Raw genomic sequence first — 144,179 nt, forward strand, 5'->3', positions numbered from 1 at the left:
CTGACATAACAATTATCGACATTGATTGTAGTTTTCTTTTGCTCACATTATATTTGGAAACTATAAATTTAAGTAATAATTGTAATTTATACATAATAAGAATTTTCTAAAGCTTTTATATTATACTACAATATGTCTGTAAACCAAATTGATAATAAAATTATAATTATCCTTATTACCAATTTTATTTATGGGCACACTATAAAATTATAATTATAAAAGTTTTAGAAAATCTTATTATGTATAAATTATAATTACTAGTTAAATTTATAGTTTCAAAATATAATGTGAACAAAAAAAACTACTATCAATGTCGTTAATTTTATGTCGATATAATATGAACAAAAAATTATTTTTGAAAAATAAATAAAATTTATTTTCAGTTGGAATCGGCTTTTTTTTACAAAAATGCTTTGTGGTAGAAAAAGTTTTGGACTAATTGGTAAGAGACCTTTCTATTTTTCGTGTTGAAGAAGAATAAAAAAAAATAATAAACAATGAAGGTTTATCAAGCAATTAACCCTATTTAAGGTTTGGTGCCACCACACTATCAGGCGACACCTTTGGGAAATTTACATGTCAGGTTCTTGAATATTTTAGGTCATCACATTTCAGTCTAATGCCGCCAATATGTCAAACGGCACTAGCAAAACATTGTAGCAAATGCTTATTTTTGTAATTAATCTATTTCCATACAATTTTCGTAATTAATTTTTTATATATTATTTGGGTAAAAAATCCGTACATTAAATATTTATTATTTAAAAATGACATGATTTTTTTATTTGCAGTCCGTTTCACTTGTAAGCAATAAAACTTCTAAAGTATATATTAGTTAACTATATGTTAAAAAATTTGGTGCATGGTATTGTGACTGTAATAAAAGTAATTAAATTAGTCTCTTTATTATTAAATATGGATCAATTTATTTCATGTACTATTAAAAAGAATCAAATAAGATCAAATTATAACAAAGATAATATTTACTATTTAAGAAATGACATGAAAAATATATATTTTTCATTTGCTATTCAACTCCAAATAAAATGTTGCACTTGCATAACTATAAAAATTTCAAAACATTAACTATCTATTAAACAATAAACAATATTTTTAGAGAATAAATGTTAATTCTATTAAAATTTAATTTTATTTAATTTTTTAATAATAAAAAATTAAATTAATCTATTTAATAGTAAAAGGGTGTCTTTTAACTCCTCCCTATAATAGAGAGATTTCACCATCGCAAACAAAAAAAATATATGTCTCCATATTTTTTATTTTTTTTATTGCTAAAACAAGATATAGTAATAGCACATCTCAATAAATAAACAAAACATGAGACAATTAATAATTTCGTGTGTAAAAAAAACATGAAACTAATAGATCAATCTCGAGCAAACTCAATTTTGATGCCACCAATCTTAGCTAAACCCTTACCAAATTTAGGCACCAAAGTGACCACAACACCATCATCATCCTCAGCATCCAATTCCTCCAGCAAATCCGTCAACCCTAACCTCAAAAATGTCGCCATTTTCTTCCCATGCTTATGTTTATGCGGAACGTTGACGAAACTCCCCGCGAATTCAGTGTTGTTTGGTCCGATCACCGTGTCATCTTCATCGTTAATGTACACATCAAATTTCACCACTTGATGTCGGTCGAATTCGATGTTCTCAATCACCAACACCTCCTCTTCTTCTTCTTTTTCTTTTCTACTCCTTGATTTCTTCGGCCTCGCAACTTCGAGGCTGACGATATCGTCTAAAACGAGAGGGAACTTAACAATTCTTACAACCTTTTTCTTTGTCTCCGCTGCATTGGCAACTCCCAAAGCTCTTTTCACTTTACTTATAACCCTTTTAGGTGTTGGCTTGGTTTTTATCCAAGGGATTTCGACGTTTTGATACTCGTATCCTAATTTCTTAGTGTCAAGGCAATCACGAACCTTAACACGTACAAGATTAGCATTTTCATCGTAGAAAAGAAAAGCCGAATCTAACCAATCCGAGTCGGTGAAATCAGTTCGTTTCCCTCCCAATGTCTTCCAAACCGACCACACCCGGTCCACATTTGAGTGATGAGCATAAAAAATAGGGTCTCTCCCGGCCGAATAAAAGTTCCCCATGTTCTCAAAATTCTGTTGCGTATTGTCACCGCACCAAATGTGGACCGGTCCGTGAGGGATGTTCTCAAGGGAACCGGCACCGGGGTCAGGTTCCTCCCCGGCACGATAAGCATTCCCTAGGAAAAGTTTAGCAGTTTTCCCATTAGACACCATTTGTCTATACATGACGTTGAGGTTACTCGATATCTGATCTTTACTTGACAAGGTTTCATCAATGCCGTTGTAATCGAGATCGAGGAGGGTCGGCGGTTTATGACTGGCGTTACGAAGCTTATCGTAGAGGGGAGAATTAGGGTTTGCATAAATAGCAGGCATTTGCATGCCGGCCGGAGAATCCCAATTCCAAAATGGCATTGCAAAAGTTGGATCATCAATCAATTTCCCCAATATTTTTTCAAAGAAATAAAGATAAAATCTATGAAAGGGGAAAAACAGCCATGAATTATGAACTTGAAGATCAAGATCAGGGAACCCTAATTGATGATAAGCTCCATCACAATAAGCACAATGAACATTTGCTTGTTGCATGAAACTACGTGGATCACTAGCAGGGAGAGCTTTCATTAGCTCAATGGCCTTGGAAAATTTAGCCAAGTAATCACCATTAACTAAATGAGCTGCTGGTCGAGTTCGTAATGGGGCATTCGAAGGAGGGAGGACGAAATCCACGATTTTCGTCGACTGCGGTGGGCAACAATTGATGTTTGCAGCACCGGTAGGTAGGTCCGGTCGACCGCAATGAGTGAAGTTCGGGCCGGTGATTGGCTTCGCGAATGCTAACGATTCGTTAAGCGATGATACGCCGTAAAGACCTCCAAGGCCAAGGAGAATGTCTCTTCTATCAAACTTGTTTTGATCATCACCATTTGTGGCTTTGCATGACACTGGTTTGGATATGAAGTTTGGCTTTCGTTTACCAGGTATTGAAAGTTGGGAAGTTTTTGGAAGGAAAGAAGTGGTGGTGCCGCCGCTGCCGCCAGATATGGCCACCGATGGTGGTAAAAGAGAAACCATACTTTGGTCTAATGACAAATGTGATCTATGAAGTATGAAGATGAAAGGGAGGTTTTATAATGCATAAAATTAGACTTTATGGTAATGCACGTTAGAGAATTTCTATTCTTTGACAAATGTTAAAGACAATTTACAATATGCACGCCACCTTGATCCACTATATTGTATATTTTATACTTTTATCTAATTTTTAACAAAGGTTGGGTTATATTTACTTGTTTTGATATAATATTTAAAATTATATATTGTCTCTCTCTAGTCTATAAATAAGAAAATAATGTACTGCAGCACACTTAAACTCACATCCTTTTATATTAACAACAATACCTATAGATTAAGATTTTAGTATATGTTAATCAATTGTTAACTATTCATACTTTCTAACTAATGTGAATTTGGGAATATTGTTTTTTAATAGAAAGCCTAAATATAGTAATATTTTTGACATATGATAATAACAATTTGAGGTGATTAGTTGAAACTTAATGAAGAAGATTAGTTACACCTAATCCATTATTAAATAACCTCGTAAATTGTTTTCTCTAAAAAAAAAAAAGAAAAGTCAGACATTTGTCTTAAATAACATGTGGAAACACCACATCCTTGCCTGTTGGGGTGGATTTGTTTTTCTTTTAATATTGCATTGCTTTTCATTATTTTATCGATGTTCAAATGTGGTTGTTTACTTTTCAAATTAAAAATATAAATTTAATTATAATCACAGTTTTAATTTTTATTTTGAGAATGTTTTTTGTAATGAGTATTTTATTTTAAAATATTACACAGTGAATTTTTAAAAAAATAAAGGATAAATTTTAAAATATACATGAACTTTGATTTGGTATAATTTTACATATAAAATTTTAATTTTGATTCAAATGTACGTACTTAAAAAATAAATATATTGATATATATATTAGATAAATATAATTATTTTTGTATGTAATATGTAAATGTAAAATGATGTTATATTCATAATTGTGTTAGTGGTTAGTGAAAATTAAATAAAATCAAAATTTCATGTATATAATTGTACAAAATCAAAGTTCAAGTATAACATTATAATTTTGAGATTTGTCTCAAATTTTGACAGTGTTAGCAATTAAACCTAAATTTTGAAATATACAGAATTAAAAGATTAAATTTTTAAAAATAAAAGTAAAAAAAAAACTAAATTACAAATAAAAAATGAATTCAGGGACTTGTAGTACGTAGTATATTTTAACCTATTGACAACTAATGTGATCGTGGTAGGTTTTGCTTTAAATAGTTGATGTAAGTAATAAATTTATTTTTTGAAGTGAGATTTGTTTTCGTCAGCAATTTATTCTTTTGTACTTACTCTAAATCATCTACTTTGTTCTTTGGATTTGATATAAAAATAATTAAGATGAAGAATTCATATGTTTGTTTAATAAATACTATAATTTATTCTTATAGCTAAAAATAATATTTTATATATCAATTTTATTTTGAAAAATAGTAATATTTTATATATAAATATATATATATATATAAAAAAGATAACGTGGGGAGTTTTTTTTAAATACTCATTAGGAGTCTATAGTTTAAATAGGAAGTTTTTTTAAACATTAATATTATTATAGATTCTTATCCTAGTTAACTTTTTTATTTAATGTTTAAAATTATTTATAGCCCTCATTAACCCTTAAATAGGAGTATAATGTATTTCAGCGTATTCAAATCCATATCTTCCTATACTAATAATAATACCGATATAAATCAAACTAAAATTCAATCAACTAAATAGGCAATTTTAAATGAGTAGATTAAATTTTAAAAATTATATTAAAATTTTAAATCGATGCATTAATTTAATGAGAAATTTTATATATAATATGATAAAAGAAATCTAATAAGTTTTAGGTTATGTGACATCCAATTTGTAAGATGACAAAATTATGAAAATATGTAATAAAAAGAACATGGATAAATGGTATACTTTTAGAAGGAAAGCATAGTTTTTTTTTTTAAATGAATAAATTGATTTATTCAAAGATTTTATATAAAAATATTAAAATTCAGAACAATTTTATAATAACATTTGTTACTCTTTCTCTTTTTTCTCCGCCAATATGCATAATTGAAACTAGAAAGTTAGTGAGAAAACTCAACCAGCTTTTTAGTCAAAATAACAAAACAGCCGAATAAACAAAGAATAAAAACATTCGTCATTCAACCCAACTTTTAATGACTAATCAAACATATATCACCTTCGAACTTTAAATAGCTCTAATCTTCTCACCTCAACAATAGCCAAAGTACAACCATACTATTACCTTGCATCTTAACCACCGAGAATGTAGCAATTTTTCTATTGAATTGGTAGCAAATTACTTACAACACTAGCTAAAATAGAAGTTTGAAGATAATATAGATAAAAAAATCAATATAGAACTTATAGATGGGCCAATGTAATGGTATTAATAATGATATTACTACATATAAAACAAATACATTTAAGAATATTTATCATTAATTTATATCATATTTATGTTTAAGGGTTATTATTATTGAGTTATATGTCATCCTTCAATTGAATCCCAACTCAATTGAATAATTACCAAAAACCCTTCCTTTTATAAAATAACAAATATTTTTTAGGATATTTTTGTCATTTAAATCATATAAATCTAAAAATGCATTTGATAAAATTTGAAATCGAAACACTATACTTTTCAATGTATTTATTATTTTAACTAAAACTTTATTTGATCTTTAAATTAATTTTTATAAATATATTTGTTACATAATTTTTTTTACCTTATATGTCATAATCATATATATACACACTATAGTAATTTGATGTTTCAGTATATTTGCCATTTATCAATATATAAAATTATCACGTAATTATTAATTAATTTAAAAAATAATTAAGAATTTAGAATCAATTAATTTAAAATACGAAATCTCCATCATGAATTACTTATCTAATAGACGTATTTTTTAATAATGCTATGATTTTTTCTTTTCCTACCAAATTTATTATTTAAAATAAATTAATTTCTTGTATTAATTATGACCTACATTATAAATTTAAAAGACATTTTAATTAGGATCTACATTATATTTTAAAAGTTAACAATTCATATTAAAATTTCAAAATAATCATACCTAATACATATTATAATTAAACATAACTATTTGATCAATAATACTAATACATATCCCATGCATAATCCATCGGAGGAGCTATTAACTGCGATGCAGGAGGATAGGGATAGCTATGCTATAGCTCGAGAAATTGTGTTGTAAACTTTTCTATTCAATTTTTCTCTTTCTTACTATGTTTAAAAAAAAAATACAAATTACCATCAATGCTAATATTGTAATATTAATACTAGACCTCTATCAATCAACTTGTGTTTTTGTTTAATATATTAAATTAAGAATACACATGTGAATATAAAGTTGCCTAAACAGATAAACTTTTTTTAAAGCTAAATTCATTAATTTATTCAATGACTAAAATCATACAATTTTGGAGGGAAAAATAACAACCACTCGTCGTAGATGGTGAAGGATAAGCTCCATCAACACAACAAAGACTTTAGTCTTAACATGAATAGAATATTATGACACGTTGACAATTGATTTTAGCACAACTCAAGCACAACATATCTAGAGTGATTGCAAGCACTTAATATGATAAGGAAATCAACCCTAAATAGTCCAGCGGCAAGTAAAAATCGACAAAAGAATTGTGCATTAACCAAACTAGAAAGGACAACAACAAAACCATCCTTAAAATCACTTGTAAAACTAAGGTTACGTGCATAAGCAAGATTAAAAAAATGTGCTACAAAAACAGACAAAAATTTCTAAAACTGAAAACTTATTAAACAATGAACACTACAGGAAAATAGACTTTTAGCGGTGCTATTTTTAGCCTTTAGCGGCGCTTTTAGGCGCCACTAAAACTTTTAGCGGCGCTTTCTAAAACGCCGCTAAAGGTCAAGGCTTTTAGCGGCGTTTGTGGGAAAAGCGCCATTAAAGGTTAAGGCTTTTAGCGGCGCTAAATGCCGCTAACGGTCAAGGCTTTTAGCGGCGTTTGTGGGAGAAGCGCCGCTAAAGGTCAAGGCTTTTAGCGGCGTTTGGGATAAAAGCGCCGCTAAAGGTTAAGGCTTTTAGCGGCGTTTTTCCCACAAACGTCGCTAAAGGTCAAGGCTTTTAGCGGCGTTTGTGGGAGACGCGCCGCTAAAGGTCAATGCTTTTAGCGGCATTTGTAGTGAAAGCGCCGCTAAAGATTGAGGCTTTTAGCGGCGCTTTTCCCACAAACGCCGCTAAAGGTCAAGGCTTTTAGCGGCGTTTGTGGGAGAAGCGCCGCTAAAGGTCAAGGCTTTTAGCGGCGCTTTTTTTACAAACGCCGCTAAATTTGGCAGATTGTAGTATTTTTTTCACCAATATCCAACCCTTCCTGCATTAAAATCCAACCAAATACAACAAATATAATATAAAATGCACCAAAAACAATAAATTTAACATAAAAATACAACCAAAAATATTAATTCTAAATGATACTTCAAATTTAACTAAAGATATATGATATAATTAATAATAAAGTATAATTTAAAATATTTTTACAATAATGTTAAACGTGACAAAACTTAAAAACATTCTTACAATAAGAAAACTAATGTCTAAGGCAATGGCTTTTGCGATTGTTGAAACATATGCATCATCTGCTGAAGCTGTAGCTGGAGGTCATCGTACTTTTTGCTCGTTGTTCTGCTACCATCGCTCGTGCCTCTGCCTCTCTCGCTGCAGCCGCTGCCTCCCTCTCTGCTGCCTCTGCTCTAAGTTGTTCTTTGGAGTTCTTCATATTTTCGTTGAACCTCGGCAATTTGCTCAACCGTGTTCGCTTGCATCCGAGCTATCTGGTCTCTTAACCTCCGAACTTGACTTGAGCTTGACTTAGGAAGGCATGTATTCTTGGGAGCGGATCCAAAATATTGGGTGGGTAACACCAGATCCTTGAAATCGAACCCGACCGTACCTTTCGGGACCCAAAACTTCAATGATAATTCATTATCAATGTTCTCAAGATTAACAAAACTATCACTCGAAGCAATCGCTTCATATTCCGCCTTCTTCTCCTTTAGTTTCTCCTAAAAATCAATTAAAGAGTTAGAAACGAAATATATAATAAAAAGAAATGCAACATAACTTAACATTTTTAAAACTACTAATGATGAATTGAATTAAACAATTATAATTAAAGATTATAAATATTTAGAATAAATCAAATATTATTAAGTGAATATACCATAATTTCTCCGACTTGGATGTCATAGGAGATCCATCTTTCTTCCTATCGTAATCTCAAAAAAGTGAAGGCGTCCAACTTTTGTCCGGATTTGACTTCCTACAATATAGTAGTAAGAATATTATTTAATAATAGAAAGTTATTAATATTTGAAAGAATTAATAAATTCATAATACCTCGGCCTCAGCTACAGAAGCAAAACTTCTCGACCCTGCCATGTGCGTGAATTTTTGTTTTTGCCTGCTGCTTGTTCCAACTCGCTCACAGTCCTACATAATAAAATTATTATTACATATATAGTAAACACTATATATAAGAGTTTGGAAATACACAATACCTCTCCTTTCTTTGAATTCCAAAATCTAACCGCATCTTCCCATTGATACCTCAGCATTCCTGGCGGAACATTTCTCAGTTTTTCCTCGAGGCTTATGTCTTTCTTAAAATATTGTTTCTTTAAAGTGCTTTTATTGTCTCTCCATCTTTTACCTAATGCCTTCTTGATATAATCATCGGAGACTTCTAAAGCAAATATCTCCTAAAAAAACATAAGTTTAGAATGTAAATATAAATGAAACTTAAACCAAAGTATTATAAATTGCATTCACATTTTGTTACCTTAATATTAGCGAGAGCCTGGTTTTGTTGCTATCGGGCATGTGATGCCATGATTCGTAGTTGATGGGCAACATATTTGCATTTCGTGCTAAAATGCCCAAATAGCCTGCTAAAAGTCGAGCTTCAGATCCATCAGTGACCATGAGTATTTCTACTTACTTTAACACGCTCGACAAGATCTAAGTCGTATAAATCTCTAAGTAGCGTCGTCCTCGAACTCTCAAGCGTCCCACCACTTTCAATTTGAAAAATGATATACTATTATTATAGTAAAATTGACAAATAATTCAATAATAAAAGTCAACACATGTAAAATGAACATAATATTACTTTGAAATTCTTCAGGCTCATCAAGTGTCTCCGGCACATTCGAAGATCCAACAACTGTCTGCTGTTCACTATTTCTTTCTTCCGAATTTGGAGTATTCTGGACAATACTTAAATCTCGTACTCTTCTTCTACGCATTTTTCCTGCAATACACATAAAATAATTAAAATTTTAGTAACAAATTACAACAATAGTAGTACATATAAAATAGTTAAATTATATAACATGACAAAGATTAAAATTATAATATTACATATAATTAAAAAATTGTAAAATCTTACTACATCATTATTCGTAAATATCTTCATCCACATCATGTCGAACCCATTGATGTTGTGTATTAGTACTAGGGATATTTTCATCTAAGTTTTGTTCTGGAAAAGGTAATGTTTCTGATCTTTCGACGATGTCATCTCTACTTCCATTACCCATGTCAAACAAGTCTCTAGGGGTGTTCCGGAGTACAACATACCAACCCTCATCAGTTGGATCTTTCGAATAAAAAACTTGTTTCACTTGAGAGGAAAATACATATGGCTCGTCCATCAATTGTTGTCCAGTGTGAATCAAGCGAGAGAAATTCACCATTGTAAAACCAAATTGATCTTTTTTAATTCCTCGACCAGTATTAACATCTGCCCAATCACACCGAAATAAGATAACTTTCCATCTGCCATAGTAATCCAACTCAATAATGTCAGTAAGAAGTCCGTAATACTCCACATTACCCTCAACCGGATTACTATCCCTAGCACTAGCATAACTTGTAATTGAAGAATTAACAACAACTCTACAATTTTGAGTTCTCCTCATTCTCTCGCGATACTTTGTATGAAATCAGATCCATTGATGAGGAAGGCACTATATCTTTTATTACTCTGTTGGACCTTGGGAAAGCCATTTAACTTCGTCATTGACGTCCTTCCCACTCTAAACCTATTGAATCGAAAGTAAATTAAATAATTAAAAATGTATTATGTAAAAACATTCTTATTTGATTAACTAAATTTCGCGATTATATGTAACTTATTAACTTTAGTTACATACCGTTTGACTTAACCATTCATGAAAAGATTCTGTGAATAACTTATTAATCTCTCGATGTTGTAATCTTCGAGAGCGTGCACGAGATCTCAAAATTTGTTTGTACTCACTATATTAAAAATAAGTTTGTTTAATTGGTTAGAAGATAAACAAATCAAAACGACGAATATGTAAGACAATTTTATAACTTACTTGCACAGCGGTTTAATTGAATCGTGGTTAAAAGTACATATCGATGTGCCTGTATCCACGATATATCATCTAATTCTACAATTTCAACTTTGCCGATTGGTTCTCCATAACTTTGAAATAAATAAGTTTCGGCCAAGTCATTATCATTGAGCCCAGCATTTCTACTTGGTCTATTCAATCGTGTTTCAGCATCTTCTAAATATCTAGAACAGAAGGTCATGCACTCTTCTGCCAAGTAGCCTTCAGCAATTGATCCTTCTGGATAACGCTTATTGCGACAATATGACTTCAATTTGCTTAGGAACCTAAACACGATATACAATATTTATCAAAAGCTGTAACTAAATGTATAGAGGTTTAGGGTTGAATACTTGAGAAATAAATTAGCACCTTTCTATAGGATACATCCATCGATAAAAAACCGGTCCACCAAGGATTGCTTCGTGAGGGAGATGGATTACCAAGTGCACCATAATAGTGAAGAAGGAAGATGGAAAGATCTTCTCTTCTCTAAATTGCATAAAGTCAAAGCCGCTCGATCCTGTACTTTCTCAAGTTCTTCGACATTCAAAACTTTGCCACAGATAGCTTTCATTATATTGGATAGTTCAATTATACAGGATGTTACATTTTTTGACATACAGCACCGTAAAGAAATTAGGAGTAAATCTTGCATCAAGATGTGGTAATCATGTGATTTTAATGAATATAATCTTCTATCTTTGAAACTCACACATCGAGATATATTTGACGCATACGCATCTGGGACCTTTATATTCTTCAACACCATGCAGAAAACTTCTTTCTCTTTCTTTGACATTGAAAAAATAGAAGGCGGCAACCGATATTTCCCATTCGGAAGTACTTGAGGATGAAGATCACGCGGATTCTCATGTCAACTAAATCAAGTCGGCTCAAGATTGTCTTTTGATTTTCCATCGACATTTAAAATTGTCCCAATTATGTTCTCGCAGACATTCTTCTCAATATGCATGACATCAAGATTGTGGCGTAAAATGTTGTGCTCCCAATAAGGTAACTCAAAAAAAATACTCCTTTTCTTCCACAACTCTGCCTCATTAGGATCATCATCTTCGTCAGATTCATCATCAGATTCATCCCTCGATCTTCTCCTTGTTTGCGTGATAGGTGGTTGATTCATCTTCCCGTAACTAAAGTTGATATCTTTTAACATAAACAAGATTTCAGATCCAACGGTCTGCTCAGGAGCTCCTCTGTACTCTTGATGCAGTCAAATAGAGTCCTCTGAAATCTAAATTTATGATTTTCATCTAACCACCGACGATGGCCCATGTAAGAGAACTTCTTCCCATTATACAACCACTTGAACAAGTTTTGCAAGACAACAAGGACAGCATAACGTCCTTTAGTACTCCAACCCGATAAATTAGCATAAGCGGAAATCATTAATTGTCCACAATAAAGTCATACGTAAATTAAAGTTCTCCTTTCTCAATACATCATATGTCTCAACACCGACCATAATTGTTTTAACTCTTCAATAAGTGGCTGCAAATAGATGTCAATATCATTTCGGACTTTTCTCTCGAGGATAATCATTGATAAAATAAATGAAGATTGCTTCATGCAAATCCATGGAGGCAAATTGTAAGGAACAAGCACTACTGAGCCAAGAAATCTTGCACGAAGTACTCATGATTTTAAATGGATTAAAGCCATCACCGCTAGCCCAAGCCTCACATTCCGAGGATCGCTTGCAAAGCTTGGAAATTTCTTGTCAAATGATTTCCAAGCTAAAGAATCCGCAGGATGTCTTAATAATCCATCATCGATCCGTTGATCATTATGCCACGTCATAGATTCTACTGTCTTTGAGGACATGAAAAGCCTTTGAAGTCTTGGTATCGGGGAAAATATCGCAAGACCTTGGTGGCTTCTTTCTTAATCGTGCCCCACCTTCATCCGTATTCACATCTTCTGTATTACTATTCATCCAACGAGACTTACCACAAACATGACAATATTGTTGGTTTTTTTTATCACCCCAGTACAACATGCAGTCATTTGGGCAACTATGAATTTTATCGTACCCAAGGCCCAAATCTTTTATTAGTCTCTTCATGTCTTGACAAGACTGGGGAATTTTTGCAAACGGAAACATCTCTCTTAGAAACTCTAGCGACATTGTAAAAGAGTTTTCGGTCCACCCGCAAACATTTTAAATGAAATAGACGAATGCGAAGGATAATTTGAATATTTTGATCCTCGTAAAGTTCTTCATTCATTTCATTAAGTAAATTGTAGAACTTAGCCGCTTCTTCATTTGGCTCCTCATTAGGTGCACTTGTTCCGTTTCAAAAAACATTTCCACCAATATTACAATCCTCGATATAATAAAGTCGGTGGAAACGATTGCTCACCATGACTACGCATATTAAATGCATCCCGCAACATATCTTCCATGTCATCTTGTCTAACATACCGATGGTAATCGATGATCGATCGGATAAGTCGGATTAATCGTTGAAGAAGTTCCACTAGATGTACACTCTCCATGGAAAATCCATTTTTATACCCCGAATAAAGCCATCAACAATTAGATGTTCGAGACAACTTCACGAAAATGCCGTAGATGTTGCCACACTTCTTACACGGCAAAGAATCATATTCTCTTAGCTTGCATTTTGAAATGCAAAATTTAGAAAAGTTTGTACTCCATTTTGATAGGCATTGCTTACCCTTGACAATTTCATCCAACTCCTATCTATTTTGTAGTTCTTGAAATCTAATGTTGACAACATATTACAGTTACTTAAATGTTCTCAATTGATTTAAATCATATCATGATACTAAATATCAAGTCTCTAATGGGTATAAACTAGTTTAGGCAAGTTGCAGGATTTTCGACTATAGATTTATGTATTATGTAAGTTAAGTAAATTTCGTAAACTAGTTATGTATGATATGATATATATTTAAGTATTATGTAAGTTATGTAATTTATGATATGATATATATTTATGTAAATTATATATTTATCTAAGTTATATAAGTTATGTAAGTTATGTAAATTATGATATAAAATATATTTAAGTATTATGTAAGTTATGTAAGTTATATATTTATCTAACTTATATAAGTTATATAAGTTATGTATGTTATATAAGTTATGTAAGTTATATATGTTATATAAGTTATGTAAATTATGATATCAAATATATTTATGTATTATGTAAGTTTTTATTTCACGATGTGGAAAATCACATGGATAATACATATCAAATATCAAGTATCTACAGGTAAGTAGCGGATTAAATAATATTTAATTAAATAATATTTATAAAAATTATTTTAATTAAATAATATACATGTCGTTCGCTTTTATTTGACAAATCACATGTGCGTTAAAATAGTCCACAGTTAAAATAATATATTTGTATATTAGATGGGACATATTAAATTGAAACATTTGAATTTCGAAGATTCATCATACGTGGCGTTGTTACACCTAGGAGGATCCATTATATCTTGTGACTCGATATAAGGCAACCCGTCAAAGTTTCCAACCTATATACTTTGAATCTTTAAAATATTTAAAATAAGGTTGGAGAGAAGGTCAACTATTGTTGTAATTTTGATAAAAAGTAGTTATAACTTTTAAAGAAATTTAAAATATTAAATATTAAAATAAAACATTATTAATATAAAAAATAGTAATTTGAATATAATAATATCAAAAAGAATCGTAGTTTAATTTTTATAAGTAAATTAGAAATAAATTAAGGTTATATAAATATTCAATAGTAAATGAGCTCGATAGAACTTTTTCAAGTCTTTTGAATTTTTAAGATTCATCATACGTGGCGTTGTTACACTTAGGAGGATCCATTATATCTTGCATTTCGATATAAGGCAACCCGTCAAGTTTCAAATTTATATACTTTGAATCTTTAAAATATTTAAAATAAAGTTGGAGAGAAGGTCAACTATTGTTGTAATTTTGATAAAAAGTAGATATAACTTTTAAAGAAATTTAAAAATATTAAATATTAAAATAAAACATTATTAATATAAAAAATAGTAATTTGAATATAATAATATCAAAAAGAATCGTATTTTAATTTTTATAAGTAAATTGGAAATAAATTATGGTTATATAAATATTCAATAGTAAAGGAGCTCGATAGAACTTTTTCAAGTCTTTTGAATTTTTAAGATTCATCATACGTGGCGTTGTTACACCTAGGAGGATCCATTATATCTTGCACTCGATATAAGGCAACCCGTCGGGTTTCCAACCTATATACTTTGAATCTTTAAAATATTTAAAATAAGGTTGAGAGAAAGTCACTATTGTTGTAATTTTAATGGACAAGCAAGCTACACGGTAATAAAATTAATTCATACCTATTCATACTTAAGTTGAATCAAATAATAATTAAGTTGAACCAAATATTTAAAATTAATTTGGAAACAAAATAGTTCTACTCCAAACAGATCTAGCAATTAAATCTTTACAAAATCGCAACCCCAAAATATTAATTTTTCCAAAATCATCATGATAAAACTATTATTGATTAGAATTTTGAAATAAATCCTACCTTAATAAAACGTACCTGGTCTACTCCACTCTCACCAGCAAACAGAGGCTGGAGTCAAAAAAGTAATATTTGTTAAGTAATTTAAAGTGAAAATGAATAGAAATAAGGAAAAATTTTAGCAACGAAACTTGTACGTACCTAGAACAAATGCCAATGGCTGTGGTGTATTTAGTTGCACCAAATATTAATTCAGGTGCTCGATAGTACCTAGAACAGATGTAAGATTATAAGAGTAGCACCAAATATATTTCAGTTTAAGAAAAAATATAAACTCTACCTATATCAGTTTTGCAAGTGCCTACTTGTACCAGGATCAAAGACACTGCCAATGAAGCTATACACCTTAGCAAAATATGGCAAAGCGCACGATAAACACGAAGTTGGATAGAAACATGAAAACAGACCAAAAGAATATCTAAAAAACAAAAATGGAATCACCAATAGTATGTAAACATGAAAATGCACAGCTTTAAACAAACCAACTTTGCATGTGCAGAATCATACTCCACAAAACTCATAAACATTAACTTCTCCTAACCAGAATACCAACTTTATGTTTGCAGAGGCCTTGATCAAAACTAACATAACTATTGATTTATAACTTATCTAATAAGAATCACAGAATATGCAGAAAGTACCTGAGCATTTAATTTAAAGACAACCATGTATTCGAAGGAAAAGAGCCAGAAAATGATCATTGTATGCAAAACCTGGTCTATATTTCAAAACTGGAGTAAAGCTTTCATCTAGTACCAAATACATACATATATAGAGACACAAACACACAGGCATACATCTTCCATTACCTAAATTTGTTTCTTGCAAATAAAAGATAAGTACCTAGAACAGATGTAAGATTATAAGAGTAGCACCAAATATATTTCAGTTTAAGCAAATATAGAAACTTTACCTATATCAGTTTTGCAAGTGCCCACTTGTACCAGGATCAAAGACACTGCCAATGAAGCTATACACCTTAGCAAAATATGGCAAAACTGCACAGTAAACACAGAAGTTGGATAGAAACATGAAAGCAGACCAAAAAACATCTAAAAACAAAATGGAATCACCAATAGTACGTAAACATGAAAATGCACAGCTTTAAACAAACCAACTTTGCATGTGCAGAATCATACTCCACAAAACTCATAAACATTAACTTCTCCTAACCAGAATACCAACTTTATGTTTACAGAGGCCTTGATCAAAACTAACATAACTGTTGATTTATAACTTATCTAATAAGAATCACAGAATATGACGAACATGTAAAGCATAAATTCATCTATGAATCAATACTAGGACTTGTATTTCAGATACAATAAGCAAGATTTATGAGATCCACAATTACATTACACAACCACCACAATTTTTCAGGAACTGAGAGTTTCATAAGTTTAGAATATGATATAAATTCCCAACTGTAAGACAAGGAACAGTATATTTTGAACAATTTCAATCCTTCAAATCAGATGACCCATTTCCATGATCAGTTAACAAAGCAAGCAGCAAAGCATAGGGTATAAGTGTTATCTCTTTGGTCTTTTAGCCCCATCCAAATTTGGAGAGATATGAAACTAGCTCTTTGAGAAGAGGATACATGAATCTACTATAAACCCAAATGCTCGGTGCATAGCAACAAAAAAGTTATTGATGAAAATGGTAATATAAAAATAAAGAAATCATTAGTTTGAAAGAGCACATATCATCAGTTTATTCCAAGTTAGGTTTCTCAAATATAAGATATATCATGCATTTAAGTCATACAAACAAGCTAAACTATGTCAACCAAGTATGTTCCGTCGCAAGTTGACATGGAAAATAATGGCTATCTTGAGGTAGGAAGTGATGAGATCGAGAGAACTTACATTGCGAGAAGCACGAAAATATAGCACCGGAACCCTAAATGTACTACTGTAAACTATTTGAAAGTCACAGAATGTAATTCATGATGATTGCTTTGAACCTAGACACCCAACAAGAGCATGATCAAAGTCACCAACAAAGAAACCAGCAACAAAACTAGTAAATCTCATGTTTTACTCCCAAGTTACACATGAAATTTTATATTTAATGCAATCAAATTAACTGGAAAACCAATAAAAAATATGTACCAATGTGGCATCATCAAGAACATCTTCGTTTCTGAACAACAGGTCTCTTCTTCCCGGTTTCAATTTGACTAATTTAATCAATATCTTCTTCCCGCACCCAAAAGAAAGAAGAAAAATAAGGGAAAATCACCTTTTGTTAAATAATCAAATATGATCCATTAAATGACTCGAGATGGACCTCATTTGGCACGGAAATACATATCTTTTCCGGTGACAAGTAGCCTTCCTCCTGCAAAAGTTAAAAACAAGTCGATTCCTTTAAAAGCAGTAAATGATTTTGCAACAAGAATTGGTCAAAAAAGGGTGAGAAGAGTGGTTACCTTAGGAGGAGCAAGCCAAGGATGTTTAGGACAAGGAAGCTACGACCATGGGGGAAAAGCTAAGTTACGACTTTCCCATTTCTGAGCAAACATGAATTTACATGAATTTACATGAATTTATCTAACACGCAAAGTGGAAAATAATTAGGGATTTCGGGGATGGGGGAACAAATTAAGGGAAAAGAAGGGGACTTGGGAAAAATGTTAGGGATTTCGGGTTTGGGGAATTAGGGGATGATTTGGGGAAAAAGAAAGAGGGGTTTTATGTTTTAGGGATTTAGGGAAGGAAGAGATGAAATGAGGGAAAATTACTTAGCAAAAATCGAAACTGATTTCGGGTAAAGGGCTTAAACCACAGGAGAGAAAAAACGACGCCGTTTCAAATAAGGAAATTTTGTGGCGTTTTCAGAAACGCGCCGCTAATGAGCCCTTTTGCGGCGTTTTCAGTAAAGCGCCACTAACGCCCTTTTATCTACACTACAAAACGACGCCGTTCTAATATGAGTTGTGGCGTTTATATTTCAAACGCCGCTAAAGCCTATTCATAGGAAACGATGCCGTTTTACTCTAATGTATATTGAAGTTTTATGGCGTTTTCTAAAAAACGCGCTATTTCTATATATTGCGGCGTTTATGTATAAACGCCGCTAATACGTGAATATTTTATAAAATTGATCAAAATTTAAAACTATATATATTTAGAATTTCTTTTAAATTATATCTAAATAATGTTCTTGTGATGTACAAAATATATATTTCAATCTTCAATATATTAGGTTTAGTACAAATTGCAAGAATATCATAAAATTCTAAATATTGGTTCAGTCTTCAATAATAATATACCTTAAATTTTACACCTCAAAATATAAACTTACACTCTAATTAAACCCTAACTATAGTTAAAATTTTATTTTGATTTAATACACATTTTAAAATACATATTATGTATGCATATAAATTAATTAAATAAAAACATGATGCTATTTATTATATCAAAATTAATTAAATATTTTACAAGAGCTAGATCAAATTACAGTTCATGTACACAATTGCACACTAAACCACTTTTCATATAAATATTTATATATTTTTAAAATAATAATTTATATATATTTATTTATATACATTTATCTTATACATTAAAATCCAAAATTATACTCTAAATTTAAAACCCTAAACTTCAGACTCTAAACCCTAAACCTTAGACCACAAACACAAAACCCCTAACCCCAAACGTTAAACCCCAAAATCATTCGGTAACCCCTAAACCAACCATAACTCCTAGACCATAAAGCCCAAACTATAAAGTGTACTTTAAAAACTGTTAACCCTAAACCATAATATTCGTAGACATATTTTTTGGAATTCGTGTGGCCAATGTTAGTGTAGTACAAATTAAAACACACATGTATATATGTATATATGTTTATATTCTTATATTAAATAATATGAGTATATACAAAATAGCTTGAATCTTAGTAAAATCCAAATGTTCTTCAGTTAATTTCTAGCTAGCTAATAGTATCATTTCCTTAAACCCTTAACGTTCCTAAACTTACACCCTAAATATATATTATAAACTTAATATATATTAGAAGTTTAATATATATATATAACAAGGGACAAAAGTAATTCAAATAGAATCTTAATGCTTACCAAAACTCTAAAATAAATTAATTTTTTATCATTAATCATAACCTCTAATCCCTAATAGCATAACCCCTAAAACATATATATATACCTATTATTTAAAATAATAATTTATATTTATCTTATTTAGATTTATATTATAAAAAAATTCAAAATACACAAGTTAAGTAGTTTATCATATTTACCTCTAAATTCCAAACTCCAAATCTCAAATCCTAAACTCTAGGCCCTAAACACTAAACCATAACCCATAAACTAAATTACTTTTTTGCGGTGTTTTTCCAAAAGCGCCGCTAAAAACCTCTACCTATAGCGGCGTTTTCCCAAAAGCTCCACTAAAACATCGGCCTATAGCAGCGTTTTCACAAAAGCGCCGCTAAAAACCTCTACCTATAGCGGCGTTTTTCCAGAAGCGCCGCTAAAACCTTGACCTATAGCGGCGTTTTTGCAAAAGCACCGTTAAAACCTCTACCTATAGCAGCGTTTTTCCAGAAGCGCCGCTAAAACCTCGACCTATAGCGGCGTTTTTCCAAAATCATCGCTATTGTTCAGTTTTTAGCGGCGTCCCAAAAACACCGCTATTGCCCAGTTTTTAGCGGCGTTTTGATCAAAAACGCTGCAAATATTAGCGTAGTCGATCTGGACGATAGTCGGTCGAAGGCTGCGTCAAAATAAACTGTGATCCTTTCCCTTCTATATATTTGTTGAGTATTTTCAGCTGGTTGAAGAGTAAATCTTTTCTCCTCTATTGCATCCAGTTCTACCATATAGTTCCGAGTTTGTTTTGCTATTTCGATTCCTGTTATATGTCTTCTTTCATATAATAACTTATTTCTGCTGAACCAGATTAACCAAAGACCACAACAAAAGAGCCGGATCTGCTCATCTGTTCTTTTATCAAAGACCTAGGTAAACCATTGCCACATATTCAGATTATTATGGCCTAAAACCCATGCTAGTCTTAACTGATTCCAAACTTCGATTGTAGATGGACATTGTTGAAAAATATGAGTGTTGTCCTATTCTCCTTGGCGAAATCTAGGACATTGGGCATTCACCACAACCCTCTTGAGCCTAAGGTTGACAAGAGATGGAATGAAGTTCCAAGATATTCTCCAAACTGTAATTTGAATTTTTAAGAGGATGTATAATTTCCATAGTTTTCTGTAGAAATTTCTAATTTCGGTCTGTAAAATAATAGTATTAGAATCCAAGCAAATTTCATGTAATAGTTTGTAGGCACTCCTAACGGAGAACTCCCTTGTCAACTCCCCTCTCCATACTTAAAAATCTTTGTGTGCTGTCTCCGCTAGCAGAATCTTCAGAATTTTTTCTGCTACATCTATTCAGAAGGTATTCCTTAAGACCTCTGTTTTCCAGCTTCTATTAGTGGCTTCGATTAAATCTAAAACTAACTTAATATTATCATTGTTGTCTTGGTTCGGTATTCTATCTGCTTCATTTCCTGATATCCATAAATCATCCCAAACAGATATTTGATCCCCTCTCCCAACCCTCCACTATAATCCTTTCTCTAGAAGCCCTCTTGCAGCCCAGACACTTTTCTAGGTAAGCAAAGGTAAATTTCCTAACCGAGCCTTGTAGAAATTAGAATTAGGATAATATTTTACCTTCAAAATGCGGGCTAATAATGAATTTGGGGAATTGATAAGATGCCACCCCTGTTTTGCTAAAAGGGCAACATTAAACTTCACAAGATTTCGAAACCCAAGGCCACCATCTTCTTTTAATAAGCATAAATCTTTCCAAGCGCAGCAATACTAGAATTTAATTATTATGACCTCCAATTCAGCACATAGAGTTTGAGGAAGTAGAAAACAAGCCATCGTATAAGTTGGGATAGATTGGAGTATAGCTTTAATAAAAACTTCATTTCCTCCTTAGGAGAGATATCGTATACTTCAATTGTCAATTCGTTGTTTAAATCTATCCTTCAAATTTTGAAATGACGACCTCTTTTTCCTTCCCACCATATTAGGAAGCCCTAGATATCTTTCTAGATTAGTTGACCTTCTTACTCCAACTATGTTTGAAACTGCAACCCTTTTCCCTTCTTGTGTATTTGAACTGAAAAATACAGTCGATTTATCATAATTAACACATTGACCTGAGCTCCTCTCATACTCATTCAAAACCTGTTTTAGTGACTGTGCCCCCATTTCAGTAGCTTCTGCAAATAAGATACAGTTATCTGCAAAGAGTAAATGAGAGATGGTTGGCCTACTTCGACTAACTTTAACTCATTTTATAATGTTTCTTGTTCTCGCCAGCCGCATTAGACTCGAAAGCCCTTCCCCACAAAGTAAAAACAAAAATGGACTTAAAGGGTCCCCTTGTCTAAGACCTCTAGATGGAAGAAAATTTTCTCCTACATTTCTGTTGAAAACTACAAAATATGATACTGTAAACACACAATTCATTAATGAACTAACCCATCATGGGTCAAATCCCATTTTCTTCATTACCTCATTCACAAAGCTCCATTCAACCCTATCATATGCCTTACTCATGTCTAGTTTCACAGTCATAAACCCTTTTTTTTTCCTGCTTTCTTGTGCTTTAAAGTGTGCAGAACTTTATAAGCTAGTAACACGTTATCGAAAATCAGTCTTCCTGAAATAAAAGCATTTTGTGTTGAATCAATGCATTCATGAATCACTGCCCGAAGCTGTTCAGCAATGACCTTAGCTATCAATTTATAAATCACATTGCATAAGCTAATTGGCCTAAATTGAGTAATACTGGAAGGATTTAGAATTTTTCGGATTAGCACAATATTTGTTTTGTTGATCGAGCATAATTACATACTTTCATTTAATCTTTGAAGGCAAAAAGTAGATACATCCTCCCCAATGATCGGCCAACATTTTTGATAGAATAAGGCTAGAAAACCATCATCTCCAGGTGCTTTTGTAAGACCTAATCCTGATAGAGCTTCTCTTATTTCCTCATTGGTGTATCTTGTCTTTAATTTCTCATTATCTTCCTCAAAAATGCATCTGTCAATTCCGAACAAGATTTTAAAGAAGGTATCTTGTCTTCCTGCTGAAAATAATTTCAGAAAATACGATCTAGCAATTTCTTCCATCTCTTTAACCTCCTCTGTCTCTATGTCGTCTTCAAACTGCATCTTGTGAATAAAATTACACTTTTTTCTTTGGGTCGTCTGCTTATGAAAAAAAGCTGTATTTTTGTCTCCAAGTTTCAACCAATTTATTCGGGCCTTCTACTCTCAGTAGCAGTCATCCTTTTCAATCTCAAAATTCAAATTAATCTTTGTATCACTAAGCTCTGCCAAATTTTCATCACTTCTATCAGATTCTAGTAACGTTGCCAGCTTTGATGTTAGGACCTCTGTTTTCATTTTTTTGCACCGTCAAATTTGGTTTGCCCAACTCGTTAAACCTCTTTTGATATCATCTAGCTTGCTGAAAAGATCACTTCCTGTATTTTCCCAATACATCTAACTTCTTTAAAAAATGTTTCCTCCAAAACCCACCTGGCCTCAAACTTAAAGTTTTTTTGAATCAACCTTCCAACTCTGTGCTCTGTACTAATAAGAAGTGGACAATGGTCCGAGAATGAATGGGGGAGATGTTTAATTTGAAAATTTGGGAATAAAGAAATCCATTCTTCCGTAGCTATACCCCTATCCAACCTCTCTCGAATGTTCGTTTCTGGGAGGTTCCCTATTTCCCAAGTAAACCAACTACCTGAATAACCCACATCCACCAAGCTACAATCTGTTAACTTCTTTCAAAAAGCTTCCATTCTTCTCTCATCTCTAGGTAGACCTCCTTTCTTCTCAAAGCCATATAAGATCTCATTAAAGTCCCTATAAACCAGCCATGGATACTCTTCGTTATTACTTAATCGTCTCAACAAATTCCATGAATCATCCCTATCATGTGTGTAAGTAGAACCATAGAAACCTGTAAATCTCCACTTCTTCTGATCACCTACATCCTCAATAATCACATCAATATGTCGATTAGAAAAACTTTGGAGCATTATATTAGCATCCCCTCGCCATGCTAAACTTAGTCCCCCTCTAGAACCAACCGAATCAACATCAATACCAAAATGAAACCCGCAACTCCGCCGAACTTTTTTCATTTGATACTTATTAATTTTTATCTCCATAAAGAAGACCACTTGGGGATAATGTAACTTCAGCCTATGTCGAAGTCTCGTGGATTCCCCAGACCACGGACGTTACAACTTAAGATTTTCATTGCGGTCAGTCGGCTTGCCTCTTGACAGCTGCCGATAATAAATGAGTAACTTCAGACATTCTCCGATTTCTTCCCTCATGGTACTGCTTTCTTCAATGTACCCTCTAGGCCTCTTTTTCCCCTCCTCTCCTATAATCACCTCATTCTCCAGATCATGATCCATTGCCGTTTGAATTTGACCACCCAATGTTTCGTCATTCTGTAGGCTTGGGTGAACCTTTTTTCCTTCTAAATTGAATCTTAAGATAGGGTCAATATTTGTATCACAGCCAAAACTTCTAACATCTCCCCATCTACTGTTTCCTCTGGGATCTGCATTAAGACCGCTCACAACTCCTCCTTCCTCCTTTAACCAAACACTACTCATTGTTTGGGCTCTTTTTGTCTGTGCACGTAAAGTCAGATCCCAGCCCATGTTAGCAATTTCTGCCCCTAGCTCCATCTTGGTTGTACAAAAGGAATCACTATGACATAGACAGCCACAATAGAAGCAAAAAAGGGGTCAATCTTTCATACTTGAATCTGACATAAGAGCATTTGCCACTAAACATGATTTGTTTTTTTCCTTTTTAGAGGGCGACGAATATCAATTTGAACTCGTATCCACATAAAATTTCTATTCTCTTTCCCGAAACTCGAGCCATCGTACTCCAGAAGACTTCCTATAAAATTTCCCAATTATGTAGCCAAATTTTCAGAATAATAACCCATGGGAATATCATGAACTTGTACCCAGAAGGGAGTTAGGGTTAAAGGGACTTTTAATGGATCCTCTCCCCTTTGCAACTTATGCAAAATTAAAAGATGATTATTAAACGTCCAAGGGGATCCCTTTAAAACCCTTTCCATATCCATGATGTGATAAAATTGAATATATATATTTTTTAAATGGAGTCTTAAATATTAAATATCCAATACACTATTAATGTCATTGAATTAAATTAATTTATTTGGATTTATATTAATTTACCTTTACTTTAAAGAATAATTTTTAATTTATATATTTATTGTAATACAAAATTATAATTTTAAAAATTAAATATTTATATTAGTTTATTATTATTTTCTAAATATTAGTATTGTTGAAATGCTATAAAATGTAATTGATACATAAAGCGAATCCGTGAATCATTAAAAATTGCCTTAGTTGTATATAAATTATTTTAATAAATTATGAGTTTTTAGTAAAAAATATTATTTTAATTTCATTTATTTAAATTAATATGTGCAAAACTTAAAATATAAAATTATTTAGCATTCTGAAAAATTGACTTATTATTAAATAATTGATTAAAAATACTTACTGCTAATACTTATTGTAAATAAAGTTATAATATGGTAAATTATTTACGAATTATTTACAAAATGATTTTAATAGATACATAGAATGAACTCATGGGTATGTAAAGTAGTTTAATATATGTTAAAGACGCAATCATTCAACTAAATGATTTCTTTGATAGTAATTTTCTCAAGTTGTTTATCTTAAAATTAAATCATTCAACTTACACATCTTCTTCTAATTATTTCAATTACCCTTTAATCCGGTGGGCGGAATAACATACTACGTAGATATGGGAGAAATTTTAATTTGGTCAACCCAAGCAATCTAAGTTTATCACTCAACCTCAAACATCCATCTCCATTTCATAAAATTAATTAATTAAATTTTCAACCAAAATCTTTTTATTTATTTATTTTTGATTTAATTACTTAGTGTTATTTGAATTTTTAATCCATTCGTATTCAATAGTTTAGTTTGAATTTGAGACATAAATTTAATATACAAAACAAAATTTATCAATTCTATTAATTGAAAATTTTAAATCATTTAATTAATTATTCAATCCTTTTAATATTCATGAAAATGTTTGACTAATTGAAATTTATATATATATATTTGTTATGTTGGTAATGTATTTTTTATTTCATAAATAATCTTAAAAATTTACAAGTATCTCTATTTTTAAAAAATTATTAATTTTTAAATATTTTATTATACCCTTATAATACTTTCAATTAAATTCAAAATTGTATTAAATCGAATTGTATATGTATTTTCTCGATTTGCCATAACTAAACAATTGACAAGAGCAACATTAACTAAGGCTTCAATCATACTTACAAAAAATAGATATAATTTCGATTAATGAATGGATCAGTCTCAATTGTACAAATAAATTTGTGTTAAATAATGATTTGTAAAATTTAGAGACAATGATAATATAATTTTTATTATTTAGTTCTTAATTAATTTAAACTCTTTTTTTGAAAATTTGTTTTTAATTAATTATTATTTATTTTATAATATTTTAAATGTTTTATAATATTTACTAAATAAAATATTATTTTTAAAATTTTAAATATATATTTTTAAAAACGTTTGAATAAAAAATATTATAAAACATTTAAAATATTATAAAAATAATAAATAATTTAAAAACAAATTTTTAAAAAATGTTTGAATAAAAATATTATAAAACATTTAAAATATTATAAAACAAATAATAAACACTTTAAAAAATAAATAATAAACAAATAAAAAATAAAAAAGGACAAAGAATCTGATAGCGCCAAATTGTTTGGCAAAGAATCTGATAGCGCCAAATTGTTTGGCTCTACCAGAAAAAGAAAAATTTGTTTTAAACCCCTTTTTTTCAATATTTATAGTATTTTTTAATATTTATACAAGTGGCGCCATTTTACATGGCTCCATCAAAAAATTGATTTTTTTATTCCAATTGCTCACGTGGCATGTTGGTAGTACCAAACACTTTGACTGCACTAACTTTTATTTTAGATTTTAAGTTATTTACATATTTTATAAAAAAATAGATTATGTATATAATTAATTAATTTTTTTAATTAGTTTTATAGAAAATCTCGTATCCTTGCTTGGTCCTGTCGGAACCTAAAAAAATGACAATATCCATAAATACATAAAAAGGCTAAACTATGCTATGGATCCTGTATGCTTTATAAATTTATAATTTAGTTCTTATACTTTTATTTTTAGGAATTTAGTCTCTTTAGTTTTTAGATTTCAAAAATTAGATCCAACTGTAAACATCTATGTGACATTTTGAAAAAAAAACTCACTTGGTAGCAATGTAACTAAAAAATAATGTTGTAATGAACCTAAATTTAACAAAATCTGAAAAGTAGAATGACTAAATTCCTAGAAATAAAAGTATAGGGATTAAATTCTAAATTTATAAACTGAACAGGGACCTATAGATTATTTTAACCTAAATAAAATAAATAAGTACCAAAAAATCTACATCTTTTATTTATTTCAAAAACAACAAAAAAAAAGGCAAAGATATTTTTTCTCTTACGTCTTCCTCTCTATTCTTTTTCTTTTTCCTTCAAAATAAAAATAAAAATTACAGTTTCAGAGAGGAAGAAAAAGCAGAATAATTTATAAAAAGAAATACTAATAAAATATTCATTTGTTGAAAATATAGTAAAATTGGGAGATAAACTATACATATTATAAGATTATAAAATGTTTCGAAAATTTCTTAATTTAACAGGAGTGCAGGAAAATGGGAGCGACAGCAACATGTACGAGAGAATTGAAACATATGCAGCAGAAGAGGAAATTATGCGTACAGATAATAATAATAATAAGGTGCAACAAAAATTGGCAAAAGACGAGGATGATATTGTAAATGTTAAAAATATAAGGGACGATACGAGGAAATATGTTGTGGCTTGTGCCATTTTTGCCTCTCTCAATTCTGTGCTTCTTGGCTACGGTTTGTGTCTTCACCATTTCTTTCTCTCGCTCTCTCTCTCTCTTATTTTCAATTTCTTTTTGCAAGATTTATTTTTTAAATTTGATTTAAAATTGTTGTCTTGGTTTTATCTGTTTAATTAGAAAAATCCAGTTATTTTTTAAATATTTGATTAAGGATAGATTTAGATAGACAATTGAGTACGGTTCAATTAACTTACTTTTTGTTTCACGCTTCAATATCTAACCCCATCGCCATAGTTATTTTTACGCTAACCATTCCAGATATCAATACAGAATTTGGAGATTTGTTCATAAATGGATGATGGTTCTTGTTTTCTTTTCACTTTTTGTCAAATTCTATAAAAGGTCATTATTTTTAATCTAACCTCACTGCTATAATTTAATTATTTTTTATTTTATATTTTAAAATGTGTATTTTCGATCTTAAAATCAACTTTTTTCTTTTAATTCTGTCAAATTAGACAAATATTATAATTTTTTCCTTTTCTACTTACGTGTAATTTTGTCTGATTGTGTAGAAAATATCAAATTGTATACATTTAAAAACATTTAGCCTATGAACTGAAAATATAACTTTAGAAAAGCGTAGGAGTAGATCAAAAGGGTAGCTGCTTGGCCCCCGAAAGTGGTAAATTTCCCTTGTAGCCTCTTCAGACTTTAAGAAATTATATGTTAACATAATGGTAAATTTACACTCTAACCCTCAAAAATTTATGATTCATCTATGATTTCATAAACTAATTTTCTGACTAGATTTATAAACTAAATCTGAAAAAATTCAAAATAGAAGGGCCTTTTGTAGAATCTGATCAATATAGTTTCACACTCTTCCAACTCTAACACTCATATCTCAAGTATACATTGATATCGATATCTGAAAATATCAATATAATCCTCTAAAAATCTTTACAAAACCAATCACATACTCATATCCAACACTACACCCGAATTCAAATGTCCTACATATATGCAACCCTTTTCCTATTTTCTTTGAACAAAAAACATATTTACTAATATATATGATTTTAATTTGAGATGTGTTGATGTTGTAACCTTGTTGACAGATGTGGGTGTTATGAGTGGAGCAATTATATTCATCCAACAAGATTTAAAGATAACAGAGACCCAACAAGAAATCCTTGTCGGAATTTTAAGCATTGTTTCACTTTTGGGTAGTTTAGCTGGTGGCAAAACATCAGACACCATTGGTAGGAAATGGACCATGGCCTTAGCCTGCATTGTTTTTCAGTCAGGTACAGCTATTATGGCCTTGGCACCATCTTATCAAATACTCATGATAGGTAGACTCTTAGCTGGAATCGGGATCGGTTTCGGCATCATGATCGCCCCGGTATACATTGCCGAGATATCCCCTTCCATCGCTCGAGGTTCCCTTACTTCCTTCCCTGAGATCTTTATCAACCTAGGGATTCTCCTCGGATACATCTCGAATTACGTATTTTCGGGGCTTCCGGTACATTCAAATTGGCGAATCATGCTCGGTGTGGGGATCGCTCCCTCGGTTTTCCTTGGATTCGCCTTGTTCATAATCCCTGAATCCCCTCGATGGCTCGTGATGCAAAACCGAATCGAGGAAGCAAGGACCGTGCTCTTGAAGACGTATGATGATACAAAAGAAGTAGACCAAAGGTTAGCCGAAATACAAATAACCGCTAGGATTGCGAATGCGGAAAAGTACAAAGAGAAAGCCGTATGGCTCGAGATATTAAACCCGAGTCCCGCCATTAAACGGATGTTGATCACCGGTTGTGGAATCCAATGCTTCCAACAGATCTCGGGTATCGATGCGACCGTGTATTATAGTCCGACAATCTTTAAAGATGCTGGCATAGAAGGGAACACTGAACTTCTTGCAGCAACAGTTGCTGTTGGGTTCACTAAAACAATGTTCATTTTAGTTGCAATATTTCTCATTGACAAATTAGGTAGAAAACCTTTGCTTTATATAAGCACAATAGGGATGACAATCAGCTTATTTTGTTTGAGCTTCACTTTGACATTTCTCGGGGACCAACGGTTCGGGATCGGTCTCGCAATCCTCTTCGTTTGCTGGAATGTAGCTTTCTTCTCGGTCGGGATTGGACCGATATGTTGGGTGGTTTCGTCCGAGATATTCCCTCTACGGCTTCGAGCTCAAGCATCCGGTCTTGGAGCGGTGGGTAGTAGGGTTAGTAGTGGTGTCATTTGCATGTCGTTCCTAACGTTGTCTCGTGCCATCACGGTGGGAGGGACGTTCTTCGTGTTCTCGGTGATTTCGGCTCTATCCGTCGTGTTCGTTCACACGTGCGTGCCTGAAACGAAAGGGAAATCATTGGAACAAATCGAAATGTTGTTTCAAAAGGGAAGTGAATTGCAAGTTGGTGGGGAGATTGAGATGGGAGATGCAGAATGTTTGGTGCAGAGACAATGAAATTTTTTATTAAGCCATTAAATTTGTTATTAGTTCTTATAGATTGGGATAATCGCAAAAAGAATTCCTACACAATTTTCAATTTTTCCAATTTAATACCTGTATTTTTGTTCCTGCATCATTTTCATACCTTGATCTAAATTTCCCACGTGGCATTGTGGTCAGAAAAGGCTAGACTTGTATAAAATTTCCCCTTTTCATTTTTTATTATTTTTATAGCAATAAAATTTAATTTTTATTAACTCTATTTGTGTTTATCGTCCCAAGTGTAGTTTGGGTTTTAGTCGCACTAATCACGTTGTTATTAGAGCTTTGCCCTCTTTTTATAATTCACCAAAAAGAAATCATGGAACTTCAATTTGTAAATAGTCTAACTCAAAGTAACTATTTGGTATTATCCTTTCTATTGGCTTCAAAGCCGACTTTACGAAATCTTTGTCCGATCTTTCCACGGGTTTAATTTTTATATTATTCATATAAAATATGGGTAAATTACACTATTAATCATTTAATTATGGATAAATTTTATTTTGATCACTTATTTCACTAATGTTTTGAAAATTGTTTCTTTGTCACATGACACTTTTTTATATGGTACAATAACAATTTTAGTCCTTGAATTTTATATTTCCTATCAGTTTGACCCTTATTTTATATAAAATTTATTTAAAAAAACTCAAAATTTATTTAAAAATAATAAATTATACATAAAAATTCTAGAAATATAAAATCTTGAATATGTTGTTTTGAAAAACTAATATGTATGGAAATAAATAAAATTATCATTCAATAAAATTCAATAACAAATAAAAAACGAAACAAAAAAAATCATTACATACTTCCTAGTGTTTTTCAAACTAAAGTAGTAATATCGTCAAGTTGAGTTTCAAACCCTTGAAGAACAAGAACTTATAGTATAGAGACTTGTGAAATTAACTTTGATGCGTTATTTTAGTAAAACAAATACAAAATATACCACAAAATTTTCCTTTTCAAAATCAATTCAAAATTTTAAATTTATTTAAATTAATTTTCAAAACCCAAATTGTAAAAATAAATTATATTATGATTTTTGCTTACTATTTATTTTTCTATGTTTTTAAATAATGAATATTGGATATTTTTTATAGAGAATTTCAATTTTCTCTCAATTTATCCATTTTTAATTTTTATCTACTTTTATTTAATATTTAATTTTTATAATTTTATAAATTTTTAAAAGAATTTTAATTTTTTATAGTTTTATTTATGATTAAGGTCAAATTAATAAAAATATAAAAATTAAGTACTAATATTATTATTATACCAATTAAAAAGACACCTTTAATAATCAAAAGATAAATAATTTTTAAAAATATTAGCCATCACTTCTAAGTTAAGTTATCAAAATGAAAATTTAATCGTAGTCTTGTGATTAATGTTGTAGTTTACCGTTATTAAAACCTTACTCATGGGCCTGAATCGTAATCCGGGTCCAAACCTATCCGGTTTCCTATTTTTTCAACGAAGCTTCACTCCTGAACTAACAAAGAAAAACATAACCAAAAAAACGAAGCTTAACACATAACAATGGATCAAATCCAGCACAACTTCATCACTGTAAGAGGTCTAAAATTTCACGTTGCAGAGCTCGGTGAAGGTAAAAAATGGGTTCCACTTCGATTTGATTTTTCTCCACTTCTTTTGCCATATTCATCGACTTTTTTTAATCGAATAATTTTGGGTTTTTTAATTTCATCTTCAGGTTCTAACGTGGTACTCTTCTTACATGGATTCCCTGAGATATGGTATACATGGCGACACCAAATGGTAGCTTTAGCGAATGCTGGGTTCCGTACTCTTGCACCCGATTACAGAGGTTACGGACTCTCCGACATACCACCCGAACCCGAAAAGACAACCTTTGCCGACCTCGTTGCCGACCTTGTTGCTATGTTAGATCACCTGGGAATTAATAAGGTTCGAATGAGTTAGGGTTTATAAACTTGTGTATGCACACCATGTTGCTGTTGTTTGCTTGAGTGAAAATGTGCATCATTGGTTCTTTACCTTTCGTTGCTTTGTTTTATGTTTATGTGCGTAGGTTTTCGTTGTTGCAAAGGATTTTGGGGTCAGGCCTGCTTATCTGTTAACTCTGCTTCATCCCCATCGAGTGTCGTGTGTTGTAACATTGGGTGTCCCACATGTTCCTTTGGAACCTCGGAAGTATCGAGAGTCTCTCCCGGAAGGCTTCTACATTTCAAGATGGAATGTATGTTTTGGATTACTTATTGTTGAAATGTACTGTTTTTATTTGGTTTGGATTTCCTGCAGGAACCTGGACGAGCGGAGGCTGATTTTGGACGATTCGATGCTAAAACCGTTGTGAGGAACATCTACATACTGTTCTCAAGAAGTGAAATACCAATCGCAGATGAAAAACAGGAGATCATGGATATGGTGGATGCTTCTGTTCCTCTTCCACCTTGGTTCACTGAGGAAGATCTCGCAACATACGGAGCTTTATACGAGAAATCCGGATTCAAGACTGCATTACAAGTTCCATATAGGTATGGCGTTGTTCCTAACAAAAACCAGTGATATATTTCGAGCATTACATGGTCCTTTTGTCATTATGGATATGAAATAGCAGCAGCTCGACCATACCATCAGCCTATATAGAATCATTTAGAATGCAATGCTTTTAAGTATTAACCACACTACGATTGCAAGTTTCAAACTAGTCAAGTTTTAGTTTCGATTTATGCTTTTTGTAGGTCATAGCAGCAGCAGATCGTCCATACCATCAGCATATAGAATTGTGTAGAATGCAATGCTTATAAGTATTAACCACACTACGATTGCAAGTTTCTGTAAACTAGTTGTGTCTTAGTTCCGGTTAATGCTTTTTGTAGGTCATTCGATGAAGACTTTGGGATAACAGATCCAATAGTTAAAGTTCCGGCGTTACTGATAATGGGTTGCAAAGATTATGTCTTGAAATTTCCTGGGATGGAAGAATACATAAAGTTTGGGAAGGCAAAAGAACTTGTACCTAATTTGGATATAATATATTTGCCTGAAGGAACCCACTTTGTTCAAGAGCAATCACCCGAGCTCGTGAACGAGCTAATTCTGGACTTCCTCCGGAGTCATATGTGATAGTGTGCCGTGTCTGAGATTTGAATGGTGTTTGTATGGATATGAAACACAGTTACTGTAATGTAATTAGGGGACAACAGGCTATGTGTATGGTTTTATTGACTGGAATAAATCAGAGACCCACTGATAGTGGAGACCCTAAATGCAGTATATCATTAATTTTTAGATGAATTTGATTCTCCTCGTTTGTTGTTTATTTTTATTTATACGCTGAAGTAATTGGATTATGTCCTCTGTTTATTGCATGCAAGATCAAAGAGTATTTTTATTGTTAAGAGCAAAAATGACTGATGCAATAATGTTGACATGCAAGTACTAATTCAAGCAAAAGTGGAGGGACTAAATTAAACATGAGGATTTTAATACATCACCACTCAATAATAAAAATGGATGAAATTTACTCGTATAATGATTAATTTATCTGGGAAAAAGTTGCGATTCTACTTCTAATATAGAGGTAACTATGGCATTTTTACCACCTACAATTCTACATGTTTATATTATTTGTTTTATTTTTTCAAATTTGATAAATATTTCAGTGTTAGTTTTCAATTGTAGCTCAAACTTTTGCTTATTTGCATTTTATTTAGGCATAATGAGTTTTTTTCACTCTTAAACTATGAAAAAAAAAACAATTTAGCCTTTAAATTCTTTTTTCATCTTTTTTTAACCTTCAAACTATTGTATTTGGTCAAAATACTTATACTTGAAGTTAACTTATGGTGTGGCATTTATGTATACAATTTTAAAAATATGAAAAAAATATTATTTTCTCTTTTAGAGTTTAAACTTTTGCTTAATTTTAAAAATATATTTAATTTTATTGTTTTTCTTCATGTGCAGATCAGATTTGTAGAGAAGATAGGATGAATCCTTGAAATTATAAAATTCAAATATGTAGGATGGTACGGTTGAAAACAGAAAAGAAGAACAATCGCAGAAACTGTAGGAGAAGTTTGTGCAACAACTGATTTCTTTTTCATGACTGACTCACCCTCCTTACACCCGAATATAAAATGCTCCGTTTAACTAAAACCATGTTGCGCACCATTTCATTTAACTTAGCTTCAAAACGCACCGCTTCCCCTTGTTCCATTTCGACCCATAACAAGTACCTCCTACTCGAAAGGATTCTTCACCTCAAGGATCAATATGAGGGAAGACATCCTTGAGCTGCTGAAATGATTCCTAAGTGGTATACTCTGGAAAATAATTCGCCCATTCCACTAACACTTCGGTGACAGCAGCCTTACCCTGCTTCACCATCCTCCTATCCAGAATCCTAATAGGTTCCTTACCCCAAGTTCCATGAACATTGACTATTGGTAAATTAGCTTGGACAGGTGCTACTCCCACATGTTTTTTGAATTGAGAAACATGGAAGGTGGGGTGCACACGAGAACCTTGGTGTAGCTAAAGTTTGTAAGCCACCTTCCCAACTTTGCCATCCACCCTAAAATGACCAAAAGAACTTAGGGGCTAGTTTCCAGTTCAACACTTTTCTCACTGAATACTGTCGATATGGCTGAAGCTTCAAGTAGACAAGATCCCCTACATCAAACTGTCTCTCTGTCTTGTGCTTATCTGCTTGCTATTTCATTCTGTCCTGAGCTCTTTCAAGTGAAATTGTAACAGTTTCCTCACGGCCTCACGTTGTTGCAGACTTCTATCCACAGCTACCAGGGATGCCCCAGCCAAATATGGCATGTGATGAGAGGGAGCTTGGTCGTACAATGCCTCATAAGGGGTGATTTGGATGTCCAAGTGGAAGATGGAGTTGTACCACCACTCAGCCAATAGAAGCCAACTCTGCCAGTCTTGTGGCCTCTCCCCAGACATACATCTCAAATATCCTTCAAGGCATCTATTCAAGACTTCAGTGAATCTGGCATACCATGTAATTTATAGATATTGTCCATGAATTCTTGAGCTACAACAACAACAATAAAAGGGTGTGCCAGGGAAAAAAAATAAAAAATAACCATACTTAGTAAGGCGATCAACCACCACAAAAATAACACTCTTACCTCTTGAACAAGAGAGTCCTTCTATGAAGTCCATAAAAATGGATGACCAAGCCCTCTCTGGTCTGGGCAGAGGCTGCAATAGTCCTGTGGAAGCAACCTTTTCTGATTTACACTTCTTAACATGTGAAACATTCTCTCACCATCTCTTAACATCATTGGTTAAACCCTTCCAATATAAAAGACTAATCAGCCTGCTTTTCATTGCATGTACCCCTGAATGACCACCCATAGCACTAGCATGAAAATGTTGGATTCAATCTGGCCTCAACTGAATCCTATGGTGTTGGCTATATGGTGGTCACCACTAAAGAAAGGGTGGGTTAAACTCAAAACGGATGGAGTTGTGTCTTACTTTAGCAATTGTACTTTGGTGGGAGGCGTGTTTAGAGATGTTGATACGAGATGGTTGTGTGGGTTTTCACTGGCGGTTGTTAAGAAAACAATTTTTCGCGCTGAAGCACGTACCATGCTTGAAGGATTTCGCATAGCATGGGAGAAAGGATTCAGGCAATTAGAACTAGAATACGATAATGCACTTCTAGTTGAGACTTTGCTAGCTGGTAGAGTTACCAATAGTAGTTTGGTAGAGTTACGTTTAATTAATTGCATTTTCAGACGAACTTGGAAGATAAGACGTCGTCATATTCCAAAGAATCAAAATGCGATTGCTAATCAAATGGCTAAGTACATAAATAATGGTACACCGAATTTATTGTTATTTATAGATCCACCAAGTTTACTACAAAGAGTTTTACAGTTTGAGAATAATGCTTTTACACGGATTTAATTATTTCAAAGTAATCACTTAGTATTGTTTTTTTCCACCAAAAAACTTAATTTAATTTTTTATAGACTATTAATTTTTATCACAAATGCCACGTGAGCACTAAGATGCCATGCTAGTAAGTTATCAGAAAAGTTCATTTTTTTCCATCCAATTAGGTAATTTGACCACACATGATAATTTGAGGGTCAAAAAAGGCATGGAAAAAAAATTTAAGGGCTAAAATGAAATTTTTATATAGTTCGAGGGTGAAAAAAGTCATTTAACCTTTTTATTTATCGAACATCCCTTTCTAATTTTTAAAGTGATAAAATTTATAAACAAGAGTAATAAAGCCAAAGGAAAACACAACAATCATTAAAAATCGTAAGGAATAAATTCTGTGGGGGTGCATATCGTATCCCAATCTTTTTAGTATATATCTTATCAATCAAGCTTTCGAGCCTCGCAGCGCCCAATTAGCTTCACTGCCGACTCGTGGCATGCCGCGGCCGCTGCCACCACCACTACTTCCGCTTATTCTCGACTGAACATCGGCCATGAAGTTAGCTCCACACATCACCCCTTCACTATCGATTCTAGGCATTGCCTTCATTTGGCTCTTTGGATGCTCAAAACTCATCAATCCTTGCTCACTATAGAACATACATCCTACATTTTTAAAAAAAAATCAAGCTTTAAATCTCAATTACTTTAATAGTTGCAATTGATCTATTAATAATATTATAGAAGTGAAGAGATTAAATTATGCTGTAGAGTGATTAAACATCAAATTTTAACATAGTATAAGGACTAAATTTACAATTTGACTTAAAAGAGTAATAAAATTTGAGATTTAATCTTTATATTTTAAAATTAAAATTCAATCATTTTATTTTTCATAAAAATCCTAATTTAATCATTATTGTAGTCGGTAGTTTCTGTCAAAATTTATGAACTTAACATATTTATTTCCGATCAAACAAATACCAGCCTAATCAAAATTTCAAGTTAACAAATTTAGATAGAAAATACATACAATTTTAAGGACTGGGTTGAGATTTTTAAATAGAAAAAAGTAGGAGGACTTGATTCCTTTTTAACTTTTTAAATATAAGAACCAAATGTTAAATTTTATCTAAGTACAGGGACTACAAAGCATACTTTAACAAAAGAACACATACCAGCAGGAAATGGTGCAAACGATTTGGCACAGCTTTCTTTTATAACCTTTAAATCATCTGAAACAACCACAGATCCATCAGCTGCAACTCCCCAAAAGAGTTCAACCCCTCCATCTGCACTCTACATCACATTAAATAAACATAAAATTAAACCCGAGATACAAAAAGCGAATACGAATGAACCAATTGACTCAACTTCGAATTTTAATTTCGAGTTAAATCTTTACCACTGCAGCAAACACTGTTCGAGCTTTGGCATCGTAGATGACGAACCCATAGCTACCTTCAATGTGGTTGAGAACTTGATGTGGTGGGTATGGACCACGGTCCCTAAGGGTCCTATATGCCTCAATGATGAACATTGCTTCATTGGTGCCTCTTGATAGACCATATTGCCTTAAGAGGCTACATAGATTGTTCAAATTACCCATGAATATGCAATGCATTTCATCCACTCCACAAAACAACCTGCAATTTCAATCATAAAACATTAAACAAAAGAAAAAGGGCTTCCTTCTTTTTTTTTTAATGTATTGTTGAAGTATTTAGGTTAAATTATAGTTTAGTCCCTCTGTTATACTCAAATATAAGATTTAAATTTTATACTTTAGTTTACGATAATTTTAATACCTTTATTTTTGTAATGTCATTAATGAATCATAGATCCCCTAATAATTTGATCCCTTACTCAAATGGGTTACTTTCATATTAGATCCCTCCATAAAATTTAAACTCAATTTAATGGAAACACTTTCTAACATGAAAATTTAGTTTTGACCCTTTTAAAAACTTCCTTTAATACAAAATTTCTAACTTTGTACATGCAAAGGTTGAGCCCCAAATTAGGGGCGAACCTAGGGGTTAACAAGGCCGTAGTCCCTTAAATGAGAAACTTCATGTTTATCCCTTTAATAAAATAAATTTAATTTGATTAAAATAGTATAACTCGATTTAAATTTAAAATTTTTTTCTAACTTGGCCCTATTAAAAATATAAACATAGTAGAGGGATGAAAACCATAATTTAACTGAGAGTATGATTACCTTTTATAAGTGGAGGAAGGATTGTGGGGTGGAACATAAGCCAAAGAAGCTGAAGATCCGAACCGCATTGAAAAAGCGTTGGTGGGATTTGAACAGACAAAACCATTAAGGATTTCAAAGGGAAGCTTAGGCTTCATTGATGAAGTGAGTGAAGCTGGACTATGCAGCTCTTGGGGTGGATTCACTAACCCTTTGCTAAATATCGCCAACATATTTCCTTTGAAGAAATTTGATCTTCTAAAACGAGATTTCAAAAGAAAAAAAACCAAATATAAAAATGCAGGTATATAGCTTTGAAGGTCTGAAAGAATAATCAAATTGAAGAACGCCGAATAAGGTGACTATATATAAAATGTTGAGGGAGAGAGATGATGACGTGGAAACCTTATCCAATGTCAATAGATGTATGATTTGGTTACACGTTTTTTCTCGACAAGATCTTCGATATATGTACCCAATTTTCTTCTTTAATGTTGGAAGTAGGAAAGAGATTGAGTGGGTTTCTATTAAATGGTCTAATTTCACTTTTAGCCCTTCTTGAAACTTTAGTGATCTAATTTTAATCCGTTTTAGCTCTTTTGGGTAAAAAAACCTGTCCAATCCCTCTCACTTTCAAATTTGAGAAAATTAGTACCTATCAAAAAATCGAGCATTGTAATTTGGTCCCTGTAAATTTTGAAAGTGAGCAATTAAGGATAATTAATCATGGTGTTAATATCTTTCGTCAATTGCATATAATTTCGATTAGTATAATAACAAATTTAGCTCTTGATATTTACATATTTTGTTAATTTAGTCTTAATTCTAAAAAAATTAACTTCAACGTTTACAGATTCAGCCTCAACAAATTAACAAAAATATATCGTGACAAATTTATAAAATGTATAAATTATGAGAACTAAATTTGTTATTATACCAATAAAATTTATATAGAATTGAAAGAAAAATATTATGGCCATAATTATAATTAAATGGCACGAGTATTAAAGATAATATAAACAATGACTTAGAAGTTTGACTTGTGAATATTTAATTATGCATTTTCTTATTTGATTGAAACTCTGTGTTTTAATGTAGTTTTCAGATTAAGAAACGATAGTCGGTGATGAATCAAGGTTAGTTAATAAATTAATCCTTAAAACTCACGATTCCAACTCTTATTTAATTATTAAATTATTTTTTACATCTTTTATCAATTTTATTATTATTTAATTAAATTTTACTCTTAAAAAATCTGATGACTATTTTTCTAATAGAAATACTAACTAAAATATTAAAATTTTAAACATGACATGTGCATAATAATCTATATGTACATTATGCTATTCTTTTGAATAAAAATCGAATAATCATGCTACTAATTCAACAACATGATCGATTCGTCTTGTTTAATTAAATAAATATTAAAAATTAATTTAATTAATTTTTAACTCGATTCCCAAATTAACTAATTTAGTGTCTCTTTAAATTAATATCCCAATTAATTTTTAATTAAATTAATTCAATTGATAGATTTAATCTAATTTAAATAAATATGGATATCATATTTCATATTTCAATGTGGGAAAATAATTATATTTTTGCTCAAATGTGAAAGTGAGAATAAAAGTTAAATATATAAATAATATAATATAATTTAGAGGCTAAATTAATAAACGGTGAGGAAGTGAGGGTGAACTGAGTCAGCACATCGTTTCTGCCGCTGACTTTCAAAACTGTCGGAAATGATAAGATCATCCAATATTCGACGTCTTCACTTTATAATAACATCAACCATTTTCTTTATTTTTATTTTTATCTTTATTTCCATTACCATTTTAATTTCATTTTATTCATAAATATATAACTTTAAAGATAAAATTTGTTTGAAATCATTTTTTTCTTTTATAATTAAGCTATTTTATATCATATAAAGATTAAACCTTTTGAAAATCATATTTTCCTTTTAATAATATTATTTTGGTTATGAATATTTTATTAAGTGAATGTCTATCATGGTCAAGATAAAATTTTAATGTACTTTAAATTCTAATAGCTATTAGAATTAAATCTCTACTTCTTTTAAATTTCTTATGTCTATAAAATAGAGATTTTGATAAAGCATTGTAAATCGTCTATTTAATCAATAAAGTATATTCTTTATTGCTTTCATATTTTTTTCTTTTTTCTTTATTCTCTTCATCTCTCATTATTTTATAACACGTTATCAGCGCGATGATTTTCTATTTTTTTTTTCAAAATCTTTCGAAGTCGCCCCACGAATCAAATTCATTTTCACCTTAAACTTTCTCCCTTACAACTTCATCTTCAAGATGTTGAAAGATTCAATCTCAAAATAGATTGTGGTTCTTATTCCCGATCTTTGGTTTATAATTGTACAAGCATAGGTAAAGAATAGATTTGTCAAGGTGATGACGATGATATTAAAGATCTTTACGTATATTTTACTATATTTTATTTATTATATCATGTTATTATAATTGGAGACTAATTATGACAACATGAATAGATAGATTCTAATTTAAAATCCACGCATGTTTGCGATGGTGATTATGAAACAAAGAATTTATTGGGACGTTTATAAGTTCATCCTAGTAAATCAATTACATTCCCCGAAATGAATGTAAATATAAAGAAAATAAAAGATATACCCATGGACCACTAAAAGTGAGAATATAGTAATAAATAAGAGAACAATAAGAGTTCTCAAGCTAAATTTTCAAAGGGTAAAGAGAACTTATGTTATCAATATGATATGAAAGATTACTAGCCACATATGTAGCGTATGCCAAAATATTTTATTTATGTTAATGTTCTTTGAGGAATGATATGAAAATGTAGTAATGAATTCTATTATTACAGATAGAAAATATTTATCTTATTTGGTATTGAAACAAACAAATATTATTCCAATATTTGATAGTACAAAATTAGTTAAAAGCTCGAGAAGAGCTAATATATCACTATCCAAAAAGCACAAAATTTGTGATGGTTAATGCATTACTTTTAAAAGTTATTTGTAATGGATCTCATATTGAGATTGTAAATGAGGAAAATATTATATTTCATATGAATAAAAAAGGGGGATTGGGTTATTAATTTATATTTATTTTATAATCTTTGTGATATTCTTTTGTCATCATCCATATTAAAGGGTTGAAAACAACTATTTGACTGTGAAAGATATACTTATGAACAATAAAATGTGATAATTCTATCTAAAGCTTATTATGGTTGGATGAACCTAAAGTTGCAAGTTTTTTTTAAAAACTGTTAGTATAACTCTACAGTATTCAAAATAATTTATCAATTAAAATTACGTGGTAAAATATTATTGCTGAGAACTTGTAAGAGAGAAAACTTATGTATGAAAAGTCATTAGTTATGTAATTGTTGTACATCTGAAAAATAAGATCCACTCTTAAAGTTTGCTATTAATAGATTTTTGGGCATTTGAAGATTTTGGCATTTCCCTGAAGCGAATACTGCATATAATTATTTGGAAATTATATTTGTTGACTTGGTGGCATTATAGACTTTACATTGATTTAGACATTTCTAGTAGTAAATGTCATAATAGTACTCATATGTGAATACAAATTAAAAGGAATATAATAAAATTATCAATTTGTTACAATTTAGTACAATTGAAATACATGTTAAAGTAAATCAGAAGTTTACTAATACAAATGTGTTTACTACTTGGCATGACCAGTTAGATCATCTTAGATCGTATATGATGCGAAAATTAATTGAGAATTCATACAGACATCTATTAAAGAACTAGAAGATTATTTAATTTAAATAATTCTCATTTGTTGCTTGTTCTCAATAAAAAATGGTTATCAGAAACTCACTAGCTAAAGTTGAGATTTAATATCTTGCATTTCTGAAATGAATGGTTTTGATATTATATGATTTTCGTAGATGCATCTACAAAATAATCATATGCGTTATCAACTTGCAACCTGCCATTTGCAAGATTGCTCGTTTAAATGATTAATTTCAAATTATGCAACTAAAACAATTCGTCTTGCTAATGTTGGTGAGTTTACATCCCAAGTTTTCAATGATTATTGCATGTCAATTGGGATAAAAGTTGAACATCTTGTAGCTCATGTTCACACACAAAATGATTTAGCTGAATTGTTTATCAAATGCCTCCAACTAATAGCTAAATCATTACTTATGAGAAAAAAATTTCTATTTCAGCATCAGATTGTATTGATTTACATGTTGTACGCATTAAGCCAATAAATTATAAACATTCCTCATTACAATTGATTTTTAGTCAAGAGCCAAATATTTCCCATCTTACAATTTTTGGATGTGCGGTATATGTTCCAATTGCTCCACCACTACGCACAAAGATAGGTCATCATAAAAGATTAGGAATCTATATTTATATGAGTCTCCTTATAATATTTTTGAGCTATTAATTCGATATTTAGTTATGACAAGAGTTTTCAATTTTCCCAACATTAGGGGAGAAAATAAAAAACTGGATTAATAAAGTACTTGAAATGAATTATCAATGTCTAAGATCCTCGTACAAAACAATGTGAACCAGAAGTTCAACAGATAATTCATTTTACAAATCAACTACCAGATTCATTAAATCTCACATACCAGCTGAAAATGCTCCAATACGAATTGATGTCATAATAGGGCAAACTGTTAATGCAAAAGAAAGTAATCGATGCATGAAACGTGAAAGACCGGTCAGTTCTAAAGCTAAAAATCCTTGTAAAAAGAAAAGGGGAACAAACATTCAAGATGGTCATATAGTGGAGGCGGGGGTTCCTGAAGAGACCCATGACATAACTAATTATAAAACTCAAGAAGAGATTCAGGTACTTAAAAGTGAAAATGGAAATAATAAAAATAAAGAGATCTCGATAAGTTATGTCAATACGAGAAAAAGATGGAACAAAAATAAAATGTAGTTGTCGACAACAATTTTGCTTATAATGTTGCTATTGAAATAACAAAAAAAAATGAGGATCCTGAGCATAAATCTACTAAGGAATGTAAAAAATAGAAAATATTGGCCAAAATGGAAAGATGCAATTCAAGCAGATTTGAATTCACTTTCTAAACATGAAGTTTTTGGACCGTAGTCCAAACACCTAAATGTGTAAAACCGGTAGGATATAAATGAGTATTTGTGTAAAAACAAAATGAAATTGATGAAGTCGTAAGTATAAAGCTCGCTTTGTAGCACAATGATTTTCGCAAAGGCCTAGCATTGATTATGAAGAGACACATTCTTATGTCGTGGATGCAATCACGTTTAGATATCTCATTAGTCTTGCAGTACGTGAAAAACTTGACATGCATCTAATGGATGTTGTTACATCCTATTTATATAATACACTTGATAGTGAAATTTATATGAAAATTCTCGAAGGATTTAAAATCTCAAAAAGATATAAAGGTTCTTGAGAAAATTGCTCGATCAAATTAAAAAAAAAATTATATGGAATAAAACAATCTAGATGTATGTGGTACAATCGTCTTAATAAATACTTGTTAAAAGAATGTTATAAAAACGTTTGGATCATATTTTGTAATAATTGTTGTTTATGTTAATGATCTAAATATTATTGGAACTCCTGAAGAGCTTCAAAATACAATGAATTGTTTAAAGAAAGAATTTGAGATGAAAGGTCTTAGAAAAATAAAGTTTTATCTTGGATTACAAATCAAGCATTTAAAAGATAAAATTCATGTTCATTAATCAACTTATATGGAAAAGATATTAAAGAAATTTTACATGGATAAAACACACCCATTAAGTACTCCATGGTTGTACGATCGTTAGATGTGAATAAAGATTAATTTCGTCCTTACAAGAATGATGAAGAGTGTAACACCCCGAACCCGTGACCGTCGCCGGTGTCGGACACGAGGGGTTAATGGGCCAAATCTTCTCAAGGTACCAAAAAATTTGGCATTTCCAGACAGGCTGGAAAACTGCGTCACTGTCGTCATAAAAGTCATATCTCGAGTTTCAAAACTCGGAAACTGATTCCATAAATTTTCCCTGAATTTAGACTCATATATCTATCCATGGATTTATTTCTAGAATTTTTGGTTGGGCCAATTGGTACAGTTTATTAGTTAAAGTCACCAATGTTACAGGAGTCGACTACACTGACCTTCGCGCGTTAAAACTTGAATATCTCTCTGTACAGGGCTTTAATACTGGTGCCGTTTGTTTCTAATGAAAATAGACTCAAAATGGAATCTGCAAATATAAGGCATGACTTATAATTATTTCTGGATAATTTATAGTAAATTTTCAAAGTCACGACAGGGGACCCAGAAACCGTTCTGGCCCTGTCTCACGAGAACTTTAATATCTCTCAATATACTGCTCATATGGTCGTTTCGTTCCATCCATATTAAATTAGATTCATCAAGGTTCAGTTGAATAATTTATTCACTATTTAATTCTACTTCTACTATTTTTAGTGATTTTTCAATCTCACCTCACTGCTGCTGTCCGCAACAGTTATTGCAGTAGACTATGCCAATTTCATGAATTTTTCCTTGGCCTTAATCATCCGTCAAACATGACACAAATTATGGCCACCTTATCAAAATTAAAGTTTCTAAGACTCGTGGCTATAGGTTCTAGCATCCCACTCGACGACCACATAGGCCATTTTCACATGGGTTAAAGTTCACAACCCACAGTTCAACAAAATATAATAGCCTATACATGCCAAATGTTCTTTCACAACGAAGACAATACCAAAATATTTCAGCCGGTGTGATGACTTCAACGACGGTTCCGAGCACGCAACAATACGAGTCCAAGAGACCTAAAATGGGTAACAAGAAAACACCGAGTGAGTTTATAACTCAGTAAGTCATAAGCACTTTACAATTATCCATTAGCTAAATTCATCACAAAGTGAAACAATGAAACAAGGCTAGGTACTTCATCCATATCGAACTATACCATAATTCCTCGGACCTTTCGGTTCAATCTCATACCAAGCCATACATCCACATTTCATATTTATACGATAAGATATTTGAGGCATTTTCACACACTAACTCATTTTCATCACAATCACACAATTGCAATCATCACATAGATTTAAAGCTTACCAAGCTCAACCCGAGCATGAACATATTGCCTATTCGTCATGAGCTCAAGGTACTTACCCGATTCGCTGTCCGGGATTAACTCGATAATGTCGCACACTCAGTGCCAATTGTAATACAAGAGCATATAGTGAATCCGCACACTTAGTGCTATATATTTTCAGCTCGCACACTTAGTGCTATAGAATCAAGCTCGCACACTTAGTGCTGTACAATTTTAAACCCGCACACTTAGTGCCAATCTTGTCAGCGTGTCCATTCATACCCGCACACTTAGTGCCGTGACCAATACCTTATGCATTTTGCTGCCTTTATACATTCAACAATGGCATCATTCCATACACATACATTTTCATTTACACATCAATTCATTAAACACAATTGCATATATATTATGATCATTTAAATCAATACCAAATATATGCTTAATGACTTACCTTGTTTTGGATGAAAACGATTCCCAATCACTACTCAATTGCCTTTGTTTTGCCCTTGTTTGATTCTCCTCCTTTGATTTCTTGGTCTAGAATAAACACATTTAGTAGTTTAATTTCCTTGCTGAATACTTATACGTATGATTTAAATGATTTTCATTTCATTTCATAACTATCCTTGTTCCAAACATTACAACCTTAACTAATGTTCGATTAGTGCTTCAAGGCCGAATGTATTACGACTACTAAGATAACTTAGTCTTAGGTTTATTAAATTCTTAATATACAAAATCATGAATCAACTCAACCTTATATGCCAACACTACTCCTTTAATAGATTATAGAGAGTTAGAGATAGTATCTCAAACATATACACCCATATGGCCGAATACACTAAGTTAAATTTATCATTACCTATGCAATTTCCTATAAATCCTTATACTTCAATTTCATACATTTAACCTTTTAATGCCTATTAATCACTCTTTTGATCTTAATCCTAAACGGCAACTCCTCACTCAATATTCTAACCGAATCATTCCTATCACCAAGACAAAAATTCGCACCTTAAGCTTCCTACATTCTTTTCATGACCTTCATAGTTCATTCGGCCCTCCCTCAACACCATTTATCATACAAGGAAAAATAACCATAAAAAAAATATAAAATCTTCCATCTAGATTCAATGTGACCGAATGTACAACGTGCCAACCACTTATTCCAAAATCTCTACTCCATTCTATCATCCCCTTATTTGATACAACATGAAATTAACCCCTAGTTCTAACACTTAGATTCACGGCATGATGCCTAAACCACCATGAAAGTTTCAACTTTCTTGACATTACTAATAGTGCATCCAATTATTAACTTAACATGTCATAAACTAAATCAACAAGTCAAAACTTACCTCTTGCTACCTAAGGTAGGATGCCGAATTGCTTTAGAGAAATTTCCCCTATTTCTTCATCTTTGTTTCGGCTTGAGGAAAGAGGAAGATGATGAACATCCTTTTCTCCTTCTTTTCTTTTATCCCTTTATTATAATTATTTTAAGCCATTTGTTATCTTAAAAACCATATTAAATTAGAATAAGTGGAGCACCATCACCCCTTGGCCAGCCACTCTTCCTCTTTTGGGTAAATTGACATGCAAAACCACTCTTTTTGGTATATGCACTAATAGACCCTTTTAAGAATTTACCTATCACATTTCTAAAGTATTTCATATAAGTCCTATTTAATAATTTCACATACAAAAGGCAAAATTAGAGAGTGAAACTTCCACATATGCATTGTACTCATATAATAAGCATAAGATATAACAATTAATTAATTATTATTATTATTATTATTATTTTTTGGCTCGGTTTTGTGGTCCCGAAACCACTTTTCGACTAGGGTCAAATTTGGACTGTCACAACTCTCCCCCACATAAGAAATTTTCGTCCCCGAAAATCTTACCAGTGAACAATTTAGGATATCGATCCTTCATAGAGCCCTCAAGTTCCCAAGTGGCTTCTTCAACTCCGTGTTTATGCCACAGTACCTTCACTAATGGGATTTTCTTATTTCGCAATTCTTTTACTTCACGCATCAAAATGCGAACCGGTTCTTCTTCGTAACTCAAATTAGGTTGAATTTCGATCTCAGATGGAGTAATTACGTGCGATGGATCGGACCTGTATCGTCGAAGCATCGAGACATGGAAAACGTTGTGAATCTTTTCAAGCTCAGGGGGCAAAATTAATCGGTAAGCGACTGGCCCAACTCGTTCGGATACTTCATACGGCCCGATGAACCTCGGACTCAATTTGCCCTTACGGCCAAATCTAAGCACCTTCTTCCGGTGAAACTTTGAGAAATACTTTGTCTCCAACTTGATATTCAATGTCTTTTCTTTTCAAATCCGCATACGACTTTTGGCGATCCGGCGACTTTCAAACTTTCACGAATTACTCGAACTTTTGCTCGGCATCCTTAACCAAATCAACCCAAGAATTTACCTTCACTAAGTTCATCCGAATAATGGGTACGGCATTTACGACCGTATAAAGCCTCGTAAGGCGCCATCTTAATACTTGATTGAAAGCTATTATTGTGTGCGAATTCAATCAAAGGCGAATCCGTTCCCATGAACCACTAAACTCAAGGATACAACATCTCAACATATCCTCGAGTATTTGAATTATCCGTTCGGATTGACCATCGGTTTGGGGGTAAAAGCGGTCTTGAAATGCAACTTGGTACCCAAAGCTTCTTGCAACTTCTTCCAAAATCGCGAGGTAAATCTCGGATCTCTATCCGACACGATGGAAATAGGCACCCCGTGTAATCTCACAATCTGAGAAACATACAATTCGGCTAGTTTGTCCATTGAAAAATCCGTACGTACGGAGATAAAGTGAGCCGACTTAGTCAGTCTATCGACAACGACCCAAATCGCATCCTTCTTACTCACTGACAATGGCAGTCCGGATACAAAGTCCATTGTGACTCGATCCCATTTCCACTAGGGTATCGTGATCGACTGAAGTAATCCTGAAGGCACTTGATGTTCCGCTTTCACTTGTTGACATATTAAACATCTCGAAACAAAATCAAAGATGTCTCGTTTCATACCATGCCACCAAAATCGACGTTTCAAATCGTTGTACATCTTCGTACTCCCCGGGTGGATTGCCATTCGGCTACAATGGGCTTCGTTCAAAATTATTGGAATAAGTTCCGAATTCTTTGGAACACACAGACGACTTCTGAACCTCAAACAATCGTCATCATCGATTTGAAATTCGAGTCCTTGTTCGAACACACTCATCCCGTTTTGCAACCAACTCATCGTCGACTTTCTTGAGCTTCACGAATTTGACGTATCAATAATGGTTTGGCTTTCAATTCAGCTACTAACACATTGTCGGGTAGGATAGACAAGTGTACATTCATCGTCAGAAAGCAAACAGTGATTTCGGCTTAAGGCATCCGAACCACATTAGCCCTTCCCGGTGATAATCAATGACGAGCTCATAATCTTTTAACAACTCGAGCCATCGCCTTTGTCGCAGATTTAAGTCTCTTTGGGTCATCAAATATTTGAGACTTTTGTGATCCGAATACACATGGCACTTCTCACCAAATAAGTAATGTCGTCATATCTTTAAGGCGAATACGATGGCGACCAATTCGAGATCATGGGTCGGATAATTTTTCTCATGTGGCTTTAATTGTCTCGACGATAGGCCACAACTCGCCCTTCTTGCATCAATACGCAACCCAACCCAAGTAGGGATGCGTCACTATAAATGACAAACTCTTTGCCCGATTCGGGTTGCACTAGAATTGGGGCTTCATCAAATAAGCTTTCAATTGATCGAAACTTTTCGACATTTCTCCGTCCATTCGAACTTAACATCCTTTTGGAGTAAGCCGTCATTGGCGTGGCTATCGTCGAGAAACCTTTACAAATCGTCGGTAATAACCGCAAGCCCCAAAAGCTCCTAACTTTGGTAACATTCCTTGGTGGTTTCCAATCGACTATGGCGAATTTTGTTCGGGTCCACCCGACACCGATCACGGACACCACGTGCCCCAAAAAGCTAACCTCTTTCAACCAAAATTCACATTCTTGAACTTTGCGTATAATCGCTTATCTCGTAAGATTTGCAACACTAGCCTCGGTGTTCAAGATGTTCGGTTTCATCTCTCGAATAGACCAAAATGTCATCGATAAATACAACTACGAACCGATCCAAGTATGGCTGAAAATTCTATTCATTAAATCCATAAACACCGAGGGCATTAGTGAGCCCAAACGGCATCACCAAGAATTCAGTAGTGACCGTACCTCGTTCTAAAAGCGGTTTTGGGTATGTCCGATTCTCGGACCCTCAATGATAGTACCCGACCTCAAATCTATCTTTGAAAACACCGAGGCTCCCTTTAATTGATCAAACAAATCGTCAATTCGTGGCAATGGATATTTATTCTTTATCGTCACTTTATTGAGTTGACGATAGTCGATCGCTAACCTCATGGTTCCGTCCTTCTTCTTCACAAACAATACAAAGCGCCCATGGAGAAAAACTCGGTCGAGCGAAACCTCTATCCGTCAATTCTTGCAATTGAACCTTCAATTCCTTTAATTCCGTTAATGCCATACGACACGGGCTATTGAAATCAGCGTAGTACCGGTACAACCGATGTCGAATTCCACTTCTCGAACCGGTGGCAATCCGGTAACTCCTCGTGAAAAACATCCGAATACTCACAAACCACTGGTACCGATTCGAGTTTCCTTTCCGTCTCTTTACTTCCAAACACATACGCAAGGTATGTTTCACACCCCTTTTCACATACCTCCGAGCGGTCATAGAAGATATTATCGGCGCTCCTTTTAAATCGAGAGACTCGACTCGGACTACCTCATTATTTGTACTCCTCAAATCAATGGTTTTCCTTTTGCGATCCACCATTGCATCATGTACGGTCACCAATCCATACCAAGAATAACATCAATTCATGAAATGGTAGAAGCATCGGATCGGTAGGAAAACAGATTCTCGAATTATTAGGGGCATCTCTTGCACACTTTATCAACGAGCACGTATTGACCCAAAGGGTTTGACACTCGAATTACGAACTCGAGAGACTCAACGGTAGAGTCTTCTTGGATGCTAAGGTTTCACATACATATGAGTGAGTAGAGCCGGGTCAATCAATGCAATCACAATAGTATCAAAGAGAGTAAAAGTACCGGTGATAACGTCGGGGAGGATGCCTCCTCTCGTGCGCGGATGGCATATGCTCTAGCAGAGCACGGGTCTCGGATCGGACAGCAGTATTAGAGGCTCCTCTCGATTACCACCCCTACCTCCAGAGATTCTCGGGGCCTACCTCCACCGTCGTTCCACTAGGTCTTGCACCTTGCGTCTTATTCCTCTCATCTAGCTCGTGCAATCTCTAATGAAGTGGTCCTTGAACCGCATCCATAACAGCCCTATTAATGACTTACCCCAACATTCACCTAGGTGTCGTCTTCCACATTGGGGCATTCAGGTCTCTCTTGACGATTATTGCCCACACTAGCTACTCTGAAGTAGCTCGGGAGTCCGTCAATGGTCGGGCTCTAATGGAAATTCCCGATCGTCCTCGACTTCTGGTGTTCTCCACGAACCTCTTTACAGCCGAGAACGGAGCTTTACTCGTCGATCTTTTACGGTAATCTCTTGCTTCAAATTCAGCCTTCTTCTTCTCCTTCCCAAGTTCTTCCGCCTTGCAAGCTCGTTCGACTAGTGTCACGAATTCCTTTATCTCTAAAATTCCCACTAGTAACTTTAACTCTTCATTCAATCCTTCCTCAAATCTTTTGCACATCGCAACCTCATCACCACACACTCCGAGCATACCGACTAAGTCTTACGAACTCATGTTCAGATTCGAGATCTGATCATCCGGCCTTGCTTGAGTTCCAAGAATTCCTTACGCTTCTGATCGATGAACCGTTGACTAATGTATTTCTTTCGAAATTCGGATTGAAAGAAATCCCAAGTAACTCGTTCATTTGGGACTATGGAAATTAAAGTCCTCCACCAATAGTAAGCTGAGTCTCGCAGCAAGGATATAGCACACTTAAGACATTCATCGAGTGTGCATGACAGTTCATCTAACACTCTAATGGTGTTATCGAGCCAGAACTCGGCCTTTTCGGCATCATCAGTAACTATGGCCTTGAACTCCTCGGCCCCACGCTTCCTAATCAAGTCCACGGTGGTTTACTCAGCCTCACAGGATCGATGAATCGGAGGCATTGCGGGCTCTTGGGGTGGAGTATTTAAATTCGGGAATGGTTGGACAGCCGGGTTGGTTCGGGCATATTGCGCGACCCACTCATTCATCATGGTGAAGAAGGCTTGTTTCGCCCTTCATTTTGATTATTCGCGGATGATCGAGGCTCAACGGGCGGTGTCCCTTGCGCAGAGCAGCCGCTACACTTTCAACGTCATCCGCCAAGGGTCTCTCTACCCCGGGTTCCATTGCTAATCAAAACAAAAATTTCAACCGTCAGAAGTCATCACATTATTAAGCACTAACAATTTGGCATGTATAGCTAGACTCACACGCGCTATGGTAGTCCTAGAACCTACTAAACCATAGCTCTGATACCAATGAAATGTAACACCCCGAACCCGTGACCGTCGCCGGTGTCGGACACGAGGGGTTAATGGGCCAAATCTTCTCAAGGTACCAACCAATTTGGCATTTCCAGACAGGCTGGAAAACTGCATCACTGTCGCCATAAAAATCATATCTCGAGTTTCAAAACTCGGAAACTGATTCCGTAAATTTTTCCTGAATTTAGACTCATATATCTATCCATGGATTTATTTCTAGAATTTTTGGTTGGGCCAATTGGTACAGTTTATTAGTTAAAGTCACCAATGTTACAGGAGTTGACTACACTGACCTTCACGCGTTAAAACTTGAATATCTCTCTGTACAGGGATTTAATACTGGTGCCGTTTGTTTCTAATGAAAATAGACTCAAAATGGAATCTGCACATATAAGGCATGACTTATAATTCTTTCTGGATAATTTATAGTAAATTTTCAAAGTCACGACAGGGGACCCAGAAACCGTTCTGGTCCTGTCTCACGAGAACTTTAATATCTCTCAATATACTGCTCATATGGTCGTTTCGTTCCATCCATATTAAATTATATTCATCAAGGTTCAGTTGCATAATTTATTCACTATTTAATTCTACTTCTACTATTTTTAGTGATTTTTCAATCTCACCTCACTGCTGCTGTCCGCAACAGTTACTGCAGTAGACTATGCCAATTTCATGAATTTTTCCTTGGCCTTAATCATCCGTCAAACATGACACAAATTATGGCCACCTTATCAAAATTAAAGTTTCTAAGACTCGTGGCTATAGGTTCTAGCATCCCACTCGACGACCACATAGGCCATTTTCACATGGCTTAAAGTTTACAACCCACAGTTCAACAAAATATAATAGCCTATACATGCCAAATGTTCTTTAACAACGAAGACAATACCAAAATATTTCAGCCGGTGTGATGACTTCAACGACGGTTCCGAGCACGCAACAATACGATTCCAAGAGACCTAAAATGGGTAACAAGAAAACACCGAGTGAGTTTATAACTCAGTAAGTCATAAGCACTTTACAATTATCCATTAGCTAAATTCATCACAAAGTGAAACAATGAAACAAGGCTAGGTACTTCATCCATATCGGAACTATACCATAATTCCTCGGACCTTTCGGTTCAATCTCATACCAAGCCATACATCCACATTTCATATTTATACGATAAGATATTTGAGGCATTTTCACACACTAACTCATTTTCATCACAATCACACAATTGCAATCATCACATAGATTTAAAGCTTACCAAGCTCAACCCCGAGCATGAACATATTGCCTATTCGTCATGAGCTCAAGGTACTTACCCGATTCGCTGTCCGGGATTAACTCGATAATGTCGCACACTCAGTGCCAATTGTAATACAAGAGCATATAGTGAATCCGCACACTTAGTGCTATATATTTTCAGCTCGCACACTTAGTGCTATAGAATCAAGCTCGCACACTTAGTGCTGTACAATTTTAAACCCGCACACTTAGTGCCAATCTTGTCACCGTGTCCATTCATACCCGCACACTTAGTGCCGTGACCAATACCTTATGCATTTTGCTGCCTTTATACATTCAACAATGGCATCATTCCATACACATACATTTTCATTTACACATCAATTCATTAAACACAATTGCATATATATTATGATCATTTAAATCAATACCAAATATATGCTTAATGACTTACCTTGTTTTGGATGAAAACGATTCCCAATCACTACTCAATTGCCTTTGCTTTGCCCTTGTTTGATTCTCCTCCTTTGATTTCTTGGTCTAGAATAAACACATTTAGTAGTTTAATTTCCTTGCTGAATACTTATACGTATGATTTAAATGATTTTCATTTCATTTCATAACTATCCTTGTTCCAAACATTACAACCTTAACTAATGTTCGATTAGTGCTTCAAGGCGAATGTATTACGACTACTAAGATAACTTAGTCTTAGGTTTATTAAATTCTTAATATACAAAATCATGAATCAACTCAACCTTATATGCCAACACTACTCCTTTAATAGATTATAGAGAGTTAGAGATAGTATCTCAAACATATACACCCATATGGCGAATACACTAAGTTAAATTTATCATTACCTATGCAATTTCCTATAAATCCTTATACTTCAATTTCATACATTTAACCTTTTAATGCCTATTAATCACTCTTTTGATCTTAATCCTAAACGGCAACTCCTCACTCAATATTCCAACCGAATCATTCCTATCACCAAGACAAAATTCGCACCTTAAGCTTCCTACATTCTTTTCATGACCTTCATAGTTCATTCGCCCTCCTCAACACCATTTATCATACAAGGAAAAATAACCATAAAAAAATATAAAATCTTCCATCTAGATTCAATGTGACCGAATGTACAACGTACAACCACTTATTCCAAAATCTCTACTCCATTCTATCATCCCTTATTTGATACAACATGAAATTAACCCTAGTTCTAACACTTAGATTCACGGCATAATGCCTAAACCACCATGAAAGTTTCAACTTTCTTGACATTACTAATAGTGCATCCAATTATTAACTTAACATGTCATAAACTAAATCAACAAGTCAAAACTTACCTCTTGCTACCTAAGGTAGGATGCAATTGCTTTAGAGAAATTTCCCTATTTCTTCATCTTTGTTTCGCTTGAGGAAAGAGGAAGATGATGAACATCCTTTTCTCCTTCTTTTCTTTTATCCCTTTTATTATAATTATTTTAAGCCATTTGTTATCTTAAAACCATATTAAATTAGAATAAGTGGAGCACCATCACCCTTGGCCGGCCACTCTTCCTCTTTTGGGTAAATTGACATGCAAAACCACTCTTTTTGGTATATGCACTAATAGACCCTTTTAAGAATTTACCTATCACATTTCTAAAGTATTTCATATAAGTCCTATTTAATAATTTCACATACAAAAGGCAAAATTAGAGAGTGAAACTTCCACATATGCATTGTACTCATATAATAAGCATAAGATATAACAATTAATTAATTATTTTTTTTTATTTTTTATTTTTTTTGGCTCGGTTTTGTGGTCCCGAAACCACTTTTCGACTAGGGTCAAATTTGGACTGTCACAAAGAGTTTCTTGGTCCTAAAGTATCATATCTAAGTGTCATAGGGGCATTGATGTGTCTTGTAAACAACACAAGACCTGATATAGCTTTCTTTGTAAACTTGTTAGCAAGATTTAGTTCTTCTCCAACATGCAGACATTGGAATGAAACTAAACATGTATTTAAATATTTTAGAGGAACCATTGATATAGGGTTATTTTATTTAAGTGATTCAAAATCCCTATTTGTTGGCTATGCTGATGCTGGATACTTATTAGATCCTCATAAAAGTTGATCACAAACAGGATATTTATTTATATGTAGGGGTACTGCCATATCATGGCGTTCAACAAAACAAACATTACTTGTTGCTTCTTCAATCATGCAAAATTAATTGCAATGCATGAGGCAAGTCAAAAGTGTGTTTGCCTAAGGTTATTGACCCAACATATCCAAAAGATATGTAATTTGCCTTTATAGGAAAAGATGTCAAATATCTTATATGAAGATAATGCAGCATGTATAGCTCAATTGAAGGGTAGTTACATCAAAGGTGATAAAACAAAACATATTTCACCAAAATTATTGTTCACTCATAATCTTGAGAAAAGAGGTGATATAAATGTTCAACAATTTCGTTCTAGTGATAATTTAGCATATCTTTTTATTAAGGCATTGCCAACTTCAACATTTGAAAGACTACTACACAAGATTGGAATGCATCGACTCAAAGATGTAATGTAATGTTGCCATCAGAGGGAGTTTAAAAACAAGTTATACTCTTTTCCTTTAACTAATGTTTTGTCCCATTAGTTTTCCTGGTAAAGGTTTTTAACGAGGCAGCTTGTAATAGAAGATTATGTATTCTTTTTCCTTCATCAGGTTTTTTTATCTCACAGATTTTTTTTAATAAAGTTTTAACGAGGCAAATTATCTACCAATGGATATTCAATAGAGAGTGTTATGAATATCTTATTAAGTTGATGTCTATCATGATCAAGATAAAGTTTTGATGTACTTTAAATTCTAATGATATCTATTTCTTTTATACTTCTTATGCCTATAAATAGAGACTCTGATGAAGCATTGTAAATCATCCATTTGATCAATAAAGTATATTCTTTATTATTTTCATATTTTATTTATTCTTTATTCTCTCCGTCTCTCTTTATTTTATAACAATTTTTAATATTTAAATTAAATTATCTTTCTATATATCTTATCACTACATCAACGGTGAAATAAAAAATTCAACTTAATTCTAATTGCATTGCTAATTATAAGTTTCGAGTTAAACTCAAGCTACTTAGTGCAAGGAACTACTTTTGACCACAAGTTAGTCAAGTTTAGAGATGGCAACAGGTGAAGTGAGACAGTTTTTTGCTTGCTGCGATCACAGCTAAATATATTTTCAACATAACTTGATCCAGACCCAACCAAAAAACAAATATTAATTCATACGTTTTAAACCCGACTCAAAATTAAATATTAATTTCATGCTCTGAACTCAACCTGAAGAAAAAATCAAAATTATGCTTGACTTTGGCCTGACTTAACTCAGTCCAACACGTCATGGTTTTTTTAAATATTTTTATCAAAATAAAACAATGATTTTTAATTTATTTATTAATTTAATATACTATTAATTGTTTTCTAAATATAATTATGTTAGAAAAAATATTAATGTAAAATTTATTATCATATATTTTAAATTGTTTTGATAATTATCTTGGGCCAAGGCAAGATGGATTTTTCCTTAACCCAACCTCAACCTGATGTAACTAATTGAAGAATTAGACTCGGTTCAGCCCACCTCAAACCCAATTTCCAAAACAATTCAACCCTGTCATTTTTTTTTGTTTTTGTATTTTTCATATTTTATGCAATTCAATATAATAAACTAATTTTAACTTTGAATTTAATTTACAATTAAATAATTACACTTAATAATAATTTAATATTATAAATGTCATAATTATCTTCCCTACTTTCCATTTCCCTTTATCTATTGAATGTTTTTTTTTTTTAGCAATAAAATAACTTAAAGGGCCTGTTTGGATGCAATCCAAGGCCAGTGCGTTTTGAAAAAAATTGGGTGCAACCGAAAACACTTTCATTGCAGTTGCCCTTGGAACACCTCTCCAGTGAGGTGAGTTTAGCCAACTGATACATCTAACCCTCCTTCAAGCATAATGAAAAGTTACATTAACATATGCCTCACTTGAGTTCAATGATACATCACTCAATAACCTCAACAAAGTGTTAGATTTAGTGCCTTTAGTATAATATTTTCGTTTAAATTTACTTATATTTTTTTAATAAATTGGTTTAATAAAATATCTATTAATTATATTAATATTCTCTATATATTGTTTTTAATATTTTTGCACGCAATACAAAATGAAAGCAAATATTGGTTCAATGGTTATCTAACTTCCACGGTATGTAGCATTATTTACAATAATAGAATTCATAGCTCAACTAATAGGTAAATATATCCTCTCATTAGCATTACATGATAGATAAAAAGTAAACGTGGTCACAGGTCGCTTGTCTTTACAATAAATGACTCGATTACTATTTGATAGTAATTAACTTTTCGTGAAAGAAGATGTAATGGTTAACATAAGATAAAATAGAATCATATTGGGAGAATGAATTTATCCCGAAGAGATTAAGTATATCTTATGAGGGTAACACACTTATGACAAAGTCATTGGACAAACACTTATTAAGTAGTTTTCATAATGATATGTAATTAAGGAGAGCTCAATCACAATACTATAGTGGAATGATTTCGTGACTAAATAAGTTCATAATTAATAAGCAAAAAGCTGGCACTTAATTATAAATTATTTGAGCCATAATTATATATATATTCAATCGGTCTCTTCGCTAGCTTGTTGAAACCATAAATGAATTGTGTATAGGATCAAATGCATATAAATGAATGGAAATGATAAAGTTAGAGAAATGCGCGCATTCACAAATAAATGCTTTTTCTCACCAAGTATCAAAGCCGTTTTCTTAACCTTATTTTCTCAAATAACTAGAACCAAAGTCACGTTGTGTTATGTTTATAATGTAAATTGATACTGAAGTTTCTCTCTTCTTCATGTTTGGTTAATTTTGATAAGATGTGACATTTTTTTAATTATATGCATGTTTTGGGTAATGTATGTAAATGAATGTATTTAATTACATAAATGATAAAGTAATTTTGTTAATATTTTGATTCCTAGAATTAGATTGGATGTAATTTTAGGTTTTAATAAATTTTGGGATATGTAATTGGATCGTAGACTATCATCTCCACATAGATTTTTGTTTTATTTTTAGAAATATGCATGTGAGCTGGAAACGAATTTAGGGTTTTTGTAACCTAATTTTTCGATGAAATTAGGAGAACCAAGACATATTCAAAACCGATCAAGTTAGAAATTAAATCACTAGTTACAAAAAAAAAAATCAAACATGCAAATTTCAAATTTCAAATCTATATCCTACACCACACCAAAACATCTCGCCACACAGTTGCTTCTTAAAGGAGACTTTACTCAACACATTTGTCTTAGGAGAAGACAGTTTTAACCTCCCTATCAACTGGGAACAATTATTACGCATACTTTGCCTGACCTTCGCCAAACCTTGCCAAGAGCCTCTTCCCTTGACACATGACTTGTTTGAGTCTAAGTGATAAGGAATAAGGCGGATGAATGAGGAAGCGAATCGTAAAGTTTGTCAAAGTCGCTGATTTGACTTAGGGCTCTAGAAGTTTGGAAAAAAACTTGGATTTTTGATACAACCTGAAATGCAATCAAATTCAAGTTAGATATAACAATTAAAATAAATAACTAAGATAATTAAAATAGAATAATAAATCTACGATTAGAACAATAAGAAAGAAAATAAAGAAGATAGATGAAAAGATAGAATGTGGTATGTAAAAGTCCTAAGAAGCCTTAGAAACATGAAGAATCCACAACCCCCTTCAAGCGGCTCTAATTTCCCCTCAAAAAAAGAAAACTTGGCAAGAAAAATCTTGAAGATGATCCCCACAATCTGAAAAGATTGTTAAAACCCATCTAAAAGAAACTCAAGAGAAATTCTTGAAAAAGAAAACTCAAAGAGAATTTATTAACTCAAAAGAGAAGTTGAATAATAATGAATTGAATGATTAGTGTACAATTAGACTTGTCCATGGGCCGGGCCACCTGGCCCATCCTGAAAGCTCGCCGAAAAAGTGGAAAGGGTTGGGTACAAATATAAGCCCGAAAAATAGTATTGGGCAAAAAAATAAGGTCCGTTTAGAAAATGGGCTGATCCTCAAGTTAGGTTTTTTTTTGCCTCAGCCCGGCCCGGCCCAAATATACAAAAAAAAAATTGTTGTTTTTCTTTTGCTATTTTCTTGTTGTTTTTTTTTCACTATTTCACTACTATTTTGCTACTATTTTTTTGTTATTGTTTGGATATTGTATAACTTTTGTTTTATTGTTAATTTTGTTACTATTTTAGAGGCATTTTGTTAAGTTGCACCTATCTTAGTGTTATTTAAGTGTATATATTGTTTTTAATTTATTTTTAGTTTTTAAGAAATATTTATTTTAATGTTTTTAGTATTTTTGATGTATTATAATTTTTAAAAGATTATATAAAAATACTATAAAAAAATTAATACAGCCGAGGCGGTTGGGCTTGGGCAAAATTTTAGGCCCATTTTTGGGCCGAGCTAGGCCTAGCAAACATGCCTAAAATTTTGGTTGGGCCCGGCCTGAATTTGACCCGACCCATGGACACCTCTATGTACAATGCAAAAGCCTATAACTTAAACTCTAATTAATCTAAATAAAACTCTTAATTATACTAAAACTTTAATTAATCTAAACAAGTAGTAGTTTTAAACCAAACTTTCTTGTTGACATATAACTTAAACTACTTATTAATTATTAAAAATTCGGAATAATAAAATAATAAAATAATTAGAGTTGATAAATGCAATATTGGACTCATATATAATAAAAATTAAGTCCAAAACTCAAACCAAGTATGATTTAAACTCAAATTAAAAGCCTTAAACTCATAATTCCCGTCATAATTACGTTCAGAAATTTTGCTCGCGCAGTCTTTATTAAAACGGTCATAACTTGAGCTCCCAAACTCAAAATAGAGTGATTCAAAATGCGTTTTGAAGTTATGAGATAGATCTTCGAACTCCATGAAGACATCTTGACTCAGAAATACCTGGATTCTATCCAAAAAGTCATCAGAAGTCTATTGATTTCCGAAACTTAAAAATTAACAACTTTAGTAAATTGAATTTAATAAATTTCATCCCATCTATGCATATATCACTAATGACATATTTCAACTATCTCGATAAAATGATTATCATTCATCATAAACATACTCTACAACTTATCATAAACATACTCTACAACTGAGTTAGGTTTTGTTGCATAACTTATATACCTTGGTGAAGGTATCTAGGGTTGATTTCCATAGGCAGCACATACTGATCAAGGGCAAATGCAAATGGGTAAGCGGGTCCTTGACCCTTCCAAACGAAAAAAAGGGACAATTGAAAATTTCCTTTATATATTATTAAATAATAAATTTATATATGGTAAATATTGCACTTTGACTCTTAAAAAATAAAAAAAGAATTTGTTTAGTCCATTTAGAAAATATTAAAATCATAAATTAATATATAATAAAATTACAATTTAACCTTTTAAAATTTAAAATATGAATTTGGCCCTCCCAACATTTTTTCTAAACCCACCTTTAGTACTAATTTATTGTAGTAATTACTGAGTCGTTCCATAAAGCTCGTTATCTAAATTTTTTAAAAAGTTAACAATTTAATGAATTAAATAAAACTTTTGAACAGTTTAATATCTTAAATGATAATTTTAAATAATTTAATAACTATTTTATAGTTTTTAAAATTAGATGAAAGCTAGAAAATATATTGAAAAAAATTAAAAAGTTCAAAATATTGGAGGAATGCGTATAAGGAAAGCTACCGAAAGCAAAAGTGAAAGGTGGCAGACAAATTGACAAAAAACCACAAAAAGAAAATTCTAAGAATAGAAAAAGAATAAAAAATAAAAACCTTAAAATGAATTTATGTACACGTATACCTTAATAATTAATATTTAATTTAGTTCGATAATATTTTATATCATTTTCATTTTACTATTATATCCATATTTCATGTCGACCAAAAATTCACAAAATGGCACGCCCGATTAACTAGATAGGGATATTTTGGAGATTTCCTTATCGGATAAGAGGCGTCACATTCACGACCCTTCGCTTTAATTTACTTTTTTCAAAGGGCCCCACAATTATTCATAATTACTGAAATGGTGCCTTTCTCTATAAATACTAAAATGGCAATTTAGTTCGTCGGGTAATACTATTAATTAATGAAGTTAATTATTTCAATTAATATGGTTTTTCAGAAATTTATATTCGTATTTTTAATCGGAATAATTAACTGTATTTAATTATTTGATTAGGTAATGGTTTTATAAAAATAAAATATTAAATTAAACTATATCAATTAAATCTTAAATTTAAGTATAATAAAATGATTAAAATATCTTAATATTGTATAAAAGAATGACTAAAACCATAACTTGATGTATAATAATATTATAAATAAAATAATCCATACTAATACTATTATAAATAAATTAAATAATTTAGAAATAAAATTAATTTATTAAAAAGTTTTGATAGGCGTTCAATATTTCATTTTTTTATAGTATTAAATAAAATAAATGCCTTTAAGACGTTATACTAGTTCATTTGTCGGGTGGACTGTTTCGATAGATTGGTTAGACTTGTTTTGGGTCGGATTTTGAGTAATGATGTTTTAATTTTGATTCTGGTTGGTTTAGGTCAAATCAAAGTTAAATAATTTTAAAATTATTTTTATTTAAATTTAATTATAAAATATATAAATATTAAAAATTAATTTTATTATCCATAAAACATATTATTTGAGCAAATTAAACTAAATTTAGGCTGAAATAATTTAATTTAACTCATAAATACATCTAATAAGACAGCGTAATTTTATATATAGTTATTGAATTAAATAATTCATTCTAAAATTCACATCATTAAAAATGAATTATTTGTTTTTAAAATTAGTAATGGATACTATCAATTAATGTTATAAAAATTAAATTAATAATTGAATCAGTTGAATTTTTTATTTTGATTCAATCAGTTAAATTTGATGATTTAATTGTTTTAAAAATAAAAAAATAGATTTACAAAATCATAGTTAAAAAGATTGAATATTTTTTTATTTTTTATTTTTATCAATTAAAATAAAATAAAAAAAAAGATGGAACAAATTGAAGTTGCAATGATGGATTTAAAGGTGGGATGGAATGGAATTCAATTCTGGTAAGTTTGGTATCAATGCGCCAATTATTTATAAAAAATAAAAATTAAAATAATAAATGAAGGCTATTAGTGAGCCTTTAAAAAAGTTAAAAATACCTACAGTAACATAGCATATAGTTTTAAACGCTCCACGACAGACCATGCTCCACGTGTCACCTTTTAACACATTGCCTTCACTTTCAAATACAAATGCCACTGTCACCGGCACCTACAACCACCCCCACCAAAAGCCAGGGATATACAGAGGCTTCTTCTCTGTCAGTAAGAGATACAAAAAAAAAAAAAAATACAGCCAAAAAAAAAAACACACACATAGATTCTCTCTTTCAAAAAAAGAAGAAGAAGGAAATTAGGGTTTTTTCTTTTGTGGGGTTTTGATTTTTTGGGGGAATTTTTGGGGTTTTTTTGGGTGGGGGAAGAGAGATGTATATAGGTTCCATGCGAAAGTCTTTCAAGGACTCTCTTAAAGTACTTGAAGCTGATATTCAACATGCCAATACTCTGTAAGTCTTCTTTTTTTTTTTTTTAAATACCATTTTCATTTTGGGGTTTTTGAATTTTTTTTATGTTTTTTTTTTTTTTAAGTTTGTGTTTGGACTTTGGAATGTATGCTACAGTTCATCAAGTTTGAAACTTTTTTCCCAAAAACCCAGAGAATTTTCTTCTTTTTTTTTTTCTTTTAATTTTGACATTTTAACTTTGGGTCTCATAATTCAGATCATTTTCTTTTAATCTTTTCCCAAGGAAAAATTTGGATATCAATAATTTTTTAAGTTCTTGAAGATATTGAAAGACACTTGATTTTTTTTTCCCCGAGGGGAGGACACAGTTTCTAAACCCTTAAATTGTAGTTGAAACAGTGTCAATTGCTTAATTATGTTTTTTTTTTTTTTTTAGATATAGTACCTTTTTGATGAAGTTATATCTTCCAGCTTATTTTAAGTGAGTAATGCGTTTAATATTTCTAGTTATATGATAGGTTGAGTTCAATTTCTTTATCTGGCACTTAGTTTCCCCAAGTGGACACTATATTTCTTAGTTATGAGTGCCATTTTTTTTATATAATCTTTTATTTTGGTAATGTTAAAATAGAGTAACAAAACAGTGCAATGTTTCTTTTCAGAGATTGCATGTTTGTGAGGATAATTTTCGTTATCTTTATAGATTTTTTATCTTTTTCTTTATCCATCTAACTTCACGTGGTCAATGGGTTCCACTTGATTGTACTGCTTTCAATACTATATCCTTTGATCACTACAATATCAGTATGAAGATCCAATAATCATCAATTACTGGTCCCAGCTCATTTAATGCATGAATTTAGTGATTTGATTCTTGTACATTTGTAACATTTCTTCTTTTTTGGAGTTGTTCTTTGTTGTACTGGTCGGTATAGTTGATGTAAATTGCTTGTCAATTGAGTAATTCAGTAAGTTCTATGGTTATAACAACGGTCAGTTAAGTTCCGGCATATCTTAAACAGCTAGAAGATAAAGTATACATTTCTCTGTGGTTGCTGAAACCGGGGTCTTACAAGTAACTAATACGGTTCCTTTGAACTTGAATAGTTGGACAGAAGTGTACTGCCAGATGAAACCATTGTTGTTGTAGTTGTGTTTGTTGATGAGTATTTTTAGATTCTTATTGCTTAATATCATCATTATGTTCTTCTCATCCTGTGTAAATGGCCATCGTGTAATGCAAGGTGCAGGGCTTCTGATTTTCCAAGGGAATATGACGGTGAATGCCTTCAAATGAGAATGTCATACAGTCCGGCTGCACACCTCTTCCTATTCTTGGTGCAGTGGACTGACTGTCACCTTGCAGGTGCACTCGGGCTGTTAAGAATCTTAATTTACAAGGTTATATTTTGTTACTTCGTGTTTAGCTCTTGTTGTAATAGTGAAAATTAGCTGTTTCTTCATCATTGTCATATTGTGCAGGTTTATGTTGATGGTACTACCACCATGTCTACACATGAAAGGAAAGCAAGCATAAGGGAGTTCTATGGTATCTATTCTCAATTTGTATGTTTTGTTACACTTATAAACTATAGTTCTTATTTCGAGCGATTCTAATGCTTCCATGTTTTCTGTATCCAGCTGTTATCTATCCCTCTTTACTGCAACTTCAGAGGGGTGTCACTGATACCGAAGATAAAAAACAGAAAGCAGTGTGCATGGAAAGGTACCGAAGAAATGAAGACGAGGAGTATAGACAGCTTATTGATGTTGATGTTGAAAGAGAAGAAGAATGTGGAATATGCATGGAGTTGAATGGTAAAATTGTGCTACCGAACTGCAGTCATGCCATGTGCTTGAAATGTTACCGTGAATGGTATTCTTCCTCCCCCTTTACTTGATCCCCTTATCCCTCTCTCGTTAGCTGTTGATATTTTGATGATGTTTTCCTTACAACTGTACATGTCATCCAGTATTGACTTAGTTGCTTTTGATTGTTTTTGGGTTTTTTATCGGGTCCTTACTTCAGCTTCATGCTTTTTTTTGAACTCTATATCGGGTTTTAAGAACTGTTGATGTCATCATTCGGTAGTTGTCTTGAGTTAAGCAAATTGCTTTACCACTTAAGTAAAACTTATGCATCTATTTTTTTGGTTCAACTAGAGAGGGATTGTTGACTGGTTGCTACACCTTTAAACCGAAGGGGCACCATTGAATCTAACTCAGATGGTGTTCTTAAAAAATAACCGAGTAAATGTTCTAGCTTGGTTTCCAGTTTTCTTCATATAGTTTCCCGATCAAAGCTCCAAACAGCAGAGAAGAGCTGAAAAGTGTTGGTCCTTGTAATATGCAATCTGGTAATTTTATCTTTGATAACTTTGCAATGTTGTCTACCGTTTTCCTTTCGGAATTCTTATAACCCTTTTCAGTCCATCTCGTGTTTAGAGATTGTCAATGGATGGTTCATCTATAAGCAGTCTTAAAATCGTGACTAGTCATTCAAACCGTGACATGTTTTGAGCACGTCCAATATAAGTGCTAATTTCTCACTCACTGAATCTCAGGTTTATTTTATTATTATTTTTTTCTCATGATACTTTCATTGCAATGAATTGCAGGCGGACTAGATCACAGTCATGCCCTTTCTGTCGTGACAGTCTAAAGAGAGTAAACTCCGGGGATCTCTGGGTATTTACCGACAGCCGGAATATAATTGACATGGCCACCGTGACAAGGGAGAACCTTAGAAGGCTTTTCCTGTATATAGATAAGTTGCCACTAATTGTCCCTGATACCATTTTTGATACTTACGATTCCCACCTAAGGTGATCAAGTACATTCTAATATATACCTTATCTGCGGTCGAAGTATTTTCTGGTCGATGATTTCTCTCAATTACATAAAAGTCCGAATCACTTGGTTCTGGAAAAATGTAGTTAGGTTTAGCTACTGCTGCAGTGGATTCCATGCCCAAAGTTATTGTGGGGCTGGTGCTGAAGTTGAGGTAGTTCATATAGGAGGAGCCCTTCAAAGTTGTATTTACTACATTTGTACATGCTTGTATAGCCTGATGCTTGATATGATAAATATCATTTTCTAATCTTATATATGGCTTTTTATTATATTTGGGGTTATGCTCTTTTTCTTGTTTGATTTTTTGTCAATTTTGTCTTGAATTTGAAAAATTTATTCAAGTCCAAAGGTGGTGATGAGGTAATCATGGCATCATATCTTTTAGAAAAAATTATCAAGCTTTTAGACTAATGTTGATAAAAAAGAGTTTTAGGATAAAAGTGAAAAGAAGTTATTAAATTCAGGATTAAATAATACTTTATTTATATTAATTTCATTCAAATAACGAAAGTTTAATGCATTAAAAATATGTTTTGTGTAGTAAATCTTTTCATTGGATTAAACTACATTTAATCGGTTACCTTTTTACTTAAATGTTTTAATTTTTATTTTACAAAATAATTTCTTCCTTTCATAGTAATTGGTGTTGTTTTGAGATTTATCGGGTCATTTTTATCATATTATTTATGGTTTCGTTTAATTAAAAATGATATATCATCTTTCTTTTCCACATCATATGTACTTTCAAATAAAAGATGATACGTCTTTTTTAATTGGGCAAGACTATGATTAATGTGGTGGAAAGTATTTATAAAATAATTTCTTGTGTAATTGATAAATATAGATATTAAGTAATGTAAATTCAATCTGATTAAAATATTAATACACGTGTTTTCAATCTATTTTAGTCCATACTAGTTTGTAATTTGACATGTCCTTATTTTAAAATTATAATTCAATTTTTAATATCTTTTATCATAATTAATATTTTTATAATTAAATTTAAAAATAAGGTTTAATTTTTCATCAATTAAATCATTTGTTTGTTAATTTTAATGGTTGACTGTTAAAAGCATTTTGGGTTATTTTCACCTCTAGTCACACTAGAATTGTGTCTTGTGAAAAAAGTCTTTTCTTTTTAAAATTATTTAAAAATTATAAAAAAAAAATTATATATACATAGAAAATTGTGGAAAATTATTGCAAAAATATAAAAAAATTACAATTCATATATAGCCTCGATTGTTACTTTTCCCCTCAACTCGTTTCAACACTTTAATTTACATCTCAAAACACATTGCTTTCATTGCTCATCACTTTTTTTTTTTTTTTTTTTGAGAAACCTATTTATATAATATCCCTTCGCAATTATCATTTCATCATCATAGAAATCACCAAAAATAAATGACGAAAACCGAGCTAAAAACGCTGCCATTATTGTTGTTTGTGGTAACATTTTCGTCGTCGATATTCATGGTGGTTAAGAGGTATGAACGATAGTGGGAGGGAGAATGCCAGTGAATGATGTGGAAATAGACAAAAGAGATGCAGGCTTTGGAGAGATTTAGGATGGGCGAACACAACAAAGACCAAAGGAGCGATGGATCAATTAGAGTTTTCTCATGTGGTGGCTAAGAAACAAATAGTTTGAGGGATCAAATAATTTTTTATAATTTTTATTTTTATTTTTTCTTTTAGTGATGAAAAAGAAATTACACTGACATAATTTATATAGACAAATTCAAATTCCCAAATGAGGATATTTCAAAAGTCAGTAGATCTTGAATTCTCAAGTGAGCCAACTTGTTTGATTCTTTTATCTAGGTATGTGACAAATATTCTAATAGTGAATCTCATATAATAGCTGAGATCAGATTTAAATTGGACTTTACTATAAGACTTTCCTAGATGATCGTAATCACCTCCAAGTTGTCTATCTGGATTAACACATTGTCAAAAGCTCGATCAATTAAGATATCTTATCCATCTAATATCCCCCACAATTCAGCTTCGAACATTGAATAGTTGTCCAATAACCTATTAAAGCCAGTGATCCACTCCCCATTTCAGTTACTCACAACTTCCATTTTATTTTTAGTAAATGTTATATTTTTATTTGCTGGAAATGAGAAAATTTTGGCTTATAACTGTTTATATAATTTTACTATTTTTATAATAATTTGTAATTTTTTGACATTTTAACATTTTTAAATATTTTTATATTTTTGTAATTTTATATAAATATATCTATCTGTATTGGTTTTGGTTAGATGTTGAGTTAAATTAATCTAACATTGATGAATTTATAAATTTGCTCTTTAAATTTATTAATGACAATTCTATATAATAATCGATGGTTTCGTAATCTTTTTGGATAGGTAAATTTTTTATTTTATTTTTATGAAATAACTACAAAAAGCATTTAAAGTTTCAAAAGTTGATTTCTTATAAATTTGGTTTGTTAAAGCTCTTAAAAAGTTCAATTATCAAATCTTTGGAGAATATTTTCATAATGTTCTTTTTGTTGATTAACTATATTATTTGAGGTTTGATCAGATTCTTAAGATTGGTTGGAAGTAAAGCTTGGAGAAGAATTGGTTCTCCTAAAGAAATGAAACATCTTTTTGTTTTCGTATTTCCTATGGGGGTTCTACTATCAAAATTTTAGAATTACTACCATTGCCTACAGGGATATACTCTATCCTTAATGCGCCTAACCCATGGCTAACCGAACTATGTATCAGTATTCAACAAAAATAATAATACATTAATAAAGACAGTTGAACCAAAACTCAAAAATATTGAAAATAAATTTGAAGATTTTTAAAACTTAGAATTACTGTTGATGTCTGTCCACTTTTGGCAAGGAATCATTCTTGTTAATGTCAAATAATATTTACTGTTCATTTTTTATTGTTTTTGGCAAAGAATCATTATTGAATCATTCCTGTTCACCTTTACTATTGATGTTTGTCTTCTTTTGTTAGAGAATTACTTTTGTTCACCTGTTCATTTTTTATTTTATGTTTTGGTGATTGTTATAATTATGGTGGTGTCATCTGTAACACCCCTAACCCGTATTCGTCGCCGGAATAGGGTTACGAGACGTTACCGAACAACCATAACATAAATCATACATTTGTGCACTCATAATTAAAATCCATTCATCTTAATCACTTTGTCCCTTATAAGGTCCTAAGAGACCTTAAAACATGCTTAAAAGTGGTTCGAGACTAAACCGATAACATTTGTAAACTTTTGGAAACTTAGAAAATTTTCTTTAATTTAAGGGTCACAGGCCCATGTGAATAGGCCGTGTGAGGAAACAAGCCCGTGGCACAGGCCGTGGGAAAATTAGGGAGGTTATTGACTTGGGTCACGGCCGGCCACATGCTCATGTGCTAGCCTGTGTGTCTCACACGTCCAGTAGACACGCCCGTGTGTCTAAGCTGTGTCAAAATTGTAGGGTATACTACCTTAATTCGAAAGGGTACCCCAAGGGACACACGACCATGTAACATGACCATGTGTCGCACATGGCTGAGACACACGCCTGTGTCTCGGCCCATGTGGACAAAAATAGGCCATTTGCAAAGCCAATTTACCACCCTTTTCTCATGCACACCTAGCCATCAACATGATATCATTTCAATAAATATATAGGTAGCCAAAACATACCAATTCACATACATTTCATGCCATTTCCTAATCAACCATTTCATTACTCAAGTTCACAACCAAAATCATGCCACAATAATAAGCAACAACCTTAAATTCTATATGCCTTTCATAATCAACTTACCATCTATTTTATGCTTAAAAACATAGTAATTCATCATCCATAAACCATACCATACTATGCCAAACTCACAAGGTATACCATTCACACCACATAGCATGTACAAGCACATTATATAAGCAAAACTCACATCCTACAACTTTACCATATACGAGCCAAATCACATAGCTATAATTTCATAACATAAAATGTACCGTAGTGACACTAGCCTATAGATGTCATATACTATACATACAAGGCTTCAAAAGTACTAAAGAAATGATTGATAGTGTGATGACGTTTCCCGACGATCCCCGAGTCCAAGCTAGCTTCGATACTTTGTAAAACAAAGACAAATAACACACAGTAAGCTTCATAGCTTAGGAAGTTCGTACTAAATATCTACTCAACAGTTCATAATATACAAATTATCAATTAATAAACACTTAGTAAGTCTCATATCATCATTTGATTCTAGTCCATGACTATTTATCATATATATATACAAATCCATCAAGTTTCATACACATAGTATCAACTACCACATAGGTATTGTAAGTACCTATACTTTGCCATATTTATTTATTTCATTCTCACCTCTTTGTTTAATACGTTAAATAATTCAAAAATCTATCAATACTCTAAGAACTCGCACACTTAGTGCAAAAATGATTAGCCGAAGCTATAACGATATCACATACTTAGTGCCATCACATTAAACCGAAACTATCTCGGTATCTCACACTCAGTGCCACATATAGTCGAAGCTATTCCAATTTGCACACTAAGTGCTTTATATATATATATATATATATATATATATATATATAGCCGAAGCTATCTCAAATCGTACACTAAGTGCCAAACATAGTCAATTTGTCGTCGTGCACAATCATAGTTGCATATATACAATTTATGCAATATTAAAGCATTAAAAACATAATTGTAACAATGTTTATCACGTACGAACTTACCTCGGACGTAAAAACGATGAAACTAGTCGATTAGTCGAGTACTTTGTTCTTGCCTCGATCTAAGTCCGGATTCTTCTTTTCTTGATCTATATTATAACAATTCAACCCATTTAATCACATTATCTTTCAATTTCATCCATAGAAATATATTTAAATGAATTTACACTTTGGCACTAAACTTTCACATTTCTTACAATTTAGTCCCTATTTCATAAATACACAAAATTCAATATAGCCCATGCTTAGCCGAATTCTCTATAGCTCCCTAGAAACCCATATTTATCAATTTTTCACACATTTAACCACAACATTTCACATTTTCTCAATTTAATCCCTAATTAACATTTTTACTCAAAATCACTTTACAAAACATGTATATCAAACACCAAGCTTTCATAATTCATCATCAAACATCATAAATCACATGAATTCATCAATGAAAACTTCCAAAATCATCAACCAATTCAAAAATTAGGGCATGAGCTAGCTAGAACACAAAGCAACGATCACAAAAACATAAAAATCATAAAAAACCGAGCTCAAAACATACCTTAATTAAGCTATGCAAGTGCCGAAATTTTAAACCCTATTTTTAGCTTCTTCTTTGCTTCATTCAGCCATGAAAAGATGATAATGGAACCATATTTGATTTTTTTTACTTAATTATACATTAATAACCAAATTACCAATTTAGCCTTAATTAAAACCATTTTAAAACATTAAATATAAGACCATTTATGTCCATTCCCACTATCAATGGTCTATTTACAACATAAGGACTTCAAATTTAATAAGCCATAGTAAATAGACACCTTTATCATATAGAATGTAACTTTTGCATTCTACGCGATTAAGTCTTTTTTCTCAAATTGAGCTATTAAACGATAAAATTAGCTCACGAAATTTTCACATATATATTCACATGTTATAAATACCAAATATAATATTAGAATAATTTTACGACTTCGGATTTTTGGTTTCAAAACTACTGTTCCGATTTAACTAAAACCGGACTGTTACATCATCTGCAAGATCCACCGTTTTGATAAAAAATGTTAAGGATTTCCCATCTTTTGAGTTAGAATTTATGGAGCTAAGCATTTCGGTTATTAGTTTTTTGTATTCCTTCTTGGTTTTGGTCTGAGCCAAGATTGAATTGGCAGTTGATTTGGCTTAAAGGAACTTTGATGTAGTTTGATCCGAGATAGCGGACTTACATAATCTTGGGTATTTATTGAAATAATCATCCAAATAATTGAAATTATATTTGTCATCATTAAATTTGTCCTATTATTTCGTTCTAAAATTCTGAACTAATAATAGGATTCCCATAAGAATAATTCCAGAAAATAAGTTAAGAAATACACAATTTTGAGAAGAAATGGATTGTTCAGATGTGTTTTTGGTCCAGTTCTAGTTGGAATTTGTCAAAGAACTTGGATAATAAATTTTGAATTTCTTCTAGTAGGATGTCAAAAGAAGATAGTCCATACCAGTTCCACAACTATTTTTTGTTTTAAAATTTAAGTTTCAAATTATTATTTCCATAAGTTTAAAAATTATTTAAAATTTATATTATTTTTCATAAAATTTAATACTTTTTATATATTTTTCCTACAAATTTTACATATTTTTTATTTTTATTTTAAAATATTTTTATCATGTTTTCTACACTTTTTATATTTTGTAAGCTTTAATAATTTTAAAATATTTTATAATTTTAGCAATTTTAAAGAATAATTTTGCTCTCACCTGTAACAATCCAAAAGTAAAACATGGTGAAAAAAAAAAACAATTATTACAATTTAGTGGTTAGCACTTAATTTTAATTTTTTTGAAAATACTTAGTTTTTAGTGGAACCCTTAAGATTAAAAGTAAAATATAATAATTTAATTAAATTACTAAATTAAATTAAAATTAAGAATTATATTTGTATATAATTATATTTTATATATATACATGTAATTGATATATATTTACATATAATATTTAAAAAACATGGAAAAATCAAAATGATATACCGAAGCGAAAAGGGTATGTTGTTCCGACATTATTTATCCATATTTTACAGTGGTCCTTTTAAAAAGAAGTAAATGGTATAATTTAATTTTCCTCCTCTATTATGTAAAAGTTTATAATTTTATCTTTATATTTTAATTTAATATCATTTAATCTTTTTAGTCTAAACTATTCACAATTTTGGATAAAACACTAATCGGAAATATCTTTTAGACATTTACATGTCAGGCGAAATGTTAATGATATCAAACTACTTAATTCAATAAACTTATGCTTTAAGGTATTATTACAAAATAATTCACATCAACACTTAATTGAAAATAGCTATAACAATTTGGACATAGGCATTAATTCTAGAAAAATATAATTATTAAGTTCGGTTAATTTAATTAATTATCCTATTTCGAATCGAATTAATCGATAATCGAAATTCTAAAAACTTATTAATCGACCTCTGACCAAATTAAGTTCAGCCACCTACTGATTAATCGAATTAGATCGATTTGGTCGATTAGTTCGTTTTTAACCGAAGTTTGAACACTTCTACTCAGTAACTCAAGAGAGTTTAGCAATTTTGTTAAAAAAATCAGTAATTTTATAAAAAACTTTATAAGAAATTATTTATGAAAAAACTATAATGTTATAACAAAATCAGTAATTTTAAGTAACTCATAAAAATTAGAGTATCAAATTATCACATCACACATCAAAGTATAAGGACTAGCATAAATTTTTTGCATAATAGAGGGACCAAAAGCATTAATTATACATCAACTGATCTTAGCGGCTAAAAGAACCTCCATTTTCTGAAAACTTGCAAAGGAAGGAGTGAGCGCTAATAATTTCGATGAAAATGAAGCTTTCAGGGCAAAGTTTCGACAACTTATTAAAGGAGGAATTGGGTTGAAAGGAAGATTGAAAAATCAAAACAAATAATCCAAATTACGAACCTATTTTAGTATATAATACCCACATTTTCAAACAAAGTATCAAAGCAAGCTGTGGAGCCAAGTTATTCAGAGCGCCAAAATCCTTTTATTCTCTTTCCCCTTTGCTTGCTTTTTCTTCTTCTTTTTAATTGTTAAGTTCTCTATAAATAATTCACAAGAATTTCAATTAGCTTCCTCCAAAAACCCTTTGGTAAGTTCTTTAAAACTCTCTCTCTCTCTTTTTTTTTTTTGTTCATCTTGTTGTTAAATAGCGGTTTTGATTTGAATTTTAAAATATTTTCTCTTTTATCTGAAATGGGTTCTTGTTTTTTTGTTTTTTCAATTTCTTATTAGTTGTTAATGAAATATTTTAATTTCATGATTTCATGCTTTTTCCTTTTGGTGTAGCCATTAAGATGTTACCATGAACGAAACAAAGTTACTTCATTTATGCTTCAAAGACGGAATCTTTCTTGCATGCATTTTGTATGATTGTCCTAAAGAAAAGTACAGTGGAACAATCAAAGTTGTGTTGGGTTACGGTTAAGATGAACTTGGCATTATATCAATGGCTAACTATTAACTTAAAGAAAAGGGTTATCTGTTTCCTTTTTTTTTTTAAAATTTTTTTTTCTATGTTTTGATTTAACTTTTCTGGTGATTTCGGTAATTCATGTTTGTTTCAAATCCATGTTCTTTTCAATAATGTTCTAATGCTGATCATGGATGCAAATTCTTTGTTTAAATATATAAATCTTGTCATTTGTTCCCTAAATTGTACATTGAATCCTTTCTTATTTCCAGTAAATGGAGGTTTCTAGCTTAAATGGATTGCAAAATGATGAGGAGGAGGCATTGAACAGTTTGCTTGATGCTTTCGGATCCCTTGTTTCTCTTAATGACATCGCTTCTGCTTACTGTGAGGCCGGCCGGAATCCGGGTTTGGCTGGTTTAATTCTATGTGAAATGCAGGGGATCCCTCCTTTAGTTGCCACTGATCAATCTAACAATGAGGTGAAAAACAATGAAACTTCGGGATCAAGTTATGTTAAAAGTTCACAAAATAATTCACAAGCAAGTGAGGTTTTTACGGCAGATCAACCGGTTTCAGCCGCTACTGATGAATGTAGTGGCAAGAGGAAAAAGGATGAACCCATGGAATCATCTCGTTGTAATAGTTTTCAACGTTCTTGTCAAGAAAATGGGGGTTTAAGATCTCCGAAGCAAAAGGCGAGACCAGTTTCAGGAGGCACTGTTTCGAGCATGCTAGGAAAGGGGTATATGAAATCTGTCCCTTTGGCTAATGGTTCGTATCCAGGAACCAAACCTATGAAAGTGGACTCAAAGGAGATGCCAATGTCTCTGTTTTGGGGTGAAGAACTCGAACCCAGTAGTCAGAACGAGGACCGTATGCACAAGGATATGGAAGATTTTCTTTTCAAGATGCTAGGAGAGGGATTTCGATTGGAAAGGGACGTGATTCGAGAAGTTCTCAGTAAACCAACATCTTTCAAATTCATACAAAATCATATATGATTGTTAATTGAATTTTGAGTCAAAATTACGTTTGTTTAACTGCTAATCAAGTTTTATGTTTTTTAATATGCAGATAGCTGTGGATACAACATGCAAAAGGTATGGAACTATGGACAATATCCTCGTTTTAGAGAATCTTAAGTTCGTATTAAATGGATATGCACTTGCTAAGCTTTGTTAGTGCAATTTATTGTGCATTATTTGGGAAAATGAAGTTTCTATTGTTATTTTATTATTGTTCATTGGCCTTTTAATGGCAGTTTACATTGTGGAACATGATAATCCTGAAGGTTTCTTAACGGTTGTGAATGACATTTCTCTTTTTACTGTGGTACGTTTGAACTTGTTAGAACTGATGAATATTCCTTTCCTCTCTCTTGACTTATAAGAGCATGAAGAAGCTTCTTGACTGGTCAGCCGTGAGTTTGGACAAAGAGAAAAAACCTCTTGGAGAGTCCAGTGAAAGGGTTAGTCTTGTGATTGTGTAAACCGGCTACGAGCTGGTATTGTTGTTCTTTGTGAGATTAAAATAAATGTGATGATGCATGTCTTTTTCTTTTTCTCTTCTGTTTTTGTAGACTAACAATATACATCTAAGGACCAGTAGACCTCCACAAGAAAAGTAAGTCGTATGAATTCTTGTTGAGTTCATATTGTTTGTTCCACATTTTACAACACCTGACGAACCTTCCCATGCTTTACTCTCTAGCATGAACATAGTCTTGAATGCAGAGGTAGCAGAAAGACAACAGAAGGACAGAAATGATCTCCAAAAGGAAGTCTTGGCTGCTCTGTTCGATGCTTCTGAGAGATCCGAGGAATTGCCTGAGAGATCCAAGGAATTGCCTAGGAGATCAAAGAGGCCAGCAAGAAGGCCTATTGCATTAGGAGAAATCGTGGAAAGGCCTCTAATTGATGTTACTGCTGAGCCAAAGGTTGATAGAGTTTGCTCACAAAAAGATAAAAAAGACGGTACATTTTCTTGTCCATTTGACTTCGAACTTTCGTAACCAAGTAAATTTGCAGTACTTTGGGTTCCTTTTTTTTAAGTGAATTCTAGTATATCTTGTTTCGATGTTTACTTGCAGATGAAGATGAAGAAGATAGTTTCCAGGTTCTTCGAAGAGCCCTGAAGGAATATAGGGGCACAATGAAGGAATACTATAAAGCTGTAAGTCTTGAGTTTTTAAAATGTCAGTCCTTCGTATTTGCTCAATGCCACTTTTCTCAAATGTCCGATGCCGTTTATACATTATCAATCCCTTTTATATTCTTAACTTCTTTATGTTCTTTGTCAGGCTGTTGATGCTTTTGCTAAGGGGGATCAAGATGAAGCAAACAAACTTCTCGAACAGGTATGTATATGTGTGTTCCATAGATACTCTTTGCTCCCAAAAGGATCGAGAATCAAGTTAAATTGACCTATTTTTCCTGGGAACTTACGGATAAAGTAGATAAAGAGTAGTAAACCGAGTGAAAGGAAGTTTTCTCAATGCTAAGCTTTGGTGTCAGGTGTTCAACTTTGTTAGCAATGCGTATCTGGCTGCAGGAGCTTTGTTTTTTAATTTAAACTTAAAAATACGAGTTCCGATATTCAGTTTTAGGCTAATTGGGTGTTAATATATAAGTTAAATGACACCAGTGAAGGACTTTGGTGCGGCAGGGACAATTTTTTCAAGAAAAGGCTCGCCAAGCCGATGAAGAATCCAATCAAAAGATTTTCGAAACTCGGTTAGCTTCTTGTTCTTTGACCATGTTTGCAGAAGAATCCTGTTGGTTCTTTCATTCACTCTCGCTCTCTATTATCGTTTTCCCAATTGTATTTCGCAGGAACACCGAGACGGACGATGAAATGTTGCTCGAGTTGCACAATCATGGCACAAGGGAGGCAATCCAGCTTTTGAAGTGTCACTTATCTTCACTAGCCGGCATCCCATGTAAGTCACCACTCTCCCAATTCGGTTCTGCTCTCGAGCTAAACTTTTCTACTCACGGTTGTGTTTTACAATCAGCCTTCAAGTACCTAAAGGTCATTATCAATACCGACAAAGAAGACTCCTCAAAAGGCACTTGTAGACGATTGGTAAGACCACCTAAATGAGACGATTTAAACCCTCGGCTTAAATCGAATAGTTTAACCATATTATTCATTACAGGTGATGAAGCTATTGCAGAAGGAATCAATCAGTTGGAGTGAAGGAGAAACTTCAGGGATAATATTGATTCAATTGGATAATATCAACCCCAAAAGATTGAGTTTTGCTAAAAACTAGCATTGCTTCAATTTGGTATCTCAAAAAACCATTCAACTTTTTTAAATTATGAACTAATAACCATTGTTTTAAAAACTCAAGTTTAAAGAGTGAAAGTAAATTTGCAAGTTTTGGCATTGTTGTAAACTCTCTCTCTATATGTATTTGGAAGTATTTTATTGTCATCAATATATACATTTGTGTTAAACTAATGTAAAAAAAATGAACGCAAAACTATTATCCTTTTTGGATATTGGGTTTATTATTTTGTGTTTCCCTTAATTCTGAGTTAATGATTATGTATATTTGAATTGTATGCTTTGATGTATTGACAACTAAAGCATCTCAAAGTAGTAAGTTGTAAGTTGGTACATTGAGTGAGTGCTTGTGTTCGTGTTTGAAACAATGCCTACTCATCGTGTAATAGTGGAGAAAATTCAAACGGTTGAAAGTGAAAATCATGAGTTTATTGGGAAACTGAAACAAATTTTACAAGTTTCTCAAAGTAACTTGTTATGTTCCAATTGCAAGGTAAGAGATTTCTTAGCGGGGTTTATATGGATTTAGACTCTCCAACCTCAATAGTTAGTTTTTTGGGTATGGTTCTCCAAAGGTTTATATCAATTGGTATCTGAGTTAGCCATTATGCTTTTCAGTTGCAATCATACAACGCAGGTGCTGACGTTGACATTGTAGTGTTCGCCGAGGGCTAGGTTAAGCTAGCGCAAAGCCTACCCGCGTGGGCGCCGGGGCTGCGGAGCTTGGTGGATTGTTAATGAGACTTGGATCCTACATAAGGAAGTAAGAGATTTACTAGTGGGGTTTATACGGATGCTAAGCTCTCCATCCTCAAAAGCTAGCTTTTGGGTTTTAGTCCAATTTAGGAAAAGTGCAGATTGATTGCAAAACTAGTTAGTTGTAACTCTTTGATCAATCTTACTAATAGGTGTCAAACTACGTTGATTGTGTCATTTGTAGTATTGGTCTCATTTTGACCATGCTTTCACCATAAGTTCTCAACAAGATGAACTTTGGATCAGAGTTGAGTTGGACAAGTAAAATCCGTTTCATCCAACCATGACCTAATCCACTTAAATAATATTTTTTTCGGCCTAAATAAAATTTTCTTATACAATATCAACTTACAAATTGGAGAAAAAGAATTACATCAACAGAGTTTAAACCCTGATAATTGAGATCTCAACAAAAAAACCTTAACAATTTTTTTTCTCAAGCACCCATGAACAAGAACCACCAAATTCACCCATCTACCATTAAAGCTAAAGCAACTTCCTTTGGTTGTGAAAATCATTTTGGTCCCATATGTTGAGCAATGCAATCCAACAACTTGATTTCTAGGGCTTTGAATTGAGCAATTTGGGTCTCCAATTCCATTTTTTCTTTCCTTAAATTCTCGTTTTCTTCCATCAATGTTTGTTGATTCCCATTCTTCATCATCATATTATCTTCATCACCACAATTAGACTTCAAAAATGCAGTGGTTGCCTCACTTTTCTTCCTTGTTATCTCCACTAACATATGCTCATATCCTCTCTTGAATTTCTCATGCTTGAATTCCCATCTTTTTGATGATGTTTTCTTAAAACCCTGTTTCAAAATTCCCGAAGCTTTAACTCAATTAATTCATACAATCATATTTAAAAAGTAATATTTAGTTAGTCGAAAGTTAAAATTTCAATATCCGCAATTATTTACGAACTTTTGAGTTTAGTTCAATTAATTCTTATAACATGATTAAACCTATTCAAAAAGCAAACTTCTCGCTCAAGTTCAAAAGCTCACTTGATATTTGAAAGGTTTGAATAGAAAATAGGCTTAATGGTGTAAAAAGTCCTCAAAATTCATTTTAAAAAAACAATTAAGGCCCTACTCTTTTTTTTTTTTTTGCACTCAATTCAGTACTTGAACTTTCAAAATATATCAAAAAGCTCCTCAAACTTTTTCAAAAAGAAAAACAATTAAACCCTTTTGTTTTTTTTTTTTGCACTTTATGGATTAACTTTCAAAACGTATCAAAAAGGTCATTTTACTATTAACTTTAACAGTTGACCGTTAAAGTTAACTGCCTCTTATTTTTTTTAGTTAAAGTCACCCCGTGTCATCACCTCGACGTGAAATATGGCAAAAAAAATTATAAAAAATTATTAAAATTTAGTGAAAAATAAAAATTTTAAATTATTAAAAATTAGAAAAAAATATAAAAATCGTAAAAAAATAAGGACAATTAACTTTAACGATCAACTGTTAAAGTTAATGATAAAAAACCTTTTAATACATTTTGAAAGTTTAAGTACCCATAAAGTGTAAAAAAAAAAACACTATGGCTTAATTTTTTATTTTTATTTTTAACTTGAGAGTTTTTACACCTTATGCCTAAAAAAATTAGAATCTAGAAATGAATTTAAGGGAAAAAATGTCATTTAAAATATTGATAATTGGGCTACAATAGTTAAGGTCCAAAACTCAGCCTAACTTATTTTTATTTTATTTTTATATATGATGTAATTTATTCAAAATTAAATGTATAATATTTTTAAAACGGATTCACTTAAACAAGTGTAAAATTAATAAGATTTTATATCATTTTATAATTTTTATTGATATTTTAATAGTTCAAGCATTGAATTTCATGTTCTATTCATATAGATCATGTATGTTAAATTTGAAAAAGAAATTTTTAACTATTTATTTTATGTAAAAATTTTAACCGTTAAATATATATTAATATAAACAAAATTTTAGATAAATATGATAGAGACATTAGATCAATTTGAAATTTAACATGCACAACAAATACAATTATATTGATAAATTCAATTGTTAAATTATTTGTTAAAATATTAATTATAAAAAGTTATAAATAAATCCACCCTTTACTATTTTTAAATAAAAATATTAATACTTTAATACAAATATTTAAAATATGATAGGTTAATAAGTTGTTTATATTTAAAAAATATTAAACATATATAATTATTAAATATTAAACAAATAACACAAGAGAGAAATCCACCAACGCGGTTGTAAAATTTTTTTACATTATTTCATAACTTTTTCTATCATTAGTATTTTAACAATCCAACAATTGAATTTATAAATATAATTGTGATTGCATGCATATAAAATTTCTAATCAATCTAATATCTTCATCATATCGATTTAAAATTTTGTTTATATTAATATATATTTAAAATTAAAATTTTCACATAAAACAAATAGTTAAAAGAATTACTTTGTGCTAAACTTAACTTGTATGATTTATATGAATGTAACGTGATCAATCCTATATTAGTTTTATATTGGTATAAATAGATTCATTCCCAATAACATATATTAAAAAAATGGTAAACTATAAAATATTCACTTTTGTTTGCCTCAGATTAATGTTATATTTTAGTTACTTATGTTATCATTTTGTTACGAATTGGTCACTCTCCATTTAACTGTTAGGGAGGTAATTGAGCTTGACGGTAGAGTGACCACTTCGTAACAAAATAATAACGTAAGTGACTAAAACGTAATATTTCAAACATAAGTGACTAAAATATAATCTGAGGCAAACAAAAATAACTATTTTTATAGTTTACCCTTAAAAAATAAAAAATAAAAACTATCGACTTGGCTTTCATTTTCATTTTCATTTTAGTAATTCAAGTGTTGAATCAGTTGGCTGTATACGCCAAATCATGTTTACTTAAAAAATATTATGTTTAAAAAAAATTGAATTAACCAATTACAAATAGGATTAGACTTAAACAAAACTTGAGGTTCATTTCAAATAAAAAGAACTTGATGATATCAAATATAAACCCAAACCAAACCTGATCCGGTGATTGATTGGTATTGAAATTGCAATTTGCTTCCCATACTATCAAAATATGAACTCATTTGAAATCAAACCACATTTAAATAGGTAGTCAACAATAGCCATAAACATTAATTTTCTGAAACCCAACATTGTTGAAAGATCAAACGAAGCTTTTAGTGCAAAAACAGGAAAACTATTTGCATATTTAGAAAGGCTTTTAATGCAAAAATAATAATAATAATAATTGCAGGAAAAAGAAAAAAGAAAAACTCACATATGTATTAAGTTGGCGAATGAAGCTAGAAAAATTGTTGTGCTTGAAATATCTGGGCAAAGTTAAATCCGAGAAATCCGTAGGCGACCAAACTATGAATCCGTTTCCTTCATCATTCCATGAAACTATTTTCTTGTATTCTTTTTCTCCTCCTCCTCCTCCTTCTTCAGCTTCTTCTAATAAAGCATAAGTTTTCAACAAAAATGGAGCTGTGCCTTTTGTAACAAGACTCTTGCTCTTGTTATTTTGATAATTAGGATCTTCCATTTCTTTTTCTTTTCCTTTCTTTTGTTTCTTTTCAATCTCGGTAATCTATTTCCCAGAATATACATTCCTTTTATATATATAATATATCTTACTCTATACTCATGTATTCTTATTAAATTTATTAATTTTGACCCCAAAAATATTAAAATGACCCAAATTTAAAATAAATTTAAAATTCAAGATTATTTTAATTTAGATTAACTCGATTTAAAATTAATAGTTGATTATGAAATTATCAAATTAACCTAAATTTAAAATGACATAATCCATTCTAACCTCAAAATATTAAAATGATCCGAACTTAAAATAAATTTAAAATCCAAAATTATTTTAATTTAGATTAACTCGATTTGAAATTAATAGTTGATTATGAAATTACAATTTTTTAGAGGAATTCATGAGAAAATTAAATATATATTGTTTTGTGGGTCATTTACTGAAAATTATTTATCTTAGGCTATAAAATATTAAATAATATGCAGAAATTAAATCCTCCCACAAGTTGAGAGAAAAAAAATGGCAGTCAAGTCTGACTATTTCTGGAAGTTTCTTACTTCTTATTATTATTATTATTAATTGATTTACGTATGTATTTATTTTTCTGCCGTATTCTGAAAGACAATATAATTTTGTCACGTGATTTAATTCTATATATAATTTTGATAACATCCATTGAGATGTTTATAATAAATTGAAATCTTGTTTTTCTTCTTCTTTTGTCATGGAATGTTGTAGGTTGAGGTTTTGATTATTTTAGGTTTAAATTATAATTTTTTATATAGAGATAAAAATATCTTCGTAATAATATTGAAAATAATTTAAATATAGTATAAGATGGATGTTGGAGTATCTCTAAATATTATGTGTTGATTTTAATTTATTTTGGTATAGATTTAAATATTATTTCGATTATCAATTTTATTGTACTTTATAAAGATTAATTTTAACTATAGTTATTAAGATGTGTGTTATTTGTAGTTACTCGTATAAACTAATTCAAAAAGTATATGTTTCGATCACTCAAATTTAAAAAGTTACAAAATATTTCAACAATCGATATAGTAGATCAATTTCTATTAACGAGTAGAAAAACATACCAAATTGATTTGACAGTCAATATTAAAAATTAGATAAAAATGTTGTTTAGATTTTAATTTACAGATTCTACCGTTCAAAGGTATTTTATAAATAAAAAAAAAAAGTAAAAAACTTTCAATTGATACAAATAAACAAAGTTAGGAACCGGTAAAGACAAAATCATTAAATTTTTAGACCAAAATGAATAATATTTGAGGTTGACGAAGTCCTTTCGTGTGGAGGCTATTGGGTTATGTCAATTAAATGTGTGAAGAAAAGTCAAATTAGTACAAATTTCAGTTATGACTAAAATCATCCATTAAATAGAAAAATTAATGAAGATTTAATTATCCAAACCAACCTATTTTTAAGCAGATTACTGGGTTATGTCAATTATCGCAGATTTTCTATTTTTATGTGATATAAAAAATAGTCAGATAGATGGGTTTAAAAGCAACTTGTAAGCTATGGTAATATTTTCAAACCCAAGTGGTCACCATGTATAATAACTGCAACTCCCTAGCCCTTTCTTCTTCTTAACTTCTGACGTCTTGGTTTTTCTCTTTCTTCTGCATCTTTTTTTATTTTAGCTTAATACCACTTTTGGTCCTTGCATTATGACTAAATTATTATTTTGGTATTTATGCTGTTTTTTATCAGTTTAATATTTGTACTTTCATTCTATAACCCTTTTACCTTAACCCAAATTTCCTTTAAAAAATTAAATCAACTAATGACACACTGCTACAAGGGAAAAAATCACTTAAAAATCATAAAAATTTAAAACCTCAAAAATTTTAAAATTCAGAAAATTATAAAAAATCATTATATATTTTTGAAAATTATAAAAAAATAAAACTATAAGCCTGCAAAATATAAAATATTAAAAAAATAATTTTTAAGAAAATTTTAGAAAATAATGAAACTTTTTAAGAATTTGAGGGTATTTTGTATGCATGAAGATGGTAAGTAAGCCGCTGAACATGGCGTCAGTATTTGGCTTTAAATGGATGAAAGTGAATATGTACGGAAATCAAACTGGATTGGCAGCATTGACAGTCATTTCCCATATATCAAGATAGTAAGCTTTTTTCTTTTTAGAGATCATGAATATCCATATTGGCTACACATACTGCTTGCTCTTAACCCTTTCCATCATAACTTGGTATTAAAGTAGATGATTTTCAAAAGTTTGGTTTGAAAAATAAAATTGTTTTTGAAAGTTTTATGAAAAATATATATATATATATATATATTTTTTTTAATTTTAAGTGTTTATTATTATAAAAATTTTATTAATAAGTATTAAGTGATGTGATAAAATACGTTACACTTTAAAAGAGAGGTGTAGATTCAATTTTAAAATAATATTATTAAGAGGATTAGTTAGTCAAAACCACAAAAATAAACTATATAATGGGCAAGAGTTGTACAGTACAAATAAAATATAATTATTATCTAATTAATATTTTAGAAATTTATAGTAACATATAAATATAAACTTTTTTTGACAAAAAAAACCGTTTAAAAGTACTTATAATCCCTCCGTAACCTATAAATAGGAGTATAATGCACTTCAACGTACTTGAATCTACGTTTTTCTACATTGACAACAATGTTTATACCAATCGAACTCATATAAATATCTTTATATATATATATATATATATGTGAAAAATAATTATAAAAATACAGATAAATCTAAGAAATACAACAAAATATATCCATTCAAAAACGATAGCGAATGAATACGGTCCTAATAACCTTTACTAGAAGAGTCAGATAAAAAATCATATCTTAATTTGAAACTTAATTAAACTGATTCATAGACTCACTTTTTCAAAAAATAATATTAACAATTAACCTCTGATATAATAAGAAATGACTTGCATTGCTTATGTGGAGTATAAATTTGTACACCAACTTCCCGACCCACACACATTTAGTATCTCTCCAAGTTGATGGATTGGTAAAAAATCAAGAGGCAAACAAACTATACTTGAATTAGCAAGCACGGTGTTCTAACATTGTTTATTACTATATAAATTAGTGTTTCAGAAGGTACGTTCATGGCAGGGACCAGGGAAATCCTTTATTCACTCCCAAAAGCTACCAGGTTGCCTACAAAATCTTCTATTTATAGCCATTTCAACCGCCACCTTCATCAGCATAACCGACTTCCTCGTTCAAACTATTTGCCTTACGATTCGGGCAAGAGGTTGTTGGTGCAACCGAGGATGGTGGTGGTGGTGGCGGCAACTCCGATTAAAGCGGCAGCTGAAACGGCAGCGCAATGCCAGGTGAAAGCTGTGGTGACGGTGAAGTGTGGTTCCATGGAATATGTGAAAGATATGGTGTTTCGTTGGTTAGATTTGGACTCGCAGAGAGCTCAAACAGGCGTTGTTCTTCAGCTTGTTAGCACTCAAGTTGATCCAAGTAAGCATCTCTTTTCGAGAAGTTATATGAAGTTTGGTGAGATTTTTCATCTTGGTTTTATGGTTTTTACGGATGAATTGTTTTAGAGTTTGTGACTGGATTTTCTTATATTGTTGTCTTTAGAATTTGAACTCAGTATTTTTGAGATTGTATTATATTTTACTATAGTACTAAAATTACTAAGGAGAAAACTTGAATTAAAACCCTAAACATTATCGAGAGAGATCACTATAAATATCAAAAGGATTAATCTTTATAAACCATAAAATGAACACGAAATATATATTCATCATATAAAAAAATGAGTCTTCGTATGACTATTTAATTTTGGTTAATTTTATAATATTATTTTTAAAAATAAATTTATTAAATTAAAATATTTAGTGAATTCAAATAATTAACCAAGTTACTCTATGAATAGAATGTACATCACAACAATAATTGGATTTCCAAGTAAATTAAAGGAATTAAAAATAAAATATTAAAAAATTCAAATACTTAATTCACTATTATTCTTAATCAACACAAAATTCATCTTAAACTCTAAATTTTAAATTTTAAATTTAATTAAACTCTAAACTTATAAATTAGATTTGAGTTCAATTTTTATCATATCGTTATTTTTTTAATAATAATAATAATAATAATAATAATAATAATAATAATAATAATATATAATTAAAATAGCTAAGCTAATAAAAAAACTTTGAAATTTATAATTTTATTTAAAAATAGCTTTATATTTATTTATATAAATAAGCTTTTATTATACTCAAATAAGCTTTTCTTTTTTTCTTTTAAATATACTTTTATATCATTGAATTACAACTCACACATCCACAAGCAATAAAATTTGATCAAATACAAATAATATTAAAAATTATTTTTAAAGGAATAATTAATAAAATAAAATTATATCTTCAATATTTATAAATAAAAAATATTATTATACATCCACCCATATACAATTTTCTTGATTCGATTTCGTATAGAGAAAAATATTGCTGAAAACAATGAGAAAAAATCTATCAACTGACCCGTAAGTGTTACAAAAATAGTTGGATAGTGATTGCTGACCAACTCGACTACACACTAGACAATAAGTTCGCAAATTAGAGTCCGACAAACCAAACCCTATTTGGATCTAAATATGATAAAAATGTTCATACGAAATGGGTCATTCTCTCGTCCAGACAAGTTCATGTCATTTTTCTCACATGAAATATCAATAAATTTACTGACTGATCTAAAATCGAATTCACAATACTTTTGATAGTTTTTTCACAATCAACGAGACCCACAATGACGAAGGCAAAGTTAAAAATAAAATCAAAGAAACCCAGATCTTGGTCTTCTTGCATTTGATGAACTCAACAACAATTGTAATAAATGTGGTTTTCCGACAAACAAATTTATAGGATTCAGGTAGGAATTGTAAGAGAGCAATTGTAGTAGGCTGTCATGTAATATTAATCCACCATGCACGTGTACTGGTTCCCCACCATTGACATAGTTTCCTATCAACTTGCCCTCCATCTCAGTACTCTGAATTTAATGTCCAGTGAGAGATGAAAGGTTTAATAGAATTTATCATTATAAATATTAAATCAAATACTTAATTAAAGGAGAAATCACCTATTCACTTAAAATTCCAACATAAATTTCAGTGTTATGTCGAACGACCAATCTCGAAATTTTACGAAATGTTTGTTATTATTATGTTAATTTTTACAAAATTAAACAAAATATATGCAATAAAATCTTATAAAATTAGGGTTATAATGTAAGAATAGTAAAAATTTGACGTAATATTAAATAAATTAAAATTTATCATATCAAATTAGAAAGAATAAAATTTAATGTGGAAATGTACATAAATTCATAAATTAATAAAATCTTTAAGTCTTTTATGAAGATGAAATATCTAAAAAGTTGTGTTATGTATAATTTAAAGGTTGTAACCTTAATATGTCACTCTTGTAGATTAACTTTAATTTCTAGTTAATCTATCATCAATTAGAAATTAGTTATTTGAATATTTACATATACTTAGCTTTATTAAATAACTAACATTAACTGTATATCACTTTTAATTTGAACTAACATTTTATTGTAGTAAATAATATGTAATTATTCTAGTTTTATATATGTTGATGGGGGTAAAAGTATCATAGAGGCCTTTATACTAAGAGTTATATTGCATTTTGCTCCATTTACTAAAAAATTAGACAAATAAGTCTATGTACGTTAGATCAAAGAGCAAATGGGTCCTCTTGTTAAAAATTTCATCTATTTATACTGTTAAAAATTGGTCCTTATACATTAACATGAGGTACACATAGCAAGCCATGTGTAATTGTTTTGTTATTCTATTAACCACGCCAGTTTTAAACAATAGAAATAGATGAATTTTTTTTTATATAAAAAAAGAATCAATTTGCTATTTGATCTTTTTTTTTTCGCTCAATCAAAGAGTATACATAAAAACCAAAAACCAATGAAATAATCCCCTATGAAAACCAGCACCCGAAACAAAACCCTACTAAAAAGCCAAGACAATTGAACCATCAAAGATCAACACACCCCCACAATAACTCTGCCCACAAAGATAGAGCGTAACAACAAAATAAACCAACAACGATAAACTAAAACAAAATTGTTGCAACAGTAAAAAACTGAAAAACAACTAAGACAGAAACAGCAACCAGTCCCCAAAAAGAACTCACCACCAAGCCTTGTACATACCAGGCCTTCTAATGCCAGCAACCACTAGAGCAAACGCCAAATCATTACCATTTTTCTCTGCAATCGTAAAACAAACATTACCTAAACTGGCCACCTTCGAATCAATTTCCCTGAAGCAAGGAAGCAGCCCCCACGGTCTCAAGCCATTATTTTCTAACCAGCAACATACCTCTTTAGAGCCAAGTTCAATAATTAAAGAGCTTTTACCAAACCATCCAATCGCAGAAAACATTTCGAATGCAATCAAAATTGCAACCACCTCGGAAACTAAGGAGTCTTTAGCAACTATTGGACCCGAAAAAACTGCCCTAGCAACCCCATTCAGATATCTTAAAACCCCACCACACCTAGCTTCATCCTCATTCACGACCCCACATAAATTAAATTTAACCCAACCCTTTCTCGGATGACACCATAATCTGCCACCCACCCCACCTTTAAAAGCCTTATTCCAACTTCTAATCGGACAAAACCACCAAAGCTTCTCCTCCACACAAAGTTCATTATGGATAGCCCTCACCCACATCAATGCCCTCAGTTTGGATTGAAACACTAAGCCATTCATTGAAGGAGATTTTCTATCAAATACTAGCTCGTTCCTGACAAGCCAAATAGACCAACATGCCGCAGTCACTAAAATCAACCATAAACTTTTGCCTACTCCTAAATAAGAAACCTTGTTTCATAAAGAGAAGAACTCAGAAAACCCTTCTACAGGGAACCACTTGGTATCCCACCATTCGAAAATTTTCCTCCAAAACCCAATAATAAATTTGCATTGAAAAAAAAGATGCTCCACTTTTTTCGGTTCTCTATTACACCAAGGACAATTCCTCTCCAAATTGCTAAATTGCAACCCTCTTCTACTCAAGAAATCCTTAGTAGGAAGACAATCAATTGAGATCATCCATAAAAAGCTTCTCACTCTAGGAAGAACCTTCAACTTCCAAATCTCATAGCAATCACAACTAAAGACTTCCACACCCTCCTTTATTAACTCTGATAATTTTTCACCGAGAACTCCCTCTTATTATCATGGACCCATATCAATCTATCCTCCACATATGGTATCAACACCTTAATGCAAACAATTTCCTTTAACCGATTAAGCAAAGCTAGCTCCCTATCCAATAACGGGCGAATAAAAAAATCCAACCAGTTAACCTCCTTAAAACAATTTAAGAACGAATAATCTTTCACCGAACCATTCTTGATTTTTGCTAACCGAAATAGTCTTGGGAAATCTACTCTCAGAGGTCGAACACCACACCAAATGTCCTCCCAAAACAAACACTTGTTCCCCTTCCCAATCTCCCAACGAAAAGAATCAATCCCCATCCATTTTTCCACAAATAGATCTTTTGTGTTTTCCATAATGCCCTTCCAAACCACTGATATATCTCTTGTGTTACTCGTTCGAAATCTCCACTGAAGCATTGTAGAGCCATACTTCGCAGCAATAATCTTGCTTCACAACGCCTCCCTTTCCAACGTAAATCTCCAACTCCATTTGCCCAGAAGAGACTTGTTTTTAATCTTGATATCAATCACCCCAACACCTCCCTTGTTTTTAGGAAAACAAATTCGATTCCACTTTATTCTCGCCATTTTTCTACTGCACTTACGCTTCCCTATAAAAAATTCCTTCTAATTCTATTAATTTTATTGACCACTGCGGCATGCGCTTTAAAAATTGACATAAAATAAATGGGCAGCGATGATAACATAGCGTTGATAAACACAATGCGACCTGCCCAAGAAAGAGAACGACACTTCCATCCCGATAGTTTCCTCTCTACTCTAGTAATAATTTCATTCCACGAAGATATCTTCCTCGAATCAGCCCCAAGAGGAATTCCCAAATAATCAAACGGTAAAACCCCAATCTTACACCTACAAATAACCGTCATATGATACAAAAACTTTTCTTCAATATCAAAACCCACAATACAAGACTTACTAAAATTAATACTCAGGTTGAGAAAATTTTGAAGCAACAAAGAATGTGTTAGTATTTCTCACCACGTCCTTATCCGCCTTTAAAAACAAGATTGTATCGTCCGTAAATTGTAAGTGTGAGATAGACATTCCAGGAATAACATTCTTAATCCCCTCAATAATCCCCAACGCCTCCGCTTCCACCAACATTAAGTGCAAGACTTCCGTCACCAAGATGAACAGAAAAGGAGAAAGGGGATCTCCTTGTCTAAGGCCTCTGTAGAAGCTGAATTCATCAGAGACTGACCCATTAATTAACACAACAGCTCTAGCAGTTGAAACACACTCAAGCGTCCATCCAGTCCACCTCACATCGAAACCCATTTTCAATAGAACCAACTCTAAAAAGTCCTACCGTACACAGTCATAGGCCTTTGAAAAGTCCAATTTAAAAGTTAAAGAACCCCCCACAACCTTTTTCTTTATCAAATGAATAACTTCATTTGCAATTAGAATGCCATCAAAAATTTGTCTACCACTAATAAAAGCGCTTTGTGTATCACTAACCACTCCCCCAATAACTTTACGTAATCTCCTTGATAAAGTCTTCGCAACAATTTTATACAACGAACTCACCAAACATATCAGTCTGAATGCAGATATTTCAACCGGATTTTTATTTTTAGGAATCAATGCAATAAAAGACGAATTAATGCTTCTATCCAATTTTCCGGATAAGTAAAATTCCCTCATCATCTCTAACAAGTCATTTTGTACGACGTCCCAACATGTTTTTAAAAAAAATATTAAAACCATCAGGGCCTGGGGCTTTGTTCTCATCACAACTCCACACCGCTTCCTTTATTTCCTCCATGGAAAAAGGTAGCTCAAGCTTCCTAGCTTCTGATTCATTCAGCCTTCTAAAGTTCAAGACAAAATCCATTTTCCAATTCCTCAAAGGATAACTAAAGTGATAACTGAAATAATTAACCATATTTTCTTTCAACACCTTGGGATCACAATACCAAGAGTTACCAATTTTCATTCTATACACTGATTTCCTCTTAGCTTTAATTTTCATCGCCCTATGAAAAAAAGCCGTGTTAGAATCACCCTCTTTAAACCAATACATTCTTGATTTCTTCCTCCAAATTGACTCCTTAAATTTCATTGATTCCTCAATATCAAGGTTTAATCTTCGCAATTCTTTCAATTCCAATTCTGTTAACTCTCGATTTTCTCTTTCAACATTCAGACACTGAATCCTCTCTTTAATCTTATTTATCTTTTTTTTCCAACATGTTACTATTCTCCTCATTCCATTTCCTAAGAGCACCTTTTAATTTCTTCAATTTCCCCGAAATTCTACCCTTCCTACAACCCATTTCATCCCATTCTTTTCTAATTAAACTCGGGCACTCTTTGTTGCTAAACCACGCATTAAAGAACTTAAATGGTTTCAGCCCCCAATCCACAAAACCTTTAAATAATAAAATTAGAATATGATCTAAAACAGTTCTTTTAAGCCCTTACTGTTGAATATCATCGAAATGTTCCAACCATCATTCCTCCACCAGGAATCTATCCAATCTACTCTTCTTCTTCTCAGGGCCATACCAAGTAAATTTTTTCCCTATCAACGGTAAATCAACCAATTTGCAGCTATCAATGAACATCCCAAAGTCCCTTGAACCTTTCAAAAGTCCCACACAATTTCTCCTTTCATTATTATTCCTAATTGCATTAAAATCACCCTCCATAATCTAGTGACTGGGGAACTAGTTTCGGAACTCCACCATCTCCTCCCAAAAACTCCTTTGTTCAGAAAACAAGTTTGGCTTATAGACATTAATAAGAACTCCATTCCAACCTTCAGACACCCAGTTCCCTTCTAACATAATAACTCGATTACCGCGGTATTCCTTTTTCAACAAAAAAATCGATTTATCCCAAATTGTGATTAACCCCCCCGATCGTCCTAAAGCAGCCGCATATCTATAATCAAAATTGTCATCTCCCAAATCCTTCTAATAAAATCACCAGACACTATTTCTAGTTTAGACTCCTGTAAAAAACACACATCTACCCTGTGCTTACTCACTAGTCTTCTCACCATTGCAATTTTGACCTCTATACCCAAACCCCTAACATTCCAAAAAACTATCCTCATACTCACCCTAACAAAAACCTCAAAGAGACAACAACAATTAAGATCAAGCACTCAACAGTAACTAAAAACAATCACACACCTGAAGAAAACTTACGGGCTTTTAAATCCTTCATTTTCTTCTCCTCTGGTCCTCCAGACTCATGATGTCCTCTAAAACTTCTCTTTCGTCGCCCCTCACTCTTAACCCGAATTGCTTCCCTACTTCCTAAGTTTGTTTTGCGTCTCTAAGAATTACCTTTCTTCTATTGCTAATGTCCGAATCAGACAACGAAAGATTCACAATTTTCTCATCGCACCTAGGCACACCCTTGTCCTTCTCATTTCTCCTGATTTTATCCCTCTTCTGCTTTTCTTTAGAAGTTAGCACCTTGTCTTGAATCTCCCGCATAGAACAAATCTTTTTGTTGAATTGTTTTTTCTTCTTTCTGCTTCGAATAGAGTTAAGAAGGTCATCTTCAATCTCCTTATAGAAAGCCCGACCCCTAAAATCTAGAACATATGATTTAAATGAAGACAGCTGTTCCACCATCGAGTTTAAAAGCTTACCCCCACTCAGCCCAACAATATTTAAAAAACCTATATCCTCTTCAATGTTCCCCTGCCCAATTGCACTCCCACCTGGGCCTAAAACAATTGCAAGACCCATATTAACTATATCTTCACTAGCCCGATCCAAGCTTTTAACATTGCTATTACCACCAGCTTCTTCTTCCCATTGATCCCATTGCAATCTGCAACTTTATCCCCTTTTATTTAATTTCCCCGACACTTCCTGACATTCTTTATTAGAACTCCCATTTTCCATAATTACCTCCTCCGAAACGTTACAGATACCTTCCGAAAAATTTTCCGGATCCAGTTCAATCGCCGATCTCGATTCTGACACGCTTTCTTCAACCTCCTTCTGACGACTCTCCCAATTTGACATGTTAATGTTAAGATCTTCCGACCAACCCTTTTCACTAACGCTGATCGGATATCTCTTATTACCCACTTCCAGCAAGATTACTTCCTCAATTTTAGACATTTGACCAACTGAAATCAGCATTTCCATCTTCTCAAAGTTGGATGTTTTTGTGACGTTCCCCCCATCGAAACCACATTTTCCCAGATTCCAGCAATTCTTTTGAATGTTTCATAGTTCCAACAGTGCAGGGGTACCCCCGATACTTCAATCCATGTGACCCTCTCCGAAAACACAAACTCTTCAAACCAATGTGTAATACTTATGAAAAAATCCTTCAAGTATGACCAATCTTTCTGTTTTAATATACCTAATAATTCAACGTCTGGAATCTCTAAAAGAAAATAATTTCCTTGAATTCTTTTCAATCTGATTTCACCTAAACCCATCCTCACAATCCTATCCTCTAAAGTCCTCGTTTCGCAAAAAGATGCCACCTCCACCACCAAACATTTTTGCAACTTCCACAGATGTTCATCCTCTATATGATCCTGTACAACTTTTGATTGCTCCCCCTTCCTTAAACCCGTTACAGCATTCCTCCTGTAACCGCTTGTATTTTTATCCCATGTTACGTTCATCACATCGCAATCCTTTCTATTATTCTCGCCTTCCTCCCCAACCTTATTTTTTCCTTTAAAAACCCGAGTATTCCCATGTGGAGAAACCTTTCTCCATATATGCCTCCTTTCTTTGAATCTAGCTATCTTAACCCATATTTTATTTCCAAGAATCACAAAACCATTAAGTCTTGAAATTGCCCGTAGAGCATCCTTGAAATTGGAGAATCTCACAAAACCAAATCTCTTGCCACTTTTGCTTTTCTTCTTCGGGATAAAAGCATCCACCACATTTCCGTGAAAACTAAATAACGCCCATAAACCCTTCCAATGCATAGTCGCCGGAATGTTGAACACAAACACCGTAATCTGATAACCACTTCTACTCTCATCCATATCACCAAAATTTTGTATATATAAAAACTACAGATTTGCGTATTTGTGAACACATTAATAAATATGATTTGTTATTTGATCTAATATATAAGGACTAATTTTCCTTATATTATCACCGTAATTTGCTATTTGATCTAATATATAAGGACTAATTTTCCTACTTCTTGAATAAAGAGAAAAAAACGCAATCTAACTCCTACTACAAGAATCTCTATGATATTTTTATCGTGTGTTTGTAGGAATGTGAAATTTATTTTCATTTGTTTATTTTAAACTTATTTGTATTTGTGTTGATTAAAAATTTGTTTGCAATTCTTTTATGAACATATACGTAAATATGTTCCACAAATCATTAAAAATGTGTTCACGAATACTAAGCAAAACAAATCATTAATAAATATATTTTTATTTATAGACATAAAACAATAAAAAATAAAAAAGCAATAAGTACACTAGTAATAAATAAATAAACAAGAATAATATATTAATTGTATATTATATAATTCAACAATAAAACAACTTTAAATAATTTTTAATAATTTAATAAATGAGTTTATTTATAAATATGTTTTATTCGTGTTTGTTTATTTAATACTTCAAAAGCCGTGCTCATGCTAGTTCACTTAATTTGATAAACGAACACAAAGTGAATTATTTATATAGAGTCTTATATAAAATTAAAAGAATATAGTATATGAAAATATTGATAAAATTAAAATTTTATGCAAAAGTTTTATTACTTGTTGGAATCACTTCGTTGAAGGTTCTGAGAATCCAAAGCTAAGCAAGGAAGCGAAGATCTACTGGTCAATAAATCCGAAACAAAAGTTGGTAACAAACCCAGCCATGAAGTTGAATTTGTGGTAGATGCAAATTTTGGGGTACCAGGAGCCATTATAGTGACCAACAAATACAAAAAAGAGTTCTATTTGGAAAGCATCGTCGCCATTGAAGGACTACTGGTTCATTTTGCTTGCAATTCTTGGGTTCAACCACATGGTTTCCATGCTCACAAAAGGATCTTTTTTTTCAAACAAGTTTTAATTCATCTCTTTTTTTTAATTTTTCATAATTTACTCTGAACTGAATTATATTACAATTATATTAGAGTCTAACCTTTTAAAAGTTATTCACATAAGAAGTAAATTTTTACAAAAGTACTCAAATAAAAATTTTTCATGCACTTTAACTTAATTGAATCCTCATGCATTTTAACTTAATTTGTAGTAAAAGTTATATGAATCCTAACGTATTTATAACAAAACACGTGACAGTTGAATAAGATATTTAAATGAATCTTTATTTTTTAAATTTTTTATTTAATTAAACCAAATGACTCTAGAATCAATACTATGACCTATTTGACCATCGGTTCAATTTTGAAAACTTTAGTTTAATTCTTGCAATATTGTTTTGGGTTGAGCAGGTATATTTACCTAATGACACACCGATGGGGCTAAAAAGGCTTAGGGAAAAGGAATTAAAGCAATTAAGAGGCAATAGCAACGATAGTAGAACGACATCTGATAGAATTTATGAGTACGATGTTTATAATGACTTGGGTAATCTAGATAAAGGAGATGAATTTATACGACCAATTCTTAGAAGTCAAAGTCAACCCTACCCAAGCTGGTGTCGTTCCAAACGTCCTCCAATTCAGGTTCACGTCTTATTACATATGTTTATATTAATAGTACATATTGCATATATTATTGTTAATCAGTTTATTATATGTTATTTTTAAAGGTACGCTTGTGTTCTAAATATAAAAATTTCACGTACATACACGTATTGTAAAATTTAGAGTATAATTTTTTTTTTTTAAATGGTGGTTAACTGAAGATGTCGGATATTCTTAAAACACCACAGACGTGAATGTGGAATCTCCGGTAAGCAAATACATGCTGAAGTATGTACTCAGAGACGAAGCAGTCGGAGATTTGAAGGCGAAAGCGATCACCGAAGGCAAGTGGAAAGCAATGCTGAGAAGCCTAGTTCCTACACTAAAACAGAAGGTGGCCATTAACGGCAAAGCTATCAAGAGCTTTTCCGACATTACTGAACTTGTAGAAAGAGAGTCTTCCACCTTTTGAAGAAGGCGGTGATGAATGTTGGGAGAAAGGTGGTTTGCCCAAGTTGCTTAATAAGATGATCAAAGAGTGGCAAGATGTTTTCAAGTTTGACTCTCCAAAGCTCATTTCTAGTAAGCACTATATTTCCTCTCTTTAGTCTTTTTTTGGTGTAGATTCTGAACTAATTTAAAAATTAGATCAATTAATTTTAATTTGATTTGATTCTAAATGGTGATGTGAACTACCATTTAAACTAGAAACTAAACTGGAGTAATTGTCTCAACCGGTCAAATCGAGAATAGATTAGTATGTCATCTTAAATAAAGGAATTGACCGAAATTGTTAAAAACTGGAAATTGAGACAAAAAAAAAATTGTGGTTGAATTAGTTTATAATTTATAATTATTTTTTTGTTAAAATTTATGAATTTTTAATTATTTATTTAATTATTATTGGATTGACAGTCAAATCAATTACAATGTTGTTTGAACCGAAACAGTTGGACAAGAAATGGGTCGGGGTATCGGTTCGAAATAAGCCGTTAAATAGGTTGACTTAGGAGCTATGGACCGGTTAGATCAGGTAAAAAATTGATTCAATTGGGCGGTTGAATCGAATTTTTTTATTTTAAATTGTTTTTATTTTTAAAATTTGTAATGATTTATTTAATCAAACTGGTCTAACCGATTGAGTTGTGAAAACCTTGACCAATTAACCCAAGAACTAGTTATCTGATTGATTTGACCACCAATTTGATTTTTAAAACATTTATCTAGAATAGAAAAAATAAGATTTTTTTTGTATTATTGATATCCATTTTATGCTCTATATTTGAAGTTCTAGGTTGTCCCTCCCACCTCCAAGGTTTAAACTTATGTCTCCCAAGAGTGTAATATGCCTTACTACTACACTCAACAATTGTTGGTAAAAATAAGATTTTTTAACAAAAATATTTTGGATTTTTCATTATATTTTGATTTATTTCATGTTAAGTTGTTGTGATTTTAATGATGTTTAATGTCTTTTTGAATTTTTAAATTATTATCAATTTTTTAATATTTTAAAATGGTTTAACCAAAAATTAAATGTCCCAAATTAGAAATAATGTAAACAGGTAATAGAAAAATGACCTGAGTCGTTCAATGACGAATTCAAGTATCAAACTCTAATGACAAACCTCAAAATCAGTTGATCCAAAAATCATATTGAAAAATACGAATGACCGGTACAAAATGATTTAACCTAAAATGGGCTGAACTGGAAAAAACTCAAAGGTAGATTAACTTAATCCAGAATTTACCCAATTCGTTGGATTGATAAATCTATGTGTCATATCCCCTTCCATGTCTATGTATGGATGAACTGAATCTAGATGTGATGTTCTAAAACACTGCCCCAATTTTCAGGTGATATTCCATCATGTTGTTTACGAGATGATGAATTGGGACGTTTAACACTTGCAGGCATGGATCCCTTAAGCATAGAAAGGCTCAAGGTGAGGGAAGAAAAACCAACAGCCATTACATAAAAATTCAATTACAACACATAAAACAAAGAACAAAAATTGAACTATTTTTGCTGAAAATATGTGGCTTTTTTCAAGTGTTTCCACCAGTTAGCAACCTGGATCCCTCTATTTATGGTCCTCAAGATTCAGCCTTGAAAGAAGAACAAATTATATGTCACCTTAATGGGATGAGTGTACAACAGGTATGGCAAAATGAAGCTTCACTCTACTTGTTTGATTAAATTCCCAAAAGAATTTTTGTGAGCTTTAAACTTGGGTGTTCATGTTTTGATTCGATAATTAAGTATGGGATTATGTTAGTTCTAATGGTATGTTTTCAGGCAATAGAAGAGAATAAATTGTTTATTTTGGATTATCATGATGTTTACCTTCCATTTCTCGACCGCATAAACGCTCATCCAACAAAAAAAGCATATGCAACTCGAACGATCTTTGTCTTGACCGATATGGGATCATTAAAGCCAATTGCTATTGAGCTCAGTTTGCCAGAGAAGAACCGGAATTGACCACCGAAGCGTGTCGTCACTCCTCCTGTTGATGCCACTACTAATTCATCACTGGTATATTTGCAAATCTTATTTAGCCCTCCCATATATCATCAAAAAGACTGAAACTGGATGATGAATCAAGGAATTGATGGCTGCACAGGTTGAGGACTCATGCATGCCTTGAACCTTTTATCATAGCGGCGCATCGGCAACTTAGCATAATGCATCGATTTACAAACTTCTTCATCATCACATGCGATACACGATGGATGTAAACGCACAGGGTCGACAGCTTCTCCTTAATGCTGGAGGAATTGTCGAGTCCCACTTCTTCACTGCAGCACGTTCAATGGAGGTTTCTGCTTCTGTGTATCAAAATTGGTGGCGCTTTGACATGGAAAGCCTTCCTGCAGACTTGATTCAAAGGTGAAAACCTTAACCGTCCTCGTTGTCTTGCATTTCATGTTGGTTCTCATTCAACTCGAATCTCATTTCTGTTTAGAGGAATGGCAGTACAAGATGCAACCGAGCCACATGGACTTAAACTACTCATCGAAGACTATCCATACGCAACAGACGGCTTACTGATATTGTCTGCGATCGAGCAACTAGTTCAAGCCTACGTACACTACTACTACCCAGAAGCAAATATCATTGAATCAGACTCAGAACTCAATGCATGGTACCATGAATCCATCAACATAGGCCATGCAGATATTCAATGCCAGCTGGTGGCTGAAACTCTCGACTCCAAACAATCTTATCTCCATCCTCAGCACCATTATCTGGCTTGCATCAGCACACCATGCGGCGGTGAACTTCGGGATGTACCCTTATGATGGGTATTTCCCAGTACGGCGACCATTTATGCGACGACTAGTCCCAAACGAACATGACCCCGACTACACAACTTTCCTCGCGGATCCAGAGGGATATTTCCTAGCATCATTGCCATGTTTAGATCAAATGTTGCACTATATATCTGTTCTTCACATACTATCCACACTTTCAGCCGATGAAGAGTATTTGGGAGATAGAAAAGACCTTTCAACGAGACCCTGAAATTGTTGAAGCATTCTACAAATTTTCCATGGAAATGAAGAAGATAGGGAAAGAGATTGAAAAAAGAAATGGTGACCCAAATCTTAGGAATAGATGTGGGGCTGGGATTTCACCATATGAGCTACTTTTGCCATCATCAGGACCTGGAGTTACTTGCAGAGGTGTGCCTAACAGTGTCTCAATTTGAAGGTAAAAAAAAATCTATTTTATTCATTTTTAGTTAATGTTTATGAGTTTTACTTGGCAAACATTCAACATTTATGAAATCAATAGCAAGCAAATTGAATTGTACTTAGCCAATCTATGTTTTGGGGTTAAATTCTGCCATTAGTCCCTATATTTTATGAAAGTTATGGATTTAGTCCCTGCACTTTAATTTGATCAGTCAATTTTAGTCTCGGAAATTTTAGACTTGACTCAAACAGTAACAGTTAAAATTCACTTGATTAAATTCAGTTACTAGTCTTGTACTATATGTACTATTGTAGATTAGTTCATATTCTCCAATTAGATCATTTTAAGTCTCTATACTCTTCAAATTTTGAAATTTAAGTCTTTCCCTTAGTTTGGAAGGGATCCAATCGCCCATCCAAACCCACCTTTGAGACAAATGACGATAATTAATCTATCAACTAAATTTTTAGTGAGTAATATTTAAAAATAACAAGCTAGATATGGTATTTGCGCATATGATTATATGTTTGTTGAATCAAATTTTGAAATGAATTTAACGTTATTGTTTACTGAGAGATGAAATTTTATAATTTGAAAAGTACAATAGGACTAAAACCACGACGAACTTTCCTAAAATACAAGGACTAATTGCAGAAATTAACTTTTTTTAATAAGATTATTGGTCGATGAAAATACACAAGGTAAAAGATAAAAGAAACGAAAATGGATGAATCCCATTGTTTCTTTTTTTTTTTTTTAGCAAAAATTACAACACTCTTGAATGATGTTCCAAGCCCCGCCATGAATGTTCCAAAAAAGTGGGGAAGGAAAAAGAATGGTAAATTTTGATTTTAAGACAACTGGTTATAACATTAAACTATTTCCTTACTAACTTTACGATGATGTCTAGAGCCTGACTTCCTATCTCTTCTACGTCTTGGTGGGACCTTCCTTTGTGAATAGTTGGCCATATATGGTGGGGGCGGTGGTGCTGGCACTGGTCGTGGTGGTGGATAAATGACTGGAGGAGCCCTTTGAGCTAATAGGGCTAAAACATCCTTATGGTATTTCTGCAAATAACAAATAGAGGCAAAGAATAAAGAGGTCAAGACCAGAAAGAAAAAGTTCGAAAGTGTCATGGTTTTCTCTCGAAAATAAGCCTCACAAGTATGGAGTTTAAGTCTCTACATAAAATTTATAATGGATCCTCGGAGTTTTCAAGTCCGACATGCAAATTTCAACCATGGTATGGTTATCGCATAATCTTACAGATGTGCAAGAAATGAATCCTTGCCTAAAATCCATGTATGAGAGCGTTAACGATTGAAACCATCAATGGTGAGGAAGAGTAAGTCATGAAGTGATAATGGGAGAGCGGTAACGAATTCGAAACCGTTCATGGGGAGGAAGAATAAGTCATGAAGTGATATAATGGAAGCGAGTTTCAAAAAGGGTTTATCAATCGTGAGGCATAACAAAAGTTAGAAATATTGGAGAATCATTGAGGGTTTTACAGCAAATTTAATGAAAAACGATTTCATCCCTCCGGTGGAAAAACAAGCACCCGAAATTTCGGAGATTTGCCAACGAACAAATATAAAATCAGATTCAAGAGACAGCAAAGAACTCCGCAAATATGCATGCAAGTTTGGAATTTGCAGGATATGATCATTAGCCGAAAAAGGAAGTCCCTTCATTAAAGCATATTTCGTAATGAAGAATGCAAAAGAACAGAAAAATAAAATACCTGAATGACAAAGTTGCGCCTTTCGCAGTCCAAGAACATATTGACAGTCCAATTCGTCTTTGCCGCAATCTTATCCCTTACGGTTGAAAAACTAATTTGGTCTCGGGAAGTAAAACGGTCAACTTCGTTGAACCAAAGACAAGTAAAGAGGTTGCTAATCGGAATATGCTCCCTTATAATCACACATCCTTCGGGAACATCTGCAGAGCCAACAATTAAAGCAAAACTTCATTAAAGCTAAAACAAGCACAATTAAACACAGTAAGACAAGAGCAACTATCTTGTAACACACCGCTCGTAATGGGATGTTTAGCCTCGGAATATGGTGTCAAGCCCTCTCTTTTATAAAATTCAACTTGATGATCAATCGAGGCATTATCATATTTGCCTGCAGCTTTATTTGCCTCAGCTTCAATAAACACATCAAAGCGTTTATAATGCCGAGAAATTGCAAGGGTAGCATTTTTCCTCCACAAGAACCTGAAGGAAGAGATTTAAGAGTTAGAATAAACAATCATTGGCCTGGAAACCAGCTCCGAATTTGGCAGAAAATTATCAAACCAGGGCCAAAGTATTTGTGAGAGTAATCACAAAGTGATTTTTTTTTTTCTTTTTAATCCTGTGTGAAAGAATTCCAAAGTACCTCTCAAGAATTTGATACGGATCAGCAACAAGCTCAAGTTTCCCATCAATCCATAAAGAATAACGAGCATTCGGAAATAGCCTATGTAGTAGAAGCTTCGGGATCTATTACGGGCATAACACGTGTCAAAAGGCATAAAACTTCTTTACATATACATTTTAACATATAGGCATCGAACTGCTCGGTTCCTATTTTTGTAGAATGAATAAAGTAATGCAGACCATATTCATCATCATTTATCAAACTGGGGATTCTCTAACTCCGATCTAAAATCAAAGAACATTTGTGCGCGTTTTGAACATTTACCTTTCCATTCCGCCTTCCGTCAGTGTAAGGAAGATCACGTACAAGAACAATTCTCCATACTCCAATCTTCTTATTCTCATACTTCCCTCTCAAATCAGCTTCCGTTTCTTCATCAACGAACATATAGAAGCAGACAGTTTGCTTGGAATATTCACTAATATTCCTCGGCTGTTGTATGATATCAAAAGCTCCTGCAATAGAATTTGGTTATTCAATAAATTTCATCATCTTATAACATAATGAATCGAAATAAAATAAAATATAGTAGAAGTATGCTACCGAATATTGCTGATGCAACAACGACTCCATTACATTGCTCCATCTCGAGAAGATCACTGTCATCGATGTCAAATCCTGTCCCACGGCCAGGTTTGCGTCCTTTGACAAATCTGGAAAAACGCATAACATACATGAACCGAATTACTAAATTTCTCTTTCAAATTGTGTTCACTTTCAAAAATTTAACCCCAAAATGAAAAAGAGATTTGAACCATACCCACAATGCATATTCATCGACTCTCTTATGTCGTATGAATCATTACGCTGCTTCAAAGTAGGATACCCACCAAAGTCGGAACCTCCAAATTCCGTTTCTCTATTTAAATTTTCCTCAAAAATATATGTTAAAATTTTAATAATGGGAGAAAACGATGGGACTTTTGGCATCAAGGCAACAGCTTCCTCCACGGGAAGATAACATACAGGACAAGCTGTGTCATAAACAAGCAATAAAAACTTAAAAAGAACATATTTCGGTGCGGGAAAACCGAACCAGCAATGTCAAATACCAAATGCAAAGCTAAATTGAGAACAAAATTACAAAACTTACGACGTGGTCCGGTTCTTTTTTTGTCTGCTGGTGGAGGGGGTAAAGTAAAAGTGTTGCATGGATGCCCCGGAGGAAGAGTGTAGCCGAGAAAATACGATGGAGGAGGAGGGTGCATTACTCCAACTTTGGTTTCTTTCACACTAACTGATAAAGATGTCCAATTGTCGATCCGGATGCTTTGCACTACATTTATCAAGGGATTATTTAGGGCCAAATTATCATTTACCTTAGAACTATTGTCATTCTCCTGATCTTCACCTGGAAAAAAAGCCAAAATACATTCAAATTCTCGAACCGTACCCTCAAAACAACTAAAGCCAATCTAGATAATGCAAACTAAATTGTTCTTAGCTTGAACTTGAATCTAACTTTCATCAAAAACTATTTAGAAAAAAGAGAAAAAAATGAATCAAATAAAAATTTAAAATAAAATTCATGTTTGACAATGAACATAAGAATTCCACTTCAATTGAATCATTATCATTAGCAGACTAAATTATTCTGAACTTGAACTTTAATAGAACCTTCTATATATGCATATACATATATAACAAGGAATCAAACAAAAATTGAAAGTAATCTCCAAGTTTGCCAATGAACAAAAGCAATTCGACTGTGTTGAATCATTAACATTAGCAAACTAGATTGTCCTGAGCTAGAACTGGAATGTGGCATTCCAAAAATCCATAAAATATGTGTGTGTGTGTGTGTTGAATCACTACCATTATTCTATTAAATTCTCAACTCAATTTGGATCAATGAGCAAATGTATCACCAATGTTACTAAAGTATGCAGTTTTTGCCTACTTCTTTCATAAAAAAAAAAAGCCCAAGAATCACTACTTCACTATAAACAATCCAAAAAGGAAGTGAAATAAAGGGAGAAAAGCAGCAGCAGCAAACTTTACCAAAATAAACGACCCAAACAAAAACGGCAGCTGAGATGACACAAAGAAGCAACATCCCAACCTTCTTCCGACCAGCAAACTTACAGATCCAATGAATCAATGTCTCTTTTTCTTTCAACATTTTAGAATAAGCCTTAGTTCTTGTAGCTGAAGCCGCTTGAATAGGCAAAACACCATTCTGCCCTTGTTTATCCAGTGACCCATAGCTCCCTGAACGAATCCCCAATGACCCTCCACTCATTATCTTCTTTATCAACAGCCCAATTTCACCCCTTCCATTAAAACTTCAAAAAAAAAATATATATATATATATAATGGAAAAAAAAATAAAGGCTATAACTACATTAGTTTAAAAAACAATAACTCAAACAGCAAAACACCCACTTGCCCCCCAAAATCATTGGGGAGCCACCCAAACCGAAATCAGATGCAGCTCAATTATGAAAAAAAAAGTTGAAGAATTTAAGGGAAAAACAAATCTGGGGTTTTCAGTTTTTTGCTTTTCTACGATTGGTATTTGATAAGGGTTTTTTGTGAAATCGAGGGATCAAATCTCAGATCAGACAATTTTCAAGCTAATAATAATAATTCTTATTACAAGTTACAACCTTTTTCAGTTTTGGAATGGGATTTTTATCATCTCTGTCTTATATGATCTTCTTTGATGTTAAATGATCGTACGGTAATGGCTTTGGATTGTTTTTTTTTTGTACTAATTTGTAATAAAATAAAAATAAAGGTTACTATAAATGACAATAGTCAAACAAATTTTCTTAATGAAAATTTTCAATATTTTATCCATAAAAATTTCCATGTTGGGTTAAAAAAGAGAAGTAGACAAACATTGAGTGAACCGAAAAAGAATCTGTGTCTTGCTTTTTTATTAAAAAAATAATAATAATATTTAATCCAATTAGCAATTTAATTATGTTGATTGGAGGTGAACCTTGGGTTCTTGGTTGACGGTTGGATCAGTCGTAGGCGTACTTTCTATAATTAATTTTTAATATTGATAACTTTCTTCTGAGTTTGCAAGTTATATTTACACTAACAATTGATTGATGTATTCTCTCGAGTAAAAGATAGAACCCTCGAGTGAAACAATACATTCTGTTGATGGTTCGAAATTCACTTCCCCTCAACAAAAAATACCTTTCCATTTAGGGTTTGAGACCCAACCCCCTCAATAATTCAAGATTCTAGAACATCAATTTTTACCAATACAACCAAAATATCATTTGCTATATTTTAATTAAGGTTAAAGTAATATTTAGTTGACAACTTTTCTTTTCTCACTTTAGTTCATGAACTTTTTTTAATCGCATTAGTCTTAAAATTTAATGATTTTTTTTTAATTTAGTCTCTGCACTTGAATTTTGTTGAAGTATGATGATGTGGCACTCTACAATTGTGCCATGACATCACTTATTTTTAAAAAATTATAATTTATTCCTATTTTTGTATTTTTTAGATTTTATCTTTTTTTTTAAAAAATCAAGTTCGATTACTAAATTGATAAAAGTTATTAAATTCTTGGACTAATGTGAACAAAAAAAATATAAGGATCAAGTTGAAAATTTTATCAAATTTAGGGACTAAATATTACTTTATCCCTTTTAATTATTATATAGTTTTATTGTTTTTATATTATTTGGAGCTTGTTTCTTGTTATTATTATTTTTTGTTTCCCAAATTATTCACTGAAATGAGTCTGATGACTAATTTTTTGTGTTTTGTAGGTCACTAAGAAGATAAACGCTGACCACAAATTTTAAATCTTCTTCATACTCTGAGCAATGGTCGAACCCTTGACCACCATGATGGTTTTTTTTAAAACAAAAATTTTATTGATATGGAAAGCATTACACCTACAAAGAAAGAATACTAGATGAGCTCGATACAAATGGCATGATCATCTAACCAAAAGTTAGACCGCAATGATCGAACAATGGCACTAATGAAATGTCAGTCACTAGATTGTAAGATTCTGACACGGAGTGTTGAATCCTTCAACAGACAAAGCATAACTCGCCGAAATCATCACACCTTGAGAAGCAAAAAAAACTTGTATCTAGCGAAAAGGAGAAGTGCCTTAATCAGTGGTGGAGAGAGGATGAATATAGTATTTAATTATGTTTGAAAGTATATTTGTCAATTTTGACTCTAATACAAAAATATGATTCCATCAATCCATACCTAAACTTGACCAAATACAATTTAATCATAAAAAAACAATGATTTAAAATTATTCAACTTGAACTTGAAATACCTCAAACTAAAAAATATTTCAAACTCAAAATTAACTCAAATTCAAAATTATTTGAGCCCTAAGTGACCCAAACAAGTACCCAAAATCAATTAAACTCAAAGTGACCGAAACTTTAAATGATCTAAATTCGAAATAACATAAACAATTCAATCTTTAAAATTGAACAACCCAAACCCAAACTATCCAAACTGAAAATTAACTCGAAAAATATTAAAACTCCAATTAAATTAATCTAAATTGATGCGATTAAAAATCAACCTAATCCACCTAAACGGCAAGTTTATTCAAAACCATGAATCACATACGTTTGAGATTTTTTTTTATTGTTTAATTGGGTTTATTTTATATCTATAAATTTACATTTTACATTATTTTTGCATATATTAAAAACATTTTGTTAAATTCAAGTTCATTACAATGTCATTTTTTTAGTTACATGACTAACAATGGAGCATTTTTATTTAAAATGTGACATCAACAAAATTGACAAAAAATTTAACAATGACAACAATTAGACTTGATTTTTAAATCTAAAAAGTATATAGGGACTAAATTCTTGAAAATAGAAATATAGAAACTAAATTGCAAATTTGTGAAGTACATAGACTTATGACATATTTTAACCTTTATACTACAATTGTTTATTATTAATATATTTATAATTATAATAAATTATTATTATTAAAATATTAATATTGAATATTTTCAATAATATGTGAAGAATATTATTTAAAATTATTATTTAAAATTTATTATTAAAATAAAATAAAATATTAAATATTTTATTAAATAATAATAATTTATATTAAACATATTAATAAGTTATTATATGACTAAATATAAATAATTAAATATGTATGTTTAATAATATTAAAAATATAATATTTTATATTAATATTTTAATATTTTTAAATATTTTTAAAATAAAATAAAATTTAGTATCAAATAATAATATTAAACTTGATTTAAGTTAATTTATATATAAAATAAAATTACTTATACATGAACTCATTTTCGAAAAATGACTTATGCTTTTCAAAAGGACAAGTTATGTTACAGGAAAAATAACTTATTTTCTGTTGACCTGTAAGTCATTTTCCGTTGATGAAACTGTTTTCTATTAAACAAATATAGGAAAATATTTTTAATAAAATATTTTTCATAAAACCTTTTATATGTAAACAAATAGATCTTAAATACTAAAATTTTAAACTAAACCTTTTAAAAGTAACTTTTCATAATGATGGTATAGTTGGTTGAATCTTTGCCTAACGTCTTTGTTTGTGGGCTTAAATTCATTGGACATTTTTTCAATTTTAAAAGATTCTTTAATATTAAACTTATTAGTTGAGGATTCACTCAATTTAGATTAAACTTAAATTCATTGAATGATCACTTAGATATTAGTTTTGAGTTGAGTTAACTTGAAAGTTTGACATTCTCTTTTAATTATATATATAATTCTTCATCCATTCACATCATCCGACCTTAGCTCAGTTGGTAGAGCGGAGGACTGTAGTGAGGTCACTCAAAGTAATCCTTAGGTCGCTGGTTCGAATCCGGCAGGTCGGATTTATTTTTCCAATCCTTTTGGTTTAATTCCAACAATGGTCCCCGAATGATGTTTTAGATTTTAAATTGGTCTCTATTTAAGGGTGAGCAATCGGTTCGGACGGCTTTTTTTTCCGGAACCGACTTAACCGACCTAGACCTATCAAACTCAAACCGACTGACCATCCTTGAGTTATTGAGTTTTCCTTTTTTTAATTTATATTTTTTTTGTGTTTTTTATTTGAAAATTTAGAAAAGAGATATTATACTATAAGATTTAAGTTAATAAGGACTAAATTATAATGATTTTAATATCTAGAAGTTTGGGAGAAAGGGACTGGTTTATAAAAATCTGAAAAATCTGGGTTGTTTTTGGGAGAACTAAATTCTGTTTTCAGGGACTAAAAATGTAAAACAATACAAAAATTGAACTTTAAGGATTAAATTGTAAATATTGCAAAATTATAATTTTGGGATAATTTCATAAAATCTATAATGTTGAAAAATAGAGATTGTTTAGTAAATTCAAAAAAATATAAGAATGGGCTCAACTTTTACTTTTTTTAATTGGGTCGCGTTCTATTAGATTTAATGGGTTTAAAGTTTATTGGATTAATGGTTTGAGTTTAAATTTATTGGGCTAGGTTTAGTGGGTAATATATCATAAAAATAAATATATTTAGATAATTAAAATAATATAATATAACAAAAAGGATTTTTCGGTCGATTTGATTTTCGAAATTTAAAAATACAAAATTGACCGACCAAATTGAAAAAATTGATGTCTAAACGAATAAGATTGCCAAAGCCAACTAAAATGAATGTGTCAACTTTTCGATTAAAATCGATTTTTGCTTATCCATACGATACTTGTCTTCAAAACACTCTAATTGATGGTTAAAAGTACCAACAAAATTTAGAAGGGTTGTCTTTTTTTTAGGGATAAAGCAACATTTAGCCATTACACTTGATAATTTTTTTTCCAATTTGGTCCATGAAATTTTTTTGTCTACATTAGTATCGAAATTTGATAAAATTTTTCAAATTAGTACTTGAACTTAAATTTTGTTAAGATAAGATTATGTGACACTATAAAATTATGTCATGTCATCATTCCAAAATGTTAAAATTTATATCAAATCTAAAGAATAATTAAAATTGTAAGAAATTATAAATTTTAGAAAAGTACATGTCAAAGTACCACATTACATACCTTAACAAATCCAAATTCAAAGATCAAATTGAGAAAAGCTATCACATTCCGTGATTAATGTAGATAAAAAAAATTACGGATTAATGTGAAAAAGTATCAAATTCAAAGATTAAATATTATTTTATCATTTTTTTAGCTCATCATATCCAAAGTCATTCATGTAATAAATATATAGATGGTAACTAATTCAGTTGAGTCATTCATTATTAACGCTTTGAGGACTCAAATAACATTTTTAAAGTTTAAAAAATTTTAAAATCTTGATAAATCAGAGCTCAAAGAAATTTTGTCTGACTAGCTCTATCTTTTAATACTAGTCCTTCTTTGTGTGAGATTTTTTTTTATAAAAGGAGTAAGTGTTTAAGGTTGTTAATGAAAAAGGCGATCCTTTTCCCTCCATTTGGAGGGTATTTATAAGGAAAGTCTTCTTGTCTGGTAGTGGTGATGTGGTAAGGTGGTTATCATCATGGAATAGATGATGGACATGCATAATGAGACCCATTATGTTAATCCTTTTGAGAGGGTACGAGTTTATTATGCCTAGATGGGCACTAAAGAAAGTGTTCACACTGAAAAGTGGATGTCTAGTCATGATAAATTGGAAGCCTAATGGAAGGGGATGTTCCATTTATAATCGGTGGTCTCACAACAGATGGTTAGTCTGAGAGATTGAATGGTCGAGGACAGTCCAATTAGCGGGAGGTGAAGAACTGTCTTCAAGTGTCCACCTGATACTTTCTGAGAGTGCCACTTGTCAAGCCCAAATGGAGATATAACACATATATATTATCATATTACAAGGTTTTGGCTACAAATATAAATAAACACTTGTTCACATAAATTTTTTTTAAACATTTGGCAAGACACATGTTCACACCTTTTTTTTTTTGCATAAATTCTTCAAATGTTGATGGTTTCACAATTTCATCCCTCCTCTAAATATAATTACAATTAATTTACTTAATATTTAATTTATTACATTAGTTCTTATTAAATTTGAATTGTTACATTTGGTTCTAAAATAACTGCTTATTTATAAGGATGGATTTGAATAATTTTTAAAATATTTATTAAATTGAATATTGTCCAGTTATAATTTCAATGAAATTGATTGGTTTTATATGCAAATAAAATTTTCAGCTTTGATTTTTTTAAAAATATTTTATAGTATTTTTGTTTTAGTTTAAACGTTTTAAATGATTATAATAAATTATTTTAAAAAGTCATACAGAGTATGTGAACACAATATCTTAAACAATATCAAAATAAATATATATGTTATGTATATTCTTTTATTTTTCTATATTGGTTTATATATTAATTAATTAAATTATTTTAAAATTTAAAATAGTTGTAAATTTATGTAATAACGATAATTGTTAACATAAACGTATAATTATTTGGTATATATTAGTATTAAGTTATATGAAATTACATTAAAATTCTTGAAAAAATACATACTTAAATATTTATTTTGTTAAATTAATATCATATAGAAAATAGGCTTAATACCATTTTGGCCTCTGTATTATAATGAAATTCTCACATTGGCCCTTTTACTATTTTTGGTTAGTTTGCCCTTTAACTTTTTCCGTTAAAAAATTAAACCAACCGATGACATGATGTTAAAAATACTTAAAATAATTAAAATTAAAATCCAAAAATAATAAAAATTTCAAAAAAATGCAAACATAAAATAATAAAGTAATCATAATATATTTGAAAATTATAAAAAAATATTTTTAAAATAATTTATAAGTATGTGAAACTTCCAAAATTTTAAAATATATAAAATTTTAAAATTGATTTTTTGGAATTTTAGATTTTTATAATATTTTAGTATTTTATTAAAATTAAGAATTTTATGGTATTTTTAAAGATATTCTAGGTTTTTTTCCATTTTAATGATTTTTTAAAAAATTGAGTTTTTTAAGTAAAAGAAAACCATAAATTTCTTAAAATTTCATAAAATTCTCATAGTCCTAAATTCCAATTTTAAAAAGTTATAAGTTTATTTTTTTAATTTTTTTAGGTTTTGCTTACTTGTAAGTTTATTTTTTATAATTTTAAAAAATAAATGAAGCTGTTTTATAGTTTTCCTGCGTTTTAAGATTTTTTTTAAATTATGGTTTTTGGGGATTTTAATGATTTTTTATATTTTTAAAATTTTTAAGTGAATCAAACTAAGTTACTTAATAAAATTCTTTGTTTGGAATTTTAATATTTTTAGGAAAAATAAAAATAAAAACCTTATGTACAAGCCCAATTTTGGGACCCCTACTTCTTAACCCCAAAACCCAAATTTCAAGCCCAAACCCCTAACCCAATAACATGACCCAAACACAAAACAAAAAAGAAACCTAAAAAACCCTAGCCACCGCCCCTATACTTAACTTTCAGCCATACTTTCTGACCTCCACCACTGCCTCAGTGCTAGTGGCACCTCCACCACCGCCTCTGCTCCACTACCATTTGCCTGCGACAACAATAGGAGAGAGACAATGTAATATAAAAAAGATTTGTAATGGCTATTTAAGGTAGAATCAAAACGATGTACGGGGATTTTGGGGGTAAAAAAATAAAAAGCAATTTTGATTTTAAACACTAGCAAGAGCAGAAGACCACAAGAATATCAAGAGCAAAAATAGTCCAAACAGAGAATAAACATCTAATAGCCCAAGGTGATTTCATTTAGTTATCATCGTTATTTTCTTTCTTTTTAACCTATTTTACTCAAAAATACGCATATATTATAAACATATAAAAAATATAAAAAAAGGAGGTAAAAATATACCCTTTTGAAACTCCCGCCATCAGACGCGAAGGGTGGCTACGGCTGTCGGCCGGCTGGCGCTTCTGACAAGCGACGATCAGTGTTGGCCGAGCCCTCATCAAGACACGGCCACCAAAGAGAGGAGAGCTCTTCTTTTTTTAAAACACCAAAGAAGAATGAAATTTTGAAGGATTTTAGGCTTTTATAGCCTTCAAAGCAGCATCGCTTTGGTGCCTGTGCCTGACCAAAACGACGCCGTTTAGGCGCAACCCGAATCGGACCGACCCGCTAACAAGGGATCCGCGTGTTTCGCTGCTTTTGGGGTATTTATGCCCCTAATCCTCCGCCTTTTCCATCTCCTTCAATTGGATCCCTTTTCTCGCTTTTGTTTTTTATTTTAGCCCATTAATTCGCTTTTGATTCACTTTGGTCCGCATCGAAACGATACGTTCTGAGGACTTGGAATAATTTCATGATCAGCCCCTCCATTTATTTCACGTGTTCAAGTTAATCCCCTTTCCCTTTGTTTTCAAAGTTCCATTTTTAATTCAAATTTCATCCTTTTTTCTCATTATTCTAATTTTATTTTAATATTATTTATAATATCATATTTTATTATTGTTGTATTTTTATTAATAGTTCATTATTATCATTTTATTTAATACTTATATATATATATATGTTATAAAGTATTATTAATAATTTCAATATTATTATTCTTATTAACACATATGTATGTTAATATTATATTATATTTTTATATACGTATACATATTAACATTATACCATATATAAATATCATATATCTATATATATATTTCTTAAATATATCATATATATTGTGTACATACTTCTAATACTATCATTGCATTCATTTCAATATATATGTATATACTGCATAATATTGTTAATATTTATTTTTAAACATTATTATTATTATTATTAGCATGTATATATACTATAAAAGTATTTCAAATATCGCATTTTTATTATGTATATATCTTAAATACGGATGCATTTCTTATTACGTGTATTTATCACTTAATATTGTATTTTATGTATATACCTTAATACTAAGTCACTTCTATATTTTTATTTCTCATATTATCTTATATTTATATTTCCATTATTATACCATATCTATTTATTAGCATATCATTATCACTATTATCATTATATATTAGTGTACATTTTTATATGTATATATACACATTTATATATATAGTTTCTTGTACATATACTATTACTTTAATTTAATATTTTTATTATACTGGCCCTTTTTGTATTTCTATATTTTCATTATTATCATATAGTAGCATATATTTTCATGTATATATACATATATGTTATATAGCATTATTAATAGCTTAATACTATTGTTTTTAGGTATTTGTGTGTCACATATGCTTTCATTAAATATATATATATTATATTCCTATTAAGCACATATCTTACATTACATACATTTTATATATGTATATATTTTACATATACTCTGTCCAATCTTTTAATATATTACATATATTTTGTGTGCATACATGTCATTAATATCGCATTTTTATGTATTTTAATACTACGTATACATATTATTATTTTTAATATATACATTTATGTGTTTAATTATATATCGTCATTATCAGTCTTTGTTATTGTTACTATTTTTAATAAATATTGCATACATATTTGTAATCTGGTATTATATGTTTTACATACATGTGCTCCCTACTACTTCATATTCACATTATTACTATCATATTTAAATACCATGCATTATTATCGTTTTGTACTATTGTTATTTACATTATTATTATTATCGTTATCGTTTTCGTTGTCATTGTTATTTTTATTCTTTCCATGTTTATCATTTGTTTATAATTGCATATTATAGCCTTGATCTTACTTCATCTTTTACAGTTGATCATGTTATTGTTTTGACACCGTCGCACCATTATTATATTCTTATACACATCAATGCTATATTTTGCTTTTACATTTTATTATAAATCGCGTTGCTTTTTGTTCAATGTATTAAAACAATTCTTTCATAAGAGCAAAATCCGTTATTAGGTAGTCCGAAATAATCGTGCCCTAACTTACTGGGTTTCGACTTTTCCCATTTAACCTAAATAACGGAATACTCTTTTAAATCATTATACGAGTTTTGAAAAGTGCTTATTCTCGAAGATGTGAAGTGTTGTGCCCTAACTTACCGGGTATGATATTTTGTCATCTCGAAATAAGAATTTTGTTTAGAAATAAAGGCAATATTCGGTGTTTGAGAATTCGAGAAAACGTGCCCTAACTTACGGGTTTCGATTTTCTCGTTTATTCTAAATAATCGAATACCCTTTTAATAAAATACACAGATTTCATAAAGGCAAGCTTGCTCTCGAAAATTTAAGATGTCGAGTCCTAACTTCTGGGTGTGACATTTTATATTTTGAGACGAGAGGTCTTTAACAGTTGAGCTTTTTATAAAGAAGGATCGATTTTAAAATTCTTTCAAGTTTTTTTATTTTTCGACACTAAGACACTAATTAATCAACTAGGTACCAATTTTGGGGCGACGAGGGTGCTAATCCTTCCTCGAGCGTAACCGACTCCGAACCTGTTTTCTTGATTTATGAGACCAAAATTGTTGTTTAAATAAATCAAACTATTTATTAAAACAACCACTTTTATGAGGTGATCCGATCGCACCTCGTCAAAAAAGGATTGGTGGCGACTCCGTTCTTTTATTTTTAAAATCCAAGTCGATTCCGTTATTTTCAAAAAATGGTTACGACACCTTATACTAGGGTTACTTATAAATATATAAAACTTCAAAAAAATATTGTAAAATGAAAAAAATTCTTTGGAATTTTAGGGTTTTAGAAAATGTTATAATTTTGTGAAAATTTTAAGAATTTGATGGTATTTTATATTTAAAAAATACTCAAGTTTATTTAAAATATAAAAATCATAAAATTTTAAAAAATCCCTAACATTTCCCCACAAAAAACCCATAAAATTGTTTTTAATGAAATTATAAAATTTTCTAAAACCTAAAATTTCAAAAAAGCTCATGCTTATAAATTTTTTTTGGAAGTGTCACATACTTGTACTTAAAAAATCATTTTTTTTATAATTTTCTAAAATAGATTATGATTTTTAGTTTTATATAAATTTCTAAGTTTTCATATTTTTGGGATTTTTAATTAATTTTTGGATTTTTAAGTAAAATTAAAAGTTTTTACACATGGCAAGGCATCATTGTTTGGTTTAATTTTTTTAATGAAACGCTAAAGGGTTAACTTGAATGACAAAATGAAAATATACGGGGCAAAGTGGTTGAAAAATAGTAAAAGGGCCAAAGTGAAAATTTCAGTATAATACATGGACTAAAATGGAATTAAGCCTAAAAATATTATATATGATTTTTACAAACATTGTAATAAAACATTTATTTTAATTTTTAGCTCCATATTTATATGATTTTTCAAGCAATCATATTTATATGATTTTTATCTTTAATCATTTTATTTCTCAAACATTACGTATTTTAAAGTTATTTTGAATTAATAAATAAATATAATTTAATAAATATGTACAATAAATCCATGCATCACACGTGATAAAAAGTAATGAAATTATAAATATTAATCATGTTTAAATTAATATTAAAAGTAAAACATTTATTTTAATTTTAACTCCATAAATATAATTTTAAATTATTTAATTAGTACTTTAAAATTAGTTATTTTAGGTTTGCATCAATTTAACTTGAAATTACTTGAACTCAAGACTCGAAGTAACCAAAACTTCAAATGGTAATAAAAATCTCAATTCTCAAATTCTAAATTTGAATTGATCCAAACTGAAAATCAACTAAAAAGATCTTAAAACTCGATTTAAATTGATCTAAATTGATGCAAATGAAAAGCAATCTAATCTACCCAAATGACATGTTTATTCGGAACTATAATAAACATATTGCGAATGAGTAATATCATAATAGAATGTAGATTATTTTTTGGTGTAATTAAGGTGTCTTTCATATTTGTTTTACATGTTGGAAAATATGGACATCAAATATATAATAAATGTAATTACATGGTATTATTTACTATCATGATAGGTTAGTCCAAATTAAAAGTGACCTAATTTAGTTAGAATTTTATTGGGCTTTAATTATTAAATAAAGTATGGGTCAAATATGTGTAGATACTCTAGTAATTGAGTTCTAATCAAATTCTAATTAATGATGGGCTAATTAGGAATTAGAACTAATATGCTAAGGTTATAAATATTAGGGTTATGATCTTCAAATTATACACAAAAGATCTTTTCTAATCTTCCATCCTTAGGAAAGAAAAATTAAATATTCTTTGAATTTCTTGTGTGCTAATTTGGAAGATCAAATCCCCAAGATCGGGAAAAGTTTCAAGGAATTCATGAATTCAAGTACGCTTCCGCATTTAATTTTATTCTTGATTTATTATTGATGATTTGACATAATAGATCTTAGTTTATTTAGTTTTATTTATATTTATTTTATAAATCTAACAATCGTCAAATCGAATCATTGAGAATTGATTAAGGTTCTTCATTTGAATGATTGATTCATGAAATTTCACGGGTTTTATATTTCGGATATATATGTTGATCTTTGAATATTTATATTAATATATATATTTTTTAAAATCTTGATTATCTTGAATTCATATTAAAAATTTTAGGGTTTTGTTTTATTTTTTTTTAATTTGGATGATTTCGGTGATTAGGCGATCGTATTTTAATTCGTCAGTCGCATGAAGGTTAAAGTTAGTGATTTTTGCTATATGTATTAATCATGTTTTGTTTTGATTTATGCTTCGATTTGTTGTATGTATATATGCATATATATCTGCAAAACATGTGGTTATTATTATTAATATTTTAAAATCATATAAGGCATTAAAATTTTTTATAGAATTTAATTCATATATATTTGTTTCTTTTATATATATAAATCTATAATATATGCATGCTTTTATTTGTTTAATGCATGTTGTTTTGGAAAATTATATATATATATATGATTATCTTTTAATTTGATTGAAAGATGAAATTAAGGTAAACATTTTGAAACAAATAAATTCAGATTTTAGCTTTTAATTAAGGATGTCTAATATTTTAAGTGAATTAGTTGAAACAAAATACCGCCAAAGTGACCTCTTTTGTGTAGATTAGTTTATTTGAAATATTAAAATGATTATATGTTTTTGTGATTCATGCGTTTATTGATCGACCCAAAGGCAAGTTAATATTTGGCAGAATTTCAACGACATCTGTAGTGATAAATGTGTGACAATTATAAGATATTTTATGTGAGCAATAAGTTAGTCCAAAGATTAATTCATTATTTGACATAATTTATTGTTAATGTTTGATTGCTACAACAAGAGTACCGCTTACTATTAATATTATTATCCAAAGACTTGATATTAATATTGTGTTTGGTATCTTGAGATGGGATTAGCCATTATCTTGAATTTATTGTTTACTTATGAATATTGATTTAAGCTTGTTTTTATTTGTTCTATATTCAGCTAATTCATCTTTTGCTGCCACAATATCTGCTAATATAAATTCTATACCCATGCTTAATGGAACTGATTTTAAGGAATAGAAAATGCACTTACTTATAGTGCTTGGCTGTATGGACATACACCTTGCACTAAGGGAAGAACAACCTGCACCTCTCACTGCGGAAAGCACCCCTGATGTTAAGAGGGATTTTGAGAGGTGGGATCATTCAAATCACATGAGTCTAATGATCATGAAACATAGCATTCCAGAAGCCTTTAGGGGCACAGAATTTGAAGAGATTACTCAGGCCAAGGGTTTTCTTGATGAAATTGAGAAACGTTTTGCTAAAAATGATAGGGTTGAGATAACATCACTTTTGACTTATTTGATGTCTATGAAGTATAAGAGTCAAGGAAACGTAAGGGAGTACATTATTGAGATGTTTCATACTGCTTCAGGACTTAAGGCACTTAAGATCGAGCTTTCCAAGGAATTGCTTGTTCTTATGGTTTTGGTATCGCTTCTTACACAATTTAATCAATTTAAAATTAGTTATAGCTGTCAAAAGGAGAAATAGACCCTAAATGAGCTCATTTCTCATTATGTGCAAGAGAAAGAAAGGTTAAAGTGTGATAAGTCTGAAAGTGCTCATTTGGCCAATGCCTCTAAAGATAAGGGCAAGAAAAGAAAATATTAGAATGAAGCTACTAAGGGTCCAGCTCAAAAGAAACAACAAAAAGCTATAGAGAGTTGTTTCTTTTGTAACAAGTTTGGACATGTAAAGAAAGATTGTACCAAATATCATGCTTAACATGCAAGGAAAGGTATAATTCTTAATTTGGTTTGTTATGAGATTAATATAGCTTTAATACCTAGAAACACTTGGTGGATAGATTCTAGTGCTACTACTCACATGAGTGTTTCTATGCAGGGTTGCCTGAGTTACCGAAAGCCAAGTGATGGTGAAAGATTTATCTTTGTGGGCAATAGAAAATCGGTAGAAGTAGAAGCGATTGGGCATTTTAGGTTGTTATTAGGAATTGGTTTTTATTTAGATTTAAAAGACACTTTTATTGTACCTTCATTTAGACAGAATTTAGTTTTTTGTTTCTTTGTTGGACAAATTTGGATATTATTATTCATTCGGAAACAATCAATTTTAGTTTGTCTTTAAATTCAAATGTTATTGGAATTGGTTATTTAAATACTTATGACAACCTTTATTTGCTAGAAACAGTTGCATCCTATAATGAAACCATGTATGTGGAACCAGTGGTATTAAACGTAAATTAAATAAGAAAAATTCAACATCATTATGGCATAGGCGCTTAGATCATATCTCAAAAGTAAGAGTTGAACATCTTGTGTCTGATGGTATTTTAGAGTCCCTTGACTTCACAGGCTTTGATGTCTGTGTCGATTGCATTAAGGGAAAACAAACCAAAACCAAGAGATAGGGTGCCAACAGATCATTAGACGTCTTAGAATTTATTCATACATATATTTGTAGGCTATTCCCTACGGCATCTTGGAATGGTCAACAATATTTCATAACATTCATAGACGATTACTCACGTTATGGGTACCTATATCTCATTCATGAAAAATCTCAATCTTTGGACGTGTTCAAAGTTTATAAAACTAAAGTTAATAATAAACTCAACAAAAGGATTAAAAACGTCAGATCTAATCGTGGTGATGAGTGCTACAGTAGATATGATGGCTCAGGTGAACAATGTCCAAGACCATTTGCAAAATTCCTAGAGGAATGCGATATTATCCCACAGTACACCATGCCATGATCACCTAGTATGAATGGTGTAACTGAAAGATGAAACAGAACTCTTAAGGATATGATAAGGAGCATGATTGTTCATTCTACCTTACCTGAGTCCCTCTGGGGAGAAGCATTAAAGAGAACACCTTACATTCCAAATAGAGTACTAGCAGTTGCAAAAACACCTTATGAGCTTTGGACAGGTCAAAAGCCTAGTCTAAAGCACTTTCACATTTGGGGATGTCCAGTTGAGGTGAGACTTTATAGGCCACATGAAAAGAAATTGGACTCCAAAATAGTAAGCAGCTACTTTATTGGTTATTCTGAGCGATTTATGGGCTATAAATTTTATGATCCCATAATAAGGAATATTATTGAGATAGGAAATGCAACATTTTTTGAGGATGTTGAGTTTAGGGGGAGAAATAAGGTTAGAGACATTACTTTTGAGGAGGAATTAGATTCTAAGTCATTTCCTACTACCACTTTTGACGATGTTCAGGTTCTTATACCTATCATTGATCAAGAAGTGAATTCAGAACCTCTACAAGACAATGTTGAACAACTCCCCATTCAAAATGAGGTAATTGTTCCAGAAGAACAAACTCAACAACCTCAAGAACAAGTGTCATTAATGAGGTCTACAAGAGAAAGAAGAAATGCTATTCTAGATGATTATATTGTATTTCTCTAAGAACATGAGGATGATAATGGAATGATGGAAAAATGATCCAATCAACTTTCATCAGACCATTAAAAGTTCTAATTCTCAAAAGTGGATTGATGCCATTGAAAGATGAGTATAAATCTATGCAAGACAATAAAGTTTGGGAACTTGTCCCATTACCTGAAAGTGCAAAACCACTTGGTTGTAAATAGATATTTAAAACCAAGAGGGATACAAATGGTAATGTGGAGAGGTATAAGGCGCGTCTTGTAGCTAAAGGATATACTCAGAAAGAAAGTATTAATTTTACAGAGACTTTCTCTCCAGTTTCATTGAAAAACTCCTTTAGGATAATCATGACGCTTGTTGCTCATTTTGATCTTGAGTTACATCAAATGGATGTTAAGACTGTGGTTTTTAATGGCGACATTGAAGAAATAATTTATATGGTGCAACCAGAAAATTTTGAGTTGAAAGACTAAAAGAGTATGGCTTGTAAATTGACAAAATCCATCTATAGACTCAAACAAGCTTCTCGTCAATGGTACCACAAGCTTCATCAAATAGTTGTTTTGTTCGTTTTTGAGATGAATGTTGTTGATGATTGTGTGTATCACAAATTCAATGGGATTAAGTACATATTTTTGGTTCTATATGTTGATGACATTTTGCTTACCGCTAATGATATAGACTTATTGTACGAATCTAAGAGGTTTCTATCTAAGCATTTTGAGATGAAAGATCTTGAGGATGCCTCTTTTGTTTTAGGAATTCAGATACATCGAGATTGATCTTGAGTTTTCTTGAATTATCACAAAAAAGCTTGTAAGACCTGAATTTTGCCCTGACCATATGGAACCAAAATAAAACAAAAAAATTAAAATAGTCCAAATCCAGTTACACCAGGCACAAGAAAAAGAATAAATTCAAAAGCCCAAAACCTTTACAATGGCCCGAATAAAATAAATCAAGCCTGATAAGCCCAAGTTGTTAGAGTTTTCGGAAACCCTAGGGTTTCCATCTGCTTCGCGCAGCAGTTATGGCCACCAGCAGCCTCCACGGATGCCCCACACACGACCCCCGACTCGTGCGTTGCTCGCCCCACATCTGTGCGCTTCACTCCCATTTCTTCACGATCTGCAACTTGAACAACAAAATAGCCAAAAACCGCTTGTATTAGGCTATAAAGCCTTAAAATTTTGATTGTAAAAGGGACCTTTTTTACCCTTCTTTTCAGAGAAATAGAATACGAAGAGAATAGCAAAAAATCCACACAAAAGTCAATAGAGATCAACCAAAAAAATACATTTCCAAGGTGGTTATTCATTATTATTTTATTTTGTTTTTTTTCCCTTTTTTTTTTTCATTTTCATTCAAATCTGGTATATATACTATGGTATAATAAAAGGGGAAAGGTTGGATGTACCTTTTGATGGTCGTCTACGGCAATGTGTGAGGCGGTGGTGGAGGGCCTGGTTGTCAACCATTCGGCTGGAGAGATAGGGAGAGAGTATTAGGGTTTTTATTGGAAAAATGCAAAAAAAAAAAATCAGAATGATTTTAGAACAGGTTTCATTTTAAGTGATAAGAGTGGAACAGCGCCGTATGGTGGGGGGAAGACTCGCGCGTTGACCCGGCCCTCAGGAAGGGTCAGCGCGTTTTGGCTCTAAATGGGGGATTTGCGCATTTAGTCCCCCTCTTTCGCGCCAATGTTCAATTAGACCTTATTTATATGTTCTTTGTTTTTAATTTTCTCCTGGAATTCGCACATTGTTTCAAATTAGCCCGTGTTTAAAAGCTGTGTTGCAGGAGCATGGGATAATTACATTTTCAGTCCTCGCGCATTTGCACGTATTGCACTTTGATCCTTATTTCATTTTCCATGGTTTATTTTATTTATTAATTATCCCTTTAGGTTTGCTTTTATTTCAATTAAGTTTTAGTTCATATTTTATATTCATCTTTTAACATGTTATTTTGAACTGCTTTTAATTAATTACGTATTGTAGTTTTTTATTTTCTTTTGTATATTTTTACATTGATTTATTATATGATTTATTGTTTTTAAAATTCTTTTATATAATTCTATACTTTAGGATTTATATGATATTTATTTTCGTACCTTGATATATATACATATATTTGTTTATTTCAAACACTTTCATATATTATTAATATTTTTATGTATTTTATTTATATTAAGTTTTTTTCATTTCATGTATATTATTTACTTAAATGGACATATATTATTTTGTTTATCACTTACCCTTTTTACATTATTTATTTTAAAATTTTATTTATACATTATTATTTCATATATTTTTGTTTTATTTTCTTGGTTTATTTCAAACTTTCATGTAAATTACTCATTTCAAGATTTATGTATATAATTGATTTTTTGCATATTGATATTTCTAAATTGCATTTTCATTATATCATTCACTTGTTGACTTGTTTTAAAAAATTTCTACATGTTATTTGTGTTAATTTGCTTTTAATTTATTAGCCTTCAAATGTTAATATTAGTATTTGTATAATGTATGGTATGTCGCCACTATATGTGCCCAAACTTGTTCCTTTCCAATTTCATATTATGGCCATTCATTTTTTCATAACATTTTATCCATGTTCCATATTTGTAACTTTGCTTTTTTATTGCAATTGTGACTCAAATTCTAACGTTTTAATGGGTATTGGTCGGCTCATTCTTATTCCTAACCAAATAAAAAGCATTTGGAGCCGGTTTCATAACTGCTTATTTGAAAACTCCTCAAAACAAGGCAATGTTTCGTGTTTAGAAATTCAAGAAATCGTGCCCTAATGTGCTGGGTTTTGATTTTTCATTTGACCAAATAACCGAATACCCTTTTAAGATTTCGTTGCGTGTTTTGGAAATCATGAGGTGATCTCAGTTTTTGGAGGCTTAAAATATCATATCCTAACGTGCTCGATGTGGTATTTTATTCCTTTGGAACGAGTGAATCTTAAAATCCAACTCGAATTATTCATACTTTTTTAAAGGGATCATATTTTAGCATTTTTTTTCAAATTTTCAATGTTTTGGCATTAATTAGTCAATTGGTACCAATTTTGGGTGTTACGACGGTGCTAACACTTTCCTCGTGCGTAACCAAATCCTGAACCTATTTTCTTGATTTTTGAAGGCCAAAGTCAATATTTTAGTAAAATAAAATGCTTTGTTAGGTGTTTCGATCGCACCTCGAAGAAGATCAATGGCGACTCCATGTTTTGCTTTTAAAGTCGATCCCCGTTTTTCAAAAAAAATAGTTTCGACAGCTTGGCGACTTTGCTGGGGATATCAATGAGAGAGTCAAGCCGTAAAATTGATTATTTTCTGTCCTTTTGTCAAAAATTAAAATTTGGTTTTTTACATACGTTCCTTTCATTGTATTTCATTGGTGTTATGGTTTCCATCATTTTATTCATGTTTTTGTATTTTGAGTTTTTATATCCCCTCGCATTGCATTGCATGACCATTTTGGTCACACCTTTTAAGTGAGAGTAAGAAACTATGCCTTCGTGAGGTTTTCACCTCCGTTTAAGCTAATGAACTACTTCCGGGATACATCTGTACCTATGTCTTCATGAGGTTTTCACCTCCGCATGGCCATAGGGAAATGTATTCCCCTAAACTGAACTTGATCCACATGAGCCTATAATGGGTGAGGGTTAAGGAATCTGCTAGTTTAGGTACCCTTACTTAGAACCGAGCTATATATAGTGAACCCTAAGATCTCGCCCTAGGTAGAGTGATGCTGAACCCTAGTGGTTACCCGGATAGGTGTTTGATTATTTTCTATTTGCTTTGATTTTTATTATTCGATACTGATTTATTGTGTTTTATTGTGGCTATGATTGCATGTCATTTCATATTAAAGAGATGTCGATTCCTATTCGGTTACTAAATTAGAAAGCTTGTCATGGAGAGTGAATTTCTTGATAAAGTGGAGGATAATGCGGCTGTCTGACCAGAGAAGATGCAACTTGAGTAAGAGAACAGCCTAGCTGAGGGGTATACATCGGAGTTGTGGGACTTCACTCGTATCAGTGTGACACAAAATGAGTTCTGAAAGTTGAGAGATATATGGGCCCGTTGGGATGATGAGACTAAGCAACTGTTCTATCAAAATTTCAGTGACCTACCCTACCTGCTCGATATCAAGGTAGACAAGCACTTGTTTCGGGCTATGGCTCAGTTTTGGAACCTTTCATATAGTTGTTTCATTTTCGGGAAGGTGGGTTTGGTGCTTACCGTGGAGGAGTATACAGCTTTGCTTCATTGTCCAAAGGTTCAAGTCGACAAAGCTTATTCTAAGGCTGCTAATGCCCCAAATTTTGTAAAGAAATTAATGAGTATCACCAGGATGAGTGAACAGTGGGTTACAGTCCGAATTCAGCAGAAAGGTGATGGTAAATGAATTCCTTGGGTGAGTTTGAGGAACCTAATTGTAGCACATCTAGACATAAAAAAAAGTTGACGTCTTCGCCTTGAGTGTTTATGGTTTGCTAATTTTCCCCAAAGCTTTAAGGTATATAGATGAAGCAGTTGCCAACTTATTTGATCGACTTGACAAACACCGGTACCGGCATTCTAGCCGAGACATTCAGATCCTTGAATGCATGTCGGAGGGCAGGTGAAGGTAGATTTATTGGATATGCATAGTTACTGATGGCTTGGTTCTACAGACATCTTTGAAAGGTGGATAAAGTTTCCTATCAGGTTTTTTCCGAGAATTACTCCCCGTTAAAGGAAATAACAGTCATGCCTAGGAGAGATGACATATCAGAAGAAAATTGGATCGTGCTCATTCGAAATCTCCAAGAAGATGACGTTGAGTGGAGACCTCCTTGGTTGGTTCTCGACGAGATCCTCTATCAGTTTGGGAATTTTGATTGGGTAACTCTACCTGAAATTTAGGGAGCTGTTGGATATGCCCCTTTGCTTGTTTTAAGACAGTACAGATTAAAGCAGTTTATACTGATGACACATGGGCTAGCTCATTGTGAGTTCTTGTATGGGGAGGAAAATTATAAGAAGAAGGTTCGAGAGATTTCTGATACTTGGAAACAAACACATTGAATGAAGAGATTGGCTGTAGGATCGATGACGACTCCTGAATACAATGGATGGTTGAGTAAAAGGATCAATTATAATATCCCTAGGTCGAGTTTAGAGGGTGTTCGATCGATGGAAGAATACTTGCAAGTAATCCCCTCCGAGCTAGAAATCATAAAGTAGGACTTCGAAAAGAGAAATTTGGAGTTAGAGAAAAAGATAGAACATTGGAGGAGGAAAAAATACATTTGTGGTTAGATGTCGATGTCCAGAAACTCGAGGCTGAGAAGTTGAGAAAAGGGAAAAGAAATGTTGAAGAAGACTTAGACAGTTTGAAGATTGATTACAAGAAGCTGCGTATGTCAATGAGAACTGCCGGATTAGGAAAGACGTCAGAGCAGTAGCGACAAGAAATTCAAGAAAAAATGGCTAAAGCTGATCAATAGGAGAAGAGGTTCCATGATGCTCGTGCACGTGAAAACTCTTTAAAAAAGAGCTTGGTTGACGGTCAAAATGAGAAGGAGATGTTGGTAGCTCGGATAGCGGAATTAGAAAAGGCACTGCATCAGCATTGTGGTCGTAACTTTGACATTGAATTAAGAGCCAACCTGAACAGGATCGAGGATTTGAAAGGAAAGGTAGAAGAACTCGAGACTGTGTTACAGAACTGTGAACTTCAAATTAAATTTCTAGAGTCGAATAATGAGTAGTGTAAGGAATAGCTCTGTCGGTCGCAGGACAAGGTCAGGGATAGGGATTACATCATGGGCGAAGCTATAGCTCAGATACGAGAAGTGGCTGATCATTTACAGACTTTAGCGGTTCAGGCTGATGTGCTAAGTGTGAAGTATGAGTTAGAGTCAGACCGGGGTCGTGAGTTGGCTTGCCTTCTTAAGAAAGTTAAAACTTTGAGCATTAAAGTAAAACCATATATATGATCTGTTTTATGTAAAGGATTTTGTTTTCTAATAAAGTTTCTAAATGGAATTGGACCAAAATCAACGTCTTTTTAGTTTTACATTCATCTCATGCATTTGCATTTCATCATATCATGTGCATTAAATTTCACAAAAGGAACCTTAATTAATTGAAAATTGTATTATAGTTACTCTGGAACATCACTATTACACACGAAGAAAAACCAAGGCTATGGATCAAAGGTTGGAAAAATTGGAACAGATGCAGAAGGAAATACATGATCAACTGCAAGTACAGATGCAAGAATAGTTGGCCAAAATTCAGCAGGATATGAGGGATCAGATGCTGGAATCTCAAAGGAATATGGTGAATGAATTAACTCAGCTACTAGTTGGAAGGCTAGAAAAAGGGAAGAGTCCCATTATCAATACTGAGGACGATAGTGAGATCCTTACTTACCCTCCAAGTTTCACCCCAACAAATACCCCAATACCACCGTAAGGGGTATTTGTCAATATCAAACCTCAATATCAGACTGGTACTTTGGTACCGTTAAATTTCCCAACAAGCTCATGTTCTAACCTCGAAAATAATCAAACAAATCCTGTAGTCCCTGACCTCGATGATGTAGCGGAAGCAGGAAAGGTAAGAGCAAAATTCCCAAAGTAACTAGAAGACCGATACAAATGGCTGGAGGAGAAATTTAAGGCGTTAGAAAGCGCTGATTATTATTGCGGGATAGATGTTAAGGAGTTGAGTCTGGTCCTAGATTTGGTACTGCCTCCGAAGTTTAAAATGCCAGAGTTTGAAAAATACAACGAAACCAGCTACCCTGAGGCTCACATCACCATGTTTTGTCGGAAGATGTCTGGTCATGTCAATAATGATTAGTTATTGATTCACTATTTTCTGGACAGTTTGACTAGGGTTGCGGCCAAATAGTACAATCAGCTGAGTCGTATGCAAGTTAAATCATTGAAAGACTTAGCACAGGCTTACATGAAGCAGTATGGCCATGTGACAGACATAGCGCCTGACAGGGTTATGTTACAGAATATGAAGAAAAAGTCGAGTGAAAGTTTCAGGCAATTAGCTCACAGATGAAGGGAAGTCGCTACACAAGTCCAACTGCCACTATTGGAAAAAGAAACAACTATGCTTTTCATTAATACTTTGAAGGTACCTTTTATTAATCACATGCTGGGAAGCGCAACTAAGAGTTTCGTGGACATAGTGATGTCTGGTGAAATGATAGAGAATGCGATAAGGTGCGCAAAGATAGAGGCTGGGGAAAGCACCAGAAAGTCGGCCCCGAAGAAGAGAGAAAATGAAGTCAGTAATGTGAGCATGGGTTACGCAAAACCAATCACGGTAAATCAGCCGAAAACGGTAGGCACAAGCCAGCAAGCTTCGCCAAGGTAAGAGCCCAATATAAAGCAGAACACGGAGAAGCTCCAGTTTACTCTCATTCCAATAACGTATCAGGAGCTGTACAAAAGTCTATTTGATGCAAAAATCGTGTCCCCTTTCTATCTAAAGCTGTTGTAACACTTATACCCCAAATGGTACGATGCAAGTGATCAGTGTGAATATCATGCAGGAATCACGGGACACTCGATAGAGGACTGCACCTCTTTTAAAAGGTTAGTCAAAAGGCTCATCAAAATGGGTGTTGTAAAATTTGATGATGCATCTGGTATAGGAAATCTGTTACCCCTATCATACTGATAATGGGGTAAACGCGATAGTCGAGAATATGGGGAGGAGAATCAACTTGAATGTTACAGAAGTGAAAACCCTGTTGAGGGAGGTTTGGAAGAAGATGGTGGAAAGAAGGTTAATCATGCAGGATTCGGGGAGCAAATCCTTAGAGGTGAGGAACTATTGTGAGTTCCATAATAAAGAAGATCATGAGATTGAGAGATGTAATGAATTCAGAGCCCTAACACATGGTTTAATGGACAACAAAGAGCTGGAGTTCTTTGAATTTACTGAAGAGGAAGATGTATGCACCTCGGAGGAGGGGTCGATAGAGAAATTCTTAAGGTTAATCATCCAGTGGTAATCATTTCACTACCGAGAATCAATGAAGCTGGAGCAAGAATTGTACCTAGAGTTGTAATTCAGAAACCTGTGGCTTTTCCTTATAGGGATAACAAAAGGGTGCCTTGAATTATAACTGTAATGTGACATCATCAGAAGAGGGGAGTCTGATCAGCACGCCAAATCCAATGGCTGAGGTTGTAGAAGGGAAATCTTTAGTGGTCGAGCAAGGGAAAGAGAAGCTGAAATTATCCATTAATGAGCCTGTAACGAAGAAAGAAGCTAAGGAATTCTTGAAGTTCCTAAAGCACAGCGAGTATAGCATTGTGGAATATTTACACAAGCAACCGACGTGCATATCGGTGCTAGATCTGCTCCTAAACTCAGAGGTATGCTGTAACGCATTGGTGAAGGTGTTGAACGAAACCTATTTCGCTGATTACATTTTGGTAAACAAGCTAGGCTGTCTTGTCAGCAACATAAGCACCGATAATTTCATCTCTTTCAGTGACGATAAAATACCTCTAGGGAGCATGAGATCCGCTAAGGCTTTGCGCATATCTACCCGCTGGAAAGGGTATATATTACCGGGGGTGTTAATTGATAATGGATCGGTATTGAATGTCTTGCCCTTTTCCACATTGAATAGTGTACAGGCCAATTTTAGCTACTATTATAGAAAACCCATTTACTAATACATCAGCCAACCCAAAATTCAAACCCCATTTACAACCAGAACCCAATATCCCTGAACCCATATACCCGAAGCCCAATAACCTAAACTACCAGCCTACTAAACTAACAGCCCATTACACAAAATCAGAAACAAAAAATACCTAATCCCAAACCCTAGCCCCCCTAGCAGTCGGCGGCCACTTGCCTCTGTCACCACCGACGTCTGCAACGTCCCATACCCCCACTACAACGTCCCACACCTCCACAGTCCTCGTACACCATTCCCCACGCACGTCACATGCCTCCACGCACGCGTCTGTTCTCCATGCCCTGCAAAAACAACAGACAAGCAAAGCAGAAGCAAGAATAGCAAAAAATAATAATAAAAGTGTAACAAAAACAGGCTATAAAAAGCCGAATGAAACACTGTAAAAGGGTTCTCTTTTCTGAAAAAAGTAAAGAAATATATAGAAATTATAATACAAAAACAATCCTTTTTTGAAGCAACCAAGATCAGAAAAATCAAAGGGATTAAAATCAAAGAACTAGAAAACTAAAGGTGATTACTTGTTTTTTCTTTCCTTTTCCATTTTAGTTTCGGCCTTAGGCCTATTTTAGGCATATATTTAGATTAAGGATAAAAATAAATACTAAAATAAACCGCAAAAAAAATAGAGAAAAAAATTTACTTTTTGAAATCCTACCATCAGTGACGGTGGTGGCCGTATGGCGCCATGAAGCTTCCGGAGCCGTCCGATGATAGACCCGTGGCTGGAGCCCCCCTCTCCCCTCTCTCCTTTCTTCCCTCTCTCTCTTTTCTTTTTTTTTCTTTCTTCTGCTGAAATGTGAAAATTTTCAAAAAAATTTGGTTTTTATAGAGGAATAAAGCGGCACCGTTTTGGCCGTTACCCCTAGACACTTAAACGGCGCCGTTTCGCCATAGTCCGACCCGATCCGGCCCGACCCACTCCAGGATCCGCTTGTTTTTAATTCAATGGGATATTTGCGCAATCGATCCTTCCGCATTTTCAGTGTTTCAAATCAAGTTTATATTTAATTATAATTTGGCCCTAAAGTTCGATCTGCCTTACAATTTAGCCCCGTTTAATACGTAGCGTTTTAGAGGCTTGGGGATATTGCGCCTTTAGTCCCCCCATGTTTCAAGCGTGTTGCAATAATGACCAATGACTTATTTTTATTTTAGATTTGGCCCCAAAACTTCGATTTTTATCCAATTTTGGTCCTTTTTTCGTTTATCTTTAATTCTTATTTAAATTTTCTTGTATTTTCATATTATTAATATTATTATTATTATATATTATTGTATATTTTTATTATATGCGTATATATATGTGTATTTATGTTTAGTATTTTAGCTACTTTATTCTAATATTTAAATGTTATGTCTGCTTTTATATATCTTAATAGTATATTACTATTATCTTTATTACAATAGTGTATATTTTTAGTTATGTGCATAGATTTATATATATAGTATTTGTGTGTTACATTGTTATTTTTCGCATCTTAATACCATTACTATTATGATTATTAATGTAGTGAATGTGTTGTTGTAAGCATACATTTTATATTGTCATTGTTGTTATCATCAAACATAGTATTATTTAGGTATTTTGTTATATATGTATATAGCTATTTGTGCATAGCATTACTTTTTAATTGATTTATTCTAATATATCTATATCGATCATATGTATTTAATATGCCTATGTACATGTTCATGTATTATTGGTCGTTTGTTCCTATATATATGTATTATATAAATAATTTAATATTATTTAACACATGTATTTTCTTTTTATATGTTTTACATACGCTTTTTATTATACTTTATATATTGCTATATATATTTTTAGTATACATACATATTTGTGAAATATTATCAACAGCTTTTATTATATATATATCGTGCACATATTTTAATACTATATTCTACAAATTTTTATATTACGTATATATTCCAACATTATATACTTAGCATGTCTAATATCCTTATTATTTATATCTATGGATGTATGTGTCTTTGTAGTATATTAGTAAATCTATTTTTATATTGTTGTCATTTCTAATGTATATGCATATATCATCATTGTGTTACATGTATTAAATATTTTCAATATTTTTGCATTATTGCCCTATTTGTTATTTACTTCAGCATGTTCTTAATTTTTCTATTTATTTATTTTTCATTTCATCTCAACTTTGTTTTGTATTACTTCAAGAATTTTATCCGTGCATTTCCAATTAATTTCAACAATTAAGGCAACATGTCAGTTTAACACGAAGTCACTAATTTCATCGCTATGTTGGATGAACATCAATCGACTCGTGTTAAAACGGTATGTCCTTCTCAAAAATCCAAAGAATTAAAAATTTCCCATCTTTTTAATTGGATCTCGACTAAATGTTACATTGAACTCGTATTTTTGAAAATCGAGACAACACATGTTTATGAGATACCAATTCTTGGGCATCGCGAGGGTGCTAATACCTTCCTCGCGCGTAACCGACTCCCGAACCCTAATTTTTCTTTGGCTTTTAACGTAGACCTTAACTCGGCCTTTTTCTCGTTCTTTAAGAAAAAAGAAATCTAATAGGTGTCCGATCACACCTAGAAAAAAGATCGGTGGCGGCTCCCGGTTTATTTTAAATCAATTTTCAATTTTCAAGTTCTTAACCACCACAATTAGCGACCGAAGCTAAAGCTAATTTTTACGTTGCTACAAATAGGTTGCCAATAGACAGTTCTCATATGAAGATATGCCAGAACATAGTGAGAACATTTGATGGCACCGAAAGGAAGGTAATGGGAAGGATTGAGGTACCTCTTCTGATCGGACCAAACACATACAAGGTAGACTTCCTAGTAATGGATATCACACCTTCTTATAATTGTCTATATGGGGAGGCCTTGGATTCACGCAGCGGGGGCAGTACCATCATCATTACATTAAAAGTTAAAGTTGGCAACAGAGGGCCGGTTGATAATGATTAATGCGGAGGAGGACATTATCGCATTTGTTACTAGTAATGCGCTATATATAGAAAATGCTAATGAGGCAATAGAGTGTTCCTTTCGGTCATTGGAGTTTGTAAATGCGACTTTCATCATTGAAGGGGTAGGATTCTAAGGCTAAAAATATCTGAGGTTATGAAGATAAGCTTGCAACTAATAGTTGAAAATGGGGCATTGCTTGGAAGGGGGCTTGGGAAATATCTCCATGGATGGGTTGAAGTGCCAATTTTGGCTGACAAGTGGGATCGCTTTGGCTTAGGGTATAGGCCAGACGCAAGGTAAAGGAGAAAGGAGGTGGAAAGGAAGCAAGAGAGGCGAAGCGTGTGATTGAGTGGGGCAGAGGTCAAGTAGGAATCAATGACTTTTCCCCATATATCCAATACATTCGTGTCAGGAGGAATTATCTATCCTGAACCGAAGATGACAGGAGAAGGAATGATAGAAGATTTGATGGGAATTTTGAATATAAACGTCATATCTGAAGTGAAAGTGATGAGAGGAGGCTTAGCAAGTATTCGCCCTTATGAGCCTGGAGGTGTTCTGAACAACTGGACTGTGGAAGAAATTCCTGTAGTTTTTAGAGCTAATATAGAGTAATGTTCAAAACACACTTGTTGTTTTAAAGCCTAAAAGCAATAAGAATCTTTTTTGAAATAGGCTCATGTTCAAAATGTCTTTATTTCAACATATATACACCTTTAGGTCTTATTCTGAGTAAATATTTTTTTATCTTAAGCAAATATTATTTTCTTGCATCTCATTTATAATCATGCCATACAAATAAGCTATTCTTAAATTATTTTATTTTTTGAATATCCTTTCGTGCCTACAATAGGTCTCTAGATATCAATAACGTAAGTGACACTGTTACAGACCCAAAGTTCCCTTTTGAGCGAGACATGTGTCTGGAGGGACCTCAGGATTTTGAAGATGATGGAGACTGTAACTTACCTCCGGATTTGTTAAGGATGGTAGAGTAGGAAGAGAAACAGATTCTACCCTATAATGAGACAATTGAGAATGTGACCTTGGAAGAAGGGAATGAGGTGAATATTAAAACTTGCATAACTGAGGAAACAAGAGGGGACCTTATGGAATTACTGCAAAAGTTTAAAGATATCTTCGCGTAGTCGTATCAAGACATGTCTGGGTTAAGCACTGATATTGCAGTGCATCGCGTCCCCATAAAAGAAGAGTGCAAGCCTGTTCAATAGAAGCTTCGAAGAATGAGACCTGATGTTACAGTAAAAATAAGAGAAGAGGTCAGGAAGCAATTTGATGCTAGGTTCTTGCAAGTAGTTAATTACTCAGAATGGGTAACCAACATTGTCCTAGTCCCTAAGAAAGATGAAAATGTGCGAATGTGTGTAGATTACAAAGACTTAAACAAGGTCAGCCCAAAGGACAACTTCCTGTTGCCTCATATCGACACTTTGGTTGATAATACGGCAGGTTACTCACTGTTCTCTTTCATAGATGGTTTCTCTGGATACAATTAGAAAAAGATGCATCCTGAAGACATGGAAAAGACTACATTCATAACCTTATGGGGAACTTTTGCTATAGGGTGATAACATTCGGGTTGAATAATATGATAGCAATGTATCAAAGAGCAATGGTAACCTTGTTTCACGACATGATGCATAAAAAAATTGAGGTTTATGTCGATGATATGATCGCAAAATCCCAAACAGAAAAGGAGTATGTACAGGTTTTGAGGAAATTGTTCTTAAAGCTGAGAAAGTTTCAGCTAAAGCTCAATCCAACAAAATGTACTTTCGGAGCTAGGTCAGGAAAATTGCTGGGTTTCTTAGTCAGCGAAAAGGGAATTGAGGTCGACCCTGAAAAAGTCAAGGCTATACAAAAATTGCCTCTGCAGCGCACTTAAAAGGAAGTTCGAAGTTTCTTCAGAAGAATAAATTATATTGCCCGATTCATTTCACAACTAACTGAGAAATGTGACCCCATATTTCGTCTTCTCAAGAAACACAAACCAGGTGTGTGGGATGATGAGTGCCAAAAAACCTTTGACAAGGTTAAGCAGTATTTATCCAATCCCCCTGTACTAACTTCACCTAGCCTTGGTAGGCCATTAATACTGTATTTGACAGTATTTGAGAATTCAATGGGATGTGTGCTCGGCCAACACGATGAGACAGGAAAGAAAAAAAAGGCGATATACTATCTTAGTAAGAAATTCACTGAGTGTAAAATGAGATACTCGCTGATAGAGAAACTATGTTGCGCCTTGGTTTGGACAACTCAGAGATTAATGCAGTACGTGTTATACCATGACTTAGTTAATCTCAAAATATGACCCTTTAAAGTACATGATGGAGTCAACGACTTTGAGTGGGAGGATTACCCGATGGCAAATTCTGCTTTCCAAATTTGACATTGTGTATGTGAATCAGAAGGCTGTGAAAGGGAGTGCAATAGCAGATTTTCTAGCCAGTAGATCTTTAGAAGATTACGAGCCTTTGAACTTTGATTTCCCTAATGAGGATCTAATGTATGTGGCAACTACGGAAGAAGACACTTTAGAAGATCATCCTTGGAAACTGAATTTTGACGGAGAAGACACTTTAGAAGATCATCCTTGGAAACTGAATTTTGACGGAGCATCAAACGCCGTTGGTAATGGAATTGGGGCAGTCCTGATATCCCCAAGTAGAGATCACTATCCATTTACTTGCAAATTGGATTTTGATTACACAAATAATATGACAGAGTACGAAGCACGCATCATAAAAATCCGTGCAGCCATAAAGCGTAAAATCAAGGTGTTAGAGGTGTATGGTAATTCTGTACTGGTGATCTATTAGTTCAAGGGTGAATGGGAAACAAGGGACCCCAACTATTAGTTACCGGAAGCTGGTCTTGGAGTTAATTGAGGGGTTTGATAATATCACTTTCTATTATCTCCCGCGAGACGAAAACCAGATGGTTGATGCCTTGGCTACGTTAGCTTCTATGATCAGTGTAAATAAACAAGAGGATATGAAGCCGATCTAGATGAGTGTTTGTGAGGCTCCAGCTCATTGCTGCAATATAGATGAAGAAGAAGAGAGAAATGATTATCCTTGGTATCTTAATATTCTACGATATGTGAAGAATCGTGAATACCTTGATCAGACAACTGAAAATGATAAGAGAACGTTGAGGAGGTTGGCCAGTGACTATATCTTAGATGGAGAGACCCTGTATAAAAAGAGGAAGGATCAGGTGTTGCTAAGATGTGCTGACGTTGTTGAAGATAAGAAAATCCTGGAAGAAGTCCATGAGGGTGTCTGCGAGATGCATGCCAATGGGTTCATAATAGCCAGGTAAATCATGAGATTCGGGTATTACTGGTCCACAATGGAAGGAGATTGCATCAGTTATGCCAAGAAATGCCATAAGTGCCAAATTTATGGAGACAAGGTCCATGTACCTCCTTTACCTCTTCATGTTATAACTTATCCGTAGCCTTTCTCAATGTGGGGCATGGACGTCATTAGGTCGATTTCGCCAAAGGCTTCTAACGGACATCGATTCAACTTTATGGTCATCGATTACTTTACCAAATGGGTAGAGGCTACTTCTTACGCCAACGTCACAAAGTCGGTGGTCAGCAAGTTCTTGAAGAAGGAGATCGTATGTTGATATGGCATGCCAGAAAGGATCATATCTAACAACGCGTTGAATTCAAACAACAACGTGATAGTAGAGGTTTGCAGGTAGTTCAAAATTAAGCACTACAACTCGTCACCATATCGCCCAAAAATGAATGGTACAGTTGAGGTTGCTAATAAAAATATCAAGAAGATTGTGGGGAAAATGACTGAGACCTACAATGATTGGCATGAAAAGTTATCATTTGCTTTCTATGCCTATCGAAATCTGTCAGAACTTCTACCAGTGCAACACCTTACTCATTTGTTTATAGGATGGAGGTAGTTTTACCCATTGAAGTCGAAATTCCTTCTCTCTAGGTTTTATCAGAGTTGAAGTTTGACAAAGCAGAATAGATCCAGTCCCGGTATGATCAGCTGAACTTGATTGAAGAAAAGAGGCTAAAGGCTATCTGTCATGATCAAATGTACCAAAAGCGAATGATGCGAGCTTACAACAAAAAGGTTTGCCCCAAAGTATTCCATGAGGGGGATTTGGTATTGAAAAAGATCCTCCCTATGCAAAAAGATTTAGAGGGAAATGAATGCCAAACTGGAAAGGACCTTATGTGGTAAAGAAGGTTTTTTCTGGAAGGGCATTGATATTAACTGAGTTGGATGGTAAGGGCCTGCCTAACCCAGTAAATTTGGATTCAGTCAAGAAGTACTTCGCTTAAAAGGAGAGGCTAAGGTGAAAACCCGCAAAAGGCGCCAAAAAAAAAAAGAAGGAGAGGCTGAGGTGAAAACCAACAAAGGGTGCCTTGAGATCAAAGGAGTTTTGAATTGAAAACCCGAAAAAGGAAATTCAAATTTTGACCAAAGAGGAAGCATGTGGTAGTCTTGCTGTGCTGGAATTAACGAAGAGGAAGTACGCTACGTCTTGGGGCATCAAAAAAGTATTCTAGAACTCCTAGACACATGATAAGCTCGAAATGGTCCTCGTAGAGTTCATACGGAGAAGCTCAAGCTGTGATATTTGGGGCACTCACTTTTGTCCCCTTTATTTTTGTACTCCGGAAATATTTGCTTTCTTTGGATTAATCCATTCTTTTTGAATCTTGTTCCTAATAAATTTTAGTTTTGTCTATCTTTGTATTCCTTTTTTTTAAAAAAACTCGTATCGAAATAACGATTAATGGACTAATAACACATTCACAAAAGGAGTTTTTGCATATTACTCTAGAAGACTCTAAATAGTGCAAGAACCTGAAACTAGACTATTGTTTATAACTTACCCAGCTTAAGGGTTGGAAATATTTGAGTCCAAATTGAGATTATCTCTTCAGGCTTTCAGTCAAAGATATCGGTTGAACAAGAAGACAGGATATCGCGTTAATAACGGAAATGAACGGTGTTAACCCAAGCATAAGAGGGGATCATTCTCAGAAAAAGAAATGATATTCCTTATTCATGCAAATATCAGGTGTACATATCTGGTCATGACACCCGTGGAATGGTGTAATAGACCGAATTGATGAAAGATTTAGGTTCTATACTCCTGAGTTGTAGGAGAGGGTTTGAAGATGGTACAAATTTTATGTCCCAAAAGTACAGTGAAATAGACCCTGAGGTTACAATGAGGCAAGCCAGTTGAGCAAAATGGGTTGTTTCTACAGGTTTTCTATTGGAAAATGCTAAGTAGGCAGCATAATACAACAGTGATAAAACTCTGATGAATAACGAGTGATGACGCTTTAAGCATTTAAAAAAGGAATCATTTTTATGACATTTCTACATTCATATCATTCATAGCACATTTGGTTAGGAGCATCTGACTCATTTTGTTTATAGCATCCTAATCATTTGGCATAAACATAGGTATATGAAACCGAGTTTACAGGGCATGTTCCCCAGAGGACAGTGTAGCGACATCAGTGAATTTATAGATCTTATCTCCCTAAGCAGTAGTGGAGCAGATCGAAAACAGTGAATCTTATCTCTATGTATCAGCAATAGAGCAGATTTAAGCCACTAGCCTTGTCTCCCTAGAGTTGCAGTGCAGCAGGCTCAAGATACGAGTCTTATCTCCCTGAAGTTGCAGCGGAGCAAATTGAAAATTATAGATCTTATCTCCCTAAGTAGTAGTGGAGCAGATCGAAGACGACGAATCTTATCTCTATGTATCAGCAATGTAGCAGATTTTAGGCATCAGTCTTATCTCTCTGAGGTAGCAAGAGAGCAGGTTAAAGATACAAGTCTTATCTTCCTGAGGTAGCAAGGAGCAGACTGAAAATTACAGATCTTATCTTCCTAAGTAGTAATGGAGCAGATTGAAGACAGCGAATCTTATCTCCATATATCGGCAATAGAACAGATTTTAGCCATCAGCCTTATCTCTCTGAGGTAGCAAGAGAGCAGGTTGAAGATTGTAGTCATATCTTTCCGGGGTAGTAGGGAAATAGATTTAAGTCACTAGCCTTATCTCCTTGGGGTAGCAAAGGAGCAGGCTGAGGATTGTAGATCTTATCTTCCTGAGATAGCAGTGGAGTAGATCAAATATAGGGAATCTTATTTCCTGAAATGTGGAGTAGGTTGAAATTACAAGTTTTATCTCCCTGAAGTCGTAATGGAGCAGACTGAGGATGTAGAGTGGATTGAAAGCACAATTCCTATACCCTTGAAGATGCAGTGGGTTGAAATGGGGCTACTTGAAGAAGATGAGAATAAAAAGGTCGAGATGTGGCAAGACTGGGCAAAATTGGCCTTTTTGTGGTCTTTGCTTCATTCTCGTTACACGACAACGAGCAAAGAGGGGCAGCTGTAAGACCCGAATTTTGCCCAGGCCATATGGAACCAAAATAAAACAAAAAAATTAAAACAGTCCAAATCTAGTTACATCAGGCCCAAGAACAAGAATAAATCCAAAAGCTTAAAAACTTTACAATGGCCCGAATGAAATAAATCAAGCCTGATAAGCCCAAGTTGTTAGAGTTTTTAGAAACCCTAGAGTTTTCATCTGCTTCGCGCTGCAACTATAGCCACCAGCAGCCTCCACGCACGCCCCATGTACGACCCCCGACTCTCGCATTGCCTGCCCCACGTCTGTGTGCTTCGCTCTCATGTCTTCACGACCTGCAACTTGAACAAGAAAATAGCTCGAAACCGCTTGTATTCGGCTATAAAGCCTTAAAATTTTGATTGTAAAAGGGACATTTTTTACCCTTCTTTTCAGAGAAATAGAATATGAAGAGAATAGCAAAAAATACACACAAAAGTCAATAGAGATTAGCCAAAAAAAATACACTTCCAAGGTGGTTATTCATCATTATTTTATTCTATTTTTTTCCTTTTTTTTCCATTTTCATTCAAATCTAGTATATATACTAAGGTATAATAAAAGGGGAGAGGTTGAATGTACCTTTCGATGGCCGTCTACGGCAGTGTGTGAGGCGGTGGTAGAGGACCTGGTTGTCAACCATTCGACTGGAGAGATAGGGAGAGAGTATTAGGGTTTTTTTTGGAAAAATGCAAAAAAAATCAGAATGATTTTAGAACAGGTTTCATTTTAAGTGATAAGAGTGAAATGGCGCCGTATGGTGGGAGGAGGACCCACGCGTTGACCCGACCCACAGGGAGGGTCCGCGCGTTTTGGCTCTAAATAGGGGATTTGTGCATTTAGTCCCCCTCTTTCGCGCCAATGTTCAATTAGACCTTATTTATATGTTCTTTGTTTTTAATTTTCTCCTGGAATTCGCACATTGTTTCAAATTAGCCTGTGTTTAAACACTGCGTTGCAAGAGTTTGGGATAATTACGTTTTCGATCCCCGCACATTTGCACGCATTGCACTTTGATCCTTATTTCATTTTCCATGGTTTATTTTATTTATTAATTATCTCTTTAGGTTTGCTTTTATTTCAGTTAAGTTTTAGTTCATATTTTATATTCATCTTTTTAACATGTTATTTTGAACTGCTTTTAATTAATTACATATTGTAGTTTTTATTTTCTTTTGTATAGTTTTACATTGATTTATTATATGATTTATTGTTTTTAAAATTTCTTTTATATAATTCTATACTTTAGGGATTTATATGATATTTATTTTCGTACCTTGATATATATATACATATATTTGTTTATTTCAAACACTTTCATATATTATTAATATTTTATATATTTTATTTATATTAAGTTTTTTTTCATTTCATGTATATTATTTACTTAAATGGACATATATTATTTTGTATATCACTTTCCTTTTTTATATACATTATTTATTTTGAAATTTCATTTATACATTATTATTTCATATATTTTTGTTTTATTTTCTTGGTTTATTTCAAACTTTCATGTAAATTCCTTATTTCAAGATTTATGTATATAATTGATTGTTTGCATATTGATGTTTCTAAATTGCATTTTCGTTATATCATTCACTTGTTTACTTGTTTTAAAATTTTGCTACATGTTATTTGTGTTAATTTGCTTCGTATTTCTTTAAATTTTCTTTTAATTCATTGGTCTTCAAATGTTAATATTAGTATTTGTATAATGTATGGTATGTTGCCACTGTATGTGCCCAAACTTGTTCCTTTCCAATTTCATATCATGGCCATTCATTTTTTTATAACATTTTATCCATGTTCTATGTTTGTAACTTTGCTTTTTTATCGCAATTATGACTCAAATTCCAATGTTTTTCATTCTTATTCCTAACCAAATAAAAAGCATTTGGAGCTGGTTTTATAATTGCTTATTTGGAAACTCCTCAAAATAAGGCAATGTTTCGTGTTTGGAAATTCAAGAAATCGTGCCCTAACGTGCTGGGTTTTGATTTTCCGTTTGACCAAATAACCGATACCCTTTTAAGATTTCGTTGCATGTTTTGGAAATCATGAGGTGATCTCAATTTTTGGAGGCTTAAAATATCGTATCCTAACGTGCTGGATGTGGTATTTTATTCCTTTGGAACGAGTGAATCTTAAAATCCAACTCGAGTTGTTCACACTTTTTTAAAGGGATCGTATTTTAGCATTTTTTTTCAAATTTTCAACGTTTTGACATTAATTAGTCAATTGGTACCAATTTTGGGCGTTACGAGGGTGCTAACCCTTCATCGTGCGTAACCGACTCCCGAACCGGTTTTTTTGATTTTCGAGGGCCAAAGTCAATATTTTAGTAAAATAAAATGCTTTGTTAGATGTTCTGATTGCACCTCGAAGAAGATCGGTGGCGACTACATATTTCGTTTTTAAAGTCGATCCCCGTTTTTCAAAAAAAATGGTTTCGACAGAGCTATATCGGTAAAGTACTCAAAAGGTTTGACATGCAGAGTTGTAGACCAAGTGACACCCCTGTCGCTAAAGGAGACAAATTTAGTCTTACTCAATGCCTAAAAGTAACATTGAAATTCAGGAAATGCAAAAGATTCCCTATGCATCAGCTGTTGAGAGTTTAATGTATGCTCAAGTATGTATGCGTCCAGACATTGTGTACATTGTTGGGATGTTAGGCAGATATTTAAGCAACCCTGGTATAGACCATTGGATAGAAGCCAAAAGGGTTATGAGATATCTTCAGAGAACAAAAGATTACATGCTTAGTTATAAGAGATCAGATCTTTTGGAGGTCGTAGGGTATTTTGATTTTGATTTCGCTAGATGCCAACATAGTAGGAAATTTACATCAGGCTATATTTACCTGTTAGCTAGAGGAGGTATATCTTGGAAAAGTGTCAAACAGACGCTTGTTGCTTCATCTACTATGGCAGCAGAGTTTGTAGCATGCTATGAGACATCAGACCATGAAATATGGTTGCGGAACTTTGTTACAGGGTTGCACATTTTGGAGAATGTAGAAAGACCACTCAAATTATTTTGTGACAATAAGTCAGTAGTGTTGTATTCCAATAGCAACAGAAGTTCATCTAAGTCAAATATCCATAGAGCATATTGGGACAAACTCCATGATTGTGAATCCGCTCACAAAAGGTTTACCACCCAAGGTCTTTCATGAGCACACTGCTCACATAGGTGTTACATTGTTTGAGGATATCATGATTTAGTGGAGTTTATATTTTATTTGTTTTATGTTTGTTTTCAGACATTTATGTATTTGGTTATTTTCTGATCAGAAATGAAGTATTAGGTTTATTCACTCTATTTATTATTTTGATACTAACCTCACTTAAGTTTAAAGATGACCAGTTGGGAATAGACATGTTTAGATCATATTGCATGTAATTTCTATGCTACCCATCCATATTTGATCTATGTCATTTATTTGTGTTAATATACGTGATCAGGGATGGATTTAGTTACGATATATGTAATGAAAGTCGTCTTGGTTCTATGTTAGCATAATTAATAAACGAGATTGTTCAGAATATCTTTTGGTTATGATAGTAAAATTTTGAGCTCATAGTGTTGTATAATGACATGTAATTATAAAGGAATTAGTATATATATGTGTGGTCCAAGTGGGAGATTGTTGGAAAATATGGATATCACATATATAATAAAGGTAATTACATGTTATTATTTTCTATCATGATAGGTTAGCCCAAATTAAAAGTGATCTAATTTGGTTAGAATTTTATTGAGCTTTAATTATTAAATAAAGTATGGGTCCAATATGTGTAGATACTCTAGTAATTGAGTTCTAATCAAATTCTAATTAATGATGGGCTAATTAGGAATTAGAACTAATATGCCAAGGTTATAAATATTAGAGTTATGATCCCCAAATTATACACAATATATATTTTTTTAATATCCCATCCTTAGGAAAGAAAGAGTAAATATTCTTTGAATTTCTTGTGTGCTAATTTGGAAGATCAAATCCCCAAGATCGGGAAAAGCTTCAAGGAATTCATGGATTCAGGTACGCTTCCGCATTTAGTTTTATTCTTGATTTATTCTTAATGATTTGACATGATAGATCCTGATTTATTCAGTTTTATTTTAGATTTATTTTACAAATTTAACATTACAATCGATGAAAATTAATTCTTTTGAAGTATGTGGTTATCTTTCCCAATAATGTATAGAATGTAAATAATGTTTTATGTTATTTATCTTTGTAATGTCTACGTTGCTGAGAAACTAAATTAGATATGGGAAATCCTCTTAAGAACACCATAGAAAACATTTTCAACTTCTAAAAATTATCTAATAAATTCATATCTCAATCAAAATCTAGATAAATAGTGGTTTATTTGAATAGGGATGAGATTAATTTGGTAAAATTAAAAACAATGATATTAGTGAAGTCAATTTTTATAGTGATGAGATTAAAATAAGTTGTATGATGTTTTTGGATTCAATTTACAGTAACGTGAATTATGATGTGAAATTAACTCTTACACGATTGGAGCATAAAACTCCAATCAAATTTGTAAAGTGGGTATCGATTAAAGGTAGCCTAAGTAGTACATGAGATAATATTATTAGTAGGAATTTTGTCAGCAAAAAGTTTTAGGGGCTAAAATTAAATTCTCTATATATTTATAATTTTAAAGGATTAAATCAAAATTTATTGTTTTTAGGGGGTTAAAGTATAATTTTACATTATTAATTTAAAAATTTTTAAAACTTAAAGGACCAAGATAGAAAATTTATCATTTTAGGTGGCCCGGGATAAGTTAATTTAGGTCAGTTTTGAATTGAGTTAATTTAAAAGTCTGACGTTTTGGGAAAGCCCTTTCATTTGATATATATTTTTATATCCTTCGGCTAGGAGCATCGTCCGACCTTAGCTCAGTTGGTAGAGCGGAGGACTGTAGTGAGATCACTCAAAGTAATCCTTAGGTCGCTGGTTCGAATCCGGCAGGTCGGAAAATTTTCTTTTAGCATTTTTTTGGGATTAATTTCAACAATGATCCCCGAATGATGTTTCAGATTTTGAAACACATATGGTAAAAGTCTACCTTGAATCCCTATATTACTATGTAAAGTTCATTTTAATCCCTCTACCAAAAATTGCTTCAAATCATTCATTGTATATTAAAATTTTATTCAAATCATGTCACTCTTACAACTTTCCCTTAGTTATTTATAATTTAGACAAAATATATTATACCCAACTGATTTATCAATGACTTGACCTAACTCATAAAAAAATCAAACCATCCTTCAAAAAATTTCATGTATTTTTGAATTATTATGTAGCTGATATTAAAATCACTTTATTGAGACATTATTAATATTTGAACACTTAATTAACATTTTAAAATTTAGGAACTAATTTAAAATTTAAATTAAAAAAACAATTAAATTTGGATAAAAGTTTAACAACATTTGGTACAATTAAGGCTATCTTTTAATACTAAATTGCCGAATTTTCTTATAAAAATAATTTCTTAAATGATATTTTAAATGTAAATCAAGTTTAAAAATTAAGGCATAATGACTTATTTGACCTCCAACTTTATAAAAAAATTATTTTAGCTCTCCATTTAATTTTTCGCCTTTTTGAGCTCTCAAACTTGTATTATTTGTCAAATTATTTCAAAATGAAGGAAAAGTTAACATTTTTTTTAACTTTGTTTATGTTTCATACATGTAGATTGCCATGTGGATGACAAGTTAGTATTTAATTAATTTTAAAATTTAAAATTTCAAAAATATATAAAAAACTATTTTTAAAAATAAAAGTTATTTAAAAATATTAAAAAATTAATATTTTTAAAATTTAAAAATTAATTAAATATTGATGTGTTATCTACGTGGTAATCTACATATATGTCACATTAGCAAAGTTAAAAATGTCAATTTTTCCATCAATAGTTAAAAGAAACAAAACTTAAATAGATGACTAAAATGATTTTTTTTATAAAATTGAAAGGCTAAAAATTTATTATGCCAAAAATAATAAATATTAATTAAAAACATTTATTTTTTTAAAAAAGTATTAGCCCCATAAGTATAATGGTAAGTTATTCAATTAGTAGCTATAAAGAGAAGTCTTTTGATTAGTGAAATAATTTTTTTTATAAATTAGGAAAAATAGTAAAGTTTTAATAGCAACATGACTAGAATAATTCGAATCCAAACTATACCTAAATAGATTAATACTTTAACCATCATAGAAATTTCAAATAATTTTAATTGTAATCATCTTTTAAATAACTTAATACATTTCATTCATCATGATGATGATTTTTGGATAACGGTAGGTTAGAAGTAAAATCTCGGATTGAATATTTCAATCCAATCATACACATGTATTGCAATCATTTTAGGGGACAAAACATTCAACTTTATCAGTATCCTAATCCATAATTAGTATATACCTTGAAAATTAAGCATCATTATATATATATATATTTGTTCCTTGGATATTCTTGTCTGAGTCATTATGCAATATTCTAACAACAATAATGCATGTGTTTGGTATGGGGGACAAAATCGACTTGATTGATTTCTTTCTACTCCATTCATAGAATCCTAATCCCCTTAGTCACTAATCTCATTTTCAAACCACCTAATCTAGTAATATGTCTTCGCACTCATTTCAATAAATTATGATTTAATTTAATTTAATTTAATTAAAAAATTAATAATTAAAACTTAGATTAACATAAATTTAAAGTCATCGAAACTATGATTTAAACTCAAAATAATTTGAAAAACAATTAAAACTTAAAATCTAAATTGAGATTATTTAACCTAAACTAGGTCCCTTTTTTATATTTTAGGAGTCTTAGGCCAAA

At 32.1% G+C, this 144,179-nt stretch overlaps 9 protein-coding genes, 2 non-coding genes and 1 pseudogene across 20 annotated transcripts; 7 read left to right on the forward strand and 5 right to left on the reverse strand.

Annotated features, from left to right (window-relative positions):
* Nucleotides 1–1,263: 1,263 nt before the first annotated feature.
* LOC108456176 (polyphenol oxidase, chloroplastic-like) lies at nucleotides 1,264–3,285 on the reverse strand. The gene has a single exon (XM_017754775.2). It carries the CDS (start codon nucleotides 3,143–3,145, stop codon nucleotides 1,388–1,390), a length of 1,758 nt encoding a protein of 585 aa, XP_017610264.1. The 5' UTR covers nucleotides 3,146–3,285; the 3' UTR covers nucleotides 1,264–1,387.
* Nucleotides 3,286–10,606: 7,321 nt separating this feature from the next.
* On the reverse strand, nucleotides 10,607–11,096 carry LOC128280456 (uncharacterized). Its single transcript, XM_053018601.1, has 2 exons — nucleotides 11,008–11,096; nucleotides 10,607–10,922 (listed from the first exon to the last, which is right to left on the reverse strand). The coding sequence occupies exons 1-2, from the start codon at nucleotides 11,088–11,090 to the stop codon at nucleotides 10,607–10,609; spliced, it is 399 nt and encodes a 132-aa protein (XP_052874561.1). The 5' UTR covers nucleotides 11,091–11,096.
* A 15,764-nt stretch (nucleotides 11,097–26,860) lies between these two features.
* Nucleotides 26,861–29,734, forward strand: LOC108455097 (probable polyol transporter 4). Its single transcript, XM_017753708.2, has 2 exons — nucleotides 26,861–27,301; nucleotides 28,368–29,734. The coding sequence occupies exons 1-2, from the start codon at nucleotides 27,049–27,051 to the stop codon at nucleotides 29,732–29,734; spliced, it is 1,620 nt and encodes a 539-aa protein (XP_017609197.1). The 5' UTR covers nucleotides 26,861–27,048.
* Nucleotides 29,735–31,176: 1,442 nt separating this feature from the next.
* Nucleotides 31,177–33,046, forward strand: LOC108454402 (uncharacterized). The gene is made up of 5 exons (XM_017752852.2): nucleotides 31,177–31,373; nucleotides 31,479–31,693; nucleotides 31,818–31,985; nucleotides 32,048–32,283; nucleotides 32,629–33,046. The coding sequence occupies exons 1-5, from the start codon at nucleotides 31,304–31,306 to the stop codon at nucleotides 32,873–32,875; spliced, it is 936 nt and encodes a 311-aa protein (XP_017608341.1). The 5' UTR covers nucleotides 31,177–31,303; the 3' UTR covers nucleotides 32,876–33,046.
* Nucleotides 33,047–35,897: 2,851 nt separating this feature from the next.
* On the reverse strand, nucleotides 35,898–38,308 carry LOC108454825 (stem-specific protein TSJT1-like). The gene is made up of 4 exons (XM_017753410.2): nucleotides 37,893–38,308; nucleotides 37,077–37,317; nucleotides 36,850–36,970; nucleotides 35,898–36,337 (listed from the first exon to the last, which is right to left on the reverse strand). The coding sequence occupies exons 1-4, from the start codon at nucleotides 38,102–38,104 to the stop codon at nucleotides 36,117–36,119; spliced, it is 795 nt and encodes a 264-aa protein (XP_017608899.1). The 5' UTR covers nucleotides 38,105–38,308; the 3' UTR covers nucleotides 35,898–36,116.
* Nucleotides 38,309–62,287: 23,979 nt separating this feature from the next.
* Nucleotides 62,288–65,689, forward strand: LOC108454173 (E3 ubiquitin-protein ligase AIRP2-like). Of its 8 annotated transcripts, none has more exons than XM_017752523.2 (5): nucleotides 62,288–62,609; nucleotides 63,812–63,968; nucleotides 64,050–64,116; nucleotides 64,209–64,443; nucleotides 65,186–65,689. In XM_017752523.2, exons 1-5 carry the CDS (start codon nucleotides 62,530–62,532, stop codon nucleotides 65,394–65,396), a joined length of 750 nt encoding a protein of 249 aa, XP_017608012.1. In that variant the 5' UTR covers nucleotides 62,288–62,529; the 3' UTR covers nucleotides 65,397–65,689. The 8 variants fall into 8 exon arrangements, with proteins under 8 accessions (XP_017608012.1, XP_017608013.1, XP_052875389.1 ...); XM_017752524.2 differs by having other exon boundaries at nucleotides 63,818–63,968; XM_053019429.1 differs by lacking the exon at nucleotides 62,288–62,609 and adding an exon at nucleotides 63,378–63,642.
* A 7,286-nt stretch (nucleotides 65,690–72,975) lies between these two features.
* LOC108454698 (putative nuclear RNA export factor SDE5) lies at nucleotides 72,976–77,171 on the forward strand. Of its 3 annotated transcripts, XM_017753237.2 has the most exons (12): nucleotides 72,982–73,332; nucleotides 73,926–74,616; nucleotides 74,731–74,756; nucleotides 75,047–75,124; nucleotides 75,236–75,279; nucleotides 75,367–75,629; nucleotides 75,746–75,828; nucleotides 75,956–76,012; nucleotides 76,321–76,388; nucleotides 76,488–76,594; nucleotides 76,670–76,740; nucleotides 76,814–77,171. In XM_017753237.2, the coding sequence occupies exons 2-12, from the start codon at nucleotides 73,929–73,931 to the stop codon at nucleotides 76,928–76,930; spliced, it is 1,602 nt and encodes a 533-aa protein (XP_017608726.1). In that variant the 5' UTR covers nucleotides 72,982–73,332; nucleotides 73,926–73,928; the 3' UTR covers nucleotides 76,931–77,171. The 3 variants fall into 3 exon arrangements, with proteins under 3 accessions (XP_052874504.1, XP_052874503.1, XP_017608726.1); XM_053018543.1 differs by lacking the exon at nucleotides 76,670–76,740 and having other exon boundaries at nucleotides 72,977–73,332; XM_053018544.1 differs by lacking the exons at nucleotides 76,670–76,740; nucleotides 76,814–77,171 and having other exon boundaries at nucleotides 72,976–73,332; nucleotides 76,305–76,388.
* An 803-nt stretch (nucleotides 77,172–77,974) lies between these two features.
* On the reverse strand, nucleotides 77,975–81,327 carry LOC108456460 (heat stress transcription factor B-2a-like). The gene is made up of 2 exons (XM_017755032.2): nucleotides 81,013–81,327; nucleotides 77,975–78,517 (listed from the first exon to the last, which is right to left on the reverse strand). The coding sequence occupies exons 1-2, from the start codon at nucleotides 81,277–81,279 to the stop codon at nucleotides 78,218–78,220; spliced, it is 567 nt and encodes a 188-aa protein (XP_017610521.1). The 5' UTR covers nucleotides 81,280–81,327; the 3' UTR covers nucleotides 77,975–78,217.
* A 12,596-nt stretch (nucleotides 81,328–93,923) lies between these two features.
* LOC108455099 (linoleate 13S-lipoxygenase 3-1, chloroplastic-like) lies at nucleotides 93,924–99,064 on the forward strand (annotated as a pseudogene).
* A 473-nt stretch (nucleotides 99,065–99,537) lies between these two features.
* LOC108454362 (probable hexosyltransferase MUCI70) lies at nucleotides 99,538–104,067 on the reverse strand. The gene is made up of 9 exons (XM_017752802.2): nucleotides 103,323–104,067; nucleotides 102,415–102,672; nucleotides 102,082–102,295; nucleotides 101,865–101,974; nucleotides 101,586–101,776; nucleotides 101,280–101,383; nucleotides 100,929–101,116; nucleotides 100,637–100,836; nucleotides 99,538–99,959 (listed from the first exon to the last, which is right to left on the reverse strand). The coding sequence occupies exons 1-9, from the start codon at nucleotides 103,561–103,563 to the stop codon at nucleotides 99,762–99,764; spliced, it is 1,704 nt and encodes a 567-aa protein (XP_017608291.1). The 5' UTR covers nucleotides 103,564–104,067; the 3' UTR covers nucleotides 99,538–99,761.
* A 3,006-nt stretch (nucleotides 104,068–107,073) lies between these two features.
* Nucleotides 107,074–107,163, forward strand: TRNAY-GUA (transfer RNA tyrosine (anticodon GUA)). Its single transcript is given in 2 exon segments — nucleotides 107,074–107,110; nucleotides 107,128–107,163. It is a non-coding gene; the product is annotated as a tRNA-Tyr (tRNA).
* A 35,050-nt stretch (nucleotides 107,164–142,213) lies between these two features.
* TRNAY-GUA (transfer RNA tyrosine (anticodon GUA)) lies at nucleotides 142,214–142,303 on the forward strand. Its single transcript is given in 2 exon segments — nucleotides 142,214–142,250; nucleotides 142,268–142,303. It is a non-coding gene; the product is annotated as a tRNA-Tyr (tRNA).
* Nucleotides 142,304–144,179: the final 1,876 nt, after the last annotated feature.

The sequence above is a fragment of the Gossypium arboreum genome, chromosome 9 (assembly GCF_025698485.1).
Source record: "Gossypium arboreum isolate Shixiya-1 chromosome 9, ASM2569848v2, whole genome shotgun sequence".
Lineage (NCBI taxonomy): Eukaryota > Viridiplantae > Streptophyta > Magnoliopsida > Malvales > Malvaceae > Gossypium > Gossypium arboreum.

Bases quoted from the DNA above. Each gene is read 5' to 3' on its own strand.
- LOC108454698 (XM_017753237.2), top strand. From the start codon at position 73,929: ATGGAGGTTTCTAGCTTAAATGGATTGCAAAATGATGAGGAGGAGGCA. The intron at 75,125-75,235 runs GTTAGTCTTGTG...CTGTTTTTGTAG, and splicing joins TTGGAGAGTCCAGTGAAAGG to ACTAACAATATACATCTAAG. The intron at 76,595-76,669 runs GTAAGTCACCAC...TTTTACAATCAG, and splicing joins TTCACTAGCCGGCATCCCAT to CCTTCAAGTACCTAAAGGTC.
- LOC108454402 (XM_017752852.2), top strand. From the start codon at position 31,304: ATGGATCAAATCCAGCACAACTTCATCACTGTAAGAGGTCTAAAATTT. The intron at 31,694-31,817 runs GTTCGAATGAGT...TTATGTGCGTAG, and splicing joins ATCACCTGGGAATTAATAAG to GTTTTCGTTGTTGCAAAGGA. The intron at 31,986-32,047 runs GTATGTTTTGGA...GATTTCCTGCAG, and splicing joins TCTACATTTCAAGATGGAAT to GAACCTGGACGAGCGGAGGC.
- LOC108454173 (XM_017752523.2), top strand. From the start codon at position 62,530: ATGTATATAGGTTCCATGCGAAAGTCTTTCAAGGACTCTCTTAAAGTA. The intron at 62,610-63,811 runs GTAAGTCTTCTT...GTGTAATGCAAG, and splicing joins ATTCAACATGCCAATACTCT to GTGCAGGGCTTCTGATTTTC. The intron at 64,444-65,185 runs GTATTCTTCCTC...AATGAATTGCAG, and splicing joins TTGAAATGTTACCGTGAATG to GCGGACTAGATCACAGTCAT.
- LOC108455097 (XM_017753708.2), top strand. From the start codon at position 27,049: ATGTTTCGAAAATTTCTTAATTTAACAGGAGTGCAGGAAAATGGGAGC. The intron at 27,302-28,367 runs GTTTGTGTCTTC...CCTTGTTGACAG, and splicing joins TTCTGTGCTTCTTGGCTACG to ATGTGGGTGTTATGAGTGGA.
- LOC108456176 (XM_017754775.2), bottom strand. From the start codon at position 3,145: ATGGTTTCTCTTTTACCACCATCGGTGGCCATATCTGGCGGCAGCGGC.
- LOC128280456 (XM_053018601.1), bottom strand. From the start codon at position 11,090: ATGGTGCACTTGGTAATCCATCTCCCTCACGAAGCAATCCTTGGTGGA. The intron at 10,923-11,007 runs GTGCTAATTTAT...TATCGTGTTTAG, and splicing joins TGGATGTATCCTATAGAAAG to GTTCCTAAGCAAATTGAAGT.
- LOC108454362 (XM_017752802.2), bottom strand. From the start codon at position 103,563: ATGAGTGGAGGGTCATTGGGGATTCGTTCAGGGAGCTATGGGTCACTG. The intron at 102,296-102,414 runs GTAAGTTTTGTA...TTTATGACACAG, and splicing joins AAAAAGAACCGGACCACGTC to CTTGTCCTGTATGTTATCTT. The intron at 101,777-101,864 runs GTAGCATACTTC...ATTCTATTGCAG, and splicing joins TGTTGCATCAGCAATATTCG to GAGCTTTTGATATCATACAA.
- LOC108456460 (XM_017755032.2), bottom strand. From the start codon at position 81,279: ATGGAAGATCCTAATTATCAAAATAACAAGAGCAAGAGTCTTGTTACA. The intron at 78,518-81,012 runs GTGAGTTTTTCT...ATTTTGAAACAG, and splicing joins TTCGCCAACTTAATACATAT to GGTTTTAAGAAAACATCATC.
- LOC108454825 (XM_017753410.2), bottom strand. From the start codon at position 38,104: ATGTTGGCGATATTTAGCAAAGGGTTAGTGAATCCACCCCAAGAGCTG. The intron at 37,318-37,892 runs GTAATCATACTC...TTGAAATTGCAG, and splicing joins CCTTCCTCCACTTATAAAAG to GTTGTTTTGTGGAGTGGATG. The intron at 36,338-36,849 runs GTATGTGTTCTT...TTAAAAATGTAG, and splicing joins GTTTGCACCATTTCCTGCTG to GATGTATGTTCTATAGTGAG.